At 45.3% G+C, this 110671-nt stretch overlaps 3 protein-coding genes across 7 annotated transcripts; all 3 read right to left on the bottom strand.

The window, feature by feature from the left end:
* Positions 1–1241: 1241 nt before the first annotated feature.
* Positions 1242–15279, bottom strand: SRMS (src-related kinase lacking C-terminal regulatory tyrosine and N-terminal myristylation sites). Of its 2 annotated transcripts, none has more exons than XM_044986623.1 (8): positions 14669–15279; positions 10098–10219; positions 8684–8799; positions 6884–7025; positions 5745–5903; positions 3992–4173; positions 3278–3434; positions 1242–2389 (listed from the first exon to the last, which is right to left on the bottom strand). In XM_044986623.1, exons 1-8 carry the CDS (start codon positions 14722–14724, stop codon positions 2196–2198), a joined length of 1128 nt encoding a protein of 375 aa, XP_044842558.1. In that variant the 5' UTR covers positions 14725–15279; the 3' UTR covers positions 1242–2195. The 2 variants fall into 2 exon arrangements, with proteins under 2 accessions (XP_044842558.1, XP_044842557.1); XM_044986622.1 differs by having other exon boundaries at positions 1243–2389; positions 8633–8799.
* Positions 15280–21508: 6229 nt separating this feature from the next.
* On the bottom strand, positions 21509–82018 carry LOC123348870 (peroxidasin homolog). Its single transcript, XM_044986556.1, is given in 24 exon segments — positions 21509–23680; positions 24964–25081; positions 25575–25668; positions 26465–26579; positions 28418–28626; positions 29363–29497; positions 29991–31494; positions 32606–32763; positions 33926–34034; positions 35581–35737; positions 39301–39413; positions 41232–41390; positions 42371–42487; positions 42644–42916; positions 44023–44192; positions 46426–46543; positions 48106–48275; positions 51197–51268; positions 53428–53499; positions 57160–57231; positions 57471–57542; positions 73930–74001; positions 81758–81976; positions 81978–82018. Coding segments are annotated over 23 exon segments (4317 nt in total). The 3' UTR covers positions 21509–23680; positions 24964–24985.
* An 8341-nt stretch (positions 82019–90359) lies between these two features.
* Positions 90360–108222, bottom strand: PCMTD2 (protein-L-isoaspartate (D-aspartate) O-methyltransferase domain containing 2). Of its 4 annotated transcripts, none has more exons than XM_044985186.1 (6): positions 108091–108222; positions 104174–104508; positions 101604–101706; positions 97364–97535; positions 95001–95124; positions 90360–92949 (listed from the first exon to the last, which is right to left on the bottom strand). In XM_044985186.1, the coding sequence occupies exons 2-6, from the start codon at positions 104478–104480 to the stop codon at positions 92567–92569; spliced, it is 1089 nt and encodes a 362-aa protein (XP_044841121.1). In that variant the 5' UTR covers positions 104481–104508; positions 108091–108222; the 3' UTR covers positions 90360–92566. The 4 variants fall into 4 exon arrangements, with proteins under 4 accessions (XP_044841121.1, XP_044841123.1, XP_044841122.1 ...); XM_044985188.1 differs by having other exon boundaries at positions 108006–108095; XM_044985187.1 differs by lacking the exon at positions 108091–108222 and adding an exon at positions 105222–105242.
* Between the last annotated feature and the right edge of the window lie 2449 nt (positions 108223–110671).

The following is a 110671-nucleotide window of genomic DNA, read 5'->3' as shown; positions in this document are numbered from 1 at the left end:
CGTCTAAGTAATTCTTAATCTGTTCTTTCCCTATTTGGATCCTACCCCATTTACACTGGTATTCACTATGTTAGTGGTCCAATCACTGCTAAATTTATTTTGGTGAAAACTGAAACAAAAAAGGCACTTAACACTTTGGCCGTTGCTGTATTTTCCGTTATTGTCTTTTCCTCCTCATTGAGTAATGGCCCTATTCTGTCCTTAGTCCTCCTCCTGCTTCTAATGTATTTGTAAAATGTTTTCTTGTTACCCTTTATATCCCTAACTTATTGTGTGCCTTGGCCTTTTAATTTTTGTCCCTTCATGCTGGCGTTGTTGTCTTTTTATATTCATCTTGAGTAATTTGACCTGGTTTCCACTTTTTGTACGAGTTTCAGGTCATTGATGATCTCCTAGTTAAGCCATGGTGGGCTAGTACCATACTTACTATCTTTCCTACTGAGATCAAGATAGAAATGGGAGGCAGACCTGTCGAAAGGCTATGGATGGGAAAGGCTAAATGGGGTTAGAACAAGGTTGATGTCATGGTAGGTGTCTACTATAGACCACCCAACCAGGAAGAAGAAGTGAATGTGGCTTTTTTAAAACAACTAACAAAATTATCCAAAGCAGAACACTTGGTGGTGATGGGAAACTTCAGCTACTCAGACATCTGTTGGGAAAATAATACAGCAGGGCCGGAGATTATCCAACAAGTTCTTCGAATGCGTTGGAGACATCTTTTTATTACAGAAGGTGGAGGAAGCAACTAGGGGAGAGGTTGTTCTACACTGGATTCTGACAAATAGGGGGGAAATGGTTGAGAAGTTGAGGCTTGGAGGAAAGTGACCATGAAGTTGATAGAGTTTTTGATTCTAAGGAATGGTAGGAGGGAAAACAGCAGAGTAATGACAATGGACTTCTAGAAGGCAGAGTTTAGCAAACCCAGGGAATTGGTAGGTACGATCCCATGGGAAGCAGGTCTAAGGGGAAAGAGAGTTCAAGACGTTTGGCAGTTTTTTAAAGCACCATTATCAAAGGCACAAGTGTAAACTATCCCAATGCATAAGAAAGATAGGAAGTATGGTAAGAGATGGATATACACATAGTTGATGTGTTTTTATTTTTTAAGAGGACGCTTCCTAGATTCTGTTGAGACCCTTCCAATAGCTTCACAGATCCTCCTCCAATACTTCGATGAGAAAAACAGAGAAAGTTGATTAAAATACTTGTATTTAAAGAGGCAGAAAATGTACAGTTAACATTTGCAATTAACAAATAAAAAGAATGTCATACTTCAGGCAGCCACTAAGTGGTGCTAAAAGACAGGGAGATTAGGCTCAGCTCTCCCTGGAGTATGAATTAATGATGATGATTTATTGTTTCACAATTGGGGAACACGGAGAAGCCAGGTTCCTCTGCTGCAGAGCTTACAGTCTAAATGAGGAATGTGAGAGACAAATGAGAGCTTAATAATATACACCAGGAGGGGGCAGGAAGGATGATGGTTAGAGGAATAAAATCCCCAAATTGTGGGGAATGGGGGGAGTGGTAATTGACAGTTCCAGGCATAGAGGGAAAAGTCCAGGCAGATCTGAGACTCAAATTCTGCTCATATGTGGATGTCTCCAAACCCCTATGAGGAAGCAGGGATTTACACGGCTTTTTCTTGCTGTGAACTACAACACGGTCCTGCCACTGATATTAGCAAGTACGCTGAAGAGTTACATTGTCCGCACATGCTGTGAAAACTGGGTGGGTTTACATGCATTGATCAATAAATAAATCAGACACACGTCATGAATAAATCCATAGCAATCAGTAATTTACACAGACAAAGTAAACAGAAAACTTCACTTTCAACGCAGTGGGTAGCTTGTGAAACCCTGCCGTACTGTTTAGATTAAGAACTTCTTATACCCAGGGTGACATCTTTGCTGTACCACATCTACAATGAATAGTCCTCTTGTGGAGGGAGCAGCCAGACCATAGCAAGGAGGCTAAACTTCTCCAAAATGGAGCATGGTTTTCTGTCCCTCCTAAGGAGAAGGCCTTGTGTATCTTCATCTGAAATGTGCAACACAACAATGCCCGCTGGACTCAAGTCCTGCACGGGTAGCCAATGGCATGGGTACTCCCTGTAGTGCTGCTACACTTGGTGGGCATGGGAATGGAACCCCAAATAATCATGGGGGTGGGGTGTAAGGCCATTTCCATCAGGAGAGTGAATTGTGCACCCGTCTGTAAATGGAGCAGAGTTTCTCTCTCAGAGCGAGAAAGGTGGGCCGCTCCTCAGCGTTAGCCTTCCAGCACTCCAGCATGACGCCATAGATCTCAGGAGGGCAAGTGCTTGGCCGGGGGAGGCGGTAACCCATGCTGATTTGCTGTATGGTTTCTTGGTTCGTCATTCCTGTCAGGAAACAAGAAACTCCAATGACCCTATTCACCATCACGTTGTGGAGTTTATCCCCCAAAATGGCTCAGGATGGCTGTGAAGAGTCTAGGCAGGCTGAGCAACTGCCAGTATGGAACGGCTCCTCCAGCACCATTCGATCCCTCATCAAGTGCACCTCCCATGTGTAGTGAAGCCTGTGTCAAGCAACTCTCAAGGCTGCCTCCTGGCGGTGCAGTAGCTGCTCCACGCACTGTGCTGAAAGCCTCCTTTCCCGGCAGCAAGGCTGGATGGCAGGGCAGGGCAGGGGAGGGGAGCACGTTTCATCAGGGAGGTCTGCTGGGTGTCGGTGAGGTGGGGAGCCAGAGGACAGCAGCCTTGTGTAAGGGGAGCACAACGAGGGTACATCTACACTGCAAAACACCAAACCAATCCGTGGCGCCGAGTCTCAGTCTGGGGCAATTGACTTGGACTGGCAGGGCTTGTGCCAGGGGGCTGAAAATAGCTGGGGAGATATCAGGGCTCAGGTGAGGTGACCAGATGTTCTGATTTTAGAGGGACAGTCCTGAGGTTTGGCTCTTTTTCTTATACAGGCTCCTATTACCCCCCACCTCCTGTCCCGATTTTTCACATTTGCTGTCTGGTCACCCTAGGCTCAGGTTGGAGCTGCGAGACTCTCCCGCCTCGCCAGGTTTCAGAGCCTGGGCTCCAGCCCGAGCCCGAATATCTACGCTTGGCCCCGCAGTGCGAGCCCGGGTCAGTTGACCTGAGCTCCGAGTGTTGCGACCGCAGGCACGTTTCTTGTGTAGACGCACCGTGAAGGGCGTTCTCGGACAGAGCGTGGCACCGTATCCCCCGAAGGCAGCATGGCCGGACAAAGAGGAGGAGGAAGGGGGGGCACCATACCTTCATACGGGGTCTGCCCGTACGTGAAGACTTCATAGAGCAGGATCCCATAGGACCAAACATCGGACTTCAGCGAGTAGGTGCGGTAGTTTGCTACTTCTGGGGCCGTCCACTTCACTGGGATTTTGGTGCTGCCGCTGGTGGAATAAATATCGTCCTAAAAAGCGGCAGGAGACAGACCATGAGCAAAGGGAAAATAACAAACACAATATCCCCCCTCTCAAAGGCTTGGGGGCAGGAGAGGCCTAAACTGCTCTCTCAAGTAACCCCTACTAGCCCCACAGCTCTCTCTCTCCAACAGTGCACTGGTTTCAGGGCTGACGCTGATTTGGCAGAGACCCGGGACAGCTGAGCAGAGCACGTATCAAATTGTGTCCTGCCACACGCGATGCAAGTAGACACCACGTTTCAGTACCTCGGTCTGGTCGCTCTGGGTATTGTCAACCCGGGTCAGCCAAGGCTGGATCCCGGGCGCTAGTTTCTCATCCTCTAGGCAGGCAGGGACTGAGCGGAGGTAGAAGAGTCACTGTTTGGGGAGAGGTGGAGTTGTCTGTTCTGTGGCATTCAAACCCAACCCCCTAGCCAGTTAATCAGCTGTCTCTAGGTTTAACCAGCTGGTAGGATGGTGCCACCTTGTAGAAGCCTCAAGGGTGGGGCTAGCGGGTTCCAGTGTGAATTGCGGCTTTGAAACTGGGAGTCCCTTGGCAGACTGACCTTGAGGAGCCTGGCGAGTCCAAAATCAGCGATTTTGCAGGTGAGGTTGTCTCCCACAAGGATGTTCCTAGCGGCCAAGTCTCTGTGAACGATGTGCTGTTCTTCAAGGTACGTCATCCCATCGGCGACCTGGCAAGCAATGCTGATCAGGTGGAGTGTGCTCAGAGCCCTCCCTTCCAGACCTGTTAAACCAGTGATCGAAGGACCAAAATCACTTTCTGTTTTAGGCTGATCCATTAAAACCCTCACAGAGCACGTTATGGAATCAGTACATCCTTGTTGGGAAAGAGACCCGGCGCTAGGAACTGACAAAATAAACACTCGTGTTATGAACGTGTGTAGCCTTCGTTGTTCGGCCCTCACCTCTGCAAAGCACTCACTCACACGCTTAACTTTGAGCACGTGCAGGTTCCCCTTGACTTCCACGTCTGTAAAGTTAAGCGCATGTTTCAGAGCTTGGCAGGCACTGGACCCCTGTGGCCTCTGTTGCAGTGAGGAAGATGCTCCTCGTAAGTAGTTCACTGTTAGGAGTAAGAGCCACAGAGTCTAACTCTTGGCTGGGAGTTGTGTTTCAGAACCCATCCTCCTTGGGAGTCGCTGCTCCTTGGATAATGAGCCCTGCTGGACCCATACCCCCAAAGGAGGTCCCATTAGTCAATGGAGGACGTTACCTAGGAAAGAACAGGCCCCAGCTGGGGGCTGTGTGACTTGTGTCCCTAACGACTATTTCCTGGTTGGGGGAGTGAAAGAAAAGAACGAGAGAAATAACACCACAGGCATGCTCTTCGTGCAGTTTCAGGGCTGACTCATCAAGATGGCGACAGGAGACTTGCCCTTTTATCAGTTTCAGATGCACAAGTTTTGGCAATTCGCTTCCAACAGAGGTTGTGGCCGAGCAGGCTGGGGAGCTGAAAACTCCCTCTCCCAGTCCCCCGGTGAAACAACCGCCTTTGGAGTCGGTGAACAACAAAGCTGCATGCCATTCGGATTGCGCGAATGTCTCAACACACCACAGCAGCTCCTCTTAGAGGGGCGTCAAGCAACGGCAGGAGGTCAAACCTGCAGGAGCTTTGAAGAAGCCTATGCCTTGTCGACATACACAAGTTGTGCCGCTTTCACTACACTGGTATAGGCTGAGCAGTACCACCCTCCATAAAGGGGGAATAAACGGTACTGGAATAAGATAGCATTATATTGCTATAACCCACATGAGGTAATATTCTGGTATATCTATTTCAGTAAAACAATCACCCCCAACCAAGTGAGTTATACCAGTGCCAAAACCAGTGCGAAGACCAGGCCTTACATTCAGATCTGGGTGCTCAGGACTACTGAAGCTTTTCTGCAAAGAGGCCTGTTGCGTGGTTACCAGTGGTAGGGGCGAGGGCCTCTAACAGGTTTAAAATTTAAAATGGCGAATTGTCCCTGGCCCATGTAGGGTGAATTAGAATGTACCCAGGGCCAAATTCTGCTTTCCCTTATACTGGGGCAAGCATGGAATTGCTCCATCGATTGGGGTAGAGCTGTCCTGCCTTCGCCCCAATGTAAGTGAGAGCAGAGCTTGGCGGGCTGCCTCTTTTGACATTAGTGCGTTGTTGCCGTTTTAATTTGGGCAGGGCAGAGGCACCCGGCTGGGCCTTGCAGTCCCTTCGAGGTGCTCTCGAGTGCCGGGATACTCGAGTACCAAGAGCGGCAGTGCCACCCGGGTGGCTCCCCAGGCGGCGCTAGGCAGTAAGGGCAGGGGGGTACTGACTGCTGAGGTAGCTCTGCAGGTTGCCTTTCCTCATGAGCTCGGTGACGATGTACAGGGGCTCGCCCACAGAGCAGACGGCATGGAGCTGGATCAACCTCTCGTGCTTCAGCCGCTTCAGATTCTGAATCTCTTTGGTGAAATCTTCCGCCTTCATGTCAGCTGCGGAGGAAGCCGAGACATTGCTGGGGTAAGTTTCTTGCTAAGTTCATCCTACCATTCATATCTTGGCTTTCTCCACGTGACTGCGGGAGCTTTCCAGCCCCAGCCCCACCCCTCGGCACTCACGCACCCCATTCCCTCACAGCTCATTAATAGTAACATTTATTGAGGTTGTTCTCGTTAGGCTTGAGATGCCATTTTCAGGTAGCTGGCTGAGTGCAGCAGGGACTTCCACACTAGTGGTTCTCAACCTGGGGTAAGCCTACCCCTGGGGGGACGCAGAGATCTCCCAGGAGGCACATCAACACATCTAGATATTTGGCTAGTTTTACAAGAGGCTACATAAACAGCACTAGCGAAGTCTGTACGAACTAAAATTCCATACAGACACTGAGTTGTTTATACTGCTCTATATACGACACACTGAAATGTAAGCACCATGTTTATATTCCAATTGGTTTATTTGATAATTATCTGGTAAAAATGAGAAGTCGGCAATTGTTCAGTACTAGTGAGCTGTGACACTTTTGTGTTTCTATGTCTGATTTTGTAAGCAAGGAGTTGTTAAGTGAGGTGAAACTTAAGTGTACACAAGACAAATCAGACTCCTGAAAGGGGGAGAAGTCGTCTGGAAAGGTTGAGAGCCCCTGTTCCACACAACAGTGCAGTGTCTTACCATGAAGCCTCCAGAGTGATGGGGGGAGAGGAGCCATGTTGTAAAGGCCTCAGCATAGATCGGACCGGATTTTCAAATGGGTGTGTGCAGATGTGTTACAGGCAAGTAGCCTGATGAGTTAGGGTTGCCCGACTATCCCAGGCAGGAGGTCCTATCTACAGTTAGTTTATTCAGTCTGATTGTTTACATGAGAGGTTGGGTGATCAAGGGGGAAATGAAACGGACTGGAGAGATCTTTCATGGCAGTGAGTGAAAGAGATGAGGTGGCGCATGGTTAATGTTCCCTGCCTTCATGTCCACGCACCTTGTTTTATGATTTTGATGGCAACTGGCACCATGTTCTTCCACAATCCTTCCCACACCTCTCCGAAGTATCCTTCCCCCAGTTTCCTCCCGAGGATGAATTCTGAACGGGGCCGTTCCCATGCATCTCTCACCAGAGGGGTCTGTATTAAACGTATAGAAACATAGACCATTTCATTTCAGGCCTGTGCCGTCAGGTAGAGGCAGCTTTATGAGCCAGGGCAGACTTGGGCATAGGCTGAGAAAGCAACCGAAGTCAGCATCCATGCCAGTCCCAAACAGCACCTCTTCATCCTGATTCTCCGTGTGCACTTCTGACCCTCAGATGTGTCCCAGAATCCTTTGCAGTGGCTGCTGCCTTTGGAGCACTGGGCACATTTGGGAGCCAGAGATGCCCATGAGAACAGAACTTTGAGACTGCAGGAATCTGTCACCATTTTAGGACCAGGAACTACAAAGCCGCAAGGGATACTGAGGGCTCTGGTCTCTCTCAGGAGGCAGTTAGGTCTTGCAGGAAGCGTGAAGGCAGAGAAGCTGCTGGAAGGGGTATGCAGCAGGTAGCAACCACTCAGGTCCCTGGGAGAGACCATTCCACCTGCACCATTAATATTAATTTGTATGTTAAGAGGGTGCTCAGTGAAGATATAGGAAACTGGTCTCTGTCCCCTGCAAATTAAATTTCTCAGTAGAGCTAGTTGAAACTTGGAGTTTCTGTTCCAGGGAAAATTCCTACATTTCAAATTCTTTTTCACTCTGAACTGGAACCAATGACCTTAAAGCTGGCCTTGAGTATGAGTAAGCATTTGAGAAAGCCCTGTGCAATTCAACTTGAAGAAAGGGAAACCAAACCAGATAAAAGCCCCAGAACAAGAGAGACTCCTTAACCTTATAATTAACAGCAGAGCCTGAAAGCAAAGAGGCTGATGGACGGATAAGAGGGCAGCTATATTAAAGGACACAAACTTTTCATTTAATAAAGCGTCAAAAATTAAGCTGCTCAAAAAATTAGGACACATTTCTGTGAAAAAATGCTGAATAAAACATTTTCATTTTCAACATTTTTTCACTGATTTTTTTTTGACAGAATGAAGGCAGAATTTTTTTCATTCTGGCCCCATTTCTCCCACTGGAGAATTTTTACAGTTTTCTGATTAATTTTTGTTTTGTCGCCAAAAAAAAAAGTTTTGACCAAAAAAATAAAATAAAAAATGCAAGCAGTCCTACAGGAAACCGCCTGCGTGGTCCTTCAGAATGCCTCTGTTCTAATGGCAGCATGTCCCCCAGCAAATCACCTGCTTCCTACCCCAGCACAACCACAGAATAATGCCTGGTCTACAGTATGGGGTGAGGTCGATGTAAGATACGCAACTTCAGCTACAGGAATAGCGTAGCTGACGTCGACGTATCATATTTCGACTTCCCTCCCGTCCTCACAGCGCGGGATCAACGGCTGCGGCTCCTCCAGCGACTCCGCTACTGCCACTCGCCCTGGGGGAGTTCCGGAGTCGACGGGAGTGCGTTCGGGGATCGATATATCGCGGCTAGATGAGACACGATATATTGATCCCCGATAAATCGATTGCTACCCGCCGATCCGGTGGGTAGTGTAGACATACCCTAAGTCACAAGACTAAAATGAAATAATGAAGAAAGAGAACAGCCCAGGCCAGCAACCAAATGGTGAGCATCAGGGTTAAGATGACGGTAAGAGTGAAAGAAACTAGCTGACACTAGTGTTGTGTACACAGACCTTAGGGATGCAGGGTTGTAACAAGGGGCTCTGTACAACTTTCCAATTTACTGTGTAATAGGTGAGCAGCTCCTCCAGGTTGGGAAAAGGGCATCCCTTCTGTATGTACAGCCCTCCGTCTGGCCCCTTGCAGATCCGGAAATGACTGACTTTAGCATGATTACGGACTGCGAGGGAAAAAACAAAGGAGAAATTGAAACAGAGTTCAGTCACCCATGCAACCAGCACTAGTCCCCTCCCTTGAGCGTTGCTGGTTCTGGCCTCAGTTCTGCTCCCATTTACACCAGTGTAACAACACTGACTTCCACACTAACTAAGCTCTATCGAGATAGTTTATCCAAGAGGTTGTTAACAGGTGACTTGGTCTATAAATGGTCTCTAAATACTAACAGACAGCAGAGATTAGATAGTAGACAGCTCTTTATCTAGCAGACCAAGGCCAATGGTTGATAGGTAACGCTGGACAATTTCAGACTGGAGAGGTAAATTTTTAACAGTGAGGGTAATTAACCATTGTAACAATTTACCCAGGGACATGATGCAATCTCCAATCACTTGAAGTCTAAGTCAAGACTGAATATCACAGTATGCTAATTTGCAAACAGAGTTTATGGGCGTGATGCAGAAATTATTGGGTGAGGGTCTTAGTCTGACCTTTGGCATGACACAAGATAAAGTGATTAAAATGGGCTCTTCTGGTGTTAAAATCTATGAATTTACATCACTGTAAATGAGATCTGAATCAGGCCCCGATAGCTTAAAGCGGGAATTTCTCTTTTTATATAATCTGCGGAACAATAGAACAAGCCACTGGAAATAAACCCTGTGGCTAAGGACTATGAAGTCATTTTATGAAGCTGTAAATTGTTTATGGCTTTCATATCCCTGAATGAGAGCATTGTACTTTCCTTCCCCACAATGAAGGAAATCAGCGATCAATATTTGCATAGATACGCAGGGCACGCAGTGGCCACTGGAGTGGCTTTCTGTCCCTTTTCAGAGCTGAAGTGAATCCATCTTAACAGGATGCTATAAACCGCTTTAAACACATCCCTGTTCTTTCCTGCATGTTGGTGAGCCCGGGTCCTCAGGCAGAATGTTCCTTTGCCCAGGGGCTTCTCCCACTTGCATGTGGTACATGCTGATCGCTTCCCTTTCCCCTCATCTTACCGAATCTATAGCAGGGCCTGGCACAGCCCAGGGAAGGGCGACCGAGAGAGAACGTAAAACTGACCCTGCCAAGAAGTGCCTTGGGGCTGCTCTAAATTGTGCCAGGGATCAGTTTGGCCTCTGGCCAGCCCCAGGATGGAGGTAGGTGGCAAGGTAGCTCACAACCATCTTCCCTTCCCCACCCCACCAGCTGCTCCTGGGCAGCGCTGAGCCCCATTTGTGGCACGAAGGCAGAAATGAACCAGAGACAGCTGCAGAGCAGCAGGGCTGGACGCCACGGAGGGCTGGGGGTTACCTGACAGAGAATACTCCCCCCGGCTACTCTCACTGTCGCGGATGAGGAAGGAGCCATGTTGATTGGGCGGCGAAAGAAGGAGCTGCTGGGCCTCGTTTCGACTGACTCCTCTGAAGTACCAGCTGCAAGAAAGACAAATGGCCGATCAGAGCGGCAGAGCCCCCAGGACAGACCCTCGCTGCTCCCGGGCCCCGAGAGGCATTGAGACGAGGCGAGTCAGAGTAAAGTCCAATAATGCATCTAAATGGGCAGTGTTGACTATGCTGGGCTCTGCACCGTGCGGCTGCAGCTGGCTACGTTTAGCCATAGCACGCGCTAGGGGGTAAGTGACAGAGGGTCAGGTCCTCAGCTGGGGTCAATCGGCGGCACTGCACTGACTTCAACAGAGCTATGCTGATCGACGCCAGCTGAGAATCTGACCCAGGTGGGCTCACGGGCACGACTCTGTTTTATGCAGAAGGTGGCGTGATATGGGAGTGATGGGCACCAGTAAAACCTCCTAAGGCAGGTAAAAAAAAAAAAGACTTGGTGAAAAAAAACTCCAGCCCCCCCGATAACTAGCAAGTAAAAATGGGGTGGCCAGTGCCCTGGGTGCACAAGAGAGAAATGTGCCTTTTCCTAGAAAAAGAGCTACCTGCTGCAGCAGGAACAACCTGCATGGGCTGGGGTAATGCACAGGCACAGATCAGCGTTTGCACCTATCAGCCCAGGCACTAGGAGACCTGCAGGTCTCCAGCGCCCCCTGTAGGTGAAGAGGGGAAAGCGACTATCCCCCACCTGCCGGCAGGTTTAATTTGCATATTTCTCACTTGCTTGGGTGTTGCTGAGGTTGTATGATCCGGCATTTCTTAGGAATGGCGTTTAGTGGGTTCTATTGGTGCATAACCGTGTTTGCTCATGTGAGCCAGGACGTGGGGCTGGATGCAGAGTCCAACCAACCATTTCCTTTGTTTTGAAAAGACTTCGTCATCTGTAACCCAGCCCTGCTTAGCCCACCGAACACCTGGTGCCCGGGATGCCCAGGCAAACGCCCGAGAAAAGGTTTGCTAGTTTCCAGTGCTCATGCTCACCAGTATGCAAGGAGCTGCCCTTTGATGTGGATTTCAGTTCAGTAATGTATATTGTGGCTGCACACGTCCAAGCCAGCAGCACAGTTTGCTAGCTTCACCCACACCCACTGCGGGGGCATGTGCCCCAGGACTGAAGGCGCTGCCAGTGATGAGCTGCCAAATTTTTAACAACGGGTTCCCTCCTCCCTCCAAAATTTTAACAACGGGTTCCCTCCTTCCCCTCCCCTCGGGGGGGGGGGTCGTTCCCCATCCAACCCCTCATGTTCCTTGACACCCTCCCCCGGGACCCCTGACCCATCCCCCCCTTCCCTGTCCCCTGACTAACCCCTTTCCGCCCCACCCAACCCCTCCTCTCATTCTCAATGGCCCCCCAGAACCCCTACCCCATACAACTACCCCTTCTCTCTGTCCCTGAGTGCCCCCACCACCTCATCCAACCCTGCTCTTTCCTGACTGCTCCCCGGGACCCTTGCCCCCATTCAATCCCCCTGTTCTCTGCCCTCTGACCCCCCCACCCCCAAACTCCCCTACCCTCTCTCCAACACCCCCTCCCTGCCCCCTTACCGCGCTGCCTGGACGTGGCCGGGCCAGGACAGGAGTCGCGCGGCCGGAGCCAGGTGGCTGGCCAGGTGGAGCCAGGGAGGGCTGCGGCCAGAGCTGGAGCCGGGCAGCCGGGGCCGCCGCCACGCGCTGCCGGAGCCCGGCCCCCTGGCAAAACAGCAGGGGCGGCTGGAGCCACGGGGCCAGGCCGGGCTGGAGGTGGGGGGCCGTGTCCAGAGCCGAGCATCCCGGTAGGTGGGGGCACGGCAGGGCCGGGGGGGGGTGCGGCCGGAGCCGGGCGGCCGGGGAGGGGTTGGGGGGGGGGGTCGGGGACGCGGGGCCGTGCCGCAGCCGGTGAGGGTCGGGCGGGGACCCGGGGACGGGGGCGGGGGCAGGGCCGGGAACGCGGGGCCGGGAACGCGGGGGGGGACGCGGCCAGGGAGGGTCGGGCGGGGACCCGGGGCCGGGGGGGGCCGGGCAGGGCCGCGGGGGAGGATGCGGCCCGGGAGGGTCGGGCGGGGACCCGGGGGGGCGCGTGGCAAGGCAGGGTCGCGGCCGGGAACGCGGGGGGGGGAACGCGGCCAGGGAGGCCGGTGAGGGTCGGGCGGGGACCCGGGGCCGGGGGGGGGGGCCGGGCAGGGCCGCGAACGCGGGGCCGGGAACACGGGGGGGGGGAGGACGCGGCCAGGGAGGGTCGGGCGGGGACCCGGGGACGGGGGGGGGGGGACGGGCAGGGCCGCGGCCGGACACGCGCGGGGGGGAACGCGGCCAGGGAGGCCGGTGAGGGTCGGGCGGGGACCCGGGGCCGGGGGGGGGGCCGGGCAGGGCCGCGAACGCGGGGCTGGGAACGCGGGGGGGGGGGAGGACGCGGCCAGGGAGGGTCGGGCGGGGACTCGGGGCGGGGGGGGGGGACCCGGGGACGGTAGGTGGGGGGTGCGGCCGGAGCCGGGCGGCCGGGGAGGGGTTTGGGGGGAGTCGGGGACGCGGGCCGGGCAGGGTCGCGGCCGGGGAGACGGGGACGGGCCGCGGCCAGGGACCGGCCGGGGCACACGCCCCCGTTTCCTACCTTAGGGTCATCTTCCTGGGCTGGGGAAGCCTGCCTGCTTCTCAGCCCTCCCAGGCTTCCCGCGCGAACAGCTGATTCGCGGGAAGCCGTGGGGGAGGAGAAGCAAGGAGGAGCTTCATGGCAGGAGGTGGAGGCAGAATTTTCAACTGTTCGCGCGAACTGTTTGCTAAAATTAGATGCCGGACAGAGAACTTTAGCAAGCGGTTCGCTGTCCGGCGTCTAATTTTAGCAAACGGTTCGCGCGAACCGTTGCGAACCGTCTGCAGCTCACCCCTGGGCGCTGCCCTTTGATGTCGATTTCTGTTCCTTAATGTAGAATGTCGCTCCCGGGACTAGTCACATCAGACACACACGCTGTTTTCTGATGTCTCCCACACCGCTTCCTTCCCCTTGGGTATGAACCATGTTACATTCATTCCCTGCCCTCTGCAGCGTCTTTGTACTGTCTCCTGTGGCACAAAGGGAGCAGAAACCCCAGTCCCAGTGCTGAGGGGTGGCCAGAAACCCGCAGTGGCAGGGCAGGACAGAAGATCAGGATGCCAGATGTCCATCCCCCTACCATGTCCCCACCGAGCTGGAATAGCAGAGAGGCTGGTTCTTGAGTTCCAGCCCATAGCACCTGTGGTTATCACTATTTGTGTTTGTGCAACTGCCTAATGAGCAGCAGAACAGCTGATTTACAGTGCAGAGACAGGAGCACCCGTAAACAATCGCACCTTCTGATGTCATTGCCAACCTTTGGGCTCAGAGGCTGCTGACTGATTAGCTGTTTCACCCAGGCCTTTTGTTATCTGGTATCCCAGTTTGTTAATGTCAGACTATTTCCTTCATTCTTTGGACTCCAGAGGAGAGTACAGGAAAGCCCAGCACTTTGCCCCAGATAAAAGCAGATCTTTAGAACCAAGGGCGTGTCGCCTATAAACACTGAACTCCACCAAAGACACCGGCCATGTTGATCTTAATTCAGCAGTTAAGGAAGCAGGAAGAATGAGAAGGGTTTGGTAGCACTTCAAACAAGGCACTTATTTGCCCTTCGGTTCTAGAAAATCCAGGTTCAAATATGGATTAGGTCACAAGTAAAAATGTGCTGGTGGCCTTTCTTCTATTCGCCCCGTCACAAAACTACCCCGCGCTTGGCAAAATGCTGTCTGACCAAAGGAGGTCTAAGACTGGAGTAGCAAGGCAGGGCTGCAGGTCAGGTGTGAGGAGCTCTGGGCAGAGCTGTGCAAAGTGTGCGATTGGGGCTCACTAACCACCACACCAGTCCCTGCCCAGAACCAGCCTTGTCTCCGATCAGGCCTATCCCTTCTTAACACGCCTGGGTACTAGAATTTGTACGCTCAAATGTATACGTGGCCACTGCGTGTGTGTAAAGGTGCAGGGGGCCAGGGACACTATTATATGTCTCTTCTCACCACTCTTCTGATTATTACATTATTTATTTGTATGATCATAGTGCCTAGGAACCCTAGTTGTGAAGCAGGACTCCACTGTGCTAGGGGCTGTACAAACCCAGAAAGACGGTCCCTGCCCCCAAGAAGCTTACAATACAAGTACTAACCTAAACTGCACTGCTCCTAAAATCCTGCTGGTGCGGAATTCTGTTGGATGCAAGTGGATCCCGGCTCTGTCCTCCCTCTCCAACTCCTCTAGTCCTATAATTTGTGCAAATCTATTTAAAAATCACCTGGGAAAGGGTCTGAGGTCATTGCTTCCCAGCCACTACATGCATAAAGGCAGATGCCAGGGTCATTGCTGCAGAAAGCCGCATTGGTGTTTGTTACAAAGGGATGAGCAGTGAAAGGGTCTGTTAGTCTCCCCGCACACCCCACGCCTGCACCGGGAGAGGCTCCCAAAGGGTGCTGGGTGAGTGGCGCCCCATAGCCTGCATTTACCAGTGACTTGATCCATCCAGCAGCTTCGTATACTCGGCCCAAGGCACAGCTGGCATGTCCTGTTCTGTGTGTGTACCTCGCTTGTTTGTTCTTGCTGGGAGGGGCAGCGGGGAAGACAGGTTGGGCCTGTCCTGGGGCCCGGGGTTGGTGTATCTGCACAGAAGGGAGCAGGAAAGGGAGTATTTGCCTCAGCCACAAGTGCTGATGGGGTGTGGAGCTGACAGGCTCTTGGTCTCGCTCCCCAGCAACAGGCTCACTTGCAATAAACCCCGGCTAGCTGCTTCCTCCCAGGCTGTTAGCACCGTCCCCCCTCCCGTCTCTCCACCTAGCGTGAAGGTTCGGGGTAAGCTGCAAGCGCACAGTCACCCCCATCCACGAAAAATGAATCTCGGTTGCCAGGCCCGGGGCCAGGCAGAGCCATCAAGACCCCCGCCTGCGATGGGGGCAGACTCACAGCATCACTGGCAGGCCGCAGGCGAAGACAACCACTGCCCGGCTGCATGGGAGGGAGCGAAGTGCACACCCGGCTGTGAGCAGGCAGCTCGTCCGCAGATCCTGGTACACCTGGGAGAAAGGCTCCCTCTCCCCCTCGGGCCGCAGTCGTGCCCTCAACGTTCCAGCCAGCCGGGGGAACCCTGGCGACCTCCCGGCTGGGACGGAACCCGATTTGTCTACAGTTGCCCTTACAGCCAGGTTGGTGTTTCCGTTCCACAGTCCCACCCCTCTGGATAAGCCTCTGACTTTTATTTTCCAAAATAGCAGGCACTGTGGGCTACGAGCTGGGGCACCAGCCCGGGCCCAATTCCTGGTTCTACCGGTTGGGCTAGTCGCTTCCCTTCAGTTTTCCCTCCCACAATTTATCTTTCGCCTGTAGTTCGCTTGCAAGCTGCAGAGAGGGACTGCGTCATGCCTGCGTGCAGAGACATCCCCTCGCACCAGGGGGACCGGACCACAGGTGAAGGCGGCAAGAAGCTACTGTCCTGTGCCTAGCAAGGCAGCGCTGCCGTTCCTGAAAATACAACGACTGAATTTGAAAAGAATCTTTGGCCTTGACGGGCGTATGGGTAGGGCCCTACTAAATTCATGGCCATGAAAAACACGTCACAGACCGTGAAATCTGGTCTCCCACCACGAAATCTAGTCTTTTGCGCACTTACAGGTTTCACGGGGGAGACCAGCATTGCTCAAATTGGGGGTCCTGACCCAAAAGGGAGTTTCAGGGGGGTCACAAGGTTATTTTAGAGGAGTCGTGGTATTGCCTCCCTTACTTCTGTGCGGCCTTCAGAGCTGGGAGGCCAGAGAGCAGCGGCTAGTAGCCAGATGCCCAGCTCTGAAGGCAGCGCTACCGCCAGCGGCAGCGCAGAAGGGTGGTGATATCATACCTGCCATCCTTACTTCTCTGCTGCTGCTGGTGATGGCTCTGCCTTCAGAGCTGGGCTCCTGGCCAGCCGCCGCCACTCTCCAGCTGCCCAGCTCTGAAGGCAGCGCCGTTGCCAGCAGCAGCAGCACAGAAGTAAGGGTAGCTGTACCCGCCCCCAATAACCTTGAAACCCTCCCCCCCTCACAACTCCCTTCTGGGTCAGGACCCCTACAATTATGACACTGTGAAATTTCAGATTGAAATAGCTGAGATCATAAAATTTATGATTTTTAAAATCCTATGACTGTGAAATTGATCAAAATGGATTGTGAATTTGGTAGGGCCCTATATATGGGCCTCAACTCAGCCATCAATCTTGCGCCCCCAGATAACGAGGGGCAGGTGGTGGGGTGCAAACAATTGCAGGTGTATTTGAAAATACTTGGATACGTAGGTGGGAGTCCCAAAAAACATTCAGCGGCGGCACAAGGCTTCTGCCACAGAGGCACCAGTGAGTTTTGCCGCTGGATTTCAGCGAGCTAGGTTACTGCTTCTGAAATTCCCACTTTACCAGGTGCTATGTGGGTGCAGCTAGCGAGTTGGACGACTCAGTGAGATCAGATTCTTTGCTCCTGCAAAACTGCACTCACGATACTATTCGGTAACAAACTCAGAAGCTGCTTTTCAGAAATCGGGACCCTGGTGCGTATGCTCCACTAATGTGTGTCTGCCACACAGATTATGGCTGGCTGCAGATTATTAAAAGGGACTATGAATTGGTGAGACATGAAGGTGAGGAATGGATAGCATCAATGGAGCCAAGAACACTCCACAGGTTCAGGATCAATTTCTTCCACCTAGGAGTACTAGTGACTTTCACTCCTCTCCTGGAATTATTCTAAAGCAGCTACTCTCATTCATGGGGCCCATGAATGAATTTGTCAATGAAGCTTTGCCTGGACTTGCCTTCTGCTGTCCTGGTGCGTTGCCAATCGTAACAGCTAAACTGCACTGTGGGTTTATGCTCTACACGAGCACTACCACCAAACATTGTCACTCCGGATCGAAACTATGGTTTGATACCACCAGCAAGAAAAGGCGGGTTTCCTTTACCCCCTGTAACACAGGTGTGAAACACAGGTGTGCTGGGAAGAGACTGAGCCAGCCCCAATCAGTGGCTGAGGGTCAGGACTACACAAGTGTCATACCCCTGGCATATGACAGGCACCGGTTTACACTGGTGACTACTAGTACAATGCCCACCCTGTCACTGATACTAGGGCTTGCAGGGGGTTGTGTGGAGAGTTGGGGGAATTTTTATTTTTTGGCAATTACTAAATTAACTGAAAAATGCAGTTTTGCGGTGACCAACCCTACCTGTGAATTCAGATTGAATCTGGTGAACAGTTTGGGCTGGAAAAAAAATCGGGGGGAAAAAATTAACAAATGGCAAATTGTTTAGAAAATGTTGATCCCTCCACCCTGCAATTTTTTTTTATTTTGATAAAAATCCTCCCAAAAAATCAATTTTTCCTTGTATTTCTCAGTTCAGCCCCCAAACTGCTTGCTCAGCCCTACCCGTAGCTTGATTAAGTCAAACTATTTTATCGGTGCTGAAAAACATATACTCTGGCTGTACCACACAACCATTTGTTTGTCGGCGTCCTGTCTATTTGATCTCAGTGAGATGGAGAAATGAAATGGAAACCTATTTATTTTAAAATGCAAAGTGATTTCACTTTGAAAACTGACTGTGGTGTGTACTGGATGCTGTCATCCCCATTCCATCCTCCACCCCTTTGAGTCCCTATTCAGGAAGATAAGTAAGAGCTCAGATGCCACCTGAATAGACTTGAAAGACCAGAGGAGAAACTTACTGGGAGTTCACTAGGAGTTTTCACAATGCTTTCTTCCAGCATGTGTGTAATATGCTAATGATACTGAGTGACTCACGGGCCTGATACTGGGAGAACGGAAGTGTCTCCGGTGTGCTTCACAAAGCATGTTGGAACTGGATTATTGTGAGTGGGGAAAGAAACGCTGCCTTATAGAATAGTAAACTCACTCGCCCACTGGGCAGGAAGAGGTTAATGTTCTAAATTTAAAACCAGCTGCTGCGAAGGTATCGAAGGGGAGTTGTTGTGGGGGGAGCGGGGTGCAGGAGCAGATTGCCGCTGCTGGAGAACTCGACTGGCCCATGGCTGTGCCGAAACAGGGGTTTTGTCTGGTGGGGCTCGGGGGTTCAGCATGGCAGAGGGGGGCTCACGCTTGCCACAGCCCCCTCGGCCTCCTCCCCCCAGTCTGGGAGAAGAAGACGAGCAGCGGTTTTGGGGACTGATGCAGCACACAGAGGGATTAAAAGCCTTGGCTACACACACACACACACACACACACACACACAGGGCATTGCTTTCATCAACCCGGTCTAAGCCCCCTCGTCTAAAGGGCAGCTCAACCCCTCGAAAGGTGATGTATCCTGGGACAGTGTCTTCTCAAACAGGAAGGGGAATAGCGATACCTGGGACAAGACCCCTTCAGACTGGTATGTGTGTGTCCAGGCAGGGGGTTTTACCAGCATCACTATTGCAGTTAAAAAAAATAATCACACCCTAACTGAAACAGCAACACCCGTACAGGACCTGTGAGTGGAGCAGGCCATTGGCTGCCACCTGCCAGGGATCATAATTACTTGTATTTACCGGAGCGCCTGGGAGCCCCCGGCTTGGAGCAGGACCCCGTTGTGGGAGCTGCTCTACAAACAGAACTAACAGCTCAGACAGCTCTGTGCCCTGGCCCAGAACCGTGCGATGCGCCGGTTGCACCCCCAACCCAATCATTGCGGTGTGCCCTGACTGCCGACAACACCAAATGCAAATGACAAAGAAAAGAGACAAGACAATGCTACCATTCGAGCTGACCGGGGCCTTTGTCCCTAGCTGGGAGGGGAGCTCTCGGTGCCCAGTTCTGCAGGGCCTTAGACCAATATATAGCACTGGTGCCGTGAGATCCAGCTTGCAGTAGCTCCCCCCACTTTGTGCTCCACTTACAAGAGGTTATCCCCACACAAGCCACAGTGAAGAGCTGGGATTCAGATACTTACGGCTGGTGGGAGGTTTCCTCGTTGATCCTTGCCACGTAATTAGCAGGGATGTAGCCCAGCGCTGGTTCCCCCTTAAGCCTCCTGGCTAAGACATATTCCCCCTCTTCTTTGAGGATGCAGAGTGTGTCTCCTCGGCTGACGCTCAGCTCCTCTGCACTCCTGGCTCTGAAATCATACAGCGCACTAAAGAGAGAGGAGCTGGGGAGGACAGGATCCGGCTCTAGGTCTGGCCGCAGGGCGACAGGATCAGGATCAGGATCAAAATGCCCCTGTGAGGGCCTGTCAGCAGAGACGGTGTTTGGCCAGAGTTTGTTCCAGAAGGAGGTCAGGAAGGTCAAGCGCTTCCTGACATGTTGTTCCATCCCTATTCCAAACAAAGCTGTGTCCAAGCGTGGGGCTGCTATGCCACAGAATTTCTCCACCGCAGAGCAGGGACTTTCAGACCCATGTCTTCAGTCCCGAGCCCTGCACATCATCTGTTCGAATCAACGCTCAGGGGCGTGTGATGCTAGCTCAGTGGTGTTAAAGGCAGCACAGGCGCCTGTTCCTGAGAACTTCCTACTTCTGAAAGTGAAACTAGAAGATCAGGTGTAACTCGTTGCGGGCTGGAGCCATAGGCTCAGAACTGCACACACATCTGGCCTGACAATCACAGCTGGAGTGTGCTTTATTAGTCAACTCTGTTTAAGAACTAAGGGAGTCTTTTGAACTAGAACTTAACCGAAAATACGTTCTGGTACTTACCAGTTACTGGTAGGTAGAAGGGACTCTGACGTACAAATGGTACATCTCAGTTAAATAATAATTTCTCTCTATTTTGTGCAGGATCTTGCATATAAATTATCTCCTCAAATGTGCTAGAGTTAAAAAAAATGAGTTACAGAGACGGCAAGTGAGAGAACGTAAGAGGGGGAGGTTTTCAGCTGGAGTGGTCTGGATTTTTGCCTAAAATATTTTTTTGCTTGCCAGGTACAGCCCTCCTCCTGGGCAGGTTCTGACATCCGGCTCTACCTGTCTGGATCACTCTAACTCCCCCTCCATTGCAACTGCCTCGCTTTTTTTTTTTTTTTTTTAAACTGGAGCTCTTTAGTGGATGCAATCTGTATAAAACAGACTGTTGAATAAAAGGGGGAGGTTTATTGCATTTCTTGTCTGGAGTTTACCATTTATGTGGCCTCAGGTTTGCTATGTAATGTGAAAAATCCCAGTTGAAATGGTCTGAAGTTTGCATGGAGTTTCCATGTTAGTGAGATTTGCATCTCTCACCAGGTGATCTGCTCTCCCTGAACTCTAGCTCTTGTGCCTCTTATTTTTCCTCGGCTGCCATAGTTAGGGTGGGAGGGATTGGACTAGTCAGTATTGGTAGATGTCAATTTCACCGAACACACACAAACCAACACACGAATATTTCCACCGATGACTGAAATTCACTGCTAGGCAAAGTAAGAAAAACACTGCTTGAGAACTTAGAGCTTGATTTAAAGATATTTACTTTGTATATTTTGATGTGTGATGTTAACCTTGTGTTTGAACGGTTATAAAGCTGTAACTTTTTGAATCTCAAGGTCTATTGTCAATTAAATAATTTGTCTGCCCTCCCATAAATTTCTCACAACTGAAAATTTAAATTGATAAAAATCAGAAAATTGTTTAAAAATAAACATCGAAATTATCCATAGAAATTATAAAAAATAAAAATTGAATTGAAAACTAGTTATAATTGTCTGGAATTCCATTGCTGACTCTGGTTCATTTTTAGGATGCAAATTCTTTGTTTGAAAGAAGTGGTTTAAAAAAAGAAAGAGAGGAAGAGATCTATTGTAATGGTTTGAACAGAGGTTTAGTGAATAATTATGTCATTTAAGTGGTCTCAGCTACTTAAGAGTTCTACTTAAGAGGACCACAGCGCCTAAGTGGTGAATCCGGACAGCCGAAGTTGCAATTTTCAATGAAGTGGCAAAGCTAGATCACTTAAGTGGTCAACTTAAGGCCACTTCAGTAGCAAAATTCAGACTGTTATAAATTTAGCTGAAAACCTCTCTTATCTGGATCTCAATTTTTTCTTTTCATTTGAGTTTGGCTCTAGGAATTGCATCTGTCATGGTTTTGCATCTTTTAACTCACAGGAGCCTTTAGATACTGTGGTCATAAGAGCCGTCTACTCACCTGGATACATTATAAAGTTACATTCCTTAAACTTCACACCCCTTAGGTAGCCAATCCTCCATTCCCTGATGCAGTAAATCCCCCGTCCACTCGCTGACGTAGCAAACTTGAGTGGCAAAAGGCATAGGGTTAGCTCCTCAGGCAGTGGAGCTATGAGGATTTACAGCAGCTGAGGGTATGGCCCACAGGACCCCCCCCCCCAAGTGCTGGCTTGGACTTTTTTCTAAAATATGCTCTGGGAATTGCTTTGGGGCAGGTCTCTGGCCTGTCTTCTACATTGATCACAATGGTGCCTTCTGGCCTTGGAATCTATGGACTGTTGTTCCAGAGTCCACAGGGCTGCTCAGAGTGGGGCCACCGGGTTCCCGAGTGACCTGGGATGGGGTTGGAGTAGAGCACTATCGGCTCTCCTCAGGATAAATGCTCATGAGCACTGAACGCACACACACACACACACACCCCTTTATGAAAATTGTAACTCCATTGATGTCGAGTGCTGAAAGAGACCTGGAATATTGGACTCACTCCCTCTGACCTCTGTCCAGTCCCACGGGGCCAGACCCTCAGACAGTGTAAAGTAAAAGCCAACACTAGCCGATTTACAGCAGCTGAGCATTTCCTCCTGATTCTTCATTTCTACCATAGCTAGAAAAGTAGAAATGCCACTTAGAACCAGACACTGCATCTGAGCTGAGCTAACCATCCAAGTGTAGCTTCTACCATCCCTACAAGCTGGCACTTGCATTACACACCCCGTCCCACAGAAGTATGTATACAGGGTCCCAGGATATGAGACACACAAGGTGTGTGAGCCAATCTCTTTTATTGGACCATCTTCTGGTCCAATAACAGACATTACCTCATCCACCTTGGCACACCAAGAAATAGTTGATAAAATCTCACTAGCCACACCCCTTTTCTAGCATCATTTTATTTCCCTATAATAACTTCCAAGTCCTAGCAGGGGCATCACAGGCTTTGGGTCCCTTCGATTCAGTAACAGGCCTAAAAAGAAGAAAAAAAGAACAAGCATATTTGGAAAAGTTTATGACCCTTGTACTGTGGGAAAGGGAGGATACAGGCTGGGAAAAAGAAAGGGATGATGGCAGGAACAGAGATAACTAAGGACTCAGTTTTTTCTAAGAACATAACTATCTGCCCGTGACTGACACAAGTTTTCAGCTACCGTGGAGTCCCAGGGGTATAAATTATAGCACCACTGAAAAGCACCTCCAAAGTAGCCCCCAAAAGCTGGTTACATGTTTCTTGTTTAGCTGTGGAGCACCTGGGAATAATAAATACAAGCAACACTTTACATTCATTAATGTGTCAAATACAGCACCCGGTATTCTCCACGTAGCTAACTGATGGAACACAGCCGCTCCTGGCTATTAACTAGAGGGCTATTACATTTAATTATCTGAGGTTGTGCGTCAGGTCCTGTTGTATTTACACTGTAAATACATCTTCCAGCTGAAAGCCTTAGGAGGGGAAAGATGGATGGAAACACACACCCAGCTAAAACGCATAAAGGTCGAAGTGTGGAGAGCGCAGTCCAGAGCGAAAGAAACGTTTGTGACCACGAGGCAGCAAAAGGTAGATTCACTTGCTGAGATTTAATTGGGGAGATTCCACTAGTTTTAACATGACTGAGGAAGTAAAGCATCCAGGGTAAGCTGAGCTCCTTTCTGTTTCCAGTATCGCATTCTAGGCCCAGGATGGGAGGAATATTTCCAATGGATGGGGGGTTTTCTTGTCACTGCTTGCGTTAACTGCAGGCCATGCCAGTAGTGCTTCACAGTCCCTGAAGCTCTCATTCGCTCAATTATGTAAGAAGATTTTTTTAAATTTAAACATGCGAGATCAGATTTTCCAAATCCTTGCTGACCCTGCTGTCTGAGACGGCTCGTCTGGGAGAAGTGTTGCTAGGTACGCTATGTTCCCAATGGGGTTGGGTGCCCTAGGAATACCTGCTGCAAAAGCTAAGCGGATGTGATCAGCAGTTGGAGGAGGAAAGCCTACAGGATGATGGCATCAAAGCAGTTTTAACTTGTCTCTGCTTTCTGAGCGAGGGCTCTGCTGGTGAAAAGCGAGATCCTAGAGGCACGTGGCAGACTGCAGGTATGCTTGCCTAAACCAGGGCAATGCAGAGGTTTGCAGGCTGGGAGGAACCTTTCCCCTGCAGCGGAGGGGGGTAGAGACGGTTCAGGGGCTCTAAGCTGCCAGTGCAGAGAGTCAGGTACCAGGGAAAGCACAGTTGCCCTGGGGTGGAGTGGTACAGGAGGTGTCAGACTGGATGGAACGTTGTTCTCACTGGCCGTCATGTTGGGTGGAGAAGATTGGCTGAGAGGCGGAGCAGTGTGAGGTGTACAGATCACCTGAAAACCTAGGGAGAAGGAAAAGAGACCAAGTGGACTGTAAGCACTTTGGGGCAGGAATCATCTCCTTGTTACGTCTTTGTACAGCACCCAGCAGCAAGGGGCTGGGGCCTCTGGATGTTACTGCAGTGCAAACAGCAGCATAACGGCTCCTATCAAATAAAAGCAAGAGGCTCCAGAGCCCTCTAATGTATAAACAATAATATCTGGAGCTATACCTATCTCAGAGAGCTGGAAGGGACCCTGAAAGATCATTGAATCCAGCCCCTGCCTTCACTAGCAGGACCAAGTACTGATTTTGCCCCAGATCCTCTAAGTGTCCCCCTCAAGGATTGAACTCACAACGCTGAGTTTAGCAGGCCAATGCGCAAACCACTGAGCTATCCCTCCCCCCTAAAGCTTCCCCTTCTGTCCTCCACCATCACTCTTCGGGAACATAGCTGTCCAGCCTCTGCTGCAAGCAAACTGAGCTACTTTAAAACGCATTCTTTCCAAATAGGCTTCCCAAACATTTACTCTCTGCAGAGGACGGCTCCTGGGGACGTGCTGCACAGCTGTGCAATCTGTCTGCCCTTGGCCCTAGCGTGGTTGATGGGCATCACCACCACACAGAGCAGGGGCTTCCTGTTTGTGATACCCGCTTAGTGGATTGGTTTGGTTTGGTTACGTTACAGGTTCCCCCCCCCCCCTCTTAAACTGGGTGTACTGCCAGCCAGGCCATTTTTAATCTCCTTCAGGGGTGTGAGAATCTCCATGGTGCTTTCCTAAGGCAAATAACTTAAGTGGGCTCCTGCTGCTTCCCACCAGGCACCACTCCCCATGAACTTAGCGCACTGGCTGGAGGGCCCGTGGCTTTGGGCTACAGCACGGATAGCTCTCGAGCCTGCTAACACGAGAAGGAGCAGCAGTCCACAGGCTCCGTACAGCTATTGCCGAGTTACAGGGGAACACAGCTGTACAAAGTATATATAGGAGAGTCCCTCCGTCCACCCTGGTCTGTGATCTGAGCTCCCTACATGGCCTTCTAGAGACCCTTTTGGGCTGTGAGATTTGGGGGCATCATTTGTGGATAAAGTAAACCCACGTACAGTACTTAGATTGTAACTTCTTCAGGGAAGTGACTGTCTCTCTGTTCTGCCTACCACAGTGGGGTCCCGGGCCATGTCTAGGGCTCCCAGGTGCTATGATAATACAAATAATAAATAGTAATAATAATAATCAGCCATCTGGCAGCAATCTAGCCTTCCCTGCACCCTCTCCCATGCTGGTGGCCCAGCCGACGTGCTCTGACCTCACATTAGCAGATGGGGTCATCATCTTTTTCTCCGTTTCTCTCCAGTCGTCTTCCACCGTCTATATTCATTAGTGCTTCTATGCCACCACCTCAGCTGACCTTCTAATGCGTTGACCTGAGACATCAAGACAAAGATAACACCAGCTGCCAGGTGGGGAATTCGCCGAGCTCCTCTCCCCACCCAAAATTCTGCAGCCTGCACTCCCCAAACTTGAGTGCGCCCTCAGATTAGGAGGAGGCTGGTTAATGTTTCGTTCCCACTGCCAAGTGCAATGTGTACATGCCTCTGCACTGCTGGAGCAAATGCAGAGGGATGCTGAGAATGAGTCCCATTCTGGAGGCACTTCAGAAGGCCAGGCAGCCTCGGGGAAGATGCGAGGCTGGACCTCAGGGCTCTGGGACGGAGTCTGAGAAAGGTGAACCCCCAACAGTAATCCTTAGCCAGCAAGAGTCTCCTACCAGCCCCGCCCTTCTCCTCCGGCTCCTGGGGCTACCCCTAGTTCCCTCTGCTCAGCCACACCCACTACACTTGGCAGCTTTATACAGGGCACTCCATCCTGTTCACGGGTGGGTGAGGGGACGAGCCCCGGTGCCATATGAAGTCCTACCTGTTTCCGTAGGAAAGAGACGGTCTTTTCTAGGTCAGCCACAAAGGACTCAAGGTCCTGCTGGGAAGACTGGTCATGGGAAGACTCTTCGTTTCTGTAAGGGGTGGTGGGACAGAGAAAGTGAAGGCTGTTGTGAAAACGTTCACTCGTGAATTTCCTGGCTGTGCGGGTATTTAAAAGTGTGACCCTGGCTGTACACTCAGGTTCTATGTTTGATGTTCCTGCTTTTCTAAATCAAAAGGAGTTTAAGGGCCAGATTCTCAAGGGTTCAAGAGCCAAGAGTCACCGGGGAAATGCCCGTACAACTGTTTGCCTAATTTGCACAAGCAAATACCATGACTGTGAGTGCAAACCCCAAATTTACACTTTGGTGAATCTACATACTGATTAGATGTGCAATTGCAGGTTTGTTTTTGTGCGTGGCCTTAGGCTCCTGAGAGTTTGAAAATCTGCCCTACAATGTTCATTTTCTCTTGTTTTCATGTGCTCTCACCTGGCGATGACACTTCACAGGGAAAGCGCAGCACACAATACCTGCATATGTACTGTCAATAATACAGGACCCTGATCCAGTGCTCATTAAACTCAACAGAAAGACTCCTACCATCTCCAATGGGCTTTGGAGCAGGCTGAAGCTTGTATTTGTGCGATATCATAGTTCCTTAAACAGCACCATAGCTCGGATCTTAGCAGAATCCAACACTCTCTCTAGACAAAACAGCTTATTCAGTCATATATAATCTGATATCTTTAGTTTTGCAAATATCCCTGCAGTCTAGTCCTCAGCTCCGGTTGGCAGATTTCAAATGATCACATGCACGTGCACACACAAACTGAAAACCGTTGTGACAGTAGAGAAAGGGAGGGTGAAAGATGCAGAGGTACCGCACCTTGGGACAGCAGGGTTGTGCTTAGAAGGGTTTTCTTCTGGGTAGCTGAAGCCGGGAGACCTCTTGCCCCGGAACTGCTGAGAAAGAGCATTGAACTGCCCTCTTGTTCTGCAGTCTGGAGGAAGGGAAAGGAGACCCTGGAGTGATGCTCAGTCTGGAAGTCCTGCTCTTTTGTTTGAATTTCCCCTCCCTCCAATCTCCCCACTCAGCATAAGCCTTCATCGTCCGTTATGCAGCTAGAACAATTACATCAAGCGGTTCTGCGCTGCTGCGTTCCACTGCACAAGCACATGGAGCAAGAACCTCTCCCGGGCTGGAGCACCATTCGACGTAGGGGCGAGAGCACCAGGGAGCCAGCTCCACGCCCCGATTCTGAGTGCTGGCCCCCACTGCCACTTAGAACTGCAGCCACTGGTGCCAGTGGAGGACTGAAGTCATTGAGTGGCTTCATTGTGCCCCCTTCCTCCCCTGACATGCTGGAGGGAGGTGGGCCTGCTGGGGTGCAGGGCTTGGCAGGGCCACAGCTGCACCAGCAAGGAGGGGTGCCCAGGTTGCAGCAGAAGTTAACTTAATAAAGAATCCAGCCAATTGATTTTTCAGGACATACAATTTATTCAGGGCGTCGGCATCCTTCCCTATGGAGACAACAGACCCAAGTTTGCTCCTTCAAAAGGCCCCTGGCGATCACGCTGACATCAGGAGACCCAGCCTTCTCTGGGCCGCTCCAGGCTGAGTTACGCTGATTCAAAAGGGACCCAAAGGTCTGACCCTGTGAGGGGCTGCGCTGCTTCCACGCCCCCAGAAATTAGTGCCCATTATAGCATTGGCACGTCAGTATCTGACCTTTCAAGATCAAAGCCGACTCCTCCAGGACTGGCCTGGGGCGCGGGGTTTGAGTCCCACGCCTGGTCACTTGCTCTCGGGGATGGTGGCAGTGTGTGGAGGGGGAAGGACGGAGTGGCACTGACGGTTTCTGGAGTGAGCCCCGTCCGGCCCTTCTTGGCTGGAAGGGCAGCGTTTGTGACATGGTGCCTTCAGGGCGAAAGTGAGGAAGGGAAACCAGAGTGGGATCTCGAAGCTCAGAGGAGCCAGGAATAATAAGGCGCCAATTCCGAGAATTTCTGGATTCTCTTCCCTCTTGTCTTCTTCCCCTCTTCACTAATTCCCAGGGCTTGGCACGAGCCAATCTCTCTCTCCAGCTCTGCCTACCAACAGCCCCTCTTGCCCAGGGCAAAAGGCAGCAGCTGCAGCAGCTGCCTTCCAGCCAGTCCCTTCTACAGTTGCCCACTGTTTTTTAGGCTGCACGCTTTGGGGGTGCAATCATGCTAATGCTCCACTTGAACCAAGGGGTAGAATACTGGAGGCTATTGGGGATTGACTGGCCACAGGACCAGAAGTGCTAGGATCAGGGGGAAGGAGGAACCCATCATATTTTGAGACCCCTGCCTAAATATAAGCAGGTTGTTAAATACACAGCATGCATCTGTATTTAATAGTAATAATACCAGCTTGCTCCTACACAGTGCTTTTCATCAGTAGATCTCAAAGCATTTTCCACAGGTGAGTGTCGTTATCCCATTTTATAGATGGTGAAACTGAGGCACTGAAAGGGGAAGTGGCTTGTCTAAGGTCACCCAGCAGGGCAGAGCTGGGACTAGAACTCGGGTCTCCTGGGTGCCAGTGCAGGCCACACTGCCTGCACAGATATACAGATATTTCTTGTGTGTTTGTACAGAGTCTGGCACAGCGAGGTCCTGGTTCATGACAGGGGCTCATAAGCGCAACAGAAATACCAATGATATGGAACAAGAATGAGCTGTGACTCCCTGCCTGCAGAGGAGTTACGTACATAATAAAACCATCCCTTGTATCTCTTTTAGAGAGAGAGCATAAAAGGACTCATCCCAACCTGAACCCACGTGCCGATCGGCACAGCAGCGGCACTGCGCCCACCTTCGCAGCAGTCCTGCCACATGCGGAAATCGACCGCCGGAATCTCCTCACAGTTGACCAGGCCTTGGGGGTAGGATGCCACCTTGAACACGTCCCTTTGGAGCTGTCGGACGTGGTCGCTGTTGTCACAGATGATGCGAGCGAGCGACGTCTGCCTTATCTGAGTCACCTGGGCTGGGGTGAAGACTCCAGGATTCTCATACCAAAACCTACAGGGGATTGCAAGCCATGGTGTCACTGAGGCTAACAAACAGTAACGCCGAGCGAGGAGAGGCCACGATGTGGGGAAAGGCCAGGCAGGGCGGGGGATGTGCAATGGGGTAGGGCACCAGTATTTACATTTCAGGACCTGAGTTTAATTTGTGGCTTAAAGTGGCCTTATTCTAAGGGTCTCACAGGCCGTAAGGGGCGACTACTCAAGTCCGACTCTTTCCCTCCCTGCGGGATACCTAGTAGAACCAGTTCCATCCCAAGACAAGCTCAGAATGGCAATAGCTAAAGTGTAGTGGGTTAGGATTGTGAAGCCCTGGCTCACACAGCTCCTGCCTGCATTCTTTCTGCAGGTAATCAGAGTGATCAGTGGCACTACTGATATCACATGCACCAAATTCGCCCCGAATTAAGCTCCCCACCCTGTCCCCACACCCATACTTTTCTAGCATTCCCACAGCAGATGACAACTTAAGAACCTTGAAAGTAACAATGAAGCCCAAGTGAATTAATCTTTAAACTAAGAACAAGATAAGATGCCTGAACTGCCATAAGTCCTTGAGCAGAAGGGAGGAGAACAGAGCCTGCCCTACATTCTTATTCCCCTACCCAAAGAACCATCACAGCCTTGGAACCCAGGGGAAATCAGGAGTTGCTCCTTTTGTGTCTCCCCAAGAGGAGTGATCTCCCCAAGCAGAATACTGGGGGCTTTGGTTTGACCAGAGATGATGGTACCTATCCCCATCTCTGAGTCTTCGGAACTGCGTTGCTAGCAGGCACATCAGTGTTGGTCCAACTCTGGTCCCAGGGACAAGATCTTCCACCATCAGTGCTGGAAACAGGTCAATGTTTTTGGTAGTCCCATATAAACTGCACAGTGAGAGGCAAAAAGGAAAAGATTATCAGAGGGTGGAAAGCGATCTCGGCTGGCATATTGCTTCAGTTGAATAGGAATCTGGGTACAAGGAGTTCATCCGGGCAACATTTGGACAGTAACTACTGTGAGCTACCTAGATGACAGAAGGGAGGGCCTAACTGCACAATAAGGAGTAGCAACCCAGACAGACAACAGGCAATTTAGTCCTCTTGGAAAATAGCTACCAGGGACTCAGGTTGAAACCCAAAGAGTAACATACCAATCCCTGATCAGTACTAGAGGTTGAGAAGTAAGGGATTGCTTGAAAGTCTCCAGGTATTCTAGTTGTTATACCACGGCCATCCCCTTGGCTTCTGAACCCCATCGCAGTAGAGCAGATCAGTTGATAGGTGCTAGGGGAGGGCAATATGATTGGTAGACTGATCTTTAAATTTTAAAATTTAAAAATTAAAATTTAAAATTAATTCATGGCCCAAACCACAGTACCTCCTGAGCTTTTCCCTGATCTCCAGGTTTTTGATCTCGTTCCGGAGGTCTTCAAACTTCTGTGCCGACGTGAAGTTGCAGAAGACCCTGAAGTCATTGTATGGGGGGATGCCATGGTCCCTCCCTCGCTGGATGTTGATTGCTGCCAGATCCAGCGAGACAGAGTGCGCCATGGAAAAGAGCTTCTCGGTCAGTTCCATGTTCAAGAGCTCAGAGGGGACCCGCATTTTCCCAGGGACCCCGAAGAGACCACGGAGGAGAGGATCAATCCCTCCTTCCTGGGTGATCCTGAAAGGGGAGAAGAAGGCCTTGTGTAGAGGGACGTGGCCTTGGCGAATGGGCTGGAAGGTTTCATTCAGCCGATACAGGACGGGGTTGATCAGTGTGTGTCCGAACCGGAAGGCTGCGGTGGCGAAGGCATTGAGGATTCCAGCGTTGACGTTGGGGTCATAGCCTTTGTATTCGCCCAGCACCTTCATGCCAGCTTCCCCGAGGATCTTGGGGAGCCAGTGTGCATAGGTGATATGCTGCATCTGGGCGCCCACCATTTTGCGCGCCTCGTGGTAGAGTGTGTCCCCATCCCAGTGGGGATTCAGGGTCCGCAGCTCGGCAGCAAGGCGGTTGTGCTCCCGGAACCAGAGGGTGTGCATGGCTGTGAGGCCCAGCTGCTCGTTGGCCCGGTGATCTCCTGCCAGGAAGCACAGCACGGGGCTCTCGTTCTCGTCTCGCATACATTCGGTGGGCGGCCCCACTGCAAATGGGAGGAGGTGTTTCCCTGAACTGGGCACCACTTGCCCTTGTTTCAGCAGCCCTCTCTGGCTGCTCAGGTCCCTCAGCTCCTGAGATTCCTGCTCCGTGCTGCCGTAGACGTTGGAGGCGTCGATGTAAGAGGTCAGGTGGTTGATCTGTTCCCTGGGGTAGACGGAGTTCATCAGCAGGGAGGTCATCCCGCTGCCGCACACGGGGCTAGAGCGGACAAAGAACATGCAGCGCCCATTCCTCACCCGGGGGTCGTTCTCTGGGATCATGACTGAGAAGCATGGTGGGTCATTGGTGCACACCTCGCTGCAGGGTGCCCCGTCCGAGAACCGCGACATGCTAATGGCTGCCACCGTCTGGTCCATGTCATGGTCCAGAAACTGGCCCCACTGCATGAGCATGTGAGTGAACTGGTCGTCAGAGGTGATGGTTTCTGTCCCTATCATGGCTGTCGAGACGAGACGAGGCAGCGGCAGGGGCAGCTCCCTGGAGTCTTCCGCCAAAGAGAAGCCCCGCGGCAGGTTAAAGCCATTCTGGTAGGCCGGCTTGAGGAGGCGCTGGAAGGCTGTGAGGGACGCACCCCACATCGGGTGCTGGAGATTGTTACAGGAGCCATCGTGGGTCCTGTACTGCTTGTGAAAACAGATGTCAGAGCAGTTGGGCGTGCGGCGGTGGGCGGAGCAGCCAGACAGGTTGGCGATCATGTTCAGGTAGTGAGGGGAGACCAGGTCATTGTAACGGTAGCCTGTGAGGGAACTCCAAAACAACACATTAGAGCATGGCCATCGGAGACGCACACCGTGCCACCCCACACGAGGGCTAGTTGGGATCTGTCATCAGTATCCTGAGGGTGGACAAGGCCAATTTGATCGCTGGCCGGTATGTGGAGTGTAGGGCCTGCAACTGATTGTGGGAGGGTGAAGGAAGAATAGTGAGGTACTGGCTCCATCATGGAGTGGTAGATGGAAGCAGGGTTTGGTATAAACATTACAGAGAGGGTAATGTATGATGTTATGGTGTTTGGGCCGGGCTATGCCATGAGGGTGGGCCTGGTTTCCAGTCCCTAATTAGTACATTTGTTTTGTTTTTATGTCTTTATAGTCATAAGATGGCTGCCATCTGAGCACCTCACAATCTTTAATGTAGGTATCCTCAGAGCAGCCTTGTTGAGTGGGAAGGCATTATCCCCACTTGACAAATGAGGAACTGAGACACAGAGACAGACCAGAGCTGTGGCTACACTACAAGTGCTACAGCAGCATAACTGCAGCTACTCTGGTTTTGTCTAAACACTTGCTCCAGCAATGGAAGGGGTTTTTCCCATCACTGTAGTAAATCCACCCCCTTCATAGACGGTAGCTAGGTTGATGGAAGAATTCTTTCATTCATCTAGCAGTGTCTACACTGGGGCTTAGGTCAACTTAACTACGTCTCTCAGGAGCGTGAATTTTTCACAGCCCTGAGACATGTAACTAAGCCAACCTAAGTTTGAGGTGTAGACTAGGCCTAAGTGACTTGCCCTAGGTCACTCGAGAAGCCTGTGGTAGAGTGTGGAAGTGAACCCAGGCCTTAATCACTGGGCTATGCTTTCCACTTTACAGGGCATTCTATGCTCTTCATGCCTATAGTTGAAAGTTGGATGGAAGATGGATGGTCAGGATAAGGGGCAGAGTTAATCACTGGTGTTGGATCCTGGACAGTCTATGTCTCTACTTACTGATATTTAAGTGTTTTGAACTTTTAGTACAATGTTCTGACTTCCCATCTTGCAACAGTCTGGCATTGCTGTTTTTTAACTTTATTCTCCTCTGAATTTCCTGATGTTCCACTGTTGGATCAGAAATAACCTGTCATACCTGTGCCATTCATGTCCACGATCAATCCCTGCTGGACATGGTCTTGGATCAGTTGCAAGGTTCTTTCAAAGATCTCGCCAGCCCGGGCTGTTTCGATGGTGTAAGGATCCCGGGGGTAACGGAAGAGTGCCAGCAAGTCATTGGGAGTTTTGGGTCGCCTGTTTCAGAAAATTAAAAGTGGGCTACAAGGGATTCTTGATTACTGAAATGAATATTTCCCTGATGTTAACAAGATGTTTCAGGAACCCTGAGTCACAGTCTAGACCAGGGGTCGGCAACCTCTGGCACGGGGCTCGCCAGGGTAAGCACTCTGGCAAGCCGGGCCAGTTTGTTTACCTGCCGCGTCCGCAGGTTCGGCCGATCGCGGCTCCCACTGGCCACGGTTCGCCGCTCCAGGCCAATGCGGGCAGCGGGAAGCGGTGGCCGGTACGTCCCTCGGCCTGCGCCACTTCCTGCAGCCCCCAATGGCCTGGGACGGCAAACCGCAGCCAGTGAGAGCCGCGATCGGCCGAACCTGTGGATGCGGCAGGTAAACAAACTGGCCCGGCCCACCAGGGGGCTTACCCTGGCGAGCCACGTGCCAGAGGTTGCCGACCCCTGATCTAGACCTATTCAGGAGAGATATCCCAACAAGTATTCATGTTAGTAATTTAACTAGTCTGCTTGCTAGACCTGATTAGGAAAGGATTCCACCCCCACCCCAATGAAAAAAAATTAATGAATATTTTCATAATTATTCATAATTTCAAAAATGTTTCAGTTTTTGGAACCCGAATACCATAACATTTTGGTTAAAGGCCAATTTTTTTTTTTGGTTTTCTTATGAAAACCCCCAAATGTTCAATTAAAATACATCTTTTATGAAATTTCCATTTAATCCTTTGCTACTTTTTGTAAAGAAAAAAGTTCAAATACATATTTTTTGGCCTGCTCCACTGCCCCGCAATGAATGAAGTCACCTGCATTTATATACTGACTGTGCTGATCCTTTATTTCTTTGTGTGCTCGGTCTCTTTGAACAGCTCAAGATTACAATCCCATTCCTCTTCCAGCTGTATTGTCTCCTACAAAACAGTCTCAAGGGACTTGAGAGATGGGATTCCTTTGTAAGACAATTCTACAGTCAAACGGGTCTCCCCGTTATGATTTTTTTACCCTGCTATCGAGCCTATGTTTACTAATTTGGATCACCAGAAACCTGAGATGGAATTATAGCAGTGAGGTATAATACATGCTTTCAGAGCATCTCCACCCAATGTATTTCTGATCTCCATCAGCTGTCACTTCTGCAGCTCAGATCTTATCCCCAAGCAGGCTTACTTGCTAAACAGCTCAGTGCGCGTTGAATTGATAGCATGGTCCACACTGCTGATGGCTTCCTGTATTGACGTGGCTACAAAGGTGTCGCCACTCCGACCAACGTCCGTGGCTTTCAAGGAATCAAGAGAGAATGAGGAAATTAAATGACTTCATTTTACTTTGGTTTTCCAACCCTGAGAGAACTTGGCGAGGCTTTTGTGCATCAGTGTCCACTACAAAATAGAACTTCATTGCCGTGTGTCATCAGAAACAAGTTGGGGTAGGTTTGTGTCTCAGTTTGCAGGATAGTTATGTACTGAAATCACTGCCCCAGCATACAAGAGACCACAGCGCAGGATGACAATATGCCACCTTAGACCTAGGGAGCACCCCAAGATTTGGTCTGTGAACATTCGCTTGCATAAGATATCTGAATTTGCTTCAGCTATCGTTGCCCCGCTGTCATGTTCACAGATCTTCTAAAGAACATGTTAACTGACAGGTACGTTCATGGCAAGAGCGAGTTTTTTAACATGAGCCTGTACGCAGGAGTAGGCACTTCAGAAACCTGATTCTAAGGGTATGTCTACACTTCAGTTGGGAGGTGTGATTGTATCACGTGTAGACATACCTGAGCTAGCTTCAATCTAGTTAGCTTGCTCAAAAATAGCAGTGAAGCAGCAGCATGGGCAGTGGCACAGGCTCGCTGCTCATGTACAACCCTGGATATGTATTCGAACAGCTAGCCCATGCTGCCACCACTTCAGTGCTGTTTTTAGTGGCACTACCTAGATCAAAGCACCTCCTGATTGCTGGGCAGAATCAGACAAACCCTACATGTTCCCCCTTGCCCATTCAGAACCAGACAATACCTTGTGGCCAGCACATCACACCAAAGGTAATCAACCCAGCTCAAATGTGGATATTGACAGTGGGAACTGACATGCAATGTGTGCTGTTGGAAAACAAGCTAAGCACCACGAACAAAATCACATTAATTAAACTGTGAGTAATTTCAAACAACAAAGAAGTTAGACAACATCCTAAAGGCCTCACGGTCAATTCATGCACAGAGAAGGAGACTAAATTAATCTAATAAATGATGTGCTATGCACGCTATTCACCCCTGCGTACTTGAGAAATGCTTTTAAACCGCCCTTGCTTTTCTTCCAATTTTTTCCTCCTCGATTCTTCCCTTCCCTCCAAGGGTTACCACCGTGATGTTACCTCTCTGGCTGATATTCGTTACAATCTCTGCTTCTCCTACCTTCTTACACAGAGCAGTAGTGTGAAAAATGGAGAACGCCTCCCTTCCCCCAATGGATTAGGGTTATAAGCAAGCATTTAAAAGCTTGTCATTGTATTGGTAGAGCTGTTCTCATTCTCCCACCCTTCGCAAGCCTGGGTGTCTGAATGACCTGCCCGTAAGGAAGCAAATGGAGTAACATAACTGTGCATCCGACGAAGTGGGTATTCACCCACGAAAGCTCATGCTCCAATACGTCTGTTAGTCTATAAGGTGCCACAGGACTCTTTGCTGCTTTTACAGATCCAGACTAACACGGCTACCCCTCTGATACTTGTTCTCTAAAAGTACAGGCATCCACACAGGAAATATGTAAGCAGAGCAAGAGAAAGAGAGAACCTTGTCGCGATAAAGCCAAGGGACACTGTACCAGTGATCGTCAGCTGCATGGTGCTGGACGTGAATCCAAAGGTATTCCTGGCTATACACTCATATCTGCCCTGATCAGCCACTCCCAGGTCTCGAATGGATAGGGTCCCATCTTGACTTACATGGAACTTGCCGCTCTCTGTGATCTGAATACCCTCCTGTGGCATGATCAAAAAACAGGAAGACGTTTCAGAGAGAATCCCTCAGCCTAGACTCTGCTCTATCTAGGAAACACACACACAGCTGTCATTGATCAGCATGGCCAGCAGATGTCAGGAGATCTCTGTGCAACACAGAAAAGTATCTGAAAGCAAAAAAAAAGGACATCAGTCCTTTTCACCCCTCACCCTACCCCCAGCAATTGTTCTGACTGGTTTCACTCTCGTCCAGCTTCCCACCTCCCTCTGCTGCCAAACCTACATTGTATTTTTCTGAAGGAACTCCGATATGAAACTGCAAAACTACTAACTGTGGTATGCAACCACTTAAATCAGGCTAGGTACTGGATGACCAGAGGGTAGCTAATCTAACGCCAATTATTAAAAAAAGATTCCAGAGGCAATCCTGGCAATTACAGGCCTAACTTCAACACCAGGTAAAATGGTTGAAACTGTAGTAATAAACAGAATTCTCAAATACATAGATGAACGTGATATGGTGACATGGCTTTTATAAAGGGAAATCACGCCTCACCAATCTATTAGAATTGTTTGGGGGATCAACAAGCATGTGGACAAGAGTGATCCAGGGATCTAGTTTGGCTGGACTTTCAGAAAGCCTTTGACAAAGGTCCCACACCATGGGCTCTTAAGCAAAGTAAGTCGTCATCGGGTGGAGGGAAGATCCTCTTATGGGTCAGTAACTGGTCAAAGAATAGAAAACCGAGGGTAGGAATAAATGGTCAGCTTTCAGACTGGAGAGAGGTAAACAGCGGTGTCCACCAAGGCTCTGTACTGGGGCCAGTACTGTTTAACATATTCATAAATCATCTGGAAAACAGGCTAAGCAGTGAGGTGGTAAAATTTGCAGATGATACAAAACTACTCCAGATATTTAAGTCCAAAGCTGACTGCAAAGAGCTACAAAAGGATTTCACAAAACTGGGTGACTGGGCAACAAAATGGCAGATGAAATTCAATGTTGATAAATGCAAAGTAATGCACATTGGAAAACAACCCTAATTATACACACAAAACGATGTGGTCTAAATTAGTTGCTTCCACTCAAAAAAAGATTCTGGAGTCATCGTGGATAGTTGTCTGAAAACCTCCACTCAATGTGCAGCGGCAGTCAAAAAAGCTAAGAGAATGTTAGGAACCATTAGGAAAGGGATAGATAATAAAATACAAAATGTCACACTGCCAATATATAAATCCATGGATACCGTGGATCCACACCTTGGATACCGTGCGCAGTTCTGGTTGCCTCATCTCAAAAAAGTTATTAGAGTTGGACAAGGTACACAGAAGGGCAACAAAAATGATTAGGGGTATGGAACAGCTTCCACCTGAGAAGAGATGAAAAAGGCTGGGATTGTTCAGCTTGCAAAAGAGACAACTGAGGGGGGAGAAGATAGAGGTCTATAAAATCATGACTGGTGTAGAGGAAGTGCATTAGGAAGTGTTACTTACCTCTTCATATAACACGCAAACCAGGAGTCACTCAATGAAATTACTAGGCAGCAGATTTAAAACAAACATAACTAAGGAAGTACATCTTCACACAGTGCACTGTCAACTTGTGGAAATCACTGCCAGGGATGTTGTGAAGGCCAAAAGTATAACTGGGTTCAGATAAAAATTAGATAAGTTCATAGAGAACAGGTCCATCAATGGCTATTAGCTAAGATGGCAGGGACGCAACCCATCGTCTGGGTGTCCCTAAGCCTCTGACTGCCAGAAGCTGGGACTGGATGACACAGGATGGATCACTTGATGATTATCGGTTCTGTTCATTCCCTCTGGGGCACCTGGCACTGGTCACTGTTGGAAGACAGGATACTGGACCAGATGGATCTTGCCTGACCCAGTCTGACTGTTCTTATAATCCATATATATTCATTCATTTCATGTATTACTTTTTCCTCCATATTCTATACTAGCTTAGAGGCAGGAAGCTGGGATCGTTTTGCTGCAATACAGACATTAAAATTTGAGAAGAGCAAGGGATAAGTATCAACAGGTTTGGTTCAGATGAGGAATCAAAATTTAGAGGCTTTTCTGAACCTCTAGAGGATCAGGCTCTCTCATGAGATCTCAGACCGTCGTGGCCTTGGGTGGGTCAGACATATCCAGTATTAAGAACCCCAAACAGTCAAACATCTTGAGTCAGGCCCCCAGAAATCATGAGACTGGGATAAAATCATGAGATCCAAAAGAAATAAATTTAGGGTTTTTGTTCTTTGCCTTCTGAGTTTTGAGCCTTCAGGCCAAACTCAGGTCACATTTTCAATCTTTTCTTTGTAACCATAAAGGCTAGCTAGCAACTTATTTTAAAAAATAAATGAAAATGAGAGTCTCATGCAGTTGCTTGTCTCCAGGAGTTGGGGCTTTGGGTAATAAATACATAGCTGTTGTATAGTGCTTTTCATCAGCCAATCTAAAAGTAGTTTACAAAGAAGTAAAATGTCAAATATTCAGAGACAAGCAAAAGAATCACAAAAGTTGGAGCAGCCCTTCTCTTTGGATTGTGGTGTCTCTTCTTGCTTTCCAGCTGAAGCCAAGGGATATGTAAGACCTGGTTCTTCTCTCATTTACACTGATGTAACTCTGGACTAACCACAATGAAGTCAACATAATTTCATGTGCATTAAGCTAAACAAGAACAAGGCACCCTTATTCCAGAGTAAGAGGGTCCACACATGGAGTTATTCAGAAATAACTGCTCCTGTATAGCTCCATATGAAGACAAGCCCTAAATGAGAAGATTCAGGCCAATAGAATTCTGTACAGGGCCTAACACTATGGGTACTAATCTTTATTGTGGGTCCCAAGTCCTACCATAATACAAATAATAAACAGCAATAATAATAGGAATAAAATAAAACAAACAACAATAATAAAAATAATGTTTCAGTTCCTATTTGAACTGAACTGCTACTGCTATCCCTTCTTTTTCTCTCCTCAAAACCTTATTGTTTTCCATCAAGTGTTTCTTCTCCCATATTTACTATGCAAGCTTATTTAAAACCGTGACAGCACTAGTAATGACTAGAGCTGACTGAATTTTTTTTGGTTAATAGTACATTCGCTGAAAAATGCATTTTGGGGGGCACTGAAATTATTCATGAATTCCGGTCAAATTTGGTGAAGAATGTCGGCCGATAAACCCCACCCCCAGCCAACTGAAAACAAAAATTTGGGAAGTGTCGAAATAGTTCGTTTTGACAAAAATCAAAACCAAACTATTTCAAAAATGTCATTTTGACTCAACATTTAGTTTTGAAACATTGATTCGAATCAACATCAGAAACGTTTCTTTTCTGCCCAAATGCAAGTTTTTCATTTTTTTGTTTCAGCAAGAAAAAACAACAACAAAAAACAACAACAAATTCAGTTTCGGTTTGAAACTAACCGAATTTGTTTCAGATATTTTTGGCTCAGCCAGTGAACCGGAAAATCAATGATTCACTCTGCTCTAGTAATGACACAGTAGCAGGAACACTGCAGCGTGGGGATTATCAGCTGGGTACAGGGTGACTATGGAATTGTAATTCTCTTACTTTGGCCCAGGTGATGGTGGGTCGTGGATCTCCTTGGACAGCACAGGTGATCACAACATCCTGCCCAGTCTCAGCTACCACATCTTGTGGAGGGTGAAGAAACACAGGGATCACTGTTCAGTGTGAAGAAACAGAGGAATAAATACAAGAAATTTCTTTGTTAGGAGCAACTGTGAGAAGGTTTGAGTTAGTAACATCTCACCAAAGAGTGATAAGGCTCCCAGACTCCTGTCTCCTGTCTCAAACAACATTTAAAGGGACACTGTCAAGTTAAAACATCATCTGTTTTCCTTGTCTCTGTTACTAAAACCCTTTCTCATTTAAATTTCACTGTTCGTCTTCTGCTGCTGTTTGTATTTCTCTCAGCTCGGACAATTACACGATGGATTTCCCCATCACCTGGAGTTTTTAAATCAAGACCAAATCTCTTTCTAAATGATCTGCTCTAGCCTCTAGCTCAATCAGTAATTATGGGCTTGATTCAGAAATTACTGAGTGAGGTTCTCTGGACCGTGTTACGCAGAAGAGAAACTCGATGAATCTATGATTTTACAGCAGCTAGTCAGTTTCTCATGTGATTTTAGTCAGTTTCATTTCCCCAGGGTATGTCTACACTTACCCTGGATCAAGGCTGTGGCGATCGATCCACCAGGTGTTGATTTAGCGGGTCTAGTGAAGACCCGCTAAATTGACCACAAATTGCTCTCCCGTTGACTCTGGTACTCCAACGGAACGAGAAGCGTAAGGTAAATCGATGGGACAGTTTCTCCCGTCGACCCAGCGTGGTGTAGACACCGCAACAAGTCGACCTATGGTACGTCAACTCCAGCTACATTATTCACATTGCTGGAGTTGCATAACTTAGGTTGACTTAACCCTATAGTGTAGACCTGCCCCCAGTCTCACCAGGGGCACAATGCTGCAGTGTTTGGTGGGCAAACCCTGTGGGTGATGTTTTTTGTTTAAGAAGATTGTTTCCATAGGAATTTAAAAAAAAATCATGGAAATACTTCTGTTGTTCTTGTCTTTTGCAAAAGCTCAATTTCAGGAAAATCTAAATTTGGGGTGAAATTTGTCCTGGCAGTTAGTGTTCAGAACAATGATCTCTCAGTAAGATTTACCACTTATACAGAGTGCCAGAACCAGCACTGCTAGGAAAAAAGACAATTATTTTTCACAGAAAATATCAAAATTGGCATTTTTCAAAGTATCCTACAAAAAATACTATTTTCCCCCCGGTGGAAAAAAACAAAATCATAAAGAGGAAAAAAATGGAAAACGATTTTTGGTTAAAAAAAAGTTTGTTTTCAAAAACTGAAAACTTTTACCAAAAAATTAACCCAAAGCTAATTTTCTTAAACTCAACAATGCAATGTTTCAGGTTTGGTGGTTGTTGAAATACCAGGAAATGTCAAGCCAAATGAAATGTTTCTGCTGGGATTTCCAAAGGAGTCTAAAGCAGTTTGATGCCCAATTCTCATTCCATTATGCTGCTTTGACAACGTCCCAGCCTGAATGTATTTTTCGGCATTTAAATGTAGGTTTTGGAAGGGCACCACTCAGTGAAAGATCCATGAGGAGCACTAAAACTAACACTCATGAACTAGATGAGCACTGGTGTAGGCCCTCTCTCCCAGTCACTGTCCATGTCAGGTGAGTTTTGAGCTGATGTAAACTGGGCAGCTTCATTGACTTCAACGGAACAATGCTGATTTACACTGGCTGAGAACCTGGACTTGTGCATTTCCCCCATCCTCTAAAGGAACTTTACTATGGTCCCTCTGCTCCCCAAGGCAAAGAGAAATCCATCGCCCAGGAATTCAGAAAATTGCCTTCCTCACCAGATAGTGTCAAACTCAACATAGTGTAAAGCGAATGCAATCCATTTGCCAGCTAGTATTTTCCACACACGCTGGCCTGCATTGGTGTACCTCGAGGCGTCACCCAAAGCTGCACCGGGAGGCTCTTGACTCCGATGGCACTGATGGCATGGCATTCATACTGGCCTTGGTCATGCAGGGCAACCCTCGTGACACGCAGGGTGCCGGTGGAGAGGATACTGTGCCTCCGGTCATTTGGCAATGGCCCACCTGATTGCGACAGCAGAATGATGTGTTAGTGAAGGTGTGTGTTACTATTCCATTCACCGAGGGTGGTTGAGAGTGCGTCTGGAATCGGCCCATTCGCACTCTACAACCCCCGGACCCCTGCTATTGATGCCCTGAAGCACAATCACCACCTCTCCAGCCAAGGACAAGAAGAGCTGCTGCTCCTACCTCGGTGTCATCCCTAATTTGCTTTATGGCTGATTATGAACTCAGTCTGCATGTGAACACTTCCTGTGTGGTCAGGTGTCATTTAGGGCACGAACTCACCCACCCCTGAATGCCCGCTAGCTACCAGCCCTGTAGGCTCAGGCCAGAACAATCACTCTTTAGAGAATGGAGTCCAGGCTACAGCCCTGAGGCCAGCAGTTAATCCATCAAAGGTAAAGGAAATTCAATCGAAGTGAAGCGACTGACCTCACTGGTACCTACAGGCTACAGAAGCCAAATTGCCTCTTTTGACCCCTAGGAAGAGTTTCAGTGACTGCCTTAGGCTCCCTGTACTCTCACATCAGCCTGCCCCTTTCCCACCAGAATCCTCCACGTCCCTGCCAATGACGATAGGACGGTGCCATGGCCTCCCGACACCACCTTCCAATCGCTGGGGGGACGAAGGGGAACCACGTTAACGCCACTCCTGAAGCAGCTGGGAGGGTGACTCAGAACCTGGGTATTTCATGTAGTATAATGAACATTTTTTAGAGTTACACTAAGTAAGTATGGGAACAGAGTAAGTGGTGGGAACAGCCACGCATTATCCATCCACCTCAACCTCCGGCCAACCACCAGCCCAAAGGATGTCATGAGATCCGACATCTCACCAGGCTGATAAACCTTCAGCTCAGCTGGGTGATAACTCACCATCGGCTGCAGAACGCCCCAGAGCAGTAGCCTAGCCATCATCGTCCAGGCCTGGTGGGTATTTACAGGAGAAGGTAACACGGGGGGGGGGGGGGAGAGAGTACCTGCCCTTGTCCAGGTGATAACAGGTGGAGGATGGCCTTCAGCAGTGCAGGAGAAATCCACGCTTTGCCCCTCGGTCACCGTCTGATCAATGGGAATGACCAGGAACCTGGGAGTATCTGAGGGGAGAAGACAATGGCAGAGCAGTAGGAAAAAACCAAACCCAGCCACACAGGAATAGCCACTGAGAGCGGAACAGGGCCCAGTACACTGGGTTTAGCGGCCTGACCAGCAGTTGAGTGCTTAACACCAGCCAGTGTCACTGAGTCCCTCACCTTGCACTAGAATGTTTGCCGTAGCCTGGATGGAGCCTTCCGAGTTGCTGGCATTGCAGTTGTACTGGCCCTGGTCCAAGAAGGAGACGTTTTGGATGTACAGCCCTCCCGAGCCGGTGATGGCAAAGCGGGAATCGCTCGGGAGTGGCGAGCCCGTGCCCAGAGTCCAGATGACGTGAGGCGGTGGGTGCCCAGAGACCCCACACTCCAAGGTGACGCTTTGCCCAACCAGCACTTCTGTGTTCTGGGGTTGGATCACGAAGCTGGGCTTGGCTGAAAGCAAGGGACACATTTCAGACACAAGCGGCCTTGCTGCCCTCTCCTGTGCAGGACCCTTGAGAACGGGTCAAATCAAACGTCACTGGTAAATTAGAACAAATCTTCCACAGAAAAGTGGGGCTTGACCCAGAATGCATTTCAAATGTGTTCAGAGTCTGCTGGGTCTCATCACGCCTCCCTCCACCCAACCCTTCCATGACCTCCAAACTGACAAACTGACCTCTACCACTCTGCATCTCCACTGACTCGGCTGCGATATCGCTCTACTCCCCTCTCCCTTTCCCCTTTGCTCTCGTCATCCATGGCCATAAAGGCTGCCGCACAAATCTCCCCACCCTGGCTTACTCCGAACCTACGATTCTTGTGCTTCTGCTCCCATGCTCTGCCCGTCCCTGGAGAAAGCCTCAGGGCTGTGCAGATCCTCTTTACTGGGGTGTTTGTCCTCTCCTTCTGTTCTGTGATATTCTTAGGCCTGCAATCCACAACACCTATTTACCACCTTCGATTCCGTCCCCTCAAACCTCCCCTCCTCCAATCCCCTTCTCTCCCTGGACTCAGGACCCTGCCTCCAGAAGACGTACTTCAGCCCTGACTCCTGTCTCGAAGTGCCTAGCACACACGGGGGCCACTAGAAATAAACATCAGTGGATAATGAACGTAACAACACAGTTCCAGTGACTTTTACTCAATGAATCACAGGGGCCTTCTGACCCTTTTTGCTACACAAGCTGAGTCCTTGGGGAAAATCCTCATTCCTGCACAGCCTGAGGAAACAATCCAGGCTCCAGGGTGCTGTATTAGAGTTACAGAGAGGCCCTTCTTTCTGAAGGTTCTGGAGCAGGAGCAGAACAGCAGTAGCCTTCATGTGTGCTATGTTAATTTTCTGAGGGGTTGGAATGGCTGGTGGATTCATACAATAATGGCTTCACTAGTACTATCCCTCCCTTTGCTCCATAACACCCCTCCAACCAGCTAGGAACTTTCAAAGCACCACACGTGTGAAGACACTTGCCAAAGTGTACATAAATAAAGGAAGGGCTTAATCTGACTGACTCCCTTCCATAATCCAGACCGTCAAGAAGTGTTTAAGGCTCAATTACATGGAGTGCCAAAGTAGCGCAGAACTACTTCCTGTGTCTTGACCTCTCCGGCTATGTTCTTGGCCATGCACTGGTAGACGCCTTTGTCAGATTCTTTGGTGTTTTGGATCATCAGGGTTCCATTCTGCAGCAAGTTAAGGCGCCCATCGTCTTTCATGTCAATTTCATTACTGAAAAGCAGAGCCAGGCACAAAGAGGCTGAGTTTGGAGGGACAGAGGAAAAACACTACCATTTCCCCCATTCATCATTGTCAAACTATTTACTTATTTATTGCATGCATAATATTAGGTTTGTCTCGCTGCAAATTATTTTTTAGCTCCCCATAATTGACAGCAATTTTTTTCCCCACCAACTGTCATATTATATGGAATCACAGCTAGCATTCCTTTTATACAGAAAACAACTACAGGCAGAAACATTCAAGTTTTGTCTCAGCTTGAGTTCCAGCTTTCTCTCCCTTGTTCACTAAGGACCACACCCTCTCTGGAACTCAAAACAGATTTATTCAGCAGGTGAATACTACACTGCAAGTAAATATATCATTATACCAATGGATCCAATAAAACCACCTAAACAATTTTTAGCACTGCTTCTCCACCCCGATATACACTGATACTTTCAGTCACAGGAACCTATATTGCAGGCAAAGAGAACTATAAAGGAAGAAAGAAAAAAAGGAAAAGTCTCTCCTGACAGTCTGCCCTAAAATGACTACTTAATGGTTGCCTGTCTCTGTAGACAGGAATGTCCTTGAAAATTTAAACATGCAGCATAGCAGTTAGGCAGCTAGAACAACATTTAACTTGCTAACTCTTAGTAGCAATCCCATCAGAAACCCTGCTTGCTTAGGGAGAAGGGACAGGTTTTATGGTATTCAATACATTAGACTGAGCTGCTCAAAAAAAAAATGGAAAACATTTTGTGAAACTTCCTTTTTTCAAAATGTAAAATTAAAAAAAATGTTCATTGAAATTTCAAAATTTGGAAAAAAAATGTTTATCGGCGCTATAAGCTGTTGAGAAATAGGGAAAATGTGAAAATGATTATGAAAAAGTATTTTTTCACAAGGTTCAAAGTTTTGAAAAAATATATTAAAAATAGCACTTTAGTAAACTTCACCCAGCTGTAGTATTAACTTTGTTTTTTAAGATGTTTAGTGTAAGGGTAGGAATCTTTTTATAGCTAAGAGATTTAAAAAAAAAAAATCAGTGAAAGCACACATAAAATAGCATCAAGTAATGCGAGCATTAGCCGTGATGAAATCATCCCTAAAGCTTTATGAGAAGCCAACTTTATTTCAGCAGGGCTGGAGGTTCTTCGTTAGGAGAAGAGCTAGGTGTAAATTCACTGTGGAGTCCTAATAAATATGGGAATTCCATTCCAGGACCTGAGAGCTGTGAAGTATTTTTTTCTCTCCCCACATTCAGCTGCAACTCCTGGAGCCCAGCCAGCATTAGAAGGTCACCCTGTTGGATATCATTTGTCCTAGCATGATGGAACATTGGAGGGCTGCAGAAGACTAAAGAAGGAGAGGAAATTTCTCCCCCCAGAATATAGCTGGATCCACCAGGCAGAACAACATGCCTGGTGAGCATTTATTAATTCCCCTTCCTGCCCGGTTATAGTGGTTTCCAGTGTGGTGAACATATATTAGTGTGATCCCATTCGCACTGCTCTGAGTGGGAGCTTGCCAGCATTTCCATCACAAAACCCTCTTTCCAGAGCAATATAACTCAGCCACAAAAATTTGCACTGAAGTGAAACTCTGCCTGCAGGGTGTCAGCAGGGATGCTAACATTCATCCTTTTGGTTTTATTTTTAAAATCGTCCTATTCACCCGCCCCCATTCCCATGACACAGAAGCAAGGGAAACCAAGGAATACTTTAACATGCAGAATGGACAACTGCTCAAGCCCTAAACATTTTGTTGTCAGGCATTTCCCTGTGACTTTTCAGCACCTAGTGTCATTGTGCAGCAGCGGTGTCTGCACTGGCAAGAGAGCTTCCCTGCCACATTCCATTGCAGCATCTGCACCGCAATGGAATACAATAATTTCCCTTTGAAGTGCTGACATTTCCATGGGCAAACCAAGTACAGGAGGCACCATTTTAGTGGTTAATAGATCACAAACACGGTGGCTCCAAGCACGCCAAAAGGCTAATAAAATGTTTTCAGAGACAACTTCTTTCAGCCTGCAGAATACATTTATAGGCAAGTATAAACCCTGGGAAAACATTTCAGATGGAGATGAAGTCAGCACTTTATTGACAGTGCTACTAAAACGAAGGTAAATACAATTAATGAAACATGCATTTCTAATTTGTGTGAAATGACTCCTGTAATCAAAGGCAGTAACTCGATGGAAGCGGCCACCCCCACAGGGCCTATGTGTGCGACTCACTTGTTGTGTAGCCAGATGATCTCTGGCTTTGGGTTTCCTTCTGCCCTGCAGGTGAAATAAACAGTGTTTCCCAACTTGACATCAGCATCATGGGGCTCGGTGGTGATGCGAGGCCTCTCTGAAAAACACCAGTTAACAAAACCCACTCTAGTGTTGATAAATTGTATAGTTAATTGCGTGACCACACATTGGCTCACTATGAAATCTCATAACCAGTATCAGTTAGGTTTATTGCTAAAAGCCAGTAAGAACATAGTACAGGAAAAAGAATCTATATGATACCAGTCTCCAGGAAGCGGTCTTATGCAGCGTGGTTACATTCACCTTATGCAGAAGGTGTGGTCCCACAGTTACACATTTCAGCTAGGAGCTTTTATAGGATGACTTAAAGTTACAAAACTCTTTACAGGTCACTAAAATCCAACCCCTCAGTTTGTCTCAGTTCCTTAACTTGTTGCTCTGCCCTTTCCTTTTTTTTGTTTTGGATGCTAGCATTCCAGGTATCGGTCTGTGAAGGTACCTTCCCAGCTTGTACTAAGTCAGCGAACAAACTTGACTTTGACAAGTTTCCTATCTGCTTATGCCAAATGCTGGGTGGTACTACAGGAGGGTATTGTGAGATGCAGCCTAGCATGAGTGAACAGAATTCCGGAAAAACCATAGATCAGTTAAGCTCTTATAACTGCCAGGCATTTGTATAAGGTGCTATATACTATCCTAACATACAGGTGTTGGGGAACTCCAGGGTAGGATGAAGTTAAAGCCTAATTAGACCAAGCCTAGAGATGAATAAGTCACCCCACATGCCAAGCAATCCTGGGCCAATTCTGACCCAATGACTTAAAATATGGGTACAATATTCTAAGCCTTCCCACTTATATTACACACTGTGACCCCAATGCAGCAGTCCATCCCTACTCAGCAAAACACACGCTTACGTCTTGTGGGCTTCAGTGGGAGTTAAACATGCTTCAGTGCTGGTTTTGCTGAATAGGGATGAATTTAAGCACATACTCTGGAGCCTTTGACCCTGATTCAGGAAGGTACATACGCTTGTGTCCAAGTTTAAGCCCATGAGGAGTCCCACTGAAACAAATGGGGCTGCTCATGTGCTTAAGTACCTTGCTGAATTGGGGCCTATCACTATCACAGTGGAAGAGACATGCACTGATGGGGCACTCATGTCATATCTTATTGCTCCGTTGGTACGGTACCTATGACAGAGTATTTAATTAAGGTTATGGACACCTGTACTGATGCTCATATGCAAAGAAAAAATGACTGCAGCCAAAGCGCTCTTTTAGCTTAAGTGTATGGTCTATTCACCTGGGAAGCTGACAGCACCAGTCTCCATCTTCCTACTTGCAGCACTGGTGCTGAAAAGTAACTGAAATAGGCAGTGTTGTCTAGTGGCTAGAGAAAAGGAGTAATAGTTGGAAGGGTCCTGGGCATAAATTCTAGGTGTGCTGTCGACTCCCAGTATGTTACTTTGATCAAGTCATTTGACCTCATTAATCATCTCTCATTTCAGCAGTGGAAGTGAATGCAAAGCAGGACCATAGGGGGGAAACCCCACAGATGCTGGGCCAGCCCCTTTTCTTGTTTATACCGGTGCAATCCCACTGACTTCAGAACTGAGCATCACTGGGTGAATAGATTTAATAATAAAAGCATGCTCACCACAGTTAAATTCTTGGGTTGTCAAGGTGGTGATGGACCGGCCCTGCAATTCCCTTGGATTCTCACAGGTGGCAGCTGTCTGAATATTGCCCTGTTCAGAATATTTCTTCAGCAGTTTGGCCAGCCACATCAAGTCACAGTCACAGAGCAAGGCATTGGAGTCCAGCCGTCTATGAGATGTAGATCAAAGAAAAGTTATTTAATCCCCCAGCCACTTCCCAATCGCCCTCCCCAAACATACACAATGGTTTGGGCTACACTACGAAATAGACTCAGGGCCAGATTCTGAAAAGAGCTCTCAGCTCCCACCCAGGGACCTAACTGAAGTGGGCAGATTTTCAGAAGTTATCAGCATCCAACAGCTCCTATTGTATAGGTGCCTAAAATGGCAGCTGTTGAGTGCTGAGCTCTTTTAGAAATCTGGTCCTCAATTTATCGGTGCTTCCACCCCCACTTCCTCAGAAATACATATCGGTTCAATGACACCATGAATTAGAGCTGGTTTGATCCAAATCAAAATGTTTCGGTTTGTTGTACCGACCTAAAATGTTTCATTTCAGGTCAATTGAACACTAAACTGGATCCTTCTTGTGGCACATTGCCTCATGGGAGTTGTAGTTCAGATCCTCATTCTGTCCTACGGGCTGGACTCTCTGACCAGATTCCATCTCCCATGATGCAATCCAGGGTCCCCTCTAACTGAATAGTGTGGTGCATCATGGCAGATGTAGTCCAGCCAGGGTACTTGACCCATAGGGGAGAATGGGTCATCAAGCAAATTAAACTACAATTCCTATGAGGCAATGCACAACCATAGGGAAATACAGTTTAATGTTGAGGTGACCCAAAACAAACCAAAATGAAAGTTGAAGTGTCAAACTGTTTCATTTTGATTAGAAATGCCAAAATATTTCATTTTGGCATTTTCAAATCTAAATATTTCAGAACTTCTCATTCCATGAAAAATTTTGATATTTCACCTAGAGCTATGCAGATGATGGAAATTGTGTTTCATTCTGGATTTTGTGATGTCAAAATTTGTTTTCATTCCAATTCAGCCAAAAATCTAGAAATTCTCTGCAAAAAGAAAACTCTTAAAAATGTTTTGGATAGATCTAAGTAATTAGTTAAGATTTCTACTTTATTTTATATATAATATAAAATAAACAAAATTCAAAATCAAAAGTTGATTCAAAACTTTACTCAAATGTATCTTTATATTTAAAATAAAAAATTAAAACGTTTCATTCCAAAATGTCAAAATGGGATGTTTCGACATTTTATGACTTTTCCTCCTGTTTTCTTCCCTGAAGTGAAACATCAGCAAAATTGACATGATTTCTTGAAGCATTTTGAGTTTGCCTGAACTGCATTTTCTAATGGAAAATGGTTTCCTTGAAGTTTTTCCAACCAGATCTAATTTTAATTTTTTGTCTTGATTTGGGATAAACACAAATGTTGAAATATCAAAATTTCATGCAGGATGGAAATTCCAGTTTTTGTGCAGCTCTGCTACTAACTGCTGAAGGTAGAAATCCTGTTTTAGTTCCCCATGCTTGTTTGTTTCAAATTATGCCTGGATAGTTAGAATACGCACCTCTGCCCATTACACAGATATTTAATCTGGCCTGAAACTAGAAAATCAGTTCACTAACTGTCCAGCTACCAGTATTGGTGTCCACAATTCATTTGTGGGACCACCAATACAAGCGTAAATGTTATGGACACATTTTTACATCTACACAGTTTGTGGGTTCGTATTGTGCCCATACAAAGGAGCACAGCGGTATAAAATTTCAGATTACTATATAAGGAATAACACCACCAATCTAATGTTCCAATTCTTAGGTCTAATCCAATGCCCACTGAAGCCAGTGGAAAGATTCTCATTGATTTTAATGTGCTTTGAATCAGTTGCTTGGTACGCCCAATGCTAGATGCTGTATATGCTGCCATGACTGGAGAGGAGTTTTCATCTCTGTAACCCATTCCCCACCTTGGGAGATGGGAATAATGGTATTTCAGTTCATTCTGTCCTTTCCTCCCTGCAGATCTCATTACTAGGGTCAACTCTAGGTGCAGGGCTAAAGGAGACCAAAGAAAACTTTAGACTATACCACATTCTCTTTTGGAAGTTCAGCTGTGGAAGGTTCTTGGGTTTCACTTTATGAAAATTGTGTAAAAAAAAAAAATGAAAAAGGGTACAATGCTTCATTAAACAAATATTTGGTAGTACAAAAATTCATGCCATGTAACCATATTTTGCAAACATCTCACTCATCCTTGACACTTGGGCAACATTTTACAACTTTTATAAATTAATTATTATTTTTATTATGATGATGCAACATGAAAAGGAGTTTTTTCTGTGTGCAGCAAATGTAGAGAAGGCTGCAGCAGAACAGGGAAGCATGATCCTACTGTGGATTTTTCAATTATGGCAGAATCCCATGATTTGTGCACAAAACTTTTCACCCTGTTCATTTCCTAAGATCAACATAACAAACAACTCTAAGGTCTGAGGGATTTTTAAGAGAAAGAAAGAGAAAAGCAGGAGAAAATCAAATTAAGTGAAGAACAGCACATGGTAAGCTTTGTGTTTGTTGCAAGATAACCATGCTCCTTGGCTGTATAGTGAAGCACAAGGGTATATTCCAAGTGCCTATAAAAATAATACAAGACTTCTCTTATCGCTATACTTCTCCTTTCACTGGGGTGTATCGATCTAAGGAACCCAGGATGGCTAACAAGCAAAGTCATTTCATTGACTTCAATAAGCTTTGGATGAGCTCAACCATGCTATAGGAGTGGAGGGTACTGAGCACCTTGTAGGCTTGAGCCCTAAGAGGGACCCTCAGCTGCAGCTTTGTGCAGAAGGCACTACAGCAATTTGAGTCAGAAAAGTGAAGAACCCACTAACTGGTTAAGTCTCCTCTTGTGCACGGCTACCACAACAGTGTACTAGACATAACAGTTGTCCCAGAACTACATTAACTGGAACCTTTGACAGCCAGTCAAATTGGTCTCTAGGTCCTGACCATGTGATAAAAGACAAAACAATTGTTCTTTGCAGGCAGTGTTGTCCACTTACAGCCGTTTGAGGGATTCCAGTTGAGAGAAGGTTCCTGGCTGAATTCTGGAAATTTTGTTGTTGTGCAAGAATCTGCAATGGGGATATCAAGAGTGCCAAAGCGTTATGCAGAATTCTACACTATACAGATGATAACATCCCAGGTCAAGGCTCAGTTTAAACCTTAAGATTGGTCACCAGAACCTTGCTGATGTGCAAATGTATTGTGTGTGTGTGTATATGATACTTTGATACTCTCTAGGGGCTATAGGGATATTGTTAATTTGCTTGTGAACACAATGCAATATGCAACATCAAATGCTGAATGTGTACTGGAAACGGTGACTCGGGATTTGAAATAAAAAAGTCCCCAAACCAGATTCTTAAATCAAAACCACTTCAAATTCTACAAGGGGCAGGGAGGAAGAGGTTGAATCTCTACGATTGGACCCATCCCAAGCATTTTGGTTCTAGCTTAGATCCAAAACCAGAAGGGACCTATTTTGAACATGGATTCCGACACTGCTGAAATTTTGCGAGAGCAGCCATTACTATAAGATGTCAACTCAAGGAGGCAGAGATCTTATGAGAACATCTCATGTTAGCCCAGTGCCCTTAAAAAAATCTAAACCCAAACCTGATCCTAGAATCAACCGGACCTTGAACCCAAACCCTATCCTAAATCTAGTACAGATCCAACACCAGCCCCTTGGCCTATTTCTAGATAAAACCAAAGTTCAGCTCCAGGTTCTGAGACATATGGTTCAAGACTCCTGGTTCTTAGAAGAACAGGAAGTTAGTTACACCAGGATGCATAGGTGGGGAGCAAGATGGAATAATTAGTCTATGATTACTGGGAGGAAGTCTGCAGCCATATCTAAAATTCAGAACAAAGGAAAATTGACAGATGCTAGTGAGTAACTCACTGTATTAAACAATGGAACAGGAAAGGAATACACAGGCAGCTGTGTGTGTGAAATGCGTGCATGGGTGCCCTAGGGTTCAGCCATGCCTCACAATTTGGATTTGAGGTTTAAATTCAGAGTTTTAACTTCCCTGAAATTTAGATCCAGGGTTTTAGTTTGTTAAGTTACAAAGATCAGCTAGAACCTCTTGATCCAGGTCCTGATTATCCGAAAGTTCAGGGATGTTTGAATCCTGGCTTTTTCTCGGGGCCTCTTTCTAGTGTTTGTGGATGTAAAGCACATTTGTTTGCCAATGTAGAGAGGGCTTGCTGAATTGAATGTGAACCTTCACTTGACTTGTTCTGGCTGCGATGTTGTTCCTTTAAGTGGTACTGGGGAGTAGGAAAGGAAAACTTTAGTTCACTAGCCATTCTAGGGCATTACACACATTTTTCTTGTTATCTTTTTCTCCTACTGCATTTCCCCCTCATTTTCTCATGCAAACTGCCCAAGAGTCAAGGACGCCAGAATCTTTGTAGAAGTGTTTGTGTGTGTGGGGGGGAGGTGGATTTCTGCACCTCTTCCCCTAATCTCTCCTGAGCCCCCTTTTCTCCTAACCTGCACTCCCTCATGGGCTTAGCCCCCTGCACCCCTCTCTCCCCAGCACTTGGTGCAGCCCGTCTCCTACCTCCAGCAGCTGCACATAGCTCACTGGGAACCAGCCACACAGCCTGTCCTCCTCCTGCCCTTCCCACCAGCCACAGTCTGGCGCCTGCAGCACTGTGATCAGCTCCCCCACCGGGAAGCACAGCCCCTGCCGGGACTGCTCCGAGCCTGCCCAAGGCTTGCAGTTTTCAGGGCAAAGCCCCCCTGCCCCTCCAAACTATGCCCATGTTAAAAAGTGGGGGTGGGCACAGCCCCTTGCCCTCCTCCCACCCCGTTCTGGCATTGGTGCCAAGAGTTGACTAATGCTGACCTGAAAAGAGGTGTAAATCATAGCATTCTAATACAGCTTGACCAGTTATGGGGCTAGCAGTGGATTCACCCCGTTGGGTGTGTCCGAATGCACAGAATACATCCTGGGACAAGCCCCTTATATTCTCACCCAACTTTCTGTTTTGCAAGGACCTAAGGTCTTCTGATTTGAGGAAATTCATGTCCAGGTCTCCCTTAATTTTAGAGGCCCGGCTTTGCTCCATGGAAATGAAGCAGAAGAAATCAGATCCTGAAATTAAAGCTTCAGAAACTGTCCTGCCCATCACCCAAGATGGAAACTCTTCCAATGGGCCACATGATGAGAAGTCAAGAGTGTTGTGAGCAAGGGAGTCCCCCTTCCTCTTCACTTACAGTCTTTCCAGTTTGGGCAGGTCGTTAAAGGTTTCTGGCTCCAAGGTTTCCAGGTTGTTGAAATGAAGGTAACTGGCACAAAAAGAGAAAGCACAAGGGATGGTGTTATAAAAACTGACCTACGAGACTGGACAACTGCTCACCACTGGAGAGTGGTTCAGACAAACGTTCACCAGTCAATCAGCCACTGCACAGTCAAGGGCAAATTTTCAGAAGACGGTCTTCACATTTATATCTGAAATTTGCATGTGCAAAACCAGCCCGGGTTGGGAAATCACGCCCTATCTATCTGTTCCAAGAAACTTCTGTCAGTTGTCAACAATTCTACCTTACTGAACCATAAAACCCCCCACAGGCCAGACTTTCAAAGCTCTCCCCTTAGCCTTAGAAATGCCACCAACAACTTACTGTACTATAGACTCTATTAACCTGGGCTGAACTTTATGTGGTTCTTCTGAAGCTGCTGTCATTGGCGCTAGTGGCTGCAACAGTACAGGGCTTTCCCCTCCTCCCTCCTGCTACCTAAAGCATTCCCTAGCATCTGTATAGGGTGGTCCTTTGCAACCCTGGGGGAAGGGGAGATGTAGCCTTACATAGGGGCCCCCCCAACACCCTGAAGACACAAGGTCGGTGTCAAGGATCTGTCCTCATCAGAGCACCCCGTCTGGATGGTCCTTGGAAAGTGCACTCGCAGAAGCCCAGCCTGCCTAGTGGAAGGGTTCAGTGGGGCAGTGGGCTCTCAGCGAACCAGCTGAGACTTTCTGGCTATTTCTCCCCTTTGTGGGGTCTCAAGTGAAACGAACAAACAACCCAAAGTCAGCAAAAAAAGTTAAAGGGGCAAAGAAAAAAGAAAACCGAGGGGCAGTGCTAGCCAGGATATCGGCCTCTCTCCTCAAAGGGGCCCTGGATGGGCCACAGTCCACCCCGGAGTCCGCTGGGTCTCCAGTGCAAGTCACAAGATATAATCTCTTCATCCTTCTAGCTCAGGGGATCTGTGCTCCCCATTTATGAGGGCAGAGGTTCCACTCTCTCAGGCATCTTCTGGAGAGCTGGGAAACTTAACAGCCTGCCCCCTTCCTGGGCTGCCTCTTATTGAGAGGAGCGTCTGCCTTTTAAACTCCTCCTGCATTCCTGGCATGACTTGCAGCGCCTCCAGCCCAAGCAGCTCCTCCACCCCGCCATAGTCAGGATAGCCATCTCATAGACTTTAAGGCCAGAAGGGATTATAGTGATCCTCTAGTCTGCCCTCCTGCACATCACAGGCCACAGAACCTCACCCACCCAACTCCTGTAACAGACTCATGACCTCCGGCTGATGTGTTACCTTCAGTAACTCAAAGTTTAAAGACTTCAAGTTACAGAGAATCCACCACTGATTCTAGTTTAAACCTGTCAAACAATGACAGTAGAAGTGGGGACAACCCACCCTCATGTGGCACTGAGGAAGGGGTTCCCTAGGGGGGATGGTCCAATGGAGTGGCAAAAGTTTGACCTGTGCTTAACATGAGCAACCCAGCTCTGCCAAAAAACGTATTAATTCGGGCTGATGTTCTCGGCTCCACTAACATTCCAAGCCATGCCTGCCATCCAACGGTACAGGGTTCTAGTGGAAACTTTTGCATGGATGGGATGAAGGAGTGCATGGCAACAAACATACAGAGACAGGGATAACCAAGGTTCCACTCTCCCCCTCCCCCCCACAACTAGCTGTTACATCAACCCACAACATTAGCACTGCTCTGAAATGATTAGGAAAAATACCTAAACATCAAAGTGGCAGAAGTAGCCTCCTCCCCTTATATCACCCAAGTATAGCTCCAGTGGTGACCCCTGATAACTCTACAAGTCTATGTTCTACCAGTTGCATCCAACTGGTTTGAGAAATGATTGCAAAAGCCAGCGTGCAGCTGTTCCGTTCATAATGGAATGAATCTTGATAGAAGATTGGCTATCAGAATAAAGACCAAACCATTGTGACTCGGATTCTATAGCCTGGAGTGTGTTTTAATAAGTCTCAGTTGCATGCTTTCATTCCTCTGAAGGAAAGCAGCTGATACTGTCCGTCAAACAGGTTTTAGTTTTACTTGAAAAGTTGGCTTATGGGATGGATTTGAACAAGGCCAATTTGCTTGGAGAAAAGCCTGTTTCAGGGATTGGAAACAGATGGGGGATTTTATCCCCGACACCAAATCTGGTTTGTTCATTGTTAAAATGTGGTTGTGGCCAGAAGTGCATCTCTAAAAAGAGCCCCTACGCTACAGCACATACAGTATCTGCTCCCCAGGAGTCTTCTCAACCTTTCTGCTGAGCTTATTGAGGAGGAAAAGGTATTAGATACATTTAGTACTGTCAGCACTGCAGAGAGCAAGATGAATCCTATTGTTTCTCATACAGCAAAGTAGCCAGTTACGTTCCAGCTCCAGAACCTTGGTTGCTGGTGATGATGCACAAGGCAGAAAGGACTCACCGTTGACTGCATCCACCAACATGTTCAAATAGTTTTTGTCCTCCTGCCCGCTATGCTCACAACCCCTCACTGTGCATGGGCACACGCGCACCCACACCAGGGATCTCTCATGAACCACTCCCCCCCACCCCCACCCCGCGCATGCACAAAGCCATCCCAAATTGCGAGGATGCTTTGGAAGATTTATCCCTTATTTTCTTATACCACTTTGGCCATGAAGTGCTGACAGTTGGAAAGAAAAATGGCTCTAACTGACAAACAGATCAATTAGCTATGGCCAGAGAGGGCACCATTACAGAATGCTGAAACATCATGGTTACAGGATCCAGTGGCTAGACAGAGTGTAGGGTCCCGTCAGCCCGGGGCATCCCAGGAGGCATGGTCTGAAAGTCTTTCTATTGTTTGGTACCTCAAAGTTGGACTTCAGCAGCAATTTTAATGCATGCAAACACCACAATACTGACAGTCACTATAAATACTCAACTTTCCCAGCTGCCTATTCGCTTCACCCATTCGCTTCCAGCAACAGAGGAGCTGGATTGGATAAAAGAAAAACTGAGCCTATCCCCAAAATTCAAACAAAGGGCCAGATACTGGGCCCTGCTCTGTAAAGGTCTGCCCCACTTAGGATAAAAATCTTCTAGTGGCTCCCACACTTCCCCATCACCTCCCAGCACAAGGAAACTGTCTAGAGCAGGGGTCCCCAAAGTGGTGCCTGCAGGTGCCATGGTACCCACTAGGGCGTCTAAGTGCGCCCACGTATGATCCAGTGGATAAGCATCCACCGAAATGCCGCCGACAAGCAGCGTCATCCAGAGGCGGCATTTCGACAGCGACGCCTCTGGATGCTGCTGCTTGTTGGCGGTATTTCGGTGGCGACGTCTATTGACGTTGCCACTTGTCAGCGGCATTTTGGTGGATGCTCGTCCACCGCCATGGTCCTCTATGGCTCGTAGTCTGGTGCTCGCCAGACGAAAAAGGTTGGGGACCACTGGTCTAGGGAAAAGGAGGGAAAGGGAAGCATGGCCAGAGCATTCCTATACTACAGGGATCTCCAGCTGCTGGAATATCCCTTGGGGCCATGGGCAACTGAATGAAAATATGAACAGTCTTCAGTATTGACCTGTCAGTGTGAAAGGACCAGCCCTTCTTGAAGTCCTGTCATTAGTCTTAAGTGCCATGTGTAGCAGTTCAGAGGTGTCTCGGTGAGGGTTTCTAAAGTGAATCATATTCCCAAGCAGCAAACAGAGCTCTTTTGTACTTACAGCTGTTCCAGAGAATGGAGCCCTTTGAAGGCATGTTGCTGGATACTCTGAATTTCATTTTTGTACAGGTAGCTTTGGGGAGATAGGAGAACAGAGAAATGTGAAGCATTAGGATAATTGGACATTGCTGTGTTCAAGATACACAGAAAAGAGCTATAAAGCTGGACCCAGCTGGAGTGTTCTCATTGGATTTGAGCTGGGATATACTTATGTCAATGCCATCTAGAAGATCTGGCCATACAAAGTATGCACTTGGCTGGCAGAGTTATAGAAGCTATTGGATTTTATGGGATTTAGAGGTGCCAACTCACAGATATTTCAAGTTCTGCAGAGCTTCAAAGGACCTTCTTGCAATCTGTTTGATCAAATTATTGTTCAGCAGCCTGTTCAAAACCAGAAGGAAAAAAAAGAAACACACATGAATGCAATATGCCTGAGACTCGTAAAGTTTCTGACAGCAGCATAGATACCTGTTACTATAAAGCAGTGTTTCTCAAACTGGGGTCTCCGCTTGTGCAGGGAAAGCCCCTGATGGGCCGGGTTGGTTTGTTAACCTGCCCTCTCCACAGGTCCAGCCGATCGCGGCTCCCACTGGCCGCGGTTCACTGCTCCGGGCCAATGGGGGCTGCTGGAAGCGGCGCAGGCCGAGGAACGTGCTGGCCACTGCTTCCAGCAGCCCCCATTGGCCTGCAGTGGCAAACCATGGCCAGTGGGAGCCGCGATCGGCGGGACCTGCAGATGGGGCAGGTAAACAAACCGGCCCGGCCTGCCAGGGGCTTTCCCTACACAAGTGGCAACCCCAGTTTGAGAAACACTGCTGTAAAGTATAGTAACTGAGGCTCTGTCTATACTATAAAGTAGTTATGGCTGTATAATTAGACCAGTACTTCCCTTCTAGATGCAATTATATTGGTATAAACATGCTTTATGCTACTCTAGCTATTCCCATACAGGAAAGGGAATCGCCATAGCAGTGTAAGTATACCTTTATACTGTATAACTGCATCCACGCTTGTACCGGCCTAGCTGTATTGGTGAAAACAAAAACAAAACCCACTCCCCTAACTGACACAGTTACACCTATGACTTCGGAGCACAAATATCATTGACAGTCAATGGACTTGCACCCCTACGTTACATGGGTGCTTTTGGAAATCCGGCCTGTTGTCTCTTGGGAGCTGCCCAGATATTACATTATAAAAACATCAACAGATAAATAGGCAGGCAGCTAGGGGGATGGACAGACAGATAGAAAAGATTAATACAGACAGATACTGCAAGAGAGATCTCCACAGCTGGAAGCAATGGCTCCATAGACGTGGCCTAGGCTGCACAGCCTGCATTCCCCCATAAGGATGCTGGGCGAGGGCAAAGTCTCGGACCAGCCTACTGCGCTCCAACAGCCAGCCACGCTGAAAGAGGAAACAGCTCCTAAACACAGAGCAATTAGCTTCTCTGCTGATTGAACGCTTGAGTGCCAGCACAAGGTGTCCAAGGAGCCCAGCAGAATAATGTTGTCTATTTATCCACAGAATAAGTACTGCACAAGACAGCAGCAGTGCATCTTCATAATCTTTCCCTGCCAGTGGGGTTAATCCTGAGCTGGAGGGATCAGCTCCGACGTGAAGAAGGCAAGTCAGTCCCGTGGCTATTCAATCCTCAGCCTCAGTTCAGAGAAAGCCAGACAGGTGGCCAGCTAGGAACAGCTGTGATGTCATTGCTAGGGAGGTGGACACCTGTCCACTACAACGGGCATCAACAAGTCATTTCATGCAGGCTGCCACGTAACCACCAGGTAGCACGGGCAGGGCCTATCTCGTGCTGTGTTTTGTACAGCCCCTAGCACCATGGGACCCTGATCTGCGCTGGGGTCTCTAGGCACAAATGTAATAACCATGTGTTTGGAACTGGAGTGACTTCAGCAGGTGATTTCAGAGTGAAACCCTCTGGATTTCCAAACTCTGCTGCTGTTTAAAACCTCAGCCCAGCCCATTTCAGCCAGACAGCTATTTGGCTGACTGTACTGATCCAGTCCTTTGCCTCAATCAAAGCAAAATAACCCCCTCTGTAAATGCAAACTGTACACACAGCACCAATGTCTTTGTGTTTCTGTTACCCCATTGTTTAATGCACAAAAATCTGTGGAGAGTTTAAAAAGCAATTAACAGCAGAAATATCGGATTCCTGCCACAGGCCCCCCTAATGCATGGAGGGGCCTGACCCCAACTCTCACACTTCCAACGCGCCCTGGAATGTACTCAAAAGTTAGGGTTTTTGCAGACAATTTATAAAGTACAATGTAATCTGCTGAGCAGCCAATGCTGATCCAAGCACATTAGACAGGGAATAAAAATAACAACAGTTCTATTGGTCCTTAGTTGGTTACACATTGCAATACCCCCTGAAAATACAAACTGGATGAAGAAAGGCCAGGATTTTTGGGTTTGTTTTGTTAATTTCAGATCCAAAAGATACAGCTGTTTCCAAGCAGGGCAGCGTGCTGCAAGGCAGTGGACCTCCTAACCAAGAAAGCTGCTCTCACAGAGATCAATAGACAAGACAACGATTGAGTGTCCTGCCAAGAATTTAGGTCCCGATCCCACAGCTGTTCCCTATGAAGAGACCCCTGTGGGAGTCCATCCATGTAGAAGAGCTTGCAAGATCCAGGCCATTGATGGTTTGCCAAGATGGAACCTAAAGGCTCAATCCTGGTTTCCCACTGAAGTCAATGACAAAACTCTCAAACTCCCACCAATTTCCATGGGGGCAGGAATCTCGTACGAACAAGCTGTAACTAAAGTTTGCAGACAAGTATATGTAAGTAAATGTTCTAGAGGAGATAGGATTGGATCAAAGGAAAATAGATAACTGTGTGTGCCTCAGTGACCCCCTGTGGGAAAGGAAAGGAAATAAAAAGTATCAAAAAGTTTGATACCTTATTGAGAAAGCACCATTGAGTATCTGGCCCTATGCCCATTTGCACCAGCTGAGGATCTGGCCCAAAATATCTAAATCGGATCCTCAGTGACACAGGTTGTATTCCTGCAAAATTGCTTTGGGAGTTTTGGGTGCACAAGGAACAACCAATCAGGCCCATAACTGTTAACAAGAATATTAAAAATCAAATTTCTTTTATGCTTTGCATCTGAAATTCTGTTCTCATTTGCTGAGCACAGCTGAAAAGTTACTTTAAATGATTCTTTTCTTTCTGTTTTGTAGAATTTACAATATTATCGCTGTTCGATGATGGGAAAATAGTGAATTTAACGTGGATACTTCTCTCTTCCCATTTGGCAAGCCCTGGGCTACACTCAATATTACTTGCCTTTTTCATTCTTTTTCCCCATTCTCCTTTATAGTAAATAAGCTGTGGGCGTACTGGAGGGCGGAAATCAATTTAAAATAATAATATAAAAAGCATCACCCCAGAACAGCCTCAATTGTTGTACGTACTTGTGAGAAAGTTGGAGAAGTTACAACAGCATTTAAAAGTTATTTCGATGTGTTGCCAGAAATTCCTTCTTGCTGATAAAATGGTCTGGAATTGAGAGTTTCCAAACAAGAAAGAAAGAAACAAACAAACATTCTGGGGATTGAGTTAATCAGCTCTCAGTAGACCAACATTCTTTGGTTACAGGACTAGCACTATGTAGTACCTCAAATGGCTGGATAATTCAACACAGAACCCTCTGGTTCCTCTAACCCATCCTCCAAACACCTTTGATTCTGAAATCCAAAGGAAGGCCACAGAGGTCCCCATAATAGTATTTTGCTTTTATCTAGTGCATTGTATCCAAAGATTTCAAAGCACTTCACAAGACAAGTAGCATCACCCCCATTTTTCGGACAGGGAAACTGAGATACAAAGAGGTGCAGTGCCCAAGGTCAGACTCCATGCCAGTGGCTGAGCCAGGAATAGAACTGATAATGCCAGATTCCTAGCCTAGCTCTGGACCATACCACCTTCCTGTGAAGCTTGCTGGAATTTTAGTTCTCAGACAAAGGCCTATTTTAAAGCAGTGGAGTCCATGCCCTTCACAAATGCCTGCTACTGTACAAATAATGCTGTCACACGGCCCCCAAAGCGTTAGACTATAATACAGAGTGCCCACGGTGTGGACTCTGGGGAGAGCACACACAAACTGGGTGGGCGGCTGGGAACGCTCAGCACTGGTCTGCGGCCAGAAGGCATTTGGACTGAGGACCCCACATCCCAAGGAGGAGAGCCAGACAGGAAGTTCACACCCCAGGAATGTGCCAATTGTCTTGACACCGCAAGGATCTAAAGGTTGAGCCCAATACAACCCAGTACAGGGCTGTAACAAACATTTCACCAAAACAGGATTGAGAGGTGCAAAAGCAGGGAAGTTAACCTCTCATATGTGCAAATACAGACTTTCCATCAGGCATCCTAAATGCTTGGGACTTGTTAGTCTCCTCACCACCTCTCGTGACCTCACGCTGCGGTAGATCTCCGGCTGACTTCAGTGAATTCCCATCTAAACAACGCCTGATTAATCGCCTGTATTTTGTGGAAGAGAATAAGAATTGTTTTCTCTCCTCGCCTCCCCCAGGAATAAAGGCTGCATTGGCAATGACATTCCATTGACGTAAGATTTTCCGCCCAACCTTGTGACTCCATAATGGGAAATAGGTAAACACAACCCGAGCCATCTCGCGCCCCGCAGGGGAAGGGGGGGGGGAGCGTGTCATGGAGAAGTGACAGGACCAACCTTGCTGGAGCATTTAACACACATCATGGCTTGGTTTCTTGTTGAGAGCTCCAGAGAATTAAGCTCTGATATGAATTAGGAGAGCAGTGATCGGGGGCTCGCCAGGTGTAGCTTTAGACAGCTGAGCAAGGAAGAACTGGCACACGCCTGCTAGCTGGAATGTGTGTGTGGGGAGTGGTGTGTCTGGCACATCACGTTTAGTTAATTTAACGGACCAGAAGCCTAATAGCAAAGGTTAGCTAGATGGCTGGGGAGCTGAGAACATAGAGAGAGACAGTCAAAGGCACAACGACACCCAATTTTCATTGGCAGTCAATGGGAATTGGGCACTTAACGCCCATCTCTGCCTTTCGACTCCCCCCCCCCCGCCGTAATGTCTATATAGGCGGGCTCCAATCTTGCATGTGACTTTAGCCCCAATTCCACAAAGCACAGAATATGCTTAAAGTTAGACACATGCTTCTGTCCCATTGACTTCAATGGGATTTAAATATGCGCTTAACTTTAAGCTAAATGCCTTGGTGCTTTGCTCACTCATGGCCTATACGCAGGAAGGCTTCAACGGGTTCCACACAGGTGAAAGGGTCCATCTGGATGGAGTCACTTCCAGGATTGGGGCAGGATCAGTGTCTGCTTCTGAGTTTTGTGCAGAACCATGCGCACTGTTGGCATTCAAATGATGATTATGGAAGTGCCAGCTGTGGCATATAGTTAAGGATGCCCTGAGTTCAGCCCTTAAAACAGGGATTCAAATGCTTTGTTACATATGAAGAATAAAGCACGTTCTCCCCAAAATGTATAGGTGAATATATGGGTATGAAATGACATACTATATCTTACATTTATATAAGCATATGAGCTCTCATTAGAGCAGCAATCTTTCTTGATGAAATGCACAAGCGAGTTCTAAATTTGTAAACGGACGCAAACACTAGATTTTGCTCACTTTGGAAACACAACCATCTCTGGAGTGAAAGGAAATGAACTACCATTATCTGCTTGCAGAAACTCAATGCAACAGTTTGGAGCAGGAAGTGCAGAAGCAGCACATGTGCAACTGAAAGAGCAAAGGGGTTGAGTCAGGCAGAGCATGATCCTCCTAGGGAGAATAAATCCATGATCCGAGATGAACACTTCTGCAATGCAAGCTCTTACACCCCACTCTGATGAGCACAAGTCTTCAGCTTTGCACGTCATCCAGCAGATGGCACTGCCAGTAGCACAGAGCCCTGTGACACTATGCCGGGACACTGGTCCAGAGTCACCACCGCTTCCAAACACGCTTCGGCAAAATGGGAAATATTTTTATTGGCCTGTTCGAAAAGCTGGCAAAAAGCAAAAGTTTGCCATTTGCCCGGAGGTGTTTGCCCACTTCTCATTCCTATCTGTGCATCTACCCTAGGTTTCTCTGTAGCATCCATGACCATAGCATCTAAGCACTGACTACATACCCCACATTCCTTCTATTGGCAAACTCCCAGCCATTACAGGGTGTGCTGTTACTGCACAGCTAGCCCAGGCTATTATTTGGGTGCTGTCCCTAACCCCCCACTCCCATTCACACACAAAATCCCTCACCCATGTTTGGAGGTGCTTTCAGTGTGGGCTAGCTGGCCCGGCCAGGGAGAGGGTTAGACCCCAGGGCCACTTTCACTGTGGCTGGTAACCCACCTACCTCTCCAATGCTGATTGTCCACCATGTGCCTAGAAAAACAGACAAGTTCTCACACAATTCACTGGGAAAGACTCAGAGAGGCCCAGTTGACTTGCAATGCAAAGAACCCTGAGAGATGCCCCCAGACGTCCCAGCAACACACACAAGTGAGTGCACCACCACTGAGGACAAAAGAACTTGGGTAGGGCTTTTCTCACACCCGTGCTAGGCTAACCCAGGTGCTCAGACCTGGGTGCTGATCACCTGGGCTAAGCCTGAAGTAAAGACATACCCATGGGCACGGCCGGTGGGAACTGCAGAAACCTCTCACATACAGCTCTCTCTTGCCTCATCTCCAGCTTCCCTATGATTCCCGCTCAAGGCAACAGCTAACAATGCACCTCAGCCTTGAGCTGCAAACATGGCGATGATTCTACTTCCGGCCTCTTCTGAGGCTTCCCAGCCATGACTATTATATCCAGCAGGCCCATGAGGCAGGCCTGGGCTTAGGGTGCAGGGCTTTTCCAGGTGCCTGTTTGTAGTGGCAGACTGAGCAGGCCTGAGTGTTCAGGGGGTCCCAGATGAATGGCTGCTCGGCATCTGTCTAGCAGCTGCAGCTGCCTTGGCTGAGGGGAGGAGGTGTGTCGGCCGCACGCACCAGAGGAGTGGCGTGCCAGCTGGCTGGGGCGGTTGGGTGAAGCGAGTGGGAGGAAGGAAGGCTGAGGGCATCGGAGAGCGGCAGAACCAGCACAGCAGAGCTAAGTCTGCAACCCAATCCTTTGAATTCTGAGTCATCCTAGATACAGCACGTAGTGGCTTGTTGAAGCGGGAGGGTTAAGGATATAAGGGAGGGTTGACACCGACAGGTCCAGAGCCTCAGAGCTAAGATGGGATCAAACGCATTAACTTTGAACGCAACTGCAACGCAGTCCCAGATCTTCTGTGGTGAAAGGCTAGTACAAGTAAGGGGCTGTGCCAGCTTCCATGCCACCAAAGCACTTGTCTTCCCGATACTGGCATTGGTCACAGAAAGAGGCACAAGAAAAGCGGGGGGACCCTCAAGACTCATTGTGCTGTGTTAAGGAGAGCTCCGTTCACAAGCTCATAACCGCAAGGCAGAGATCGCGAGGCCGAATGACTCTGTATTTGCCCAACTTCGTTAACGATCAGCATGGGCCGTGTAACAGGGGCTGGGAGAGTTCCAGCTAGCTGACAGGCAGCCGACAGGACCTAAAAGCTCACCAAGGTGGAAAACTTGGCATAATCTTTCATTGCTGCTGCAGGACCCTACCGAGAATACTAGACAAGGTCTATCGAGGAGCATATTATGCTTGCAGCCTTTCAATAGTCTAACTTGGATTTGTTTCTTTTAAAGCATTGCAATTTATCAAACCTCCTGCTTCAGGGAAAGAAAGCAAGGGGCTGGAGCCAGCAGGGAAATCTTACTCCAGCCCAGGCTGTTTAGAAGCCCCACGAGACCCTCAGTATGGTTGCAGTGTGCTCCTTTCATGGCAGTTTCAAAGCCCACCTCCTTGTCTCACTCCCTGTTAGATTCTGAGTACAAAGGTTTCCTTAGCAAGGGGGTTTACAGATGTCAGCTCGGATATTCTACAGCCACCCTGCCTGGAAAGAGACGCAAAGCAGAGACTTCGCCACACAATCTGCTGCCCTTCATCTGCCAGCCTACAGGAAGGCCGTTTTTATGTATTTATTTATTTAACAGCGGGGGAGCAGCATTTAATTCTCCAGCTCACATTGCCTCTGGGCCTCACAGCGCCATGCTCAGGACTCCTGCACATGGACCCTGACCCATCCTCAAACCCTTCAGAATGTTTGCATCAAGCACATTAGCAAGAAACAAAAATCCAGAACAAATGTCACAGGGGGTTGGGTTTTTTCTTTTTTAAAAAGTCATTTTCTTTGTGATTTCATAACCCATAAAGATGCATGGGGCAAAAATTTGCCCTGTAACAAGCCAAATTCCACAGCTTCTTTCAGTTTCGCTGCAGGAAACAGACTAAATAAATGACAAACACCCAAACCGTGTAAGGCTGCTGTCTCCCATTCTCTGTGGCTCATTGCAACGTGACCACCACCACTACCGGATGTTACAATTAGAACTGTGCAAATATCTGATTTTTCTCTTCACTGGCAATCCTGAAAAAAATCGAAAAGGAAATCCATTTTCTCATTTCGGGTTGAACAAAATGTTTCAATTCAACAAAAACGGAAACATGTTTTCATTACAACCATTTTTAAACGTTTTTGATTTTTTAAAAATGGGATTGAAGCAAAAAGACGTGTTGAAACAATCTGAAAAATCAAAACATTGTTTCAAAAACATCAACACTTTTCAATTCTTTTCTGAATTTTCAATTCACACTTTTTTCAAGCTGAACAATCCAGTGAAACTGACACAAATACGTGAAACATTTCTGTGTCACCAAATCTGCATTTTGTCCCCACACCCCCAAAAAAAAGTTTTGTATGAAAAATTGCACCCAGTTCTAGTTTAACGTCAGCCCCAAAAGATTCTCACTCTGCTTTACTATCAGGCTAGCCCTATAGTAGGACAAGTCGCAGTCTGGTTAAATATCAGGCCTGTCCATACCAATTTGGAATGACGGAAATCCCAAATGCTTTGGTGTCATGAAGGAGCAGAAACAGGAGTTAGTCACCCAACTCCCACTGGCTTTCAAAGGGAATCAGGCACCTAACTGCCCTTTGTAAGCCTCCACCAGAATTCTTATCCCATAGTCCCAGGATGCAATATCCGAATCAACAACGTAATTGCTACACCTTGATTTTACCACATGTATGCCATTCTTCCTGCTTAAAGCCCCAGCACAGAACTTCAATTGGTTTAAAGCATGTGCTTAATGCTTTCCTGAAAACCTCCTGTTAAATGTTGCCGTATACTTTTAAGACATACTTTTGTAAGGATGCACAGGTGTAAGAGTTCTGATCTATTAAACTTCCACCCTGATTTTGTTTGTTTTAAGAAGCCTGTTTCCAGTTGACTTATATAAACCTGGGAAATTCCATTGCAGCCAGAGGAAGGCATGGCTGTTGCAGCTTGATGGGAAAAACAGCCATATCGTGGGTGATTTGGTAAAAGGCCATTGTCAGTTCGCAGAGTCAGTCACTCCTCTGCACCATCCGTGTGGGATGCCAGCAGACTCTGAACCTCAGACTGGCAGCCATAGGCGCCGACTTCCCCTCTTTCCGTGGGTGCTCGACCCTGCCTCTGCCCCTACCCACACCCCACCCCTTCCATGAGACCCTGCCCCCCCTTCCCCACCTCCATTCCAACTCCCTTCCCCAAATCCTCGCCCCAGCCCCACCTCCTCCCCATAGCACGCCACGTTCTCGCTCCCCCCCGCCCACCTCCTGGAGCATGCTAACCAGGCTGCCAAACAGCTCCAGCTCTGGAGCACCTATGCTAGCAGCACTAAAAGTAGGGGTCTCTGCCACTTGAACTAAAGGAATAATGCCTTTCTTTGGTAGCAATACTACTCTTAAACGTCTCCCTCTAGTGGCTGTTCCGCCTGAGAGATGACACACACAGTGCTCCTGTGTTGTGTGCATAACCTGAAAACCAGCTATTGGATTCAAGAAATGTTTGAATCTCCTGCACTTCAGCCAGGAGAAATCAAAGCCCTTTTAAGCTTGCAACTTGTTCCAAGCGATTGGGTAGACAGAGGAAGACGCTGGAAGCAGCTGATACATGGATGGGCCCCTTCCTCAGCAAATCGTTGGATTTGTTGCTGGCCAGGGTTTATTTTTCCCATCTGAATGCTTTCCCCCTTAGTGCTGCGCCTGGATGCTGGTGAAGTTGCTTGTCAGCTACTCTCCACACAGTCTGGTTAGTCATTTTCTGCTGCTTCAGATGGCCACAGTGTGTTTTCTGGGCAAAATTTGCAAGCCCCTTCCTTTGTTTGATAGGAAGCAGTGAGCTGTAAGGTTGCCACAGAGAGAAACTTGCATGTGCAGTTCCAGGGTTTGCTCATATTTCTTTCAGCTATAGCAGCTTTGCCCAACTCTGGCAACCGGTTACATTGGCACCCCAATGCAAAAGTTTGTGTGGACACGGACACGGACCTGCACGCAGAGCCGTGCTGCCTAGAGGGCAGAGAAATCATTACCTTCTTTCCCTAAGCCAAGGAAAATTCATTTGGGAGACTACCTAGCAGCACTTTCACTTAATGCCTGATATTTTAATCCTAACATATTTCTAAAACGTTTGCCCCGCCGAGCAGCCTTTTCTTGGTAGGTGGTAGATGAGAGGCTGCTACCAATCAAAAAGATAAGAAGGGCAGTTCAGCCATCCTAGCCCTCTCCAGCTGGCCTGGACCACATGCCCTCATTTATTGGAGCTTGAAGAAGAACCCAAGGAATCGGGGACTGGAAAGGCAGAACTCTTGTACATTTCACTGCCCTGTCTAGTCACAAGCAGCTGGTCAGGCAGGTAGAGGAGATCTGCACGCGAGCCTACCAAAGTAAAGGTGAGGTGTGTCTTTCCAATTTTAGGCCTGCCAGCCTGCAGATTGTCCCTCTGAAAGTAGCTTGGCTGTCTCATTTTGCTTCCTGCCAAACATCTGTCCACATCGCAAAGCCATGACCTAATTTGGAATGAGTTGTTTTCTTTACTCAGGACAGCTCCAGGGCTGGAAGAGCAGGGAGCTCATCGCACCTAGATTGAGGCGATTTGGCAGGACGGTGTGGAAAAAGTCTGCATAGCTTTGTGATAAGATGCACACCTGTCTAAGGTCTCTCTGTCTCTACCTAGGCATTCATTCCACACTCCTCCCCCTAACTGAGCCCCTTGAAGAATGACACGAATCCACCATGTACATCTATGTTGGCCTTTTCTCATGATTGCTCTTGGTAGTTACATATCCCATGGTGCAATTTACAAGATTAGGAATATTGGTCCTGGTGTTCTAGACAAGTAATAGCTTCAGCAATTACATTTCACCTACCTTAATTTACCAGTCACTTTAATTGGATAGGTATTGCCTCTTTGTTTTGTGTCCTTTTCATTGCTGCATTTTACTGCTGGCCTAGAATCACACCTGCCCCTTACCAGCACAGACGTAGCTGAATTTCAGCAGTACGGAAAGTGCAGTGATTATTGCATGGGATCCGCAAGCACATTGTATATGACCTTCTGAAAGGTGCTATATAAAATCAATACATCATCCTAATAGCACCTGCCCACCCATTGCCTGATTTCCAGCTAGCATTACAAGTCCCTCGCTTCCAAGATTAAATTCAGCTGCAATTTAATTTTAACTCTGGGAAAGGGGGGGAAGCGAGAGAGTGACCCATGCCTAGGGGGTTGAAGTTTTAGTTGGCCTGGGAGCAGAGCAGACAGAGTTGTTGGAATGTATAATGTGCCTGAGCTAGATGGGCACGTACAACACGAGTTCTCTTCCAGTCCACTTGACTCAACCCAGCTCTGCTGCCAGGGTTCAACAATCAGCAGACTGATGGCGTAGGCTGTGCAAAGCTGCTGCAATCAGGAGAGGGAAAGAAATCCTGATTTAGAGGTTTTGGGAGGGTGGGACCAGGGAAACGTGCCCGTTCTATCACCACATGTGCCTGAGAACTCCTGTTGCTGTGCTGAAGCCTCTGATTTATTTTACCACGTGCTCCCCATGAAGACCTGCAGTATGGCCAATTCCACCACCGAGGGGTGGCACACAGCTCTGTTCCCCAACCCGTCAGGACAACTTATTGTGGCAATATCGCATGTCACCATAAAGCCTCCTGTGACGACTGGTCACTACTTTAATTATAATTGTCCCACTGCCACCTTGTCCTTCCCACACCTGTTTGCTGTAACCAGCCGTTGTCTTTTGCCAGACTAGAAGCTCTTTGGACCAGGGACTGCCATTTCATTAGGTGTCTCTACAAGGGGGGCCCCAGACATTACCGGGTAATTGGGGTTCTAGATGCTCCAACGAATAATAGTATAGCATTGAGAGCTATTGTGGGTATCTCACAAGTAGTGGCATGTGACGGGTGTGAAATTAATCGGTGCCCGATTACAGGTCCTCAAGCACAGGGCTGGATTACCAGTACTCTCCATGCAGCACTGAAATCTGGCGCACTGGTAGAGCTGAATAGAAGAAGCTTCCAAAGTACCTATGCTGGCTCCAAGCAATGCAGGCTCTTGGTGAGGCCAAGGACTGGAACAGCACAGGTCAGAACTCGGGACAACCAAGCTCTGCGCAAGGTGGGACGTGACCTTGCACTGCATTTGGCTCTGGCTATCAGAGCTCACTTCCTCCAACCCTGTCATTCACACAATTGATCCACCCATCCAGGACTATTAAGAGCCCAGAAACCTGAGCCTGCTATTCAGCTCTAGTTCCCATTAGGAACAGGCCTGGGTAAATAGCTACATGGTACCAGCATGAACAGGAGTCTATCCATTGACTCCACTGGCCTTTTGATAAGGTCCTAGGATACATAAATATTTAATGCTTGCATCGTGTTAATTCCAAACATACTGGCTCCCAATGCTCCACAAAGGGGGAAGCATGTGGCAGATTGCTTGATTTTTCTGAACGAGGCAAACACACGCTATGTAACACTGTCTTATCTTGCCAGGATCTCCCTCATCCAATGTACAACAGGCTTCTTGGCTGGGCTAGATAACAAAAGATCTTAAAAGTACAAACAAGATGGCTCAATTAAGCGAAAGCAGCCTCTAGACAAGACTTTCCACTGAGTGCAATTGAACTGGAATGAGACCGAACAACTTCTCTTGCTTAGCACAGAGCAGTTCGCACATGGGAATACAAATTTACACACTCTCGTTATTTTGTATTTGTTTTACAGCAGTGCCTACAGAGTCCAACCCAGACTGGGGCCCCACTGTGCTGGCTGCAGTGCAGATGCAGTCCCTGGCCCCAAAAGTTTACCATCTGTATAGATAAGACAAAGGGCCAGAGAAAGGAATCAGATTAGGGATTGCGGCAGAGAGAGATTAATAGTGAAATCTTGGCTCCATTGAAGTCAATGTCACCCCAAGAGAACTGAGCTCGGTGGTCCATTGGCTAGGAGACTGAACTGGGAGTATTCCTGGTTCTGCTAGTGACCTGCCTTGTTGTCCTTGGTGAAATCTCTGCGCCTCTTCCCATTCCTTGTCTGTATAGGCTAAGCTCTTTGGGGCAGGGACTGTCTCTCAGGGCGCGTTTATACAGTACACTGCACATTGGGGCCTCTGCTACCAGACTGAGTCCCAGTCCAGTAACGTAACGATTTATTTACCGTAAAGATGGAAGAAAGCCCCAACTATCAGAGCCAAATTTTGGAGGAAGTTTGAAGGGGCTGTTTGAATCCAGGGCTTTTGGTTTGGCTCATTAGAGCGTTAAAGCTCGGCTGGAAAACCTGGACCTTGATACAAACTTTGTCCAAGTGCTGGGATCCCAGGTTTTTGGTCCGACCTATGTCTTCTAAGTAATATACATAAGGCTTAGTTAATCAAAACCTGCCGTTTCCAACTCAGGGTGACATGATAGCCAGACACTGGGATGTTCGTTGCATTACAGCAATGAGAGCTTGTATTAAACAACTCAGATTTTTATTTAAAACTTTCCATAGCATGCCAAAAAGCGAACCCAGGGCCTGCTGTTCATCCTCTGCAGTGCGGTCATCTCACCTTCCAAGGTGGAGGGTGACCGTTGCTGCCTGCAGCCACATCCCACGTCCTTATACAACCACACACACACTCCTGCTGCCACCCCTCGAATGAAATCCTCTCAGGATCCTCCCAGTGGTACATGTTACTCTCTGTGGGAGGAGGGGTTGGATGAAGGATTTGAGGACTTGTTTCTAGCCACGACTGCCCACCCTAAAAGCTTCCTAGAGCACTTGTAGGGCACTTCGCCTTTACGAACCCTCCACAACACAGTGCAGTACTTAAATGGCGATTCCTGCCCCCACTTTGCAAATGAGGAAACTAAGGAAGAGAGGTTAAGGGACTTTCCAAAGGCCACACTACAAATCAGTGGCACAGCCAGAAATAGAGAGTTCTAACTCCCAAACCTGTACCAATAGCTTCTTGTTACACGACAGGCAATAAGAACAAGGAGTTCAGCGTTGACTTCACCCCTTATGCAGGACCTGCTGTGGACACCACCTGCCCCATACTCTGATTGTGTTTGCTCAACTGATTGCATCTGCAAAAGCCATCTTGCAAAATAGGCACTGAGGGCCCCGCTATGCAAATGCCAAACAAAAGTCTGGGGTTGCGTGCTTACCCATGTCTGGCAAATGGCTACCAACCAAGCAAAAATCCCCAGCCAATCATGAGATTGTTTTAAAATAATACATTTCAGATTCATTTTATTTGTATGCTAGTTTCTTAGCCTTTACAATACATTTTCTTCATGGGTTCCAGATTTTTCATTCAACTATGAGAACTGGAATCTTTAAAAAGGAGATTCATCGAATCCTAGAAATGTGGGGCCTGGATTCTCAGGCAATCCTTTGATTCTACGAGATGGGGCTGTGGGAAAGACACAAGTACCAGTTGCGAGACTCACAATAAAAATCATGAGAGTTGGTTGATGTCCGTAATCCAAGGCTGGCTGAAAACCTCTTTCCTTTCCACCTGGTTTGCTCCTGCTCAGAACCTCTAGAGGAAGGTTTCTGCAGGATGCATGTGGTTTGGCCAACTGGCTCCAATGAGAGGAACAAACCAAGGTAAACCCTGTTTTTTTAATTAGTCAATAATGAAGTGGTTCTTTCTGATAAAGACACCAGACACTAAGAACACAGGCAGCCTCCACTCACAAACTAGACTGAAATCCTTATCGCATGGATCTTCCTGCCACAGTCCTTTCACTACCCTGGTTCTCTAGACTGGAGAGTTTAGGCTTCTCAAGAGGCCGGAGTGGGAAACTGATTGAGGTTTTCTTTTTAAGTTTAGGTCCAAGAACACAAAAACCTGGCCACAAAGTCATTCTGAAAAACGTACTTGGAGCTTTCCTCCTGGTATTCATTACAACTACAACAAAGGCTTCTATAATTTCCTTTAATTCAAGTATGGGGCGGGGCGGGGGGAAGGTTGTTAATGGATGGTTCAGTAGCAAATCTTGCCGCAGGCTCTAATAAACTGATGGGCGTTGTCAGAGGCCAAAGAATACGGAGTCCCCGTTCCTGAATGTTATAACTAGCAAGCCCCAGAACGACGCTTCAAGTACAAAAGATCAAACATTAATAGGAACCAGAGATCTCTACAACGCAAAACATGCGCTGTTACAATAAAGGCCCCCCAAACCAAACTAAGGTCAGTCCTACCCAGTGGAACAAGTAGCAAGGTCTATTCTGGCTCAGAGGTAGGAATATAGTGAAGGGATTGTGGTCTGCTCGAATTCCCACCGGCACTAGGATGAGCAAAGGGGAATGCTAGAGTTGGAGTGAGCACCAGCAGCTCGGCAGAACACACTTACTTTAGTGCAGCTAGTGAAGGCAAAGAGTATGTAGATATTGGTTCTTCATCTCACACTAGGGTTACAGAATATCACAGAGTAACCAGAGGGTAACCACCCAAGAGTGGTATGTGCACAAGGTGTCCTGGTCTTCAGCTGTGTAGCTGAGGCAGGCAAGGGGAAAAAAAGATAGCTTTAAGCCATTGCTCTGTTCGTCTGCTCCTGGGTCAGCCAAGGCCAAAACTGTCCTTAGGGGCTTCTCTAAGATCTACTGGCTGTATGCGTCCTAGGCAGCTGTCAGGATGCACCACGAGAAAAGACAGTTTCATTGCTCAGATGGAAGTCATTGAACTCCAGCTTTCACTGAAAATGGTAAGAAATTTTCCTGGGTTGGGACTGGGGGAAAATTTTATGCAGAGAATTTAGCTGCATCCCACAGCTCTGGGCACAGCTGAACGAACCCACACGACTGATATCTTTGCTAAGCCATTAGAGGGAGTGGCCAACGCATTCATATAGCCGTTAGACTTATGGCACATACTCTTTATCTAACCCAAATATCTTTAGTCCATTATATGTCTAAGCTCCCTCAGCCGAGAAAATGGTGCCTGTCACATTAGCACTAAACTACTCATTTGGTTCCTGTAATGATCGGTGCAGATAGCACCTCCACCAACAGGTGGACCTGCATCTTTATCTTCATGCTAAGTTATCTTGTTTTGATATTATGTTGCTATCTTGGTTCATGGGGGGTAGGAGGAAATTAAGTCATGACTGCACATACTGGAGTTGTTACTTGCAGTGTTCTAATAAGTCCTTTAATTTCTATAAGCAAGATTACATTGCAAAACCAAGAGGGTCTCATGTTTCTGATTCCTTCCATTCTCTGTACCACGACGACACTACAATTGGGTGACTTAAGATGGGGGCAACTTACAGTGTGTTGAGATTCTTCAGTCGCCTGAAGGCTCCAGGTTGAATCTCTTTGATGCGATTGAAGCGTAAATCCCTGAAAGTGAAATGATATCAGTCAGTGTACATCTGAGAGTGAGATTATCCATTAGCAGCAAACATCATTAGCTGTCCTGGTACTTTAGACCTCAGCACGTCAGGCCTAAAGGAGCTTGAGAAACAACATCAGAATCCTTTCTGGGATGATAGAGTGGCTACCAGTGTTTGCTGAAGCAGTCTGAACCTCCCTAGATTGATGAGCTCCACCTTCATTTCTTAAGAATCTGACACATAGTTGCCACATTTTGAAAGGAGTCAGGTGATCAATTGCACTCGTTTGTAACACAGGATTGCTCTGATTGCTAGTGGTTAATGTTGTGTGATTACCTGTGCAATTACCAAACATGCATGCACAAAATGTGGTAACTGCACATGCAACTTGGGCAAACCTAAGTAAAGCATAAACTTTGTCCTTCGTTGCCAGAATGCAGGAGGATCTGTATTTTTAGAGACTCATAACAAGGATTCAGTATTTCCAAATGGCAGGGGCGGCTCCAGGCCCCAGCACGCCAAGCGCGTGCTTGGGGCGGCATGCCGCGGGGGGCGCTCTGCCGGACGCCGGGAGGGCGGCAGGCGGCTCCGGTGGACCTCCCGCAGGCATGCCTGCAGAGGGTCCTCTGGTCCCACGGCTCCGGTGGACCTCCAAAGCCGCGGGACCAGCGGACCACGGAACCAGCGGACCCTCCGCAGGGATGCCTGCGGGAGATCCACCGGAGCCGCCTGCCGCCCTCCCGGCGACCGGCAGAGCGCCCCCCGCGGCATGCCGCCGTGCTTGGGGCGGCGAAATGTCTAGAGCCGCCCCTGCCAAATGGGCACTGAGCAAGTTTCCGGCAAGTGCACAGAGGAGCACATATGAAACCCTACATTTGCAGGCAGACTCCTGCATGTGTGGGTGCACTGTCTTTGCAAACACATTGCCTGAAATGGAGCTGCACATGCTGATGTATACAGACATGCACACAGTTTTGTGGACACTCTTATTAAAGCTCAGGGCCAAAATTTTGGCCCTAAAATGGTCAAATCTTGCTGAATAGCCTCATACAGTCAGCGTTTCAAATTAGCTCCAAAATGCTGCCGGACTCAAAGGCTTCTCCCATTCTGCCTTTTCAGTTAGTGCCATTTCATTTAGAACTAGCAGAGTCCGTTGTGGCAAACTTAAAGGGCTCTCTGTGTAACTGCACTGACTTGGACCCTAAAACATTACATTCTGACTGCTTATTAGATAATAAAGTAAGTGCTAAGTAAACAAGTAGAAAATTCTACAGGGAACGTGCATCCATTTGACGCCTTCGATTGTCCAATGTGCTATGGAAAATTTTGCCTTTACTGCTGTAAAGGGCTGTAGTTAGGACAGGGAGGCTGGGTTAAAAATACGTAGATAATCTAGCATTTGCTATGGAAATACCACCACACCTTCCCCAGTGAAGTTCACCCAGGGGAAGCATAAAGAATGATGGAGGATAACAAGGGAATCAAAATCAGATAGTAACAGTCCAACTTGAGGAATTATGTTGTATTGTTTCTGATCCTGTCAGCTGTTAGCAGAATAATCCTTCCCAACATCACTATGATGAATCATTAACAATGGGAACACACAAAGCAATCAGTGAGAGCACACAAACCAATCAATGGCTTCTGGAATCAGTTTAAGTCAATTAGGAATCTGTTTATCCCAAACCAGAATAAGGCCCCCACACCAATATTAGTGTCCAGGCTGGGGTTTGCACCAGTGTATCTAAAATTGTTTAAAAATAGATTGAAGTTAGGCAGGTGCAACTTTCTTGTGTAGACCAGGCCTGTGAGACAAGGGGAAATATTTTTAGTTAGCAACTATCAGTAAACAAGATTACACTTCAGGATAAAAATGCAGGAAAAATCAAATATAGCCAGTGTTGAGAGCCTTGCGCTATAGAGGCAGCTGTTCTTCTCTTTTGTATTTACTGCTGGACTGCTTAACTTTAAGGTTACACAGAGAGAGAGGGAGGAATTCTGGTAACCCTTTAACTAAAATCCAGAGCCATTCCTGAGGCCAGTCTTCTCAAATTGCTTAGCACCAGATTTTCTGTGCTCAGCACCCACAATTGGAGCCAGATTCTCCCAGCAGCTCCCATTGTGACACTTAGGACAAGAATTTCATAACTCAGCAGCCAATATGCAGAGCTTGTTTGGAAATCCGGCCCTGGTCTGCGGATGTTGGTGTGATGAGATGGCAGCCGTTTAAACAGAAGACGGCATTTCAGGCCATAACCACCTCGCTCAGTTTCCCACACAACACAGAATTTCTAGGAACTAGTTTGGTAGTAACTAAAAATGTGTTTCGCTTTCCTTTCATACCATTAACAGTTTGGCTTGCCTTTGTCTTCAGCACCCCAGACTGGCTACAGCACCTGAAAACACGGAGATACAGCTAGTGTTGCTAAGGATAATGGAGTGCTCGTGCTCATTTGCATAGAGACAATTTGATATTTTTAATTGTCTTACTTCTGTGATTTATAATGAATCTGGGTAAAAGCACGGTGTCTCCATAGCACAATTCACCCTTGATAGAACCTCTCAGCTACTCACTACACTGCTGCAGTTGAGCACTAACACTGTTAATAGAACAAATCTCTAGTACAAAGTTGATATCAATGGATCACACAGATTTACACTCTGAGGATCTGGCTATTTGTATTGAATCCTGTCTACTGGAAATACACTTTCCTAGCACCACAGGAGATACTTGACATTATACGCAGTATTTAAGAGTGGAGGCCAATAGTCAGGAACATTCAGAAGGTTCTGGTAGGGAGAACCCTAGATTTTCCGGTGCCTTTTAACTAACAGATGTGTTTAACTGTGAGGCCTGCTACATAGCTATGGCACAAAAACTTCAATGGGGTTTTGGCTTATGGAAATTAGATTGGGGTCTGCCCCATAACGCGATAAGTAGAGATATGCCTGAGGAATGACACGTAGACCCAAATTTGAAATTGCCCCCGTGTGATCAGATTTGGGGGTTACAGTTCAGTCCTCTCTCTAGTGAAGCAGATGAAGAAATTATTTGCATCACACCCTGAATATTATCCCCATAAAACACTAATGCAGCAAATAATGTCTGACATCTCCCCAATTATTTTGGAGTGGACAGATGCCACAGACACTGAATGAGGATAGGCCTATTATGTACAAGGAAAACAGCTGATTCCTCTGCTGGTTTGTGAACTGAGTGCCTCCCTGTTTATTCCAATCTGTGATAGTGCGCGGATTTCCCTTTGCATTACTCCTTCCATGGCTAAATGCATGAAGACTATGTGAATCATTATTTGCCTACTCTTTGCCCAATACGTCTGTTGATTGCACCTTTGGGAAGAGAGCCACAATTTCATTGGTGGTAGCTAGAATGGGGAGGAGAAAAGATGTCTGAAGAATAAATATTTGGCCCTGAGACAGATTTTCAAATTGGCAAATTACACGGCCAACTGCTGGCCCAAGTGATCCCAGTTAATTTGATCTATTAAGTAAGAGCAGCAGCTAGGGGGGCTCTCTCTTGCAAGGAGGAGATTACAGTCTGATCCTAATCAAACCAGATCAGCCTCTTCTTGGGATTCATGTCAGCAAGCAGCAGGGCTCCCTCAATGCACTGGATCTTGCCCATATGTTGATTGTTCAGACATTGCCCAAATCAAATAAATACAGCTCTCCCCTCCTCCTGAGCTCCTGGAAATATGCACCGAATCTGATCAAGGAGCAACAAAAGGAAGTTTCAGAAGCACAAAGGTAAATTTATCCCCACCCCCCATCCATGGGTCTAACAAGGAGACACAGACTTTCTCAGTCTAAGATGAATTGCTGCTGCATGCCTTTATATTGATTCATTAGTAGAATCTGTTCCGCTTGTTTCAAGCCACAGCCCATAGATCTTTACTCTGCGTGTGCACATGCATGCAAGTAGAGGCACTTGCTTAGAGAAAGATGATGATTTGCTTCACCCACCCACTACTGTAGCACTGCCACCTCTTTGAGGAAATGCGGCAGCTGTATAAACAGCACACAGACATTCTATGCTTCATTTCAGGACAGCAAGAGGAAAGAAGATTCTGCTGAAATTGCAGGGCAGAGGTGGAGTAGTGAGGCAGAATACAAGTACCCAAGTTAGAATTTGATAACCACTGCCCTTACAAAGAGCATCTTGGGATCTTCATCACCATAAGATTTTCCATCTCATTTGAAAGATAGAATCATAGAATATCAGGGTTGGAAGGGACCTCAGGAGGTAACTAGTCCAACCCCCTGCTCAAAGCAGGACCAATCCCCAGACAGATTTTTGCCCCAGATTCCTAAATGGCCCCCTCAAGAATTGAACTCACAACCCTGGGTTTACCAGGCTTAACAGGTTTAGCATTGGCTCAAACCACTGAGCTGCAGAAGTGCTCCCCAAATAGGGAAAAGGGTGATTATTGAATAATCTTTCCTATTTTCCTTCTGATAAACTGAGTTTTTCAGAGAGAAAATTCTGATCAACACTAAAGGGTTTCATTCTGAGGGCTATTTACATAGCCTATATAAAGAAGATGAACTGGAAAGAGATAACACTTGGTACATTACACATATATGTTTAATGCAGAGAAGAAATTAATTGCTCAATTCCCCCACCTTCCCCCTAGTCCACCTGTGCAACAGAAATTTTGGGCAGGAGGGTAGAAACAACGTGAAGAGAGCAGCACTTCCAACAAGAACACATTTGCTCAATATCGTTTCTTCAGGCTAATATGCTAAATTTTTATATCACAACGTTTATCCCCAGTGATCCCAAAGAGTTTCACAAACTACATACATGATTCGCCCACTAAATGCAGCCATGTCTGGGGAGAAGGAGAGCAGTTGAGACAGTATGCTGCAAAACAGCGAGGGAAGGCAAAATTTGTCATATTGGAAAATGCATAATTAGTGACAAACTCCGTGAAAGGGTGGTGGACTGACTGGGTCATTTTCAGTTCATGCCAGCACTGAGTTCAGGTCACAGATGCTGCATGTTCTTTTCTTCTACTCTGAGTTAAGTTTAGTTAGCACATAACTCAGAAGTAGATCTGATGCAAAGGAGAATAATCCATGTATAATATGATTGGAATCCACTAGCCTCCAGCTCCAGGGAACTTCTTCCCACTGGTGCCTTCTCCCCATACCAACATGTTTCATAGTTTATGGTTGGAAATGTCATGCTATAAAACAAATGGCGTAGAAGGTTAAAGACCTATTGAAATTTTCGGAGTGTATGTTTCACAGCTGTTGCCTTCTTTGGGCTGTTGGCTAAACGAACTGCCTTAGTCCCAGCGGTAACCAACAAATCACATCTGGCAAATCCTGTTCCAGTGGAATGGATGACAGCCAAAATACATTTGCAGTTATACATCATGCATTTTTATAGCTTACTTATCTGTACACATGTAGCCATTACAGCCATCATGTCCCATACTCAGAATAAAACGAACAGACTTCATTACCAAGGATAAATATTCCATTGCTAAAACCAGACACTGGGCCAGATCCTCAGCTGCACCCAACTGCGGGGGATGAGAATCAAAAGGAGCCAGTAACAGTTTATCAATCCTGGGGATGGTTCTACACCAGTCCCGGGATCACCTAGATCAGGCTAAGGGCTGCTCTAAGTTACACCAGCTGGCTACAGCCCCACAGGAGCCATCCTGTAGTAGGAGATTGCTGCAGCACAGTCTGTGCTGGCCACAATTCCTCCCACTTCCCTACATGGGGTGCTCGAGAGTGGCACTGGAGCCAGCTACACTGGATCTACACCACCCATCACTGCCTCCATCAGAGGAATGCCCATCTGGGGACTTGCAGCTGCTTTTGATTTTATAGCAGCACAGATAGAGCTGGGTCCCAGGATCTGGGTGTTTGTATTTGTATTTCGTACCAGTACGTTCTGTTCATATCGAACTATGACTTAGGAACATAATTCCATATTTTTTTACTCAAAATAAGAACTTCATGACCTGGCTGTTAATTTTGCCAGACCTCTGAACAGTCACACAGATGCAGTGTGCCTTCTCCTGAAAGGAAGTAGTACGACTGTCATAAAAATCTGGAACAGTTGGCATTTTTAAGATGTACCTTTTGATCATTGGCAACTTTTAAACAGCATGTGAATTAAACATTTTTATAACAGATAAAATAGAAAGCTGCCTCTTAGGACTATTTATTTCAATTAGATTATAAAATCCTCAGGACAACCAGAGAGATAGTGTATTTTTTATTTGTATATCTTTGCAGTGATCTATGAACAACAGAGAATATTTAACTTGGCTTGGGTGATCCATAAAGACTTATCAATATGAGCTTTGTTTTTAATTAGATGGACCACATTAGACTGAGCCACGAATCTTCCTCAGAAAGTATCTGAAATATTAAATGCAGTGCAGGAATATACATCAAAATGGGATGGCTCTTATTTAATTTGACATCTGGCCCCAAGCCTGAATAATCTCATTCAGATCTCGGTAGTTTGCTACCTTTGACTGTCACATTAACCCAAATAACTAGATTTTCTAAACTTTTAGACATGCAAAAAGTACGAGCAGTAGCACCAGTGTGAACTGATAGCATTTGAACCACTGTGTTGTCTAACCACACTCAGAGCAGGAATATACCATAGTGGTTAAAATGCGAGTGGCTGATGGCATACTGTCTCCTGCAGTGTTCCCATTGTTGCCAGTAGTAAAGCTGCACTAGTAACAACAGTGGAAAAATTTTAGGGAGAAAAAGCTAAGATAGACACCCCAGCTGAGATCAGAATTTGGTCAATTTGAGTCACATGAACGTGATCCTCAGCTAGTTAATTGTGAACAAATTCCATAATCAACAGCAACTTAACTGAGAACAAAACTATTTATACATCTTTAACAATTTCCTGCCTGCTTTTGATACTGACCAAGAAATCATATCTGGATAACATGTGTAAAGATACTTTGGTATGGGCCAGATATGTCTTAAAACCATTCTGGAGTTTTATAATTTACCATTCCTTAAAAGCAAAGGAAGTTTGTTCTTCCACATCTATTACCAGAAGTTCTACAGAAGCCCCAGATTGGCCTCAAAAGGCTACATGAATTCCCTCTCTTTTTGTTACTCAGATCTTCCATTGAAATAGGCACAGCCAACAATTCATAGTCTGCCCCACTGTAAACCCCCCCAACACCCCCCCCTTTTTTTTTGGAAGACTACCAACTCAGTGGATTTTTAAGAATGTATAAAGGTTTATCACTATTGTTTGGTATCCCAAATAAACCTTCAGTTCTTCCCCTCTCTCTTCCCCCAGTTGGGTCTGGAAAGTAAGAACCTACAGGAAAGAGCAGATAAGGGAATGGAGTTGCATTTACAAGCAAGAAACAAAACCACCGTCTCTTTGCATACACAAGACTAGAACACCCAGTGTCCCCCCCCTTTACCGCAAAGCTTTCTCTCCAATAGCAAAAGGTGATCTATCATCTTCCTTTAAACAAACCCTGCTTAGGGATTAGCTTTGGAGACTTAAAAGTCATTGTTTTCGTGTGATCTTAGTTGTTTTTTAGTTTCCCGTAGGTGTTCAGTTAAATATCATTAACTGATGCTAAGTGAGACAGTCTCTGAAGAGGTGAGGCTTTTGCAATACAGGCATTCCTGCAGGAAAAGCAAGGTGTAGAAAGCATGGCTTTTCTTTCCTCTCCTCAAAAGGCTGATCATACAAAATAAGCAGTAAAATGAAATCGGCTACTTACAATATGTTTGTCTGAGGTGGGACTTCAGGGATGTTTTCCAGCATCAGATGCATGCATCTTACTGTAGTCCTAAAGCACAAGCAGCGGCTAGGACAGGAGCAGGAGAAATCAGGCAAGAGAAGAAAAAGCAAGAAGCCGGGAACAACTGCAGACTTGACCAGCATTATGTTTGCTGGAGTGTACTTTCCCTGATTCTGAACTGCAGGGAGCTGACAAAAGTTTCCCAGCCTTGAGGTCCAGGAGGAGGGGACTCATCAGCATGTGTTTTCAATTAAATTAAGGCAGTTTGACAGTGTAACCTTCCACCCCCTCTGCCATAATGTACATTGTTTGAGATCACACTGCTCCCCCACCCTCATTTAAGAGTTTGTACACAGTCACCCACAATTGATTTTGACTTATTCCCGCCTTGGCTCCCAGCTGGAATAGTAAATTAACTCCTCAAGTTCCTCTTTGGCACATTTCTACATTTGTTGAAAAGCGCACATAACAGCTCTCTGACATTGGTAAAGTCAGCTTTGCAGAGGCGAAAGAAAGGATGGCTTTGTGGTTAAAGCACTGACCCAGGAGAGCTGGGTTTAACTTATTCTACCTGACCTTGGGAAAGTCACTCTGTCTCTTCGGGTAGGTCTACACTTTGAGCTGGAGATGTAAATTCCAGCTCGAGGAGACTACGCTAGTTCTGACCTCTGAGTTGGCACACTAAAAATAAAGTGTAGCCACAGCACCACGAGTAGAGTGCAATGGGTCCCCAATTTCGTGTGGTGCTACAAACAACAAAATAAGTCAGCAATATTCAGCTAAATATAGTGGTGGGTTTGTTCTATATGGTTAGTGGCTAAAATAAATAACCTGAAGATAAAACAGTACTGTAAGGAGCAATCCAGCAGACTAGAAACGCAAGAGTAAAATGGACTAAATGACCTAACTAGTAATTCCCATCTCTCATTTCTAGGATTCTAGGATTGTTGCAATATAGACTAATTTGATCAACTAATAAAATGCTTTGTTGATGGGATGCCATGCCCTACATGTAGAAAAATATGGACTATGGATAAAGGCATTTTTTAAAATTGCCTTTTATTTATTGTATAAAGTAACACAATGAACCCAGAGTTGGAAATAGTGATACTAACTCTCCAAATTATGGAAATTCAACCCCCTGCACCCATGTTTTGCATTGTATGAGAAAATTCAGAAGTGAAGGGAAGACCTAATGGTTCTTCATACTGGACATCCTGCCTTTTATAAAAAGCTTAAACTTTGAGTCTGGAAGTTTCATAATGATTTTTAAAAGTGATGTGCAGTTTTAAATTTGTGTATTAAGCGTGAAAGTTCATTAGTGGATTGGGCTATTTCAGGAACACTGAACATGGCAAATTTCCAGGCTTCTCTGTCTGCGGGATCAACTGAAAGTTCTTTTTAAGTCAGTAATTGTTTCCACCTTGTAAACTGTAAAATACAATTAAAATGACAACAACATAATTAACAAGAGTCTGATTTAAACCTTCAAAACCCAGGAAACTAGGAACCGAGGATTGTGTTCTAGCCATAACAGATTCTCTCACCATTAGGCTACAGACATAGGTGTTACAGAGTGCAAGCATGCCAGACTGAGTTAATGGAGTTTTAGCCTTCATCCTGTATTTTCTCGCATTTTGTGGTTCCCTCTATCCCCAAGCCTTTTATATTATTCGAACATTTTAAGTTTGGGTTTTTTTGCCGGCTTGCCCCCTCCCGCCCCTTTTAAAGCCATTTCCCCATACTTAATGACCTTCCAAACCATGGTTTAGATAATATATTCCAGAATGTTACCAAAATAATTCCCCCCAGACACATGCACACTATTTGTAATTCTCTTCGGGGAGGCACAATGAACCAACCGTACTATAATAGTTTGTGGCTGCTGCATTATATCTGACCAAACCTTTTAGATGGTAATCTTATAGTTGATGTTAAAAGTCATTCACTTCCCAGCCAGAAAAAGGAGACATTGTACACCAGGTTTCTGGTCTAACCCTCAAGCAATTTTCTGTCTGTTTACATTGGCACCGGTTTGAAAACTAGGCAAATTTGCTGGAAATCTTCCACCTTTACTCTGTAGACTTTATTCTTGTTTATGAGCAGTGACCTCTAGTGGCCAGCAAAAATCCCTCTTGTGATTACATACTGTGAAAGGCTAAAAAATACCCACTACAGCAGTGGTTCCCAAACTTGGGACACTGCTTGTGCAGGGAAAGCCCCTGGTGGGCCGGGCCAGTTTGTTTACCTGCCACATCCGCGGCTCCTGCTGGCTGCGTTTTGGTGCTCCAGGCCAATGGGAGCTGCTGGAAGCGGTGGATCGGCCGAACATGCAGACGCGACAGGTAAACAAACCATCCTGGCCCGCCAGGGGCTTTCCCTGCAGAAGTGGCAGAACAAGTTTGGGAACCAATGCACTACAGTCTTCTTCATGTAATTCAAACTGCTGGCATCCAAAGAGCAGATAGCCTCAGATTAATGGCAGCTTGAACTTCTAATTGAAACAAGTTAAATTCAGTTCCTTCCTGTCTGGAATTTATAAAATAAGACAACAAGATTTTGATTGAAGTCCTGGTGCCCTGAATGGCATGAATTCTTCTGACTCTTTCTGTGGTGGCTCCACACCTCCTCTCTTTCCAATCAGACTGAAATCTGTTGGAGCAGTATAGCATTATAACAAGTACTTAGGTGCAGTTCTACTCTGAAAAATTACTGTAAAAAGGCCATGAAATGTCCCACATTTGTCAGTGTCTTCCAGATCAAGTTTCTTCAGTGTGCTAAAGCAATATGGTTTTTCTAACCATCAGCTATGAGCTTGGAACCTTAAAGTCAAACTGGATTGTTTTTTTAAAGAAAATAAGAATGGCCATACTGGGTCGAACTAATGATCCATCTAGTCATCCTGTCTTCTGACAGTGGCCGGTGCCAGATGCTTCAAAGGGAATGAACAGAACAGGGTAATTATTGAATGAGCCATTCCTTGTTGTACAGTCCCACCTTCTGGCAGTCAGAGTTTAGGGACAACCAGAGCATGGGGTTGCATCCCTGACAATCATGGCTAATAGCCATTGACAGACGTATCCTCCATGAACTTATCTAATTCTTTTTTAACTCAATTGTACTTTTGACCTTCACAGCATCCCCTAGTAGTGAGTTCCACAGGTTGATTGTACATTGTGTGAAGTACTTCCTTATGTTTGTTTTAAATCAACTAATTATTAATTTCACTGGGTAACCCCAGGTTCTTTATATGAAGGGGTAAATGACAGTTCTTCCTCTGCTTTCTCCAGGCCATTAATAATTTTATAGATCTCTATCATAATCCCTCCCCCCCATTAGTCATCTCTTTTCTAAAATGAACAGTCCTAGTCTTTTAAATCTCTGCTCACACGGAAGCTGCTCCATACCCTTAATCATCTCTTACCCTTCTCTGTGTTTTCCAATTCTAATATCTCTTTTTTTAGATAGGGTGACCAGAACTGCATGCAGAATTCAAGGTGTGGGCATACCGCGGATTTATAGAGTGGCATTATGCTATTTTCTATTTTATTATCTTTCTTCATGGTTCCTAACATTGTTAGCTTTTTTGACTACCACTGTACATTGAGAAGATGTTTTCAGACAATTATCCATGATGGCTCCAAGATCTCTTTCTTGAGTGGTAACAGCTAATTTAGACCCAGTTATTTTGTATGTATAGTTGGGATTATGTATTCCAACATGTATTACTCTGCATTTATCATAGGGTTGCCAACCCTCTAGGATTGCCCTGAAGTCTCCTGAAATTAAAGATTATGTCATGTGATGAAACCTCCAGGAATACATCCAACCAAAATTGGCAACCCTCATTTATCAACATTGAAGTTCATCTGTCATTTTGTTGCCCAGTCACCCAGTTTTATGAGATCTCTTTGTAATTCTTCACAGTCAATTTTGGATCATCTGCAAACTTTGCCACCTGTTTACCCCCTTTTCCAGATCATTTATGAATAATTTTCCGGGCTCACACATCTTCCAAAGACATTGCAATCAAAGTTTAATGAATTCCATTGCTAAAGCCAGACTAGAATTCACTGCACTTTCCCTATAGTTGCCTTGGCTTGGGTAACAACATATTTTGGGCCTTCATCCTGCAATAGATAATATGCAAACATACCAGTCCACCCAGTTGCTTTCATCTGCAGAACTGGATCATTAATAACTATACACACAGAGAACAGTTCTGAATAGGAAGAATCTATTCATAGTTACTTTAAAAAAAATCAACCTTCATTTGAAAATGAAGCTGATGTTTGAAATTAGTGTCTTCTCCTACTCATTTTGTCTTTTCTGTTTGGAAAAGAAGTTGCTGTTGAGGTCTTTATTATGGAACACTAGCCATCATAGCTCCCTTTTGTTTATATGTATTTAATTTACCTTTTTGTCCATCAGCATCAAAAGATATTCAAAATAAATGTGCAGTCCTAGAAACAAGGTTTGAAACTTAACAGCTGTTGGGAGTGACAGAAGAGAGTTAATGCACATACTTGTTCTCTATGCCCAATAATGGCCAAAACCCATCACTCTTTCATACAAAAAAGATTTTGAGATCAGTGGTATATATAATTTACTGTGCTTAGATTGAGGACTTCTATTCTCTTCTCCTTCCACAAGACATTAAACTTTGCATTTGAACAATCTGAATGGACTACAATTGCAAGAGTCTGCCAAAAAAGGCACACAAATACTGGCTTCTGCATACTCCACAAAGAAGAATATCCAGAAATAGTGCAGGCACATTTTCAGTCACCCTTTGAAAATTCAGTCTCAAGAGCACAGATTTTGAATCACCACTTTTGCTAGCAAAATAGGTTGCACATGTTAATCAGCAGTTGGACACCCAGCTACCAGAGCCGGGGAGTTTTTGTACATGTAAAATGAGGGCTCGATTCTGCGCATGCCTAAAGTACTGGCATTATTCCACTCATGCCCAAGTTGTCTCATTGGCTGTGTTTGTAGGATCAGGTCCTAAATGTACAACCAATTTAGGCAACAAAATAATTTACAAGCACAAAAAAATGTGGCCTTTCATGTCTGAGCTCCCATTCATATTGTCTTGACACAATACATGATTGTTATTGTATGTAACCAACTGTGAAATTAGTTAGTTTCATAAACCATATTTATTGCAAAAATAATTACTATACCTACAAATCAGTCCTGTAATAGCTTGTTCTTTTTTTAAAATAAAATTACAGGGAGGGGAAAAGAAACAAAGGAAGAATTATGTAAATACCAAAAACTTATAGGCACTTTATTTATAAATTGATTTCATCTACAAAGACCAAAGCAGGAGAGGTTATAAGAGAAAAAATATTTTTTGGCACCTACTAGCCTGTGTTAAGTTCATTCTGCAGTAAAGATCTGATTCCAAATTAATATTTTCCATTATTTCTTGTAAACAATGAAAATTATTTTGGGGGTATCAAGAGAAGAAATCAGTTATTGTGACTAGAAGTCACTATATAATCTTATGCCATCTCAAAAAACAATAAGGAATGAAATAAGAACTTTGAGAATTCTAAAGCAACCCATCAATAGGTTTTGATATCAATAAATAGGCAGCATCTTTAAACAAGTGAGATGAGCCCAGCTCTCTTGTTAAAATATAAGTGAGCTACTGTCATATATTAACAAATTAAAATCAAAATCGAAGAGGAAAACAAGTTTATCAACAGTTTAAGAACAACAACATTACTTTTTGTTTGTCAACTATTATTTATTATATTAGCACCCATTAATATCACTAAGATCAGGTTTTCACAGAGGTCTTGTTTTGAGAGATTTCACACACACACCCCGCCCCTCAGTTAACACTTATTTTTGTTAATTACAAATTGTACAGTCCTGTCAGTCTGAAAGTGTGAACTAGGCCCACTACATACAACCCTCTACATAGAGTTATAAAAGCCTGGTAAGGGAGTAGCTACCGTGCATGTGCATTTAGTTTTCATAACTATAATTACTGCAACATTGGCTCTTATAAATCCATGGCATGCAGACACATACTATTATTAACATGCATTTAAAGGGTACACTGTAATTCATATTACACACAAACCACCAAGTCATAACAAGTCCTTGGGAAAAGGCCCATATTTTTCCTATATGTGTTTATTAGTACTGTACCATAAGAGAAGAAATTAAACCACAAGAAGTATGTTCAAATGATATTAAGGGTCTGCCTCAAGGTCTCAAAGGAAATCAAAAATCAAAGGGTGAGCCTGAAACATTCTGACCTTAGCCCAGCTGAGCCTGAGTATTATCAGATTCCCAAGACAGTGGTTGATTTTACATACTATTGGTTACCTCAAGCAGCAAACACAACTCAAATGAATATCAAGAGGAGTTGCAGGTACATAACAAGAGAATGGTATAGCTCTATACGTTCCATTTCTGAGCATCTTCCTGGGTTGAGTGGACTTTCAGGTATTATCAATGAACTTCGAAGCTTGGCAAGTTAAGTAGTTTCTGTAGATATTTGAACATAGCTTTTCCTGGTTTAATTATGGAAGTTACTTACACAACTTCAGTGTAATCAGTATACTGTTACACACGCTCAAATGCCTCACAGCAACCAGAACAGATACAATGGCAGAACAACAAACTCTAACATAACATTGTTCATGAAGCTCTACTCTGAATTCAGACAATATACACTTACTCCACGAGACATTATGAAATACTGTACTTGTTTTGTAACATGAGACACCACCAAAAGGAACAGCTTTGAGACATTTTGTATAGATAAATATCCACAAATAAATAGATATCCAATTGTCATCCAATGACATAGCACTAGAATTCTGAAAAGAAAAAGAGCATTTTTAAGCTAGAGACTATTTCACTCAACAGAAGGGAACAAAAATTCTACCTTACTAAGAACATCTTGGTGGCGTCTGACACTTTTCGGCGAGCTGTGATAGCATGCATTTTTTACCTGGTGGAGTTAAGCATATGCATGTTGTTGAAAGCTTCCCTCCAACACCTTTTGAAATATTTCTCATGGGCTCTAGTCAAATGTAGATATGGGATGTATTGTAAATGCAACTGCCATAAAAACACTCTTATTGATAGCTAGTTTTAAAGTTAATATACATACAGTAGGCTAAATGGCAAATATCAGTTACTTGTAACCAATAGGTGCTTCTCAGAAACTCTTCCTACCTGTTAATGACAGACAGTCTTTTAAAACAGGACCCTTTCTTTTTTTATTAATTCAGTGACACAAATAATAATTACATTGGTCTCCTTAGGTAGAACATGGCACATTCATCCCTTCTCAAAAGTAGTAAAAGTATTTCTAGGAAGCAGTGGATGGAAACGGAAGGGATTAGTTGTATATTTACATACTATCCTACTGTTTTGATTCGGAGAAGGGTATGTTACCCACACACACATTGTCTGGATTAACCCAGAGGATATAAAGATGAAAATCTATACATCATCATATTGTAGCATAAGGGTCAACAGATATATCTATTGCTAATGAAGAATACCTGCAGTTGACTCTTCCTACTGCATTAAGATTAGTTTTCCATTTCATCTGAAGCTGAAATGGAGTTTTCACAGTACTAGTTACCATTCAGGGCTCTGTCTCACTATTAAGTTCACATTTTAAAGATCTAGCTAAGGAAACTGGCTTGCCAGTATATTGCTGTACTATTAAATCCATACCAATTCCATGTGCACTCCTAACTGCCAACCATATCTTCCACTATTCCATTAGCTACTGATTTGCGATCACCAATTGGGCTGCCTTTGGAAGATGATGTTCCAAGTTAAGATGAAATCAATGTAAACTACACAATTGCTTGGCATTAAGAATTGTCTTTTCTCAGAACAGAAATTTCTTCTTGTAGTTTTGATAATACTTATTTTTGCAAAGTATTCTTAACACATGATGCAGAAGCAATGCTAAAAAGTCATTACTGCATTTATTGATATAGAAACTCATTTTAATAAAATTGTTTTCAATTGCTTGACATTTTTGCATGCCTCATGAGATTAGAAATGACAAAAATTGCTTTACACACTTATTTTTCAATTTGCATACTTAAGATTTCAACAGTTTGAAGCTTGTTTCCTTATGTACTTACTATTCTATCAAAATCTACAAAGAAGTCAGTCTGCATTTAAAATGCAGACTATCTGGAAAACAAACACAAACAGTCATCAGAAAAGCAAGTACTATTTCCATAAAATTTATAGACTATAGAAAAAAAACAGTATGCTACAGTTAATCTAGTAAACACACAAATCTACTGCACTAAACTACAGTGCAAGTGCTTATGCACAGGGAAAATCATATTTACAATTCCCCTTTATTTACAGGCTATAAACTACACTATTTCACAGTTATATTACACATATAGACTTTCTACCATGTTTTTTATTTTGACAATGGGACACTGACAACCTAGAACCCAAACTGCTTGTGTGTATATTTACTGTATTCAGGCATACACAGGAAAAATATTTTTCTATGCATTTTAAAGAGCCCTACAAAATCTAGCAAATGTAATAAAAAAGGCAAATCTGGTGAAAATCTGACAAAATATCTTTTATAGTTATAGGAAAAAACATCAAACAGTGCCAAATGCAAAGATAAAGTAACAGAAGCAACAAATAGGATTATTCATATAAATATCCACTTCAAGTTGTTATTGACTATTTTAAAAATAGGAGACTTCTACACGATATCTGTAGAAAGGCCTGCAATTAATAATAAATAGGAGGGGGAATTGGCAGCCCAAATCGAGAGGCTGCTCAAAAGGTGAAAAATTGTCTTGCCACTGGAGAGAAAGGCATATATCTATGACAAACATGGAACACGAATGTTTAACAGTTAAAAATAATATCCTCTGAGGTCACAACAAATGCAGTTCACAGGGATTTTATTGGACATCCATACATTGTATTTTATAGAAAAAGACATGTTAATTGTCACAATTACAGAGTGGGTATTTGGAGACTTAAAAAGGGAGCGAGCATAAAAACATTGCTTAGACACATTAGACTAATTCCTACATTTTCAAAGTGTTGCACAAGATTTAAAACACACAACTCAGTCAATGCAAATTGTGCGATTCAGTACCATGTAACAAAGTCTGGGTTAATGTGTTTTGGCAAAACAATCTTCATTCACTCCTCTTAGCAAGTTGAGGAGACCATACAAATGAGATCAAGATCAAACCCACCAACTGATGAGGAAATACCCTTCTAACATAGCTGGATTATCTACTGATAGGATTATTATTTAGTCAGCCTTTGAGTGATCCAAACGCAGCCTCAATTGTTTCCTTCTAGCCCCCAATACTGTACACAGATTTTCTCAAACAGGCTAAAATAATCAAGCAATCTTCCCCTCAAAACATGAATATAAATCTCTTCCTACCATCATTACAGGAAGACTTGAGAATAAAGATTAGAATTTATACTCCATGAAACTGCAGGTTATAGTCTTTCTACACAAGCTCCTTAAAGAAACAAACAAAAATTAAATGAACTAGTAAGGCTGTAAATCTAGTTCCTGCTAATCTACAAGGACAAGGTATATGTGAACAGCATTGCAGTCTCCTTGCTACAGCAGAGCCCCAACAGGGCACTTAAGCATTATGTGTCAGTAGCATAACCACTCACTTTGGCTTCCTAGACTGTTTCCACTTTCCGTGCAACCTCTGAGAAACAAAGTTTGGTTCATTTCCCAGGATACTGGCTACTTCCTTTAGTTCAGGCTAGGAATGCCTGAGACTACCTGCCTTACGCTATGTTCAGCACAGCAGTCACACATTACCTCATATAAGGTCTATTGATAGCGCTATCAGAACCAGTCTTAGTTTAGCTCCTTGCTAGGTTTGTCCTTTTTTCACTCATTTTTTTCTGAATTAGTTTAGAAGTGGTGCCAGAGGAAACAGCCACAAACCTGATCACTCTAGCAATCTTTGAAATTCAGCGGATCAGTTTAGCAACTCTAAATTAAATTCGCTCTCCTTATTTCTTTTTAAACCTTACATAGCTTGCATCTCACCTCAGACTGGATTTTCAGAACAAGCTGTTTTCTTTGAAGGAAACACCAACTCCCTGCCAAACATTCTTCTTCCCTCAAAATCTAAAAAAATGTAAGGTTTATAGCTAACCTGAGACCCACCAATCAAAAGGTGGCCAGTGCTTTGCTTCAGTGTTAAAAACCTGGATACCTCAAAGTACTACCAAAGTACTACCAAAGTCTGATTTTATATGTTTGTGTTTTTTGCAGATTACTGGAACAAATAAGGTTTACCAGGTCAGATTTTACCAATATCTCTGTTTAAAAATGAAACCAAATGTGTACTCTATTTGTGTCAAAGTTAGTAAGAGAGCATGCACAATGAAGTCTTTCGAGCACTGCCTAAGAATATTTAAAACTGCAATTTGGTGAAAATGCAGCCAAGAGATTTCAATAGACATCTCTGTGTAGTTAGTTTTCAGGGAATGATATCCTTCTCTCTCTAAGCAACTGAACACTTCATCAGCTTGCTTTTTAAAAGGGAACACTGCCGCAGGATAAAACTCTAGCATACAACCAAGAAGGAGAGGAAACTTAAAAAAAGCTATGATGTTTAAGAATACAGCAGCCACATTCCCCAGCTAGCCAGCCTACTGCCATGTGTGGTCATGTTAACAGGCAAGCAAGTGGTACACATTTGTCAAGCCCTAAGAAGTATTTTATTTTTATATCTACCTTTCTGCTTTCTATGAACAAGAAACTTATTTTTCTCTGTAATAAAGCAGGTAATATTTCAGAGGATCAGGCAAAGGCAGACTCAAGACCTTCTCTCTCAGAAAGTTTACAGGGGGGTCTGGCTTCAGTTCAGAGATACCCTTTTCCTCCTCTTCTCTCCTCTCCTCCTCAATCTCCTCACAGTTGTTGTTATCATCTGAGGGGTTTGAGATACGACTGGCAAAGACTTCTTTATCCAAGAAGACAATGGTTTCCATGCGACGGCGGCGAACACGTCTTCGTTTAAACCTTGGAGGGTTTTTCAGACCATTTCCATTTTTGCTCATTGTTTCTTGATGTATTATCCTCTTAATTGTTCCTCGGATGGCAATGCGAGCCAGATCTTGTAGGCTGCGGACAGTTATTGGTGCTATAACACAGAACGAAAATATGAACAGGTATGGAAGCAAAAAATCTGGCAGCACAGGCTGAAGAGTTGTCTGAAACGGAGTGAGGATAACTATTTCAATTCCCTGTTATGTTTATAAAAAAACCCACCAGCTTTATTTCAATCATTGTCAACTCAGATAAACAATGTTTTTCCCCAAAAAACATGTTGTGTTACGCACTTCTCCCATAATCTGATCACTGAGAGATGGAGTTGAGAGAAAAAGTTCAAATGCACAAACCCACACTGTGCACAAAACACAAATCAGTAGACACTGAATGAAATAGTTAAAATAGAATTTTGGTATGTTATACGCAAATGATCAAGGAACTATTTTATGCTACCGTGTTTTAAGTTTTAAATCTTAAGACTCTGCAATTCAGACCGTACAATAACAAGGAGAAGTTTGTTTCCGGACTTCTCAGTAGTGTGGAAACAGTCCTCGATGCACAAGACAGAGTGAGTAAATCTAGATTCTACTCCCAGCTCTGCTGCGGATTAATTTCGTGACTTTGGGCAAATCATTTAACTTTTGTCAGTTTCCTCATCAATACTTTTCTACTTCAAAAGGTGTAGGCTAACGTCATTACCATATGAAATATGTTTCAAGATCTGTGGATAGAAGGAGTTAGAAGCATGCGACTGTGTATTATATATGGTACATACCCACCCTCTTCAGTGGTTTAGAGAAGCAGTTCTCAACCAGGGGGTACGTGTACCCCTGGGGGTACACGGAGGACTTCCATGGCTATATCAACTCATCTAGATATTTGCATAGTTTTACAACAGGCTACATAAAAGCACCGTTTCATACAGACAATGACTTGTTTATACTACTCTATATCCTATACACTGAAATGTAAGTACAATATTTATATTCCAATTGATTTTATAATGATATGGTTAAAAATGTATTTTTATGTTTGCTTTTGTAAGCAAGTAGTTTTTAAGTGAGGTGAAACTTGGGGGCACACAAGACAAATCAGACTCCTGAACGGGGTATAGTAGTCTGGAAAGGTTGAGGACCACTGGTTTAGAGGACTCTACATTCTTTTGTGCAGCGCTATTCAGCCAATCCAAGGTGTGCAAGAGTCAACACTACTGCACAATTCCATGTCTCTCACATAATATAAATAAAACTTGTATTTGCACATATCTATCCCTGCACTGAGAAGCATCACATTAAATTGAAAACTCTGTTCCATTGTGGATTAAAAACACTTACAGAAGTTCTTCTGAGCAAAGAAGGGGGAAAAAATAAAGTACGAAATACTTGCAGGCTTCCTCATAGTGGACACGATATGCAAGTATGCTCAGCTGGACAGTTAATATGCTCTGTACAGCAAGATAAGCGGATATCATATAAGAATAAAAACAGATTAAGTAGTAATTTCTTGAGGGCAGGGACCATGTGTTCTTATGTGTTTGTACAGGACCTTGCATAATGGAGCCTCAATCTAGATTGGGATCACTGGGCACTACCTGCAATACAACTAAAAATAATGCAACTCCCTCCTGAAGGGTATCATGTTTGAAAGAAACTCTGCACAGCCATGCTATTGATATAAATTGATAAATGTCACATCTAAAACAAATGCTGTGTGCATTTTTCACTTAGCAATATATTCTCTTAGCAATATATTCTCTTAATACTATAAAATGCCATGTAAGAATCTACATGGGCAAGGCAGTACAGTCTGACAAATGGGAAACTGAAAATGCAGGCAGATTATTTTAAAATTCAAAGATATGCACTTTCAATTTCACAGAGCAGACACTAACATTTCTGGATTTATTTTGCAAATTGCTTTCCTAATACCACACCTCTTCAAATACAGAAACACTGGTAACCAGCATAGGATGGACAAAATTGGACAACTATCAAAAGAATGAAACAGCTTGCATAGTTTTCACCAGAAGAAGGAAGCTGCACTTCCTCTGTGTATGAGTACCATGCTTGGATCAAGGTGAAACTAACAGCCAAAGGAAAAGCAGAAAGAGGAGCAAACGTACCTATAAACATTTATACTTACGCAAGTGAACAAGTCTCGATTTCCCTGAATCTGCATGAATGGGTTGAATCAGAGGAGCAAAAGAAACAGCAAGGATCTTCTTGGTTTCCCAGGCAGCAGGACCAGTGCGCGTTATCTTCGTCAGCTGCATCAAAAAGAGAAAGTGCTGTCTACTATGTAAACAGTAGAAATCAGTTATCTATAGTTAATTTTTTATGCAGAGAATGAACAATCTACTGTTTGCCTTTTGGATTTCAGGCAAAGTGTTCGAAATACACAGAATTAGTGGTGACAAGATGAAAAGCCAAGTAACACACAGGTTCATCATAATTCCTTCTTTAAAGAGTGAATTTAGAACTCATGAAGAGAACCAGATTTACAGCCCTAATGGACCAAGTTGTCTAACCACAGAACATGTACAGTGGCAACAAAAGATTTCATCACACTGCCCTCCCAATTTCTCCCCATTCTGAACTATAGGGGCTGCCTCAGAGTTCAGAGGTTAATTCAGTCTCCAATAGACATTCATTCCTTGGCTGAAAGTTGTTGCTTTTGGTGGGTTTTGCTTTGTGAACGGGTTCACCAATTAATTTTACAGACTGTAGGTGACCTAACAGCCTCTGAATGGTAATAGTTTCTGTGAGCTGCTCACCAAAACTAACTACTGTACTTGGAGATGAAAGGTTCCATATGTCACTTCCAATCCTAAACCAAGCAGTCCCTTGAAACAATACATCTTTACTTGCAAGAGATACCAGAATTATATATTTGTTTAGAAAGTTTGGGAATGGTTATTCAGAGTTTCAAATAAACAGTGACCTGCGGCATACCATTAAAAATGGCATCATTAGAAAAACTGATATCTGACCTGCTGGGCCAGTAAATAACACCACCACAATCCTAGGAAAAGTAGAGTCCATAGGGTGTTGCTGCCACAAAGAAGGCAGAAGCACACAGAAAAGGTAACAGTAGTCTAATAACTGTCTTGTTAGTTTTCCACAGTATAAAGAGGGTAGGCCTAGAAAGCTCTTTTTATATCAGTAGCAGTTTTTGCTACAGGCTGTTGCACTCTACTGTTTATTTAACCTATGACTTGCAACTATTTTGAATGCTTCTTGTTTGGCAAAGTAAGTTGCCACTTTTTCTTGCCCAATTTTCACTGGCTGTATCTGGAACTCTGAACAGATTTCCTGCTGGAGAACACTTCAACAGTGTATGGGATAAGTAGAAAAAGAAATAAAAAAAGAAACAAAAAAACACGAAACTAAACCCAGATTTATTCTTGCAGAATATATTTTATATATATATATATATATATATATTTTAATAGTGAAAGAAAGTTTTAGCTAATCTTTAACTCCTTGGTTCAAATTTTCAACTGACTTTCCTAATACCTGTAATATTTATATGCATACGTTAGGTGTATTTGTATTTTCATATACACAGAAATTACCCAATTTGTGTGCACAAAGTGCTCACTGGCACTCATGAATGTCGGTATTTTGGATGCCCCCTTAGAGGACAGTTTGCAAAGTTGACTCTTAAACACTTAAAGAAATGATCAAGCATTAAGTATTCTTGACTTATAATTTAAAAATTCTTTTCCAGTTACAATAAATATAACAAGACACTGCACTATACACTTGCAAAATCTATTTATGAAGTAATTTACAAACAATCAGAAATTCAAGCTAATCTGAAATCAATTTTCTCCCTCTCCAAGCCTCAAACGAAAGATATTAAGAGATGTAAGATTCACATACACCTCTACCTCGATATAACACTGTCCTTGGGAGCCAAAAAATATCTTACCGCGTTATAGGTGAAACTGCGTTATATCAAACTTGATTTGATCCACCGGACAACGCAGCCCCCCCCGCCCCCGAGCGCTGCTTTACCACGTTATACCCGAATTTGTGTTACATCAGGTGGCGTTATAACGGGGTAGAGGTGTAGTTACAACTCAACCCAACTGTGCACTACTACCTTCCTTTTCCACATACTGTACTTACTATGAAACACTTTTTATGGACTGTCTAATTTACCACTGGAAAGCACAAAGTGTGGTATGGTACCTCACTTCAAGAATGTTTCAGTCAAAGTTTGTTGAAGAAGTACAACAATGAAGTGTGAAACTAACTTGGAATACCTCTCACAATTCACTACAAAATTAAATACAAAAGACCTGAAGGAGGACTGTCTGGTAGAAATATGCATACTTTGTAACATAGTTCAGTTTCTGGAAACTGCTCTCTTTATTCCTAGTAAAAACTTAGTGTAAGAGCTGATATGCCAAATAGTTGCCTATAAGGAAGGTAGTGAACTGCACCTATAGGCTAAATAAGAATAAAGAAATCAAAATCATAGGTAAAGAGGCACTCAACCTTTTCCTCGAGTGGCATGACGAGAATTCCCCCAACTTTCAGCAGACTCTTCATGTAGTCCTCATGTTCTTTCTGTACCCCAGCACCACAGTAAACACGGTCATACTGAGTAGAATCTGGAGAGATCTCTAAACAATTGCCAGTAACAAAGGATGGCTCACAGAATTCAAATCTAAAAAAGTAAAAGGTCCAATTATAAAACTCCAAACTTGACAAGAAAAGAAATTTCATTGCCAATTTCCCTTCCCAAGCCCCAATTTCCTGGATCTCAAAAAGTTTCATTCTACAGACTACCAGAAAGGCCTAGAGTGATTCTGAAATTACTCATACATGAGATTTTCCAAAGATTTTAGGTGCATAATCTGAATATATACACTGAATAACTGCTTACGCAAATCATCAGGATTGGGATTTGTCATACAATTACCCGATTTGTGGGCCCAGTTACAATATCTGTGCATAAATATTACAAGTGAAATTTGAACTCTAAGCTCTTTTAAGACTGAACCAGAATATCTTTGGCTTAGTTTTCCATAACCTTTCCCATAAACTGCTAAATGGGTTCCAACACTAAGAGTGAGATGCTGCCTCTACTGAAGTCAATGGGAGTTTCACTATCAATTTTAATTGAGCCAGGATTTCACCACAAATTCATAGTTTAGACAAATATTCTTGCAATACATTACTTCTGATATAGTTTAAGAGAAAAGAAACAATTTTATGCTAATTTCTGCTTTTGCAGAATGGCCAGTATTCACGAAGACTATAATAATCCCTAAATTTGATGCAGCAATAATGGTAAAATATTAGGGCTATCAAGCGATTAAAAAAATTAATCTCACTGTTAAACAATAGGATGCCATTTAAATAGTTTACATTTTCAAATATATTGATTTCACTTACAACACAGAACACAAAGTTCTTTATATTTACTTTTGATTAAATATTTGCACTGTAAGAAATGAAATAGTATTTTTCAATTCACCTAATACCAGTACAGTAGTGCAATCTCTTTATCGTGAAAGTTTAACCTACAAATGTAGAATTATGTACAAAAAAACTGCATTCAAAAATAAAAAGGTAAAACTTTAGAGCCTACAAGTCCACTCAGTCCTATTTCTTGTTCAGCCAATTGCTCAGACAAACAAGTTTGTTTACATTTGCAGGAGATAATCTGCCCGCTTCTTATTTACAATGTCACCTCAAAGTGAGAACAGACGCTTGCATGGCACTTTTGTAGTTGGCATCACAAGATATTTATGTGCCAGATGCACTGAAGATTCATATGTCCCTTCATGCGTCAAGCACCATTCCAGAGGACATGCGTCCATGCTGATCATGGGTTCTGCTCGATAACCATCCAAAGCAGTGTGGACTGATGCATGTTTATTTTTATCATCTGAGTCAGTCAGTGCCACCAGCAGAAGGTTGAGTTTCTTTTTCGTGGTTCAGGTTCTGTAGTTTCCACATCGGAGTGTTGCTCTTTTAAGATTTCTGAAAGCATACTCTATACCTCGTCCTTCTCAGATTTTGGAAGGCACTTCAGATTCTTAAACCTTGGGTCATGTGACATAGCTCTCTTTAGAATCTCACATTGGTACCTTCTTTGCGTTTTGTCAAATCTGCAGTGAAAGTGTTCTTAAAAAGGAACATCATGTACTGGGCCATCATCCGAGACTGCTATAACATGAAATATATGGCAGAATGAGGGTAAAACAGAGTAGAGGACATACAATTCTCCCCCAAGAAGAGAAGTCACAAATGTAATTAATGCTGATTATGCTTGTTAAAAAAAATAATGCATGGAAGCATGTCTTCTGGTATGGTGACCGAAGCATGAAGGGGCACATGAATGTTTAGCATATCTGGCACGTAAAGACCTTGCAATGCTGGCTACAGAAGTGCCATGCGAATGCCTGTTCTCACTTTCAGGTGACATCGTAAACAAGAAGCAGGCAGCTTTATCTCCCATAAATGTAAACAAACATGTTTGTCTTAGCGATGGGCTGAACAAGAAGTAGGATTGAGTGGACTTGTAGGCTCTAAAGTTTTACACTGTTTTGTTATGGAGTGCAGTTATGTAACAACAAAAATAAAAATCGACATTTGTAAGTTGTACTTTCACGATAAAGAGATTGCACTAGAATACTTGTATGAGGTGAACTGAAAAATATTTATTTTGTTTGCCATTTTTACAGTGCAAATATTTGTAATAAACAATATAAAGTGAGCATTGTCTACTTTGTATACTGTGTTGTAACTGAAATCAATATATTTGAAATTGTAGAAAAACATCCAAAAATATTTAATACATTTCAATGGGTCTTCTATATTGTTTAACAGTGCAATTAAAACTGCAATTAATCACAGTAATTTTTTTAAATCGCAATTAATTTTTTTTTTTTTTTTAGATAATCATGTGAGTTAACTGCAATTAAAATATACAGTTGTATCAAGATATCCACAGAACACCTCAGGCCCTTGGAGAAAGGCGGCCTACTAAAATATGGTATTACTATTACAAAAGCAAAAGACTTCAAGAACTGCAGTAACATGATACATTTGTAGCAACTGGCTAACAGTCCTTACCTGTGTTATGCCAGATATCCTATCAGCTATTTTCCTCTTCTTACATACCTGTATTTATCCTCAAAAACATTTAAAAGACGAAGACTTTCTTCTTATCTATGACAGTATTAATCTCTGAAGTACAAATTGGTCAGCTGTAGAGCAGTGTGGTTTTATATACTATTTTTCTTACTCCAGGTACCCCAAAGCATTTTACAAACAAACAATGAATTATTGGGCAATTTGTTTACCAACATAATTACCGCACTGTTAACTCATCAGTAGTTTGTACATAAGACTTGGCTATTAGGACAGTTTTATTAAAAAGATTTTGATCAGACACTAGACCACCTATTCTTTTTTATATAGTTTCAGTGAGATATACCAGTTTCTATATACCACAGATGGGCAAGGATCTCATCTAAATGACACCATCTTTAATAGTGTAGTTCCCCCACTCCTTTTGTACTTGCACTGCAGTGTCATTGGTTTTTTTCAAACAGGTCTCCAGATATGAAACTTTCTATTACACTGCTCTTTGCCATTAAGCTACAGTAATTGTATTTCTGTAAAGTGAGATGGCACGAGAATAACAATAGGCTTATTTATTTTAGCAATGAAGGGGACTGGTTGCCTATTCACAGGAACTCTTGCCTCTCTGCTTACAACAAAAGATTGCATGCTAAGGGGGGTTACCTCTTCCCTACTCAACCATCAGCTTCTCAGTGTAGTGACAACAGTGTAAGATTGGTGAAGTGGCTGCAGGGGGGAGAAGGGATAGCTCAGGGTTTGAGCATTGGCCTCCTAAATCCATGGTTGAGAGTTCAATCCTTGAGGGGGCCATTTAGGGATCTGGGGCAAAAATCTGTCTGGTGGTTGGTCTTGTTTTGAGCAGGGGGTTGGACTAGATGACGTCCTGAGGTCCCTTCCAACCCTGATATTCTATGATTCAGCTCTTCTTGTTTAAAGACTGCAGTACCCATTTTATTCATTCTAGCATTGTGACCATTCCAGGTGGTCAGAAGCATTTCTTCCCACAAACAAATTGCAAAATAAATCCAAAAATGTGAGAGCTACAACTTGTATTGCTAAGGTAACTTTTGGTTATAGAAAATTGCAGAAAATTATTAGCTGTGACAGCAGCGGAGTGAAAGTTGCAAGGAAGAACATAAATCAGATTCCAAGCAGCTTTAGTACTGACTTAGTCATCATAAAAATAGCTTCACATTTTAACCAATAAAAGTTTTTCTTCCAATAAAACCATATTAGAACAGCATGGAAATTACTTTATACTCTTCGGTGGGATTCAGGCTGAGAGGTCACAAATATATTTTTTTAGATAGATGGCTATCACCATTTGCAGCCTCAAATATATTGGCTGTAATTAAATCTTATTGCCAATAACCGATTTTGGCTTCTTTTAACCTGTGTGGCATTAGAACATCTAAGAGCACAACAACATAGCAAAAATGTCTTACCCTCTCTCCTCCCACTTACCCGTCACACACTGCAGCTCAGCAAGCCTAAGGAGACAGTGTCCTAAAATCACCCTTAAATCTGCAGTTTGTATGTGGGAATAGGGGGAGCTACCCAAAGAGCTAGTAGTTCTGTAGCGATAATTATTAAATTCAAAATCATGAAGTAGGATGCCACAGGTGTTCTCTACTCTTACTTGTCAAAGCTGTCACTTGTTCTGATGAAGAAGTCCAATTTCTGCTTTGCATACTCTATAACATCAGAGTGAAGCTCCACACCATGGTTAACACCAAAAGGACCTGCAAGTTTAAAGAATGCAAACAAAATGGTTTTAAGGGCAATTGGATAAAGCCAAGCACAGCCGGTCCCTGTTACTTTCTCAACGTGTTTCAGATAAACTACTCCTTAAGAATGTTTCTACAATTTAAAATTTTTGTTTTGAGGTCTACACTTAGAAGTGCAGGACCATTTACTACTAGCAATGGCTAGGGCCTTGATGTGCAGCAACCTTTTGTGACTAGTGTGCTCCTACTTACACAGGAAATGGTAAGGTGGGAATGCTGATGTCTCAGATGTACCACTGCTATAGAACACAAAGAATCCACTATAAATCACTAAAGATTATTGCTATGGGAAATGACCAAAAATCAGCAAGAGTTACAATTCACATGGTAATTTTAGCTGGCTCTAGAAATCACTCATTACTATTACAGGAACAGTACTTGAATTATATTTAATTGAGTAATATATAAAAGTTTAAGCTTCTGACAGAGCAATCCTTTAAAGATATATCCTGAACCTAAAAAAAACCAAACCAATCTTTTAAAATGTTTTAGAATGATTTTTCCGCTCAAATTAGCATATTTAGAAGGGTCTTTTCAACAAGGGAAAGCAGGTTGGCTTAAAAACACCATGAGATGTGTTGCCAAATGCAACAGTTCCCACAAAATTAAAGATGTTTATGTTTTATTTTTCAGTTATAATAATCTTAGATTTACTAGTAAGTAACAATAGGTAAAATATTTCAGACTAAATATGGTTAATAAGTTGGAAACATCCGTTTGAACTGTAACTTTAATATATTAGAGTAATACTATGAGTGCAGCTCAGTTCCATGAAAACTAGGGAAAGACACTTACTTAGTATGCCATGAGTAAGATTTATTACTCTGTGTTACACCTGAAAGAACTTGAACATTACAGGAATCTGAACAGGGCTTATAACACCTTTGCAGTCCAGAAGTTACTACAGAGGCAATAATGGTTAGCAATATTCTGGTTCTTCTGAAATGCTGGGAGTCTAAATGCTACCAGAGGACAAAGGAGGAAGTACCATAGCCTTCAGAAGATTCTAATAGTTTAGGGAATTAATCTTTGATTGATTATTTTTTGTTTTGTTTGGAAGAGTTTGACTCCTCTGAATTAGAAACAGAACAGTCCCTGTGACCTACATATTTTGACAAACTGAATCCTTGCTTAATGTCATAACAAGTTCAATCCAGTTATGTCATGTGACTTTACATAACATGATTAAACGTAACAAAGAAAAATACATAATATGGCAATTTGCCTTCAAATATCTGAAAGGAAATTGTTGCAGAATTACAGCTATGCAGTTTTGCACAGTTTACGAGTCCTGCTATTAGGCACTGAAGACAATTGCCATATTTACATTATAACTAACGCTACACAAACCCCTCTATTATTTTGATATGAGACAGGCTTGCTAATTTTAAGGAAGAAATAGTTCAAAGGCACCTAAAGTTATAAGTGTTCATATTCTAATTAGCTTTGTCAAAGCTTGCTGCAAACCAATAAATAAGTTCCAGCTTCATGCCCACTCACTGGAAGTGGGACTAAGACTCAGTTCCGATGACACAAACATTTAAACAATTAAAATTTCCGACCCACAGGCAGGAGAGTAACGGGGCCCCTCCTGCTATTAGTAGCTGTACTGGAAGTCAGAAGCAGTGTGTAAGCACTGACTTTGGATTTCACTAGGATCAATGCAGTCTGAAATTTATTTTGACAGTTCTCCATGCAGAGTGATTATTACCACCATGAGAATGAGAGGGATTTGCTGCATTTTTATGTTCTGTATGATCAGCCACAGGTTTACATCCTGGAAGAGCTATTCTACTTACACATTTACTCCTGTGTTTGTGTCTGGAGGAGGCAAGGGGAAAAGAAGGTTGCTAACTGTGAGCAACCACCGCCACTGTTCTTATATTAAGACACAAGGCTATTTGCTAAATTGTATTTTGAAGCATCACTTTGCTTGCAATCTGGAAGTAACTAGAACTAGATACCAGGTTCTGATCTTACACTGGTATAAATCAGCAGTAACACCAGTGTGAGATCACAATCAGACCTTTTAAATGTATTTCAGGCTGGTTGTGGGGGATTAAGAATAAATGGGCACAGATCTAAAGATTCAGGGCCCTCCCTGGTCAAACTCAGTCACCATCCCACACAAACTTCTCTGTCTCCACTCCTGACACTGATCTTCCCCTTATGTGAGAGCCCAACAAACCTATGCACGTCAGTAGGAGGCCATGACAATCAGCTGTGCCCTGCATCACTGTCTGTTCTGAGTCATCACTCGGTTCCCCTGAATCCTGCTTAATTGGCCAAGTCTGATTAACATATTCTTTATCTGCTCTTAGACCGAATTTAAAAATCTTGAAATTAAAGAGAGGAATGTTTCTTACTACCATGAAAATAGAAGATAATGTAATCAATAATTAACTTGACAAAAGTTATTTACCCAAGATGAGTCCAACCATAGAACTCAGATAACCGGTGCCACTGCCCAGATTCAAGAACGACAATCCCGGCTGTAGATCCAAAGCTTCCATCACCTCGGAGTAAATGCACGGTGCAGAGAGATGAAAATTTCCATGTTTCCACGCCAAGTCTTTGTAAGCATTGTCCTTAAAATCATCAAGATAGTAGTCTGCTCGATCAATGGCACGGAATGCCTGCTCCACCAGCTCTGTTCGGATATACTGTGCTTCTTTCAGATTATCGATTAATTCATCATTATCTTCTCCTGCACTCACTGCACCTCCCATCTTCAACAATTTTTAGCAAGTTCTAAAACTAAATTGGGGTGGGGGAAGATGAGCAACAGAAGACATTTAACATCATTATAAGCGCTAAGGCTGTTGAACATAGAACAACTTAAAGTCCTAAAAATAAGACAACGCCTTTGCAAAGATATCAATGTAGAAACACTAGAACAGAATGTATACTCAAAAGCGTACTTTATTATAAAAATTATCAAATATTAAAAACAAAATCATGTACCTGGAGTTTCAGAATTACACACATGTTTTGGGGGAGAGGGGTAGGAAGGTCATAATATAATATTCACATTTTTGGTTGTATAATACTCTCCTCCAGTGACACCAACTTTTTACCACTATGTCAGTTACCATTTCCACTTGAATTGCTAAATAAGATTATGGGTTCTGGTTCCCATTCTTATTCATTGTCCCTTTTCCACTACAGAGTCCAAGCAATAATAATAAAAAATAAGTAATAAAAATATGTCCTGTGTTTGCCAAAATTCAAGGAACATCCAGATTCCCTGTTTGCAATAACACCAGAAGGGGGTTAATAGATTTAAAAAGAAACAGGCAGAAAAAAGAATCAGGGACCCTCCGAAATTGCCTGCAGTGAAAGGTGAAAGAAAATATAACAGGATGCTAAGTCCATGGACATACATTACCAAAAAGATGATAATCAAGAGGCACAGGCAGAAGTGGAGGGAAAAAAATATATATCCACCACCTCCTCAATAGAATACATACTTTCTTGTGGCGCAAGCTTCTGCAGCTCCAAGCATCACCTTCAGTGGACAATGCAATAGAATAGAGAGCAACTGTTGGAAAGAAAGTTCCTCAGAAGTGAGTGCAATTTCTCATTGTCTATTCTAAGAGTTAAGTGAGATCATCCCCCTCAGAAACTATTTCAACTCCATCCAGCCCTTACAAAATAATGACACTGCTGATATCACTTTTACAGACTCACAATTCATTCTGGGAAAAGAAAGCAAACCACTTACTCTATTTAGGAGAGAGAGTTTATAAAGTACATCTTCATCTTTTAAAGAATGAGTTACAGAGGGAAAGCACTTAATTTATAATTCCAAATTAATCTAGTTGTTTCCCACCCACTAAAAAGTTCCATTGCAGAAAGTACAATGCAAATTTTTATTTGCAGTGCTTTGCTGTGCTGTACTAACAATAACTGCAGAAGCAGCAGCTTTAGTGTTGCTTTCTAGATTCAGCAGATCTGCCCACAGCTAAATTGTCCTATACATTCAGCAAGAGAAAAATTACATACTTTACCAGTTTCAAAAGAAACAAAGGAGAAATTGCAGCAAGAAAATCTCAACACATGTATTCTCGGAGAGTACTATCCTGTCTGTTTGCAAACAGACATGAGGCATGATGAACTTCACTCAAGTTCTTAGGAAGGACCTTTAGCCTGTTTAATAAATGTATGCCTCCAAGTATACTAATCCATTAATAGTTTCTTGGATATTTCCCCCCACCCCTTTGGCAGGTAACAGGAATTGTCTACCGTCCCTTTTTCACCACAGTTTAAAAAAAAATCATTACACTATATTGCTAGTGAGAATGCCCAGAATCTAGAATATGTACATCAGCCAGTCTTATCCTGCAATTTTGTTTTCTTCTTAAATACCTATCAATTTCTTGTGACTGCTTGATTATAGTTTGGCTGATGCCTTTGGGTAGTATTTTACACAGATTAATTACTGTGTGTAGAAAATTCCTTCCATCTCTTAAGACCTTGTTTTTCTTGAGGTTTGTTTGTGCACACTATTTTCTTGAGTATGTTTATCTCCTTCTCTCCATTCAGGCCCTCTTTACACTATTAAAATCTCCATGTTTAAATACAATTGTGAAGTAGGGTTGTGGCCCTACCAGGGCTCTGCTGTGGCTCCCTGACAAGTTTAAACAAACTTTTTTGCTTCTTGTGCAACACGAGCACCACAACCATGTTTCAGAGCTGTGGCTTTATGGTCCATTACACACTAAAAACCATCATGAAATCTGACCAAGCTTTAGCCCAGTTATGGGGACATCAACAGTTCTCATCCACACTACAAGCAACAGTAATTTTGTAACCCGGTCAGGGGACAACCAAGTTGTAACAGTGTCCTCTAAGTTATACTGGTAGGGTAGAGGAGACTTTGAAATGGTTATTTCTGTAGCACAGACTGGTCTTCATTTTGTGGAAAACATCTGCTTCATATGCAGAATTTTAAACATACCCCATTTAAACTTCTCTTTTCCAATAATTACACATCTGTTTTCCTAAACTGCTAGCTAAAATCAAAGGTACCCCCCCTACACACACACACCTTTTAATACTCTAGTTGCACTCATCTGCAGTTCTTGTGCAGAGAACAGACTTCTGTACAGATCACAGTGTTACAGGTCTGGGCATTACTCTGGAGTGTGCATGCCACAATTATGATCACCATCAGAACACAGTGTAGTTACTGAGTTGTGTGCACTCCAGGAATGGTTACGCCACCCGCTATTTATATGGTGCCATGCTCACCTCTTCTGAGAAAAAGGAGAGTTTACAATGTGAGAAGCTATGTTCATATTCCAGGAACAAACAATGATATTTTAATGATTTATTACAAAGCAAATAGAGTTAAATGCACTGTTTGTAAGCTCACAAAGAAACAAGACAGGTAAACTCAGCTTTCTGACAACTGCCACAGACTCCACAGCACACTTTGCAATGAATAATAAAAGGCAGCTAAACTGGTACTGAAGATCAGAGGGGGAGCCGTGTTTGTCACTTTTTACAGATCCAGACTAAGAGTCCTGTGGCATCTTATAGACTAACAGAAGTATTGAAGCATGAGCTTTCATGGGTGAATACCCACTTGGTCAGACACATGAGACTGAGTTACTCCCCTCTCACTGATCGTCCAATAACTCTCCCCAAAACACTCACTCTGCACCCCATTGTTACTTCCACTACAAGACCCCAATGCAGGTCACTGATGTGTGTGTGTGTGTGTGTAATAAACACTGCTGTGCATCGCCCTCCCTCGTACCCACAGCGCCATTACTCCACAGCTCAGGATCGCTCCTGGCAATTTAAATAATCAGCGATCAACTCAGCACTGAAGAGACAGGGGCCTCGGCAACAATTTTTTTTGGGGGGGGGGGGATGTTGCCAGGTTATCCTGGGGGGCCTCCCACATTGTGCAGGGAACCCGAGCAGCCGCCCCCGTATTATTATAGGGTCGCTGCTGCAGCAGGTAGCGAGGTGAGCAGGGCCATGTTATTAGAGGGCGCTGGGGGGGGCTGCCCCACTGAGAGGGAACCGCGGAGTACTGGGGGCCCCCAGCCCCCCTCTCCCCCCCAGCAAGGGGCTGCAAGGGAGGGGGGAGGGGGCTCCGGGCTCCCCTCCCCCACCCGGGGCCTGAGGGGGAGGGGCCCCGTGAGGCGAGGGCGGTTGGGGGCCTGCAGCGCTCGGCCCAGAGAGAGCGGCCGCTTCAGGGCGGGGGGGGGCAGGCAGGCGGGAGGGGGGGGGGGCTCTACCTGGGCGCGGGGGCAGCGGTTCCCCCCCCCGCCGGGCCGCCTCTCCTCAGCCCTCCGGCTCCGGCGGGCAGCTGTAAACACTCACCCAGCTGAGAGCCCCCGGGCAGCGCCAGTGCGCAGTCGCGGAGCGGACCAACGGCGCGGCTACCGCGGGGACGGCGGATTGGGAAATGGGATATACCATTGTAGCACCGCGATAGGGAACGGAGCGCTGAGGTCCCAGCGTGGGGTGACAGGTGTGGGAATGTACCACTCCAGAAAGGGGGAGCCCGGTGTGGGAGTGTCTCACGCGGGTGGAGGAGAGGGGAGGGCAGGTGCCTGTGACAGAGGGACCAATAGCTCTGGTTACTGCCCTAGTAGAAAAGGGCCCTTGCAGGGCCTTAGTGAGAGCTCACCCCCCCACATGGACTCATCCATCACCTTTCCCTGCACCACCCAAAATACAGGGAACACTGAACCCAGATCCCAGCTCTGCTAGGTCCTCTTAACCGCTGCCCCGGCACAGAACTCCACCACCACAACACACCTCAAAAGGCACAAGCCTGGCTTAAAAATCAAGAGTTGCTTTGGGTTTTTTTAAACAGAACATTTGGGGTTCGTTTTGTTTGCACTCTGGTTTTAGAGATTTTAGGCTGCACCGACATCACGGGTTCAAGCTTTTTCTCTGCCATGACCCGGGCTGGAAAGAATCTTACTGTTAAAAAAAATGAAGCCTTGAGATTCCGACCTATGCACGTGATTGCAGGAGCTGAGGCTTCAAGGAAAACATCAAAGATCACCAGACTCGTGATAAAATCACCAGAGTTGGCAACACTGCCCTGCCCAGCTCCCTGAGTTAGGCTCTGTTTAGCGTGATGCTTGCTGGGTGTTGGCTGCTGGACTGCATTGCCCCCTTGAAGCTGGAAGCAGCCAGCCAGCCAGCGTGACGAGGGGTAATTGCTCAGGTCTAGACTGCAACTGAGTCTGAGGGGCACATTGACTGGGGCCTATCTATAGCAATTAGCAAACGTGGTAATAAAAATGGTTGTGTGGCTAAACTGAGCCAAGCCTGCTATGCTGAAAGTTTATCCCCAGGTGTTTCTGGGACGGCTTGTGGACCTGGTGCTAACGGGAGCCCTATGGTTTGATTGTGATTCATTTTTTGTGGAAAGAACAGGAGTACTTGTGGCACCTTAAAGACTAACAAATTTATTTTAGCATGAGCTTTTGTGAGCTACAGCTCACTTCTGTAGCTCACGAAAGCTCATGCCAAAATAAATTTGTTAGTCTTTAAGGTGCCACAAGTACTCCTGTTCTTTTTGCGGATACAGACTAACACGGCTGCTACTCTGAAACCTGCCATTTTTTGTGGAGTTAATCTCTGCCCACACTGTACTGCCACTGAATAGGGGCTTTCAGTGTGTGACCTTTCACACCCTTGGTTTTGTGTGTTTCCTGCATACCCTCTCTGGATACTTTTGCAGTGTAGAGCCAATGGCAGGTAGTTTCAATTTCAGCTCCTCAAGTTTCTTGGCCATGAACCCAGCTTTATAAAGAAGAAGAATAAAGATAGTGGAAGATCTAGAATTCCTAAAGAGACTTTTTGAGGCTTACTGAATAGGAGTGGGACTAAGCCATAACATTGCTGGATGTTATGGGCAAATTCGTCCCTGCTGGAGCTAATGGCCTTATTTAGGACCAGTTGAAACTACTCTGGAACCTCCAGCAAATAGGCCTTTGTCAGTTGTCTGTTTGCCTTCACAATGCATGTGTGCCTTTTCCTTTTCACTTGCCATGAACAATGTAATGAAGATTGGTTGGGCTGGGTACGTTTGGTTTTTGGAGCCAAGGGAGGAGTGAATAAGTAGACCAGGTTTGTGGAGCTAGATAGGAAATAAACTATAGAGGTTTCCTGTTAAAAGTGAGGGATGGTGATCTGCTTAGGAAATATCCTGATTCCCCAGGGGACTCTATCCCCCTTCAATTCTCAGTCAACCCAAAGTGACCCATACTGGAACACAAGCAGTTGGCATCACACTAGCATAAACTGATCTGAGAGGCCTCTGAGACTGCAGCTCTGGCAGCATTGGCTGAACTGGCCTTGATCATATTTGCTGCTTCAAGTAATTACAATCTGTACTTAGAGGGAATACAGTGTCTGGAAAAGACATACGTTGATTTAAGCAGCTTTGAGACTTGTACCAAAAAAGAATAATATTACTACTTTCAGACACAACAAACCCACACTGGAAGGGGCATACAAAAAGAAATAGCTCCCAAAAGTGAGATTTGAACAAGAGAAAGTGAGTCAGCATCTGGGATGTATTTATGCTTTAAGATGATTATCCTAGCTGCCTTCATTATCATTATAACAGCAGATCCTGTGTGAATATGCACAGGGTAATACTGTGGATGTCTGCACTTTCATTTCACAGAAGACAGCTGCCTGAGAGAATGGGGCTATTTGTGTACTGTGAACAGTGAAACTCCTGGCTGCTGATTCAACCAAAATAGGACACAGGGGTTGTGCTCTGCCTCTTTGTGTTTACTAGTGGCTGCTCTCAACAAGGGGGGGGGGGGGGGCAATGCAGTTGAAACCAGCAAACATTAAACAGATACTAAACTTCTTTCACTTACGATTAGTGACCAGCTAATGAATGATCTAATGATTTCACCTTTCTGAGGCT

The sequence above is a fragment of the Mauremys mutica genome, chromosome 13 (genome assembly GCF_020497125.1).
Source record: "Mauremys mutica isolate MM-2020 ecotype Southern chromosome 13, ASM2049712v1, whole genome shotgun sequence".
Lineage (NCBI taxonomy): Eukaryota > Metazoa > Chordata > Testudines > Geoemydidae > Mauremys > Mauremys mutica.
The sequence above is the reverse complement of the archived record's forward strand: the minus strand, read 5'-3'. Positions and strand labels throughout refer to the sequence as shown.

What these genes read in the sequence shown, in the direction of transcription:
- SRMS (XM_044986622.1), bottom strand. Translation starts at nt 14,724, where the DNA reads ATGCCAGCTGTGCCTTGGGCCGAGTATACGAAGCTGCTGGATGGATCA. An exon ending in CTGGATGGATCAAGTCACTG is followed by an intron (nt 10,220 to 14,668) that starts GTAAATGCAGGC and finishes TCTTTCTTGCAG; the next exon opens with CTGGTACTTCAGAGGAGTCA. An exon ending in GGGGGAGTATTCTCTGTCAG is followed by an intron (nt 8,800 to 10,097) that starts GTAACCCCCAGC and finishes TTTCCCTCGCAG; the next exon opens with TCCGTAATCATGCTAAAGTC.
- PCMTD2 (XM_044985186.1), bottom strand. Translation starts at nt 104,480, where the DNA reads ATGGGAGGTGCAGTGAGTGCAGGAGAAGATAATGATGAATTAATCGAT. An exon ending in ACAAGTGACAGCTTTGACAA is followed by an intron (nt 97,536 to 101,603) that starts GTAAGAGTAGAG and finishes TTACTTTTTTAG; the next exon opens with ATTTGAATTCTGTGAGCCAT. An exon ending in ATCGAGACTTGTTCACTTGC is followed by an intron (nt 92,950 to 95,000) that starts GTAAGTATAAAT and finishes TCTGTGTTATAG; the next exon opens with CACCAATAACTGTCCGCAGC.